This window comes from Oncorhynchus mykiss, chromosome 5, assembly GCF_013265735.2.
Source record: "Oncorhynchus mykiss isolate Arlee chromosome 5, USDA_OmykA_1.1, whole genome shotgun sequence".
In the NCBI taxonomy this organism is placed as follows: Eukaryota; Metazoa; Chordata; class Actinopteri; order Salmoniformes; family Salmonidae; genus Oncorhynchus; species Oncorhynchus mykiss.
In genome coordinates, this window is record NC_048569.1 from 17018319 (window position 1) to 17160951 (window position 142633).

General features: G+C 42.7%; 8 protein-coding genes across 16 annotated transcripts; 3 read left to right on the top strand and 5 right to left on the bottom strand.

Moving 5' to 3' along the window:
* Positions 1–1268: 1268 nt before the first annotated feature.
* On the top strand, positions 1269–53221 carry LOC110522812 (lipoxygenase homology domain-containing protein 1). Its single transcript, XM_036976540.1, has 42 exons — positions 1269–1798; positions 1883–2031; positions 6623–6737; positions 8981–9061; positions 14819–15006; positions 19483–19581; positions 19726–19874; positions 19989–20112; positions 20367–20617; positions 21427–21562; positions 22159–22319; positions 22768–22854; positions 23470–23605; positions 23950–24104; positions 25374–25534; positions 26476–26552; positions 27202–27398; positions 27663–27855; positions 28260–28420; positions 30114–30453; positions 33951–34102; positions 34347–34480; positions 34616–34779; positions 35278–35382; positions 35494–35622; positions 35836–36000; positions 38071–38252; positions 38424–38540; positions 38801–38963; positions 39521–39675; positions 40492–40701; positions 40892–41018; positions 41273–41481; positions 44023–44208; positions 44674–44801; positions 45145–45262; positions 48401–48578; positions 50236–50421; positions 50674–50844; positions 51269–51407; positions 51774–51929; positions 52080–53221. The coding sequence occupies exons 1-42, from the start codon at positions 1269–1271 to the stop codon at positions 52558–52560; spliced, it is 7245 nt and encodes a 2414-aa protein (XP_036832435.1). The 3' UTR covers positions 52561–53221.
* Positions 53222–53276: 55 nt separating this feature from the next.
* On the bottom strand, positions 53277–71719 carry LOC110523346 (E3 ubiquitin-protein ligase RNF165). 4 transcript variants are annotated; one of them, XR_005051668.1, is made up of 9 exons: positions 71473–71719; positions 60213–60510; positions 59928–60053; positions 59610–59742; positions 59297–59401; positions 58333–58425; positions 57712–57849; positions 57483–57586; positions 57265–57322 (listed from the first exon to the last, which is right to left on the bottom strand). XR_005051668.1 is itself a non-coding variant. In XM_021601969.2 (8 exons), exons 1-8 carry the CDS (start codon positions 71531–71533, stop codon positions 57205–57207), a joined length of 1038 nt encoding a protein of 345 aa, XP_021457644.1. In that variant the 5' UTR covers positions 71534–71717; the 3' UTR covers positions 53277–57204. The 4 variants fall into 4 exon arrangements, 2 of the variants coding, with proteins under 2 accessions (XP_021457644.1, XP_021457643.1); XR_002473435.2 differs by having other exon boundaries at positions 57266–57322; positions 58333–58428; positions 71473–71718; XM_021601969.2 differs by lacking the exon at positions 57712–57849 and having other exon boundaries at positions 53277–57322; positions 71473–71717.
* A 2233-nt stretch (positions 71720–73952) lies between these two features.
* On the bottom strand, positions 73953–90825 carry LOC110523345 (uncharacterized protein C18orf25). 4 transcript variants are annotated; one of them, XM_021601964.2, is made up of 5 exons: positions 90592–90825; positions 87869–88748; positions 77567–77758; positions 76917–77028; positions 73953–76564 (listed from the first exon to the last, which is right to left on the bottom strand). In XM_021601964.2, the coding sequence occupies exons 2-5, from the start codon at positions 88674–88676 to the stop codon at positions 76366–76368; spliced, it is 1311 nt and encodes a 436-aa protein (XP_021457639.2). In that variant the 5' UTR covers positions 88677–88748; positions 90592–90825; the 3' UTR covers positions 73953–76365. The 4 variants fall into 4 exon arrangements, with proteins under 4 accessions (XP_021457639.2, XP_036832853.1, XP_036832855.1 ...); XM_036976958.1 differs by lacking the exon at positions 90592–90825 and adding an exon at positions 89491–90509; XM_036976960.1 differs by lacking the exons at positions 77567–77758; positions 90592–90825 and adding an exon at positions 89491–90516.
* An 8224-nt stretch (positions 90826–99049) lies between these two features.
* Positions 99050–101623, bottom strand: haus1 (HAUS augmin-like complex, subunit 1). Of its 2 annotated transcripts, none has more exons than XM_021601972.2 (9): positions 101496–101623; positions 100772–100946; positions 100420–100555; positions 100155–100289; positions 99927–100050; positions 99607–99672; positions 99450–99521; positions 99312–99359; positions 99050–99216 (listed from the first exon to the last, which is right to left on the bottom strand). In XM_021601972.2, exons 1-9 carry the CDS (start codon positions 101505–101507, stop codon positions 99139–99141), a joined length of 846 nt encoding a protein of 281 aa, XP_021457647.1. In that variant the 5' UTR covers positions 101508–101623; the 3' UTR covers positions 99050–99138. The 2 variants fall into 2 exon arrangements, with proteins under 2 accessions (XP_021457647.1, XP_021457646.1); XM_021601971.2 differs by lacking the exon at positions 101496–101623 and adding an exon at positions 101087–101247.
* Positions 101469–107459, top strand: atp5fa1 (ATP synthase F1 subunit alpha). Its single transcript, XM_021601970.2, has 11 exons — positions 101469–101621; positions 102825–102903; positions 103152–103321; positions 103630–103803; positions 104500–104666; positions 105214–105514; positions 105714–105938; positions 106159–106266; positions 106597–106741; positions 106959–107109; positions 107241–107459. Exons 1-11 carry the CDS (start codon positions 101571–101573, stop codon positions 107317–107319), a joined length of 1650 nt encoding a protein of 549 aa, XP_021457645.1. The 5' UTR covers positions 101469–101570; the 3' UTR covers positions 107320–107459.
* A 578-nt stretch (positions 107460–108037) lies between these two features.
* Positions 108038–129460, top strand: LOC100136246 (valosin containing protein). Of its 2 annotated transcripts, XM_021601254.2 has the most exons (18): positions 108038–108262; positions 113048–113159; positions 113364–113536; positions 113654–113796; positions 114320–114450; positions 114703–114834; positions 116643–116745; positions 117010–117143; positions 123410–123545; positions 123786–123898; positions 124703–124867; positions 125101–125223; positions 126758–126970; positions 127204–127382; positions 127625–127754; positions 128027–128182; positions 128553–128707; positions 128954–129460. In XM_021601254.2, the coding sequence occupies exons 1-18, from the start codon at positions 108246–108248 to the stop codon at positions 129057–129059; spliced, it is 2421 nt and encodes an 806-aa protein (XP_021456929.1). In that variant the 5' UTR covers positions 108038–108245; the 3' UTR covers positions 129060–129460. The 2 variants fall into 2 exon arrangements, with proteins under 2 accessions (XP_021456929.1, NP_001117982.1); NM_001124510.1 differs by lacking the exons at positions 108038–108262; positions 113048–113159 and having other exon boundaries at positions 113392–113536.
* A 69-nt stretch (positions 129461–129529) lies between these two features.
* hwa (huluwa) lies at positions 129530–131758 on the bottom strand. Its single transcript, XM_021601312.2, has 3 exons — positions 130996–131758; positions 130709–130904; positions 129530–130082 (listed from the first exon to the last, which is right to left on the bottom strand). The coding sequence occupies exons 1-3, from the start codon at positions 131599–131601 to the stop codon at positions 129916–129918; spliced, it is 969 nt and encodes a 322-aa protein (XP_021456987.1). The 5' UTR covers positions 131602–131758; the 3' UTR covers positions 129530–129915.
* Positions 131759–135145: 3387 nt separating this feature from the next.
* Positions 135146–139760, bottom strand: LOC110523350 (dnaJ homolog subfamily B member 5). Its single transcript, XM_021601973.2, has 4 exons — positions 139172–139760; positions 137954–138209; positions 136931–137499; positions 135146–136073 (listed from the first exon to the last, which is right to left on the bottom strand). The coding sequence occupies exons 1-4, from the start codon at positions 139268–139270 to the stop codon at positions 135840–135842; spliced, it is 1158 nt and encodes a 385-aa protein (XP_021457648.1). The 5' UTR covers positions 139271–139760; the 3' UTR covers positions 135146–135839.
* Between the last annotated feature and the right edge of the window lie 2873 nt (positions 139761–142633).

Here is a 142633-nt window from a genome sequence, read left to right on the forward strand (position 1 = left end):
GGTATATTTTTTTACTGCTCTAATTACGTTAGTAACCAGTTTATAATATAAATAAGGCACATCGGGGGTTTGTGTTGTATGTTGTATGTGGCGTTGTACATAAGAACAGCATATATTGGCCATATACCACACCCCCTCAGGCCTTATTTTTTTAACTAGGCAAGTCAGTTAAGAACAAATTCTTATTTTCAATGACAGCCTAGGAACAGTGGGTTAACTGCCTGTTCAAGGGCAGAACGACAGATTTGTACCTTGTCAGCTTGGGGATATGAACTTGCAACCTTTCGGTTACTAGTCCAACTCTCTAACCACTAGGCTACCCGGCCACCCGTTATTGCTCATTTATAGAACTTTTCATCATAATGCATCATACAGCTTGGTCATAATACTTTATGAATGTAGTTCTAGATGTTTATGAACAACTCATAAGGCCTTACTAATGAGCTTATAATAAAGTGTTACGGAAAACACTAAATGGTGTTGATTCGCATGAAATGCTGTTTTCTCTGGTCAAAAAACATCTGAACTTATTTTTTTGTTTTACTTTATGGTTAATGGTTGTCAGATATTAAATATTTGCTACAACTAAATTCTCTAACCAGCTCTCTGAGGTGCAAAGTGGATCCATAGCACCAGCCATAAGATAATCATTGTTTGGACATTCGTCTTACAGCTGGACTTTTAGTTTGACTGTAGAATAGCTGCAGGTAAGCGCTCCATGCATAGGACTAATATGAGTTCAATACACTTAGGCCTTGTATGTTCAGTCATGTCCTGCAGTTGTTCATGATAATGCATTATGTGTGTCCAGGTGGTGGAGAGGGGTGTGTGTTGTGTTTGTGCTTGTAGGTGTGTGAGTGTACGTGTGCTTGAGTGTGCACATAGGTAAAAGCTAGACGCCCCCGGCCCGTAAAGCGATCCTGACACTATGAATAATGGAGAACACAGCGCGGGGCAGAGAGGATAAGTTCTCTCGGCAAGGCTCCTTTTTCACAGGGCTTTCTCCTGTGGGTCACGTGAAGCCAGTAATTTTTCATGAGCAGAGCGTGTTGGAGGCCCTGCCCCAGGAGGAGCGCTCCTAGCCAGACAGAGCTCCGTGCGGCCCCAGCATCCTCCTCCCGCAAACCCACACACCAGCCAGTCCAGTCCAGTGTACCCAGGGGCCACTGCGCGGCCTGCCGCCACGGGTCAAATGAATTGTCTTACACCTCCAGAAACTCAAGGAAGCTCTTACGAAACTGAAGGCCAGGGAAGCGGATGAATAAAATATGCCCTCAAAAGAGAAAAAAACTGCAGGAACGGAGGAAACTGAAGAGGTGGTTTGCGACGTGGAGGAAAAGGAGCCAAAACCGAAAGGGAAGAGCAAGTCTGACGCCAGCGGAGACACCAAGCCAGACGGAGCGAAGAAGAGGAAGAAACACAAGAGCCCAGAGGAGTCTGACGAGGATCCAGAGAAAGAGAGGAAGAAGAAAGGGGAACGCCACGATAAGGTGAAAGAGAAAAAAGAAAAGAAGAAAAAGAAAGCAGAAGATGATGCAGAGAAGAGGGAGGGGGATGAAGTGATTGAAAATGAGGAAGAGGGAGATGACGAGCAGAACAACAATGACACCATCGAAACCAAACCCAAGAAGAAGAAATCCGAAGAAGAGGACATGACTGAGGGAGAACTTAAGGAGGAAAAGAAGAAGAAAAAGAAGTCGTCTTCTGAGGGAGACCAACAGGGAGAGGAGGAGATGGGGTCCAAAGGCAGGAAGTCCACAGATGGAGGGAAGAAGAAGAAGAAAGCTCAGGATGAGGAGCCCCTCTTGGAAGATCAGGAGGGAGAAGAAGAAGACTCCAAGAAGAAAAAGAAGAAGAAGCAGAAGAAGGGATCGGCCGACAGTGATGAGGACAAGAAAGACAAGAAAGGGAAGAAAGGGAAGAAGCCCAAGGCCAAGCAGGTGGATTACGCTGAGATCTACTACAATGAGCTGATGACCTACCAAACGGACTCCTCCGATGGCTATGAGGAAGAGTACCACAAAAAGAAAGGTAGGACCATGGGACGGCTCCCAGCTAGGGCATGACAGTACCTCTACATAGTTCAGCTGTAAGTCTGGGTTGTAAGGTACTCCAGTTCTAAGCAGTGCTGTATTCTGAAGTGGCACTGAGTTCTATTTCTACAGCCAAGCTGGACTCTACTGTGTTGTTGTAGAGCCTGTCTGGGGACCCCTCTGTGATTGTCCCTGGATGAAAGCTCAGTGTGTTCCACATGAATGAAGCCCCACAGAGACTGAGAGGCCGACAGCTGCTTGGAGTCAGGCTGGGGCCAGGGCCTAGGGCCAGGGCCTAGGGCCAGGGTTGGGAGGAAAGGTTGGGGTAGAGCTGAGAGCAACGCTGGGTGCCAGGGGCAAGGACTGAGACCACACACACACACACACACACACACACACACACACACACACACACACACACACACACACACACACACACACACACACACACACACACACACACACACACACACACACACACACACACACACACACACACACACTAAGCTGGGCCTTACTGAAAGAGCTATAGCAAGCCTTTAAATAGCTCACTAAAGACCATTTTCCATTTAAAATAATAATGTTAATGGTAGGTTTCATCTTTACATTGCACTGCTAGTAAAAGCAGTTGACACAAAAGCAGATCTATATTTAGTCTGCTCTGTGACTGTGATGGAGATGCAGTTTGGGTTAGTGGTGTCTCATCACTTAAGGCCTAAGGAGGATAGGTGTCTGTCTTCTCAGTTACCTGGCTTTGATAAAGTGAGGCTTGGCTGAAGGCTTGGCCTGCTAACCTAGGCTCCAGAAGGATAACTCTCTATCTTCTACACATATCAGCTCAGGTGCATCAGGTCATACCATTATCACATCTCTTTTTATAATCATTTATCAGGTCTTTCTCTGAGATCAGGTTTAATCATCTCTCTTTATCAGGTCTCTCTGAGATCAGGTTTTATCATCTCTCTTTATCAGGTCTCTCTCTGAGATCAGGTTTAATCATCTCTCTTTATCAGGTCTCTCTGAGATCAGGTTTTATCATCTCTCTTTATCAGGTCTCTCTGAGATCAGGTTTTATCATCTCTCTTTATCATGTCTTTCTCTGAGATCAGGTTTAATCATCTCTCTTTATCAGGTCTCTCCGAGATCAGGTTTTATCATCTCTCTCTCTTTCTCTCTTTCTCTCTCTCTCTCTCTCTGTCTCTCTCTCTCTCTCTCTCTCTCTCTCTCTCTCTCTCTCTCTCTCTCTCTCTCCCTCTCTCTCTCGTAATGTTTTCTTGGGTGTCTTTATAATTAACTGCTCCTAATTTTCACTGTTAGGGTTGAGGCTATCAGTGCAATGCTGGGGTCATCTGAATGTTTCCAGAGGAATACCACACAAGGTTCCATTTTGTATAATTTATGAGGCTGTACAATCAATGTTTACCCAATGTCATACAGTATTTACCAGGGACTTCTACTTACAGGCCCTGGTATTTACCCTTGATTTTTTTCTCAATTGCTAAAACACTAAACCCCATTGGCTGAACAAAGTTCTCAGTTGCCTGGACTCATTTACCTAATTATGCAGTCTGTTGTCAATACCTTAAACCATTTCACATGGTAAAACACAATTTGCAGATCTCACTTAGACTTTTCAGCAAAACTCTAAACACATTCTCATTCTCAAAACTCATTCTGCACTCCAATGCACATGTCATCCATACTGGTAAACACAAGTGGCAACAATCAAATACAAATAGAGAACATATGTCATTGATTGAACACAACCACTCAAAACTGATTTAACCTGTTTCAAATGATGCGACACAACCAATATAAGCCAGTTCAGAGAGCAAACAGGTTGTTGAAGGTGGGAAGGAGAAAGTCTGAGAATGGATACTGTAGTACAGTGCATTGTAAGCTGTATACTGTATAATGGATTAATTGTATGGCCCTGAACATTGTGCTTTCCATTTATTAACAGTACTGACTGCTCAATAGATTTTGACTGGTTGCAGGTTCATATCAACAAAGAACAAGAATTACAGTGTCACAGAGACAAAGGACAAGTTTGTGAGATGCAGGGTACAGTACTGTAAAAATAGGGGTACAAGGAGGAGGAAGAACAAAAAACAAAATTGCAAAGAGCAAAGCAGAGTAGTAATTTCTGATCAATTTTGAGCTACTATGATAGAACATGTTTTCGTTCATCAAAAGACAATGACGGAAAAATATGAATATTTTTTTGGATTAAAAATGTACTTCTCCCTGAGAATTGTATGTTTTGAACAATGTGTTTTCTATTTTTCGGTGTATTGTTTACTGACTGCTTGAGAGTGTATATCATTTTGATCACTTTGTTTATAAACTGTTTTGAGGTGAATGTTTCATTTTGCAAGAGGAGTCAGAGGTTATGTAAATAGTGCTTGAAGATGAGGTTTTGTGTTTAATGTTTTCAGGAAATGGAGCAAGGTTTCAGAAATTGTGATTTAGCAATTGAGAAAAACTGTAACCATGATCTGCATGTTACCTAATGCTATTGACTGGCCAGGGGGTTTTACCCAAACGCCCTGGTTACATTATTCTATAGCCCAAGCTCTATCCTATTACTACCATGTGCAAAAAGGTGCTATCTAGAATCTTAAAGGTTTTTTTGGCTGTTTCCATAGGAGAACCCTTTGAAGAACGCTATTTGGTTCCATGTAGAACCCTTTCCACAGAGGGTTCTACCTGGAACCCAGAAGGGTTTTTATCTGGAACTAAAAAGGGTTCTACCTGGAGACAAAAAGGGTTCTTCAAGGCGGAAAGCCAAAGCTTTTTCTAAGTGTACTTTACCTTCAGTTCTCAGTGGTATAGAAAACGCCTAATGAAGCCTGATGAAGGAAGAAGACATAATATAACAAAGGAAATCATTCGGGAACCTATAACAATCCAGGTTCCTATTGTTTATATAAAAACCAGACTCAAGGAATTATAGAATGCCCTTCCACTGACTTACAGCTTTAGCAGTAGAACAAACACATCTACACATGCTTTAGTCACAGACATAAACACAGAGAGACGGGTGTGGTGGGTTCCAAACAAACACATCTACACATGCTTTAGTCACAGACATAAACACAGAGAGACGGGTGTGGTGGGTTCCAAACAAACACATCTACACATGCTTTAGTCACAGACATAAACACAGAGAGACGGGTGTGGTGGGTACCAAACAAACACATCTACACATGCTTTAGTCACAGACATAAACACAGAGAGACGGGTGTGGTGGGTTCCAAACAAACACATCTACACATGCTTTAGTCACAGACATAAACACAGAGAGACGGGTGTGGTGGGTTCCAAACAAACACATCTACACATGCTTTAGTCACAGACATAAACACAGAGAGACGGGTGTGGTGGGTTCCAAACAAACACATCTACACATGCTTTAGTCACAGACATAAACACAGAGAGACGGGTGTGGTGGGTTCCAAACAAACACATCTACACATGCTTTAGTCACAGACATAAACACAGAGAGACGGGTGTGGTGGGTTCCAAACAAACACATCTACACATGCTTTAGTCACAGACATAAACACAGAGAGATGGGTGTGGTGGGTTCCAAACAAACACATCTACACATGCTTTAGTCACAGACATAAACACAGAGAGACGGGTGTGGTGGGTTCCAAACAAACACATCTACACATGCTTTAGTCACAGACATAAACACAGAGAGACGGGTGTGGTGGGTTCCAAACAAACACATCTACACATGCTTTAGTCACAGACATAAACACAGAGAGACGGGTGTGGTGGGTTCCAAACAAACACATCTACACATGCTTTAGTCACAGACATAAACCCAGAGAGACGGGTGTGGTGGGTTCCAAACAAACACAGTCACACGATACTGAGGAGTGTTCATCTACCTTCCTCCCTTTCTGTTTGGAGGCTGTCAGTTAATCAGACAGACAGAGTGAGAGGGAAAGGGAAAGAAAGAAAGAGAGAGAGAGAGAGAGAGAGAGAGAGAGAGAGAGAGAGAGAGAGAGAGAGAGAGAGAGAGACACAAATCCAGCTCTGAAATGTGAGAGAGAAAGCCTTAGTAGGCTTGCAGCCAGGCATGGATTCTCCAACGGCAGATTATCTGCAGTGAGTTCCCTGGCAGGCCTCTATGGAAGGAAACATAATGCTACTAATTGCGCCATCGTAAAAGGCTATCAACATGTTTTCAGGTGACACATTGCCGGTTCTTATGATCTTACTTTTATCCTATTTGTTTATGAAGCCTGGTCAAACTTATGGAGAAATAGATTGGACAGGGTTCAGGCCCAATGTTCAGCTGACGCTGTAAAGCGAGGTCATGCCCACAAGCAGAAGGACAATATTTTTAATCTGTGTTTCAGCAGGGCTTCTGAATAGATTGTTGTGTTGTGGGCTCAACTAATGTATCAAATCAACTAATGAAATTATGCCTCACCTCTCTCTCTCTCTCTCTCTCTCTCTCTCTCTCTCTCTCTCTCTCTCTCTCTCTCTCTCTCTCTCTCTCTCTCTCTCTCTCTCTCTCTCTCTCTCTCTCTCTCTCTCTCTCTCTCTCTCTCTCTCTCTCTCTCTCTCAGTGTATGAGGTGGTGACTGTCACAGGTGATGTGAGAGGGGCAGGCACAGACGCCAATGTGTTTGTCACTCTTTTTGGAGACTTTGGCATCACTCCCAAAGTGCACCTGGCCAGCAAGTGAGTTCTATGGTATTTTCTCCTAATGCATATGTCAGCTCTGCGGTAGTACTAAAAATAAATGCTGGAATACATCACTTACTATAATGAACTACTGACTCACAGAGGGTCAGGGTTATAAAAGGACACGCTCCCAATCATGTTCCATATTATCTTATAAACGTAATCCTGAACTCAAAATGCTCTGTCAATATGTTTCAATCTTTAGTATTCATTTATTGCTAGCATTGAATTATATACACTGTGAATCATTGACAAGGTATACGTTTTCATCCTAATTCATGAATGTACAATTTGGATGTTGTGAATGGGATGTACAATGTGGAATTTTACTATTTGTGCAGAAAAAAAAATCATTTTCTATGCCAACTGTTACTCTTTAACCTTTAACCTTTGCATTTCTCTCTGATTCTTCAGCACAGAAAAGAGGTATTTTTATCGGTCTACCTAAGGATGATTATTGCAGTAGGATTACCTGTGTTGTGTTGCATTGTGGGTATGAGGCTGTATAAGAGTGCAGTCCTGTAACTTTAACCACATGAGCCTCACATGAGCTGACTTAGTGATGCTGCTCTGACCTCAACTATCAAATCAATACATTTATCAAACCACAAAAAAAGCTACTGATCATTTTAAGAACTGGCCTTATCACGTTTGCCAGATGGTCATAGAAATGATGTGACTGATGGATACGATCCATTATGAGAGGAAGCAAAGCTTGTAATGCGTTTGATAGAGGCCTGGCTAAAGTACGGGATGCACTCCGTACACATAATGGACACACAAAGTATCTGGAGTAAGGAAGAACTACGTGACATGGCCGGTCTTCTTTTCATTTAGAGCAAATGAAAGAAGACCACGATGTCATTTCCAGACGACACACTAATCCGTGTTGTAATATGAGGACCCATAGTACAGGGACTGTTATCATGCAAGTCGCAGGCTCTCCTTATCACTACACACCCATGGATACGCAGATAGATTTACACGTATACAGTATCCTGTACCCAGGCCTCATCTATAGTACAGTTGACTACACCTTGTCACTCACACCTGGAAGTCCTGTCATTCTCCCCCATCACATTAGACACATTGACTCAATATGTCACAGAATATACAGATGAACATACAAAGACCCTGTATATATACAAATGTATGTGCATATAGTATGTATGCAGTCTGCTGTGTATATTCATGTTTTCTAGGTCCATGTGTCAATGTGTAATTCATTACAAATAGCTGTGACATATAGCTTTATTGTTATTACCAACATTACAACTGAGGAGTACAGTTTCACCTTACTCAGATATAGCCCATGTCCTGTATGTTCTACCTGTATTATGGAATGATCAATGAACATTTGCATCATGATACAGGTAAGTGGAAGCTCTGCTTTTCAACAGGTCTGCAAGATTGGAACAATCAAGGCAGAGCGAAATGCAACATTTTGGAATTCCGATGGAACTGTGCAGATATAACTGTTCAAGTGACATGAATTCCAAAGTTTGCATTGGGGTTGATTTGTTTTGTCAATGTCAGTTTGAATTTCTTTTGCAGGTACATTTTAGACACAGTGTTGGACAGTCATTTAGTCCTTTCACGCATTTTGCCCATTATTTAGGGAGTGCAGGCCTGGCATTATCACATAGAGTTGAATATTCACCATCATTGTGGGCAGGGGAGCATTAAGAGAAATGTGGGTCAATGACAATGCCAGGTCTATTCTCTATTGTCGGAGGGTATCGTATCTGATTCACCACGGATGGCAGAGAAGGACCTGCCGCAGAGACACCAGCTATCTGTCACTGTCAGAGGTAGAGGAGTGGGTAGAGGAGTGCCAAAACCCCAGACTGTCTCTGGGCAGGTGTCCGATTCTACCACCCTGTGACAGAGACAATAGTAGGCTGGCCTATGCACTTTTGATTTGACGCTGAATAGGATTGTCTTTCAGGTAACACTTTATTTGATGGTTCATATGACATGAATATGACATAAGACCTATCATGAGGTGTCATGTACATTCAAGACCACTCATGTCAAAGAAAGTGTTACCAATATTTAGAGGGGGCAACAGAATACTGGGATTCTGCCACCCTTACCAGCCTGGCAGGAGATCCTCATTGTGCCTCACACTAAGTGGTCTAATCTGTCAACAGCTGCAATTGACAAGATCTATCTTTATCCCTATTTATCTTGTAGGCTGTCTCTCTCTTTTGCTCATGCTATCTTTTTTCACATTACAGAAGCCGAACGGCATTTGAGAAAAATAAGACGGACGTGTTCCGGATTAAAACACACAATGTTGGGCCCTTGAAGAAGCTGAGGTACAGCATGGCTTATGGTGATGGCATCATGGTGACTGAAACCACTAGTTTAACTTATAGTACACTACATTAACAGCATACTGTCCTGTAGTCGCCGACTGAGTTTATAATGCCTGTGGGGGATTTCCTCAGAATGATCACTGAGCGTGAAGCACCATCTGTTCACTGGGGGTTGTGATAATGATGGTGCTAGAGATGGGATCTGGGTCACATCCCAGTCTTAAAAAGTGAGGAGACATAGATTGTCTGAGTGACTGCAATGCCCTGGGTGTTGGTAGTAGCCTAGAGCTATATCTTTATAGGAATAAAAAAAAATAAAACATCGGAAAATCTGAAGTGCAAAATCTCGACCAGAGATGGGCAACTTTTATGGGGGTGGGGGCCACATAAAAAACGGAACTCATCACGAGGGGCCGCAGTGGCTTGTGGGTCTGCGTATCCACATCCACCCCCCCTATTTTAGTGGCCCTCTCGCCGGTCCCCTCACTAGTTGCCCATCCCTGCTCTAGACCATCTTCATTATCCATTTCAATGTGTTCTGAAACTTTCCAGGGCTAATTGTCAATTAACCACTACCTAAATTAATAGGCCTACAATTTCTCATAACATAGGATATTTCATCTGTAAGATGCCACTTTGGGCAAAATTTTATCTCTGCAAAACTGAACTTAACTATGCAAAAAAAAGGCCTACTCACAATGTCGTAGCAGGACTGGTCAGTGGTGTAGTGGTGAGTATACCTCTCCAGGTATTTCCCAAACGGCCCGCATGGCGAAGGAAAGGCACCTTGTGTGAAAAATGTTTTCCTAAGTTTTAAATGTGTTTTCTATAGATTTGTCAGGTTTTCACTCTCAAAATCACACTTTTTTATAGAAAAACTACAAAAATGTGATGTTTTAAGTCCCCAATACTGCTTAAACCACATCAGAAGACCATTTTTGAAGTCTGGGAAAAATCTTCATGATGTCGTTTTAATTGGGAAGGTTTTTTGGGAAAGCATTCAGAAATGTTCAAAGAGCGCATGAGGACTGAAATGCACATGACAAAGATTCAACCAAGACTTCGGACCAAACTTTTTAGATACCTGGTTTGCGTAACCATTGTTGCCTTAGATAGAATTTACTGGCAGATATCTACCCTACCAGCTACCAATGTCTTTCTTCTGTGAGCTGCTCCATATTTTGCGAAAACTAGACTATGTGTGCGGCGAGTATGTGAATATATGATACATACTTTGCGTTTGAGTATGCTACTTTGTGCATGATTATTCTCTATTGTACTACATGCAAACACTATACATACAAAGTATGTGGGCACCCCTTCAAATTAATTCAGCCACACCCATTGATGACAGGTGTATAAAATCAAGCACACAGCCAAGCAATCTCCATAGACAAACATTGGCCGTAGAATGGCCTTACTGAAGACCTTCAATGTGGCACCGTCATAGGATGCAACCTTTCCAACAAGTCAGTTCGTCAAATTTCCTTGCTAGAGCTGCACCGGTCAACTGTAAGTGCTATTATAGTGAAGTGGAAACATCTAGAAGCAACAACGGCTCAGCTGCGAAGTGGTAGGCCACACAAGCTCACAGAACAGGACTGCCGAGTGCTAAAGTGTGTAAACATCGTCTGTCTTCGGTTGCAAAACGAAAGAGTTCCAAACAGACTATGGAAGCAAGGTCCATGACCGAGCAGCACCACACAAGCCTAAGATCACCATGTGTAATGCCAAGCGTCGGCTGAAGTGCTGTAAAGCTTACCGCCAGTGGACTCTGGAGCAGTGGAAACACTTCTCTGGATGATGAATCACGCTTCACCATCTGGCAATCCGACAGACGAATCTGGGTTTGGCGGATGCTAGGAGAACGCTACCTGCCCGAATGCATAGTGCCAACTGTAAAGTTTGGTGGAAAAGCAATAATGGTCTGTGGCTGTTTTCATGGTTTGGGCTAGGACCCTTAGTTACAGAGAAGGGTAATCTTAACACTATAGCATACAATGACATTCTCAACGATTCTGTGCTTCCAACTTTGTGGCAACAGTTTGGGAAAGGCCCTTTCCTGTTTCATCATGACAATTCCCCCGTGCACAAAGTGATGTCCATATAGAAATGGTTTGTCGAGATCGGTGTGGAAGAACTTGACGGCTAGCACGGAGCCCTGAGCTCAACTCCATCAAACACCTTTGGGATGAATTGGAAGGCGACTGTGAGCCAGGCCAAATCGCCCAACATCAGTGCCTGACCTCACTAACGCTCTTGTGGCTGAATGGAAGCAAGTCCCCGCAGCAATGTTCCAACATCTAGTGGAAAACCTTCCCAGAAGAGTGGAGGCTGTTATGGAAGCAAAGGGGGGATGAACTCCATGATTTTGGAATGAGATGTTCGACAAGCAGGTGTCCAGTGTAATTGATACAGTATACACCTCCACTCAGGGTGAGACTACCACATTTCGGGGTCCCCGCATTTGGCGAGAGGGGGTCAGCTAACTTCCGGCATTTGTACACATTCTGCAATGGTGCAAAGAGAAACATTTGCAGTTTTATAATGCTATCCTAGACATTCTGTCATGAGGCTAAGAGAAAATGATGCTGTTTTAAATCAAATTGTAAACTTTTTGCCATGGGCAGGGATTTTTTGGATTGTTTTATAGATCATCTCATGTTGATCTACATTTGAAGTCAGAAGTTTACATACACTTAGGTTGGAGACATTAAAACTTGTTTTTCAACCACGCCACATATTTCTTGTTAACAAACTATAGTTGTGGCAAGTCGGTTAGGCCACCTACTTTGTTCATGACACAAGTCATTTTTCCAACAATTGTTTACAGACAGATTATTTCACTGAAAGTTCACTGTATCACAATTCCAGTGGGTCAGAAGTTTACATACACTAAGTTGACTGTGTCTTTAAACAGCTTGGAAAATGCCTCCGCTCAGGAAGGAGACGCGTTCTGTCTCCTAGAGATGAATGTACTTTGGTGCAAATCAATCCATGAACAACAGCAACGGACCTTGTGAAGATGTTGTAGGAAACAGGTACAAAAGTATCTATATCCACAGTAAAACAAGTCCTATATCGACATAACCTGAAAGGCTGCTCAGCAAGGAAGAAGCCACTACTCCAAAACCAACATAAAAACACCAGACTACAGTTTGCAACTGCACATGGGGACAAAGATCATACTTTTTGGAGAAATGTCCTCTGGTCTGATGAAACAAAAATAGAACTGTTTGGCCATAATGACCATCGTTATGACCATCGTGGGAGGAAAAAGGGGGAGGCTTTCAAGCCGAAGAACACCATCCCAACCGCGAAGCACGGTGGTGGCAGCATCATGTTGTGGGGGTGCTTTGCTGCAGCAGGGACAGGTGCACTTCACAAAATAGATAGCATCATGAGGGAGGAAAATTATGTGGATATATTGAAGCAACATCCTAAGACATCAGTCAGGAAGTTAAAGGTTGGTCGCAAATGGGTCTTCCAAATGGACAATGACCCCAAGCATACTCCCAAAGTTGTGGCAAAATGTCTTAAGGACATCAAAGTCAAGTTATTGGAGTGGTAATCACAAAGCCCTGACCTCAATCCCATATAAAATTTGTGAGCAGAACTGAAAAAGTGTGTGCGAGCAAGGAAGCCTACAAACCTTACTCAGTTACACCAGCTGTCAGGAGGAATTGGTCAAAATTCACCCAATTTATCGTGGGAAGCTTATGGAAGGCTACCCGAAACGTTTGACCCAAGTTAAACAATTTAAAGGCAATGCTAGCAAATACTAATTGAGTGTATGTAAACTTCTGACCCACTGGGAATGTGATGAAAGAAACGAAAGCTGAAATAAATCAATCTCTGCTATTATTCTGACATTTCACATTCTTAAAATAAAGTGGTGATCCTAACTGACCTAAGACAGGAACTTTTTACTAGGATTAAATGTCAGGAATTGTGAAAAACTGAGTTTAAATGTATTTGGCTAAGGTGTATGTAAACTTCCAACTTCAACTGTATAAGCTATTTTCCTGATATTCTACACATTTTACTATCATACCACTGGACTACGTTGATACTAATGACTTGGGATTAAGAAGTGAGTTTAAACTATGCCCACTGAAAAAAAGTGTGTATACTGTAGGAATACCTGCAAAGCCTCCACTACACAACAGCGTCTTGTGTTCTTTCATGATATGACCTCTGTGAGAAACAAGTGTCGGAGTGCACCGAATTTTCTCTGGGATTTCTTTGCCACAACAAAAATCTGAAAATGGAAAATAAATGAAAAGGTCATTCAAGTCTAGGCTAGCAGTCTATCATTCCCGAATTCAGCTACAATATTAAGTGAGTGAGTGTTATTGTTTTGTTTTTTTAAAGTTCAGTGCTGTTCTCTGTAAAAAATAAAGTGTTTTAAAACTAGCCTCCCAATAAGCTGCCAACATTGTGAAGGTGTTGAAAAGGTATGCAAATGTGTCTCCCTGCATATGCTCCGAAAAAAAACCATTAGGTCTATCATCCCAACATTTGTTTGGCGTGCTTCCCCAGTACTTTCCAAATGGTGGCAGCTTAGTTGCAAACATGGTAGCTCGTAGTTGCGATATTATATTATCAAATGTTTTTGTTTAACAGTGTTGTGTATCCGATAGAATGAGTTAGAATATCAGAAGGCTAATTGTTGGGTGTCCAATACTCCTCTAAGAAAACCAATGGTCCAACCCTCATGTCTTTTTCATAATCTGTTCAAAATATATTGGAGTTTTTACACTTGCAGGATGGCCAAAATGACCAAATAGGCCAAAAACTGGTTGAATCGAAATGTTCACATCATTTCGACAAAATAAATCAATGTAATGACGCTGAATCAACTCAATGTGGAAACTTGACTGGACTTGCAAAAAAGTCATCAATTTAAGGGAATTTCCTATTTATTCATACCATTTTTAACCTAAATCCAATGGCATCATGGTGAAATGTTTTATTGATTTCATGTTGAATTCACATTATTTGACAACTCAACAATTCGTAAATCAAAACTAGATGTTGAACTGACGTCTATGCACAGGGTGACTAAATCTAGAAAAATGCACAGCATCTTGTCATCTAGGTGCTAGAATGAACTACTAATTACTTGACAGGCTCACTTTGAACTCGTCATCTTTCTTCTCGAATCCACAGGACATAAAACAACAGAGGTAAGATCTACGTTTTGAGACGTGACATGTAGTACTATTTTCAGATTTTAGTATATGCTTTTCATTGTAATGAGAAATTCCTGTCATTTTTTTGAAGATTTATAGGAAAAAAACATGTGTATCTCTTTGAAATGTAAACAGAGCACTGAGCGTACTGCAAGCTTTTTATTTTCAAAGCCTTTTACATTTAATTCAGTTCATGTCATGTTAATTTATCTTTGTGAGACCCGTGGAAACAACTTTGTAGATGGCCACCAAAACATGTAAAATCCTCTAAGTTGCTGTGAGAAAGCTGCACTGCTCTGTTGATGCTTGTTATTGGATGTATGTCACGAAATCCGACTTTTTGGATAGACTGTTATTAAATGTTAGAGAAATACATTTCTTGAACGATTCAGAACATGAATAATCATATGTGTCTTGGTAAAATGTATTTTATAACATAAGGAAGTGACATTTCATCACCAAAGTGCGTTTTCACCCACTATGGTCAGAGTGGGTGGAAATTTGACTAATTGTCAAATGAGGAGACGTTTCCTCCAGTACCTGACTGTCATTGTGTCCCCAGGATTGAACATGACAACACAGGTGGCTTGAACGCCAGCTGGTTCCTGGACCGGGTCGTGGTGACCGACATGAACCGTCCACACCTGCGGTTCTACTTCGCCTGCAACAACTGGCTGAGCCGTGAGGAGGGGGATGGCCTGTATGTCAGAGACCTGCTGGGCAGCCTCAACCCCATGGATGTCCCCAAACGTAGGTTACTCTGGAGTGCATACCTTTACACACAGTATGCTATACAGGTTAAATCCACATAGAAGATGTGTAGGCTACATTGCACAAGACTGTACTCTACAGTTCATACTGTCCACTGCATACCTATTGCAGTGAATACACTCTACAATGCATGCAGTATATGACGTAAAGGAAAACCCTTTAGTTTAATATAATTTAGGAGCAGCATGCTGTATCTTGTGGTATCTTGTGGTATATGGCCAATCTACCACGGCTAAGGGCTGTTCTTATGAATAACACAACGCAGAGTGCCTGGACACAGCCCTTAGCCATTTACTGTCTAATATACCATGGCTGTCAGCCAATCAGCATTCAGGGCTCGAACCACCCAGTTTATAATTGTAGTTCTAAACTGGGTGGTTCAAGCCCTGAATGCTGATTGGCTGACAGTCGTGGTATATCAGACCGTATAACACGGGTATGACAAAACAGTTATTTTTACTGCTCAAATGAAGTTGGTGAACAGTTTATAATAGCAATAAGGCACCTTGGGGGTTTGTGACTTATAGCCAATATACCACTCTGCGTTGCGTCGTGCTTAAGAACAGCCCTTAGCCATGGTATATTGGCCATATCCCATACCCCTCTCGTGCCTTTTTGCTTAATTAACCCGCACTTCATGTTCTTAAGCGTAAACCAAAGTTACGTAAGTTACTCTGCCTACTGTTACTTGCGTGTAAGGTGCCCCATGGAGCCTAATCGGCTGGTAAGCATCGTAGTCCTCTTGTTACCATGTGACCGTCACCTTACAACTCCTTATTAGACAGAGATGGAGAGAGAGTAGGATGCAGGGTGTGTCTTGGGGACAAATGTCACCATGGTAGGGGACACAGATCATGCCTCTGCTCATGCCTACTTTTCAAGTCTATTCAAGGAGACCTGTTATTCCAAACCAGACAGCTGGCATGGGAACACCCTTACTGTAGGCTCACACACACACACACACACACACACACACACACACACAGAAGTGCACACACACAGTATATGAATATTTAACTTGGAAACTAGCTCATTGAGGATTAGAGGAACTATGGGCTGTCTGTCTGTGGTCTGTTGTGAGAAAGAAGGAGGAGACAAACAGAATCATGAGGCATGAGACTAGACATGTGAATAGAGAGAAGTTACGGTTAGAACTGAGAGGTTATGGTTAGAACTGAGAGGTTACAGTTAGAACTGAGAGGTTACAGTTAGAACTGAGAGGTTACAGTTAGAACTGAGAGGTTATGGTTAGAACTGAGAGGTTACGGTTAGAACTGAGAGGTTACAGTTAGAACTGAGAGGTTACGGTTAGAACTGAGAGGTTACAGTTAGAACAGAGGTTACAGTTAGAACTGAGAGGTTACGGTTAGAACTGAGAGGTTACAGTTAGAACTGAGAGGTTACGGTTAGAACTGAGAGGTTACAGTTAGAACTGAGAGGTTATGGTTAGAACTGAGAGGTTACGGTTAGAACTGAGAGGTTACAGTTAGAACTGAGAGGTTACGGTGGGAACTGAGAGGTTACGGTTGGAACTGAGAGGTCACGGTTAAAACTGAGAGGTTACGGTTAGAACTGAGAGGTTACAGTTAGAACTGAGAGGTTACAGTTAGAACTGAGAGGTTACAGTTAGAACTGAGAGGTTACGGTTGGAACTGAGAGGTTACAGTTAGAACTGAGAGGTTACGGTGGGAACTGAGAGGTTACGGTTGGAACTGAGAGGTCACGGTTAAAACTGAGAGGTTACGGTTAGAACTGAGAGGTTACAGTTAGAACTGAGAGGTTACAGTTAGAACTGAGAGGTTACAGTTAGAACTGAGAGGTTACGGTTGGAACTGAGATGTTACGGTTGGAACTGAGAGTTTACGGTTAGAACTGATAGGTTTCGGTTGGAACTGAGAGGTTACGGTTGGAACTGAGAGGTTACGGTTAAAACTGAGAGATTACGGTTGGAACTGAGAGGTTACGGTTGGAACTGCGAGGTTACAGTTAGAACTGAGAGGTTACGGTTGGAACTGCAAGGTTACGGTTGAAACTGAGAGGTTACGGTTAGAACTGAGAGGTTACAGTTAGAACTGAGAGGTTACGGTTAGAACTGAGAGGTTACGGTTAGAACTGAGAGGTTACAGTTAGAACTGAGAGGTTACGGTTGGAACTGAGAGGTTACAGTTAGAACTGAGAGGTTACAGTTAGAACTGAGAGGTTACGGTTAGAACTGAGAGGTTATGGTCAGAACTGAGAGGTTACAGTTAGAACTGAGAGGTTACAGTTAGAACTGAGAGGTTACGGTTAGAACTGAGAGGTTATGGTTAGAACTGAGAGGTTACAGTTAGAACTGAGAGGTTACAGTTAGAACTGAGAGGTTACAGTTAGAACTGAGAGGTTACAGTTAGAACTGAGAGGTTACGGTTAGAACTGAGAGGTTACAGTTAGAACTGAGAGGTTACAGTTAGAACTGAGATGTTACAGTTAGAACTGAGAGGTTAAGGTTAGAACTGAGAGGTTACAGTTAGAACTGAGAGGTTACGGTTAGAACTGAGAGGTTACGGTTAGAACTGAGAGGTTACGGTTAGAACTGAGAGGTTACGGTTAGAACTGAGAGGTTACGGTTAGAACTGAGAGGTTTTGGTTAGAACTGAGAGGTTTCGGTTGGAACTGAGAGGTTACAGTTAGAACTGAGAGGTTACGGTTGGAACTGAGAGGTTACAGTTAGAACTGAGAGGTTACAGTTAGAACTGAGAGGTTACGGTTAGAACTGATAGGTTTCGGTTGGAACTGAGAGGTTACGGTTGGAACTGAGAGGTTACGGTTAAAACTGAGAGATTACGGTTGGAACTGAGAGGTTACGGTTGGAACTGCGAGGTTACAGTTAGAACTGAGAGGTTACGGTTGGAACTGCAAGGTTATATGGTTGAAACTGAGAGGTTACAGTTAGAACTGAGAGGTTACGGTTGGAACTGCGAGGTTACGGTTGGAACTGAGAGGTTACGGCTAGATCTAAGAGGTTACAGTTAGAACTGCGAGGTTACAGTTAGAACTGAGAGGTTACGGTTGGAACTGCAAGGTTATATGGTTGAAACTGAGAGGTTACAGTTAGAACTGAGAGGTTACGGTTGGAACTGCGAGGTTACGGTTGGAACTGAGAGGTTACGGCTAGATCTAAGAGGTTACAGTTAGAACTGAGAGGTTACGGTTAGAACTGAGAGGTTTTGGTTAGAACTGAGAGGTTTCGGTTGGAACTGAGAGGTTACAGTTAGAACTGAGAGGTTACGGTTGGAACTGAGAGGTTACAGTTAGAACTGAGAGGTTACAGTTAGAACTGAGAGGTTACGGTTAGAACTGATAGGTTTCGGTTGGAACTGAGAGGTTACGGTTGGAACTGAGAGGTTACGGTTAAAACTGAGAGATTACGGTTGGAACTGAGAGGTTACGGTTGGAACTGCGAGGTTACAGTTAGAACTGAGAGGTTACGGTTGGAACTGCAAGGTTATATGGTTGAAACTGAGAGGTTACAGTTAGAACTGAGAGGTTACGGTTGGAACTGCGAGGTTACGGTTGGAACTGAGAGGTTACGGCTAGATCTAAGAGGTTACAGTTAGAACTGAGAGGTTACGGTTGGAACTGAGAGGTTACAATTAGAACTGAGAGGTTACGGTTGGAACTGCAAGGTTACGGTTGAAACTGAGAGGTTACGGTTAGAACTGAGAGGTTACAGTTAGAACTGAGAGGTTACGGTTAGAACTGAGAGGTTACGGTTAGAACTGAGAGGTTACGGTTGGAACTGAGAGGTTACGGTTGGAACTGAGAGGTTACGGTTAGAACTGAGAGGTTACAGTTAGAACTGAGAGGTTACGGTTAGAACTGAGAGGTTACGGTTAGAACTGAGAGGTTACGGTTGGAACTGCGAGGTTACGGTTGGAACTGAGAGGTTACGGTTAGAACTGAGAGGTTACAGTTAGAACTGAGAGGTTACGGTTAGAACTGAGAGGTTACGGTTAGAACTGAGAGGTTACGGTTAGAACTGAGAGGTTACGGTTAGAACTGAGAGGTTACGGTTAGAACTGAGAGGTTTCGCTTAGAACTGAGAGGTTTCGGTTGGAACTGAGAGGTTACAGTTAGAACTGAGAGGTTACGGTTGGAACTGAGAGGTTACGGTTGGAACTGAGAGGTCACGGTTCAAACTGAGAGGTTACGGTTAGAACTGAGAGGTTACAGTTAGAACTGAGAGGTTACAGTTAGAACTGAGAGGTTACGGTTAGAACTGAGAGGTTACAGTCAAATTTACAGTTTCAGTGACAATGGTCGCATAACTTGAAAGGTACCATTATGGCATTGTCTATGTGAAATATCATGACATAACCGGTTCACTGTCAGATATGAATGAGAACACATACATACAGTACAACATCACTGAGTTCATAAATATGCTGTGCTTTTTGATATTTGATCATTTTACAGTGAATAAGTACATAGTGAGTGTGTTCACTTCTGCTGAGAAGGGCAGCGGGACTGATGCTGACGTCTTCCTGAATATCTTTGGAGAGCATGGCGATACAGGTGAGATTTAGACTCTTCGTGTAGTTTAACTGGTCAAACTGAAGATATAGCTCTTTCCTGAGTTATTAGCAGTGAGAATACCAGCTCTGTCATTAGCGCTTTGATTTCATTCTATATCACAATACGGTTTCTATATAATTAAAGGGGAGAGACGGCTGGACAGTGACAAAGATAATTTTGAGCGAGGCACGGAGGACAAGTTTACTATTGAATCACCAAACCTGGGAAGGCTAAAGAAAATCACCATTGGCCATAACAACAGGGGCTCATCAGCTGGATGGTGTCTGGATAAGGTACACACACACACACACACACACACACACACACACACACACACACACACACACACACACACACACACACACACACACACACACACACACACACAACATGTTATCTCTCTCCAGGTGGTCATTGATGACATGGGGAACAAGGAGGTGTATGAGTTTCCAGTGAATCGCTGGTTCGCCATGGATGAAGAAGATGGAAAGATACAGAGAGATGTGTTGGTGGGAGCAACACAGCCCATGGGTGAGCCCATCCATAGAATTACATATAGAATTATGAATAAATTATAGGATTTCTATGAGCCCACCATCATAATGACAGCACATTGAGTTCCAATATTGTATTCTGTATCAGATACATAAATCAGATTGTATGTTCACTTTAGTGACCTGAGTTTTTTATGGTCAGGTCACATGGTCTTAGTTATGATGGCTTTTATAATATAATCCATTGAATGACCTATAACCTAACCCCTCTGTGTTACTGGATCGCCAAAGCGGTGGTGTACAACGTCCAGGTGATGACGGGCAACGTGAGAGGTGGTGGCACCAACTCTAAGATCCACATCATCATGCATGGCACCAAGGGCCTGAAGAACAGTGGCAAGGTGTTCCTGGAGGGTGGAGCATTCGAGCGGGGGCTCATCGATATCTTCAACGTGGAGATTGCTGCCCTGCTCAGCCCACTCAGTAGGGTCACCATCGGACATGACAACGGAGCTGTTGGGGCCGGCTGGTACTGCGAAAAGGTTCCGTCTTATCTGTGTTGTTGATGTTGATGTTGAGGTTGTTGTTGATGTTGTTGTTGTTGTTGTTGTTGTTGATGTTGTTGTTGTTGAGGTTGTTGATGTTGTTGTTTTTGAGGTTGTTGTTGATGTTGATGTTGATGTTGTTGATGTTGATGTTGTTGAGGTTGTTGTTGATGTTGTCATTGATGGTGTTATTGTTGTTGATGTTGAGGTTATTTTTGATGTTGTTGATGTTGTTTATGTTGTTGATGTTGAGGTTGTTGTTGTTGATATTGTTATTGTTGTTGTTGTTGTTGTTGATGTTGTTGTTGTTGAGGTTGTTGTTGTTGATGTTGATGTTGTTGAGGTTGTTGTTGTTGATGTTGATGTTGTTGAGGTTGTTGTTGATGTTGTTGTTATTGTTGTTGATGTTGTTGTTGAGGATATTGTTGATGTTGTTATTGTTGTTGAGGTTGTTGTTGTTGAGGTTGTTGTTGATGTTGTTGTTGTTGATGTTGTTGTTATTGTTGTTGTTGATGTTGATGTTGTTGAGGTTGTTGTTGAGATTGTTGTTGATGTTGTTGTTGTTGTTGAGGTTGTTGTTGATGTTGTTGTTATTGTTGTTGTTGATGTTGTTGAGGTTATTGTTGATGTTGTTATTGTTGTTGAGGTTATTGTTGTTGAGGTTGTTGTTGATGTTGATGGTGTTATTGTTGTTGATGTTGTTGTTGTTGCAGTATTGCACATTTCATCATCTACATGTACCTCTTATCTACTGGTGTGTGTTTCTATGTTCTAACGTCTTTCTCTCTCTCTGTGTCTCCGCCCAGGTGACAGTGTACTGCCCATTCACAGGGATTGAGCAGACGTTTCCCTGTTGCAAGTGGCTGGATGAGGACGAGGGGGACGGACTGATTGAGAGGGAGCTTTACGAGATGGTGTCCCTCAGGCAGAAGAAACTTAAGAGTGGGTGACTTATGCATTCTACATACACGTCTACTGTAACACACAGGCTTACAGTTGGTTAAACAGATGTAGGATCTTAATTTGAACCAGTTTGCTACAGCAGGAAAATTATCCACAGCAACAGGAAATGTGAATTATTATGTGGAATATAATTCATGGATATTTTTGTAGGAGTTGATAAAACATTTTGTGTGGAAAAATCAGGTCTGAAATTTCAAAGTGGAAATTACAAACTTCAGAAGCCTTTTAAACCTCAAATACACTACAAAAGTGTACATTTCCTGCAAGTTCTTCTGCAACAGGGTGATCAAACGAAGACCTTACATCTGTAGTTGTAAGGGGCCAGTTCAGACATTGTACAGCAACACACAAATATGATTCCAGATGAGTTTACATCCTTTTAAAGAAACTCTTCAGCTGGAGGCAGGATGTAATGTATTTTGATCAAGTCGACTTCAGTTCACTTTACTTTATTAGCGGTATTTAGGAATTTGACGGTCAACATTTACAAACCACACTGACATCAATGACAACACAGACAGATATGCAATAGACAATAGGATTAATTTTCCTGCGTACCCATCATCCATTCCCAGAGTACCCGTGGTCACTGTGGATCTGGACATCGGACGTGAAGGGGGCAGGGACGGACGCCCAGGTCTTCCTACAGATCTACGGTGAGAAGGGCAAGTCAGATGAGATGAGACTGGAGAGCAACTCAGACAGCTTTGAGCAGGCTCAGCTGGATAAGTTCATGGTAAGACCTGGATCAGCCGTAGAACTACACATTGTCTGCACACCACAGTGGTTTAAAATTATTTATTTAAGCTTTATTTAAATAGGCAATTCAGTTAAGAACAAATGCTCATTTATGATGACCAGCCTAGGAACAATGGGTTAACTGCCTTGTTCAGGGGCACGACTACAGATTTGTACCTTGTCAGCTCGGGGATTCGATCTAGCACTAGCTCTAACCACTAGGCTACCTGCTGCCCGCCGTAGCTGCCCCAGTGTTAGCCCGCTGTAAACTGGGTGTTGGTGTGGGTGGACATTTTTGCCCAGAGATTTGGTATGGACTCATTAATGTTAATTTTATAACTTTTGTGATATGCATGTTTTAGTTGTTTGAATGTATATATTTTGTCTTTTGTGTGTATTTATTCTTTCTTCAATACTAACAGTTTTAAATTGTCGGACCACTGTAGATTGAAATGCCAGACATCGGAAAGCTGACGAAAGCCCGTATCTGGCACGAAAAGAGACATCCTTTCGCAGGCTGGCATTTCGCTAGGGTGAGATCTACTGGGTTGTTTGGTCTGTCAACATTAGCCTTTTATACTGTTAGTTACATAATCAAACGTATCATGAAAGTGAAGTGAATCAAAGCACAATCTGTGATCATTGAAATAAACCCAAGTTACAGCATACTTAAAGCATACAGATGTAGGATCTTAATTTGAGCCAGTTTGTTACAGCAGGAAAATAATCCTGCAGCAACAGGACATGTGAATTATTATGTGGATTATAATGAATGGACATTTTTGTTGGGGTTGGTAAATGTTTCATAAGGGAAAATTAGGTCTGAAAGGTCAAACTTCAGAAGCCTTTTCAAACCTCAAATACACTGCAAGTTTTATATTTCCTGCATTGCAGGAAAGTTCTCCTGCAACAGGGTGATCAAATTAAGATCCTACATCTGTACAGACTAGTATCTGATAGAGCAGTGGTTGAGATATATTATACACTAGTCTGAGTTTTATCTTACCATGTGACCTGACCTGGATCTCTGGGCCCTAGTTATAGGCAATAAACCAGGCTATAATAGGTCAGGTCACAGAGTCAGGAAGAACTATTTATATGTTTTTTTAAATCCCCTATTTAAGTGTTATGTCGGTGTCTTACCCCAGGCCACGGTGATGAAGACTCTGACAAGGGAGAAGTACTCGTTTAACTGTGGCCGCTGGCTGGACATCAATGAGGATGATAATGAGATCATCAGAGAGCTGCCCGCCACCGGAGCTCTCATCCCGGAGCCGTTACTACGTAGGACCCACACATACTCTCATACACATGCATGTACACACACACACACACACACACACACACACACACACACACACACACACACACACACACACACACACACACACACACACACACACACACACACACACACAAACACACACACACACACACACACACACACACACACACACACACACACACACACACACACACACACACACACACACACACACACACTAAAACCACATACTGGTATGACAACCGCATACCTTCAGACATTGCATGAGTACTTATTAATACTCTTGTCCAACTAAGAATGTTTAGAATCATCACAGAGAATGTTAACATTATATACTTCTCAGTGCTGAAGTATCGCATCACCATCTGTACTGGGAGAGTGAGTGGAGGTGGCACTGATGCCAGCGTATTCCTTAATGTGATCGGGGACCTGGGAGACACAGGGGATCGACTCATGTTCCTCAGCAAAAACAACGTCAACAAGTTTGAAAAGGGCAACGTGAGTAGGGGTGGTTTAGGAGTACCTGGGTGTATATGTAGTGTAGGTGGTTCAGGAGTACCTGGGTGTATATGTAGTGTAGGTGGTTCAGGAGTACCTGGGTGTATATGTAGTGTAAGTGGTTCAGGAGTACCTGGGTGTATATGTAGTGTAGGTGGTTCAGGAGTACCTGGGTGTATATGTAGTGTAGGGGGTTCAGGAGTACCTGGGTGTATGTGTAGTGTAGATAGTTCAGGAGTACCTGGGTGTATATGTAGTGTAGGTGGTTCAGGAGTACCTGGGTGTATATGTAGTGTAGGTGGTTCAGGAGTTCCTGGGTGTATATGTAGTGTAGGTGGTTCAGGAGTACCCGGGTGTATATGTAGTGTAGGTGGTTCAGGAGTACCTGGGTGTATATGTAGTGTAGGTGGTTCAGGAGTACCTGGGTGTATATGTAGTGTAGGTGGTTCAGGAGTACCTGGGTGTATATGTAGTGTAGGTGGTTCAGGAGTACCTGGGTGTATATGTAGTTTAGGTGGTTTAGGAGTACCTGGGTGTATATGTAGTGTAGATAGTTCAGGAGTACCTGGGTGTATATGTAGTGTAGGTGGTTCAGGAGTACCTGGGTGTATATGTAGTGTAAGTGGTTCAGGAGTACCTGGGTGTATATGTAGTGTAGATAGTTCAGGAGTACCTGGGTGTATATGTAGTGTAGGTGGTTCAGGAGTACCTGGGTGTATATGTAGTGTAGGTGGTTCAGGAGTACCTGTGTGTATATGTAGTGTAGGTGGTTCAGGAGTACCTGGGTGTATATGTAGTGTAGGTGGTTCAGGACTACCTGGGTGTATATGTAGTGTAGGTGGTTCAGGAGTACCTGGGTGTATATGTAGTGTAGGTGGTTCAGGAGTACCTGGGTGTATATGTAGTGTAGGTGGTTCAGGAGTTCCTGGGTGTATATGTAGTGTAGATAGTTCAGGACTACCTGGGTGTATATGTAGTGTAGGTGGTTCAGGAGTTCCTGGGTGTATATGTAGTGTAGATAGTTCAGGAGTACCTGGGTGTATATGTAGTGTAGGTGGTTCAGGAGTTCCTGGGTGTATATGTATTGTAGGTGGTTCAGGACTACCTGGGTGTATATGTAGTGTAGGTGGTTCAGTGAATGATGCTCATGCAATCAGTAACCCTTCCTGAGACCTGAAGACTTGTGTTAGCTCCCAGATCTAATATCTAGGCTTTAGCTCAGTGGGTTAACTTGGTTTTGAGCGGTTTATCTCCCTCATTTCTCCACAGGCCGATGAGTTTCTGACCGAGGCGGTGTCGTTGGGGCAGGTGCGCAGGGTGCGTATCGGCCATGATGGGAGGGGTGGAGGCTGTGGTTGGTTCCTGGATAAGGTGTTGGTCAGGGAGGAGGGCCAACCAGAGTCTGCGGCCATAGAGTTCCCCTGTAACAGGCAAGTCAACCAGCCAATCACGTGGCAACCAATCACATTATATATTTCATAACATAATGGGAGCATGGCCAACTAACTAACTTAGGGCTTGATTCAATGGACTTGTAGTGCACAGGGAAGCACCTTCATGGACTTGTAGTGCACAGGGAAGCACCTTCATGGACTTGTAGTACACAGGGAATAACCTTCATGGACTTGTAGTGCACAGGGAAGCACCTTCAAAGACTTGTGCTGTACACAGGGAAGCACCTTCATAGACTTGTGCTGTGCACAGGGAAGCACCTTCATGGACTTGTAGTGCACAGGGAAGCACCTTCATGGACTTGTAGTGCACAGGGAAGCACCTTCATGGACTTGTAGTGCACAGGGAAGCACCTTCATGGACTTGTAGTGCACAGGGAAGCACCTTCATGGACTTGTAGTGCACAGGGAAGCACCTTCATGGACCTGTAGTGCACAGGAAAGGACCTTCAAAGACTTGTGCTGTGCCCAGTGACCTTTTTACTTGATAATGAAATTAATCCAATCACTCACTCCCATCACAAGTAACAACTAAAGCACCAAACAGCCAATCACACAGCATTTCACTACCAGCCATACAGCCTCAGGGAAGACAGTTATCTGGCCTGGCCACGCCCAGTCTGTCTCTATTGGCAGTTCTCCAATTGCCTCACTTAACCAGTTAGCCAGCTGATGGACCAGCATCCCATTACAAATAGGGACTAAACACACTGTGGCCAGCCAGGTCTCTCTCCCTCCAGTAACTGAAGCTAAACCACAAGTCTGGGGTGCCCTGTTACACCGTAACACTTTCCTCTTTCAACCTCTAGGCTATACATTAGGCAATGTTGAGTGAAAGTGTTTCAGGTTGTATACCTGTGCCTTATAGAGGTGTGGTTGATTCAAATGGAGTATCTCCTTTTGGGTGTATTTTATGCCAGGTGGTTGGACCGGAATGAGGACGATGGACAGATCGTTCGTGAGTTAGTGCCAGCAGGAGATGGTCTGCGTCTCCACAGTGAGTCAACCATGAAACAGACAAACACTTTAGTTTATTTGCACAAATAGAAAGACAGTTTGTCCAGAGTTAAAAAAGCTGATTATGTGCAGGTGGGGGGGAAAGCAAAATGTCTTGAGTACCCCCCACCCCCACCCCCGATGGTCATTAATCACACAGACTCAGCAGTCTGGACAAACTAACAAACAAAGGTATCTTGATATGTTTCAAAAGACGTCAAGTACAGGTGTTCTATCCTAATTTGATCACTCTGTCACAGTGGATTTTCCTGCGCAGCAGCAAATGCAAATTGTAGTGTACCGAGGTTTAAAAAGGCTTGTCAAGTTTGTAATTTCCACTTTAATTTCCACTTTAAGACTTGATTTATCCTAACAAAAAAAACATCAACCCTTATAAAAATGTCCATTAATTATAAATCACCTAATAATTCACATTTCCTGCATACATTTCTTGCTGTGAGAAACTGGTCAAATTAAGATAGCGTATCTGTTGGAGAAACATTATACTACAGATGTTCACATACAGTAGCTAGTGTGAATATACAGTACAATGAAAAAATAAAATCTGAACATAAACATGAAAAACTCAAGGTCCCATTTAAAGTGTGTGTCTACAAGAGGAAAAACCCATGCCTCATATGTCTTTTAAGATGTCAACTACCATATCTCGGTGAAGACAGGCAACATCAACGGGGCCAGCTCGGACTCCAAGGTGTTTGTTAAGTTGTACGGAGAGAAGGGCGACACCACGAGGATACTCCTGGTGGTCTCGGACAACGACCTGAGTAACTACTATGAGACGGGCCAAACTGATATCTTCACCGTCGAGACCTATGACATCGGACAAGTGTGTCACTTTTTATGTTTTATAGAATACATGATCAGAAACCTAGAAACATAGATGATAGTTGTCTAATTCAAAGCAACTCATCCCAACAGTAGGTCATTATAGTGCATGTCTCAGTTTCTTGGAGTTGTATGGTGCTTTATTATACATCATTTGTGGTTTTGATTCCTACATGGGTCTCATACGGACCATGTTAACTGGATAAAAACATCTGCTAAATGACCATCCATCCTAATTCTTACTTCCTGGTTTCTATCTCTGTAGATCCACCGTCTTCTGATAGGCCACACTAACGAGGGTCTGCGGGCTGGTTGGTTCCTGGACAGTGTCCAGATCATTGTTCCGGTCCATGGGAAGCAGTACCAGTTCCCCAGCCATCGCTGGCTGTGTAAGGATGAGGCTGACGGCAAGGTGGAGGTGGAGATCTATCCCAGCGAGACCCTGGACATCGAGAAACGTAACAGACAATTTACTAGATTGGATACTCTGAGACAATGCATGTATTATACAGTACATACTGTGCCAGAGAATACATATATTTACAGTGTCATATTTATACACACTGTGCAATATACCAGAGATTTCAAATACACTCTGGGGCATTTGTACACACAATGTGTGTACAACCAGAGTTGTCACAAGAAAAGTACAGGAACAGTCAAAATGGTAGAAAACGTATATTATCACTGAAACAACCTGTAATCAGATGACGTGACTAGATGAATACAGTTCTGTCCAGTAATAAGCGCTGATGGCCTACTTAGGGATTATGATGGATTGTGGTGCATTAGTCCCCACTCTCCATCATCCTGCCATGGTTTAATTGGTTAGTGACATGTTGCTCTGCCCTCTGGTTTGCAGTGATTAACTACGAGGTCACAGTGGTCACGGGGAACATGCGCAATGGTGGCACCAACGCCAATGTGTTCTGCCAGATCTACGGAGAGGAGGGCAAGACCGAGCTCATCAGCCTCAAGAGCCGCTCCAACAACTTTGAGCGCGGGACCACAGAGATCTATAAGGTCTGGATCACCTTGTTCAGATACAGTCAGTGAACCAGTAATAGTAGTCTACTGACTACACATTGATTAGGTTCAAATTGTGGGAAGGAAATTATTTTCCCTTTGTGAATTGGATGGATTCTTGAAGAGTACAGCTATCATTGGTTTTGAGAAGACTTAGCATGAAATCAGTAATTCTGCCATGTTGTGGAGTGGAGTTGATGATGACAAATCTCAAAATTGTAAAGATGGGGAGAGGTCTGTCAGTAATAAAGAGATGCTCTGCTCTGCAGGCTCTCAGAAGGGTGAGACACAGACACACTGGAGGCTAATTGCTAATTGTTTGCTCTTGTGTTGAGTTTGCGCCCGTTATTTTCAGAACAGTTATTTTTGTATGTTGTGCTGTACGCTGACACACACATGATAAGACATGTACTCTACACACACGTACACATGGATTTTGTATTGTAGATATGTACTAGTAGAGTAGTAGCCAGAGGGCACACACTTAATGTGTTGTGAAAAGTGTTATGAAATGTAATCTCATGTATTATTTTAAATTGTATATAACTGCCTTAATGTTGCTGGAACCCAGGAAGAGTAGCTGCCACCAAGTCAGCAGTTAATGGGGATCCTTAATAAATACAAAGTATTACTGTTCTATTTCCTCTGGAAAACAACACATGCTAACCTCTAGGTGTTGTTGTTTTACATCACACTCCACAAAGCCAGTCCTGCAGCCTCTAGTTTGATCTTATCTTGATTATTGTCCTGTCATATGGTCAAGTCCTGCAGCCTCTAGTTTGATCTTATCTTGATTATTGTCCTGTCATATGGTCAAGTCCTGCAGCCTCTAGTTTGATCTTATCTTGATTATTGTCCTGTCATATGGTCAAGTCCTGCAGCCTCTAGTTTGATCTTATCTTGATTATTGTCCTGTCATATGGTCAAGTCCTGCAGCCTCTAGTTTGATCTTATCTTGATTATTGTCCTGTCATATGATCAAGTCCTGCAGCCTCTAGTTTGATCTTATCTTGATTATTGTCCTGTCATATGATCAAGTCCTGCAGGCTCTAGTTTGATCTTATCTTGATTATTGTCCTGTCATATGGTCAAGTCCTGCAGCCTCTAATTTGATCTTATCTTGATTATTGTCCTGTCATATGGTCAAGTCCTGCAGCCTCTAGTTTGATCTTATCTTGATTATTGTCCTGTCATATGATCAAGTCCTGCAGGCTCTAGTTTGATCTTATCTTGATTATTGTCCTGTCATATGATCAAGTCCTGCAGCCTCTAGTTTGATCTTATCTTGATTATTGTCCTGTCATATGGTCAAGTCCTGCAGGCTCTAGTTTGATCTTATCTTGATTATTGTCCTGTCATATGATCAAGTCCTGCAGGCTCTAGTTTGATCTTATCTTGATTATTGTCCTGTCATATGGTCAAGTCCTGCAGGCTCTAGTTTGATCTTATCTTGATTATTGTCCAGTCATATGGTTCAGTCCTGCAAAGTGCTGATAGATGTACACACACACTACATGTTAATATTTTTAAATGTATTGAAATTGTAAATTATTTTGTCTCTAATGTCTTTTTCGTTATATATCAGACCCCAGTAAGACTAGCTGTCGCCATTGGTGTTGGCTAATGGGGATCCTAATAAATTAAATTAAATTAAAAATAAACACCTATCTTCCTGTCTCTCAACCCCCAGATCGAGGCGCTGAACGTGGGCAAATTATTCAAAATCCGCATCGGGCACGATGGTTCGGGCGTGGGCGACGGGTGGTTCCTTGAGACGGTGGACATCAAGCGGCTCACTATGGCCATGGTACAGAGGGAAGTGGTGAAGGAGAAACCAAAGGATGACAAGAAGGACAAGAAGAAGAATAAAAAAAAGAAGAAAGAAGAGGATGAGGAGGAGGAGTACGTGACGGAGCTCCAGGAGGTGACAGAGAGCGTGACGTTCCCCTGTCATCGATGGCTGGCCCGCGACGAGGAGGACGGGGAGATCGTGGTGGAGCTCCTACCCGAGGACCCCGGAGACCTGGAGGGTAGGCTTCAAGTTTCCAGTTTTATTAGTCCTATGTACGGGATACGCATGGTATATATTGTCCAACCAAATTCTTACTTTCAGGTTCCTTCTCAAAAATGCAACAACAATAATAAATGAAATATATGAATATGAACATATAGTAAATGGCTCAGTGGAATAGAATAAACATTTGAGCATAATTATAATACAGGAGGCCTCCCGGGTGGCGCAGTGGTTAAGGGCGCTGTACTGCAGCGCCAGCTGTGCCACCAGAGACTCTGGGTTCGCGCCCAGGCTCTGTCGTAACCAGCCGCGACCCGGAGGTCCGTGGGGCGACGCACAATTGGCCTAGCGTCGTTAGGGAGGGCTTGGCCGGTAGGGATATCCTTGTCTCATCGTGTACCAGCGACTCCTGTGGCGGGCCGGGTGCAGTGCGCGCTAACCAAGGTTGCCAGGTGCACGGTGTTTCCTCTGACACATTGGTGCTTCTGGGTTGGATGGCGCTGTGTTAAGAAGCAGTGTGGCTTGGTTGGGTTGTGTATCGGAGGACTTTCAACCTTCGTCTCTCCTGAGCCCGTTCGGGAGTTGTAGCGATGAGACAAGATAGTACTACTTCCGGCGCCGACAGAGATGGCTGCCCTCGCTTCGCGTTCCTAGGAAACTATGGAGTTTTTAGTTTTTTTACTTGTTATTTCTTACATTGAACCATTATGGTTCAATTCATACAGTCGAGAAGAACTACTGAATACGCCAGCGTCAACTCACCATCAGTACGACCAAGAATATGACTTTCCCGGAGCGGATCCTGTGTTCTGCCTTTCAACCAGGACAACGGAATGGATCCCAGCCTGCGACCCAAAACAACGACGTCGTAAAAGAGGCAAACGAAGCGGTCTTCTGGTCAGGCTCCGGAGACGGGCACATCGCGCGCCACTCCCTAGCATGCTACTCGCCAATGTCCAGTCTCTTGACAACAAGGTTGATGAAATCCGATCAAGGGTAGCATTCCAGAGCGACATCAGGGACTGTAACGTTCTTTGCTTCGGGGAAACATGGCTCACTCGAGAGACGCTATCGGAATCGTTGCAGCCAGCTGGTTTCTCCACGCATCGCGCCGACAGAAACAAACATCTTTCTGGTAAGAAGAGGGGCGGGGGCGTATGCTTTATGGTTAACGTGACGTGGTGTGGTCACAACAACATACAGGAACTCAAGTCCTTCTGTTCACCTGATTTAGAATTCCTCACAATCAAATGTCGACCGCATCATCTACCAAGGGAATTCTCTTCGATTATAATCACAGCCGTATATATTCCCCCCCAAGCAGACACATCGATGGCTCTGAATGAACTTTAATTGACTCTTTGCAAACTGGAATCCACACATCCTGAGGCTGCATTCATTGAAGCTGGGGATTTTAACAAGGCTAATCTGAAAACAAGACTCCCTAAATTGTATCAGCATATCGATTGCGCAACCAGGGCTGGTAAAACCTTGGATGATTGCTATTCTAACTTCCGCGATGCATATAAGGCCCTCCCCCGCCCTCCTTTCGGAAAGCTGACCACGACTCCATTTTGTTGCTCCCTGCCTACAGACAGAAGCTAAAACAAGAAGCTCCCACGCTGAGGTCTGTTCAACGCTGGTCCGACCAATCTGATTCCACGCTCCAAGACTGCTTCCATCACGTAGACTGGGATATGTTTTGTATTGCGTCAAACAACAACATTGACGAATACGCTGATTCGGTGAGCGAGTTCATTAGAACGTGCGTTGAAGATGTCGTTCCCATAGCAACGATTAAAACATTCCCAAACCAGAAACCGTGGATTGATGGCAGCATTCGCGTGAAACTGAAAGCGCGAACCACTGCTTTTAATCAGGGCAAGGTGACCGGAAACATGACCGAATACAAACAGTGTAACTATTCCCTCCACAAGGCAATCAAACAAGCTAAGCGTCAGTATAGAGACAAAGTAGAATCGCAATTCAACGGCTCAGACACAAGAGGTATGTGGCAGGGTCTACAGTCAATCACGGATTATACAAAGAAAACCAGCCCAGTCACGGACCAGGATGCCTTGCTCCCAGGCAGACTAAATAACTTTTTTACCCGCTTAGAGGACAATACAGTGCCACTGATACGGCCCGCAACCAAAACATGCGGACTCTCCTTCACTGCAGCCGAGGTGAGTAAAACATTTAAACGTGTTAACCCTCGCAAGGCAGCAGGCCCAGACGGCATCCCCAGCCGCGCCCTCAGAGCATGCGCTCAAACTTCTACAGATGCACAATCGAGAGCATCCTGTCGGGCTGTATCACCGCCTGGTACGGCAACTGCTCCGCCCACAACCGTAAGGCTCTCCAGAGGGTATTGAGGTCTGCACAACGCATCACCGGGGGCAAACTACCTGCCCTCCAGGACACCTACACCACCCGATGTCACAGGAAGGCCATAAAGATCATCAAGGACAACAACCACCCGAGCCACTGCCTGTTCACCCCGCTATCATCCAGAAGGCGAGGTCAGTACAGGTGCATCAAAGCTGGGACCGAGAGACTGAAAAACAGCTTCTATCTCAAGGCCATCAGACTGTTAAACAGCCACCACTAACATTGAGTGGCTGCTGCCAACGCACTGACTCAACTCCAGCCACTTTAATAATGGGAATTGATGGGAATTGATGTAAAATATATCACTAGCCACTTTAAACAATGCTACTTAATATAATGTTTACATACCCTACATTATTTATCTCATATGTATACATATATACTGTACTCTATATCATATACTGCATCTTTATGTAATACATGTATCACTAGCCACTTTAAACTATGCCACTTTGTTTACATACTCATCTCATATGTATATACTGTACTCGATACCATCTACTGCATCTTGCCTATGCCGCTCTGTACTATCACTTATTCATATATCTTTATGTACATATTCTTTATCCCTTTACACTTGTGTGTATAAGGTAGTAGTTTTGGAATTGTTAGCTAGATTACTCGTTGGTTATTACTGCATTGTCGGAACTAGAAGCACAAGCATTTCGCTACACTCGCATTAACATCTGCTAACCATGTGTATGTGACAAATAAGATTTGATTTGATTTGATTTAGTAGCTACTAAAACAATTGGATACCACAAAATTGGGGAGAAAAGGGGGTCAAATTTAAAAAGAAAATGTTTAAAAAAATTATATTACAGGAATGCACAATTTCTAGTCCGTTATTTACACTTGTATTGGGGAAGGGGGGTGGAGGTAGAGCACAGGGTCTGGCCCTGGGGGGCCACAGTGTGTTCATGAATTTGTTCCGCACAGCACTTAACACACCTGATTCATCAAGTAATTGTTGACTTCAATTTGAACCAAGATCAGTTATATCTGGTGTGTTAAGGACGAAACCCATCATTGATAGGAGGCTGGAGGGGAGTGAATAGTTGTAGTTATTGTATGGTCATGGATTATGTAATGAGTGACTCAGTGAATCTGGATGATCCACAGAGAACTCCTATGAGGTCCATGTGTTTACTGGCCCCATGTGGGGAGCCGGAACCGATGCCAACGTGTACATCAACATCTACGGAGAGATCGGTGACACGGGCGAGCGGAAACTAAGAAAGTCCAACAACCTCAACAAATTTGAGAAGGGGCAGGTGAGGAAGCAATCTACCAATATGATGATGATGTCAATAATATCCGGGTGGCTCTTGAACTACGACCTCTCTCCCATTGACCTAGCTGTTGGACCTCTGACCTTTGTGCCTGATTCAATAAATTAAAGCATTGAACAACTATTGATCATTGAAAAAGATGTTCCAGGCTACAGTAACCTTTTATTAACCTTTTAATCATGTCTCTGACCTCTGACTTTTCCCATGGTTTTACTGCGGGGTTCAGGAGGACGTGTTCTCCATGCAGGCCATCGATCTGGGCATTCTGAAGAAGCTGAGGATTCGTCACGACAACAGCCAGCCTCATGCTGCCTGGTTCCTGGACAGGGTGGAGATAGTAGACAACAAAGACGACACCACGTAAGGGGGGGGGGGGGGGGGGGGGGGGGGGGGCAGGCACAGGATTACACAATAATATTAGCATACATCAGTTATTATCATGTTACAGACAGACAGACAGACAGAGTCTAGAAACCTGACCCGGTAGTGTTCTAGGTACTACTTCCCATGTAAACGGTGGCTGGCCATCGATGAAGATGATGGACAGATTGCCAGGGAGCTGGTCCCTGTGGACGAAGCCTTTATGAAGAAGGGTGAGGATGATGATGATGATGATGACGAGGAAAACTCCAGTGCAACACTCGGCCTGGAACAGAAGGGTGAGACACAGACACACTGGAGGCTAATTGCTAATTGTTTGCTCTTGTGTTGAGTTTGCGCCCGTTATTTTCAGAACAGTTATTTTTGTATGTTGTGCTGTACGCTGACACACACATGATAAGACATGTACTCTACACACACGTACACATGGATTTTGTATTGTAGATATGTGGTAGTAGAGTAGTAGCCAGAGGGCACACACATAATGTGTTGTGAAAAGTGTTATGAAATGTAATCTCATGTATTATTTTAAATTGTATATAACTGCCTTAATGTTGCTGGAACCCAGGAAGAGTAGCTGCCACCAAGTCAGCAGTTAATGGGGATCCTTAATAAATACAAAGTATTACTGTTCTATTCCCTCTGGAAAACAACACATGCTAACCTCTAGGTGTTGTTGATCACTAGCTATACAATATAACATTAGATTTGACTGAATAATAACAATGCATTATCATGAATACATTGTCATCTGATTTGGTTGATGTGTCTGTCAGCCATGTCCACCACCTTCACAATGAGGGTAAAGACTGGAGACAAGAAGTATGCGGGCACTGATGCCAACGTGTTCGCCATCCTGTACGGCATGAAGGATGATACAGGTAACGATGCTTTACAGACACTGAGATAGGTGATATACATGTTTGTGTCCTAGAGCGTGTGTATTTGTATATCCTACTAACTATGGTATTTACTGCTGTGTGTTTTCACAGGCATCATAATGCTGAAAGCATCCAAGTTACATAAGAATAAGTTTGAGCAGGCCATGATCGATGAGTTTACAGTGGAAGCTGTGGACATTGGAACACTGAAGAAAATACGCATAGGGCATGACAACTCAGGTTAAACAAGCTCATACATATATATGATATGTGATTACACATATTATGTACACACACACACACACACACACACACACACGCACACACACACACGCACGCACGCACGCACGCACGCACGCACGCACGCACACACACACACACACACACACACACACACACACACACACACACACACACACACATTTCCAGTGATAATGTGTTATGCCTATACAGGGGCAGCATCAGGCTGGTTCCTGGACTGGGTAGAGGTGGATGCCCCCTCCCTGGGCCAGAAGCTGAGGTTCCCCTGTGGTCGCTGGCTGGATAAGGGAGAGGACGACGGGGCCATCGTCAGGGACCTCTTCCCTGCAGACCTCCAGACTGAGCTCTACACACCATGTAAGAACCAACCTGCAGCATACTATACTTAGATAACCCACGTTATAGCCGACTAGCATACCACTACTCTACACAGTGTTACTGTCCTATATCAAACCATATAAGGCCATACCTGGCATACCAAGAGCCAGCCTAATGCACCCTGTACTTATTGTAGATAACCCATATCGTACAGGACCTTATACTACCATACCATGCCATATAGGCCTGGGAATTGCCAGGGACCTCACAATACAATATTATACCGATACTTAGATGCCAATAGAATATGTATGCCATTCTCACGATTCTCACGATTCTATATGTATTGTGATTCAATACTGCGATTTATTGTGATTGTCTGCTACAGAGAGACAAGAGAGAGCATGACAAAATGAGTTTTGATCAGTCAGGGAAATAAAAGTGCTGAAAACATGTTGGCTCAGCATTTAAAAAGAAGATGGAGAACAAGCTACCTACAGAAACCAAAACAATTAAAAATAATATAATATTTGTACACTACCGTTCAAAAGTTTGGACACGCCTACTCATTCAAGGGTTTTTCTTTATTTTTTACTATTTTCTACATTGTACAACAATAGTGAAGACATCAAAAGTATCCACCCTTTGCCTTGATGACAGCTTTGGAAACTCTTGGCATTCTCTCAACCAGCTTCACCTGGAATGCTTTTCCAACAGTCTTGAAGGAGTTCCCACATATGCTGAGGACTTGTTGTCTGCTTTCCCTTCACTCTGCTGTCCAACTCATCCCAAACCATCTCAATTGGGTTTAGGTACGGCCAGGTCATCTGATGCCGCACTCCATCACTCTCCTTCTTGGTCAAATAGCCCTTACACAGCCTGGAGATGTATTGGGTCATTGTCCTGTTGAAAAACAAATGAGCTAAGCAAACCAGATGGGATTGCGTATCGCTGCAGAATGCTGTGGTAGCCATGCTGGTTAAGTGTGCCTTGAATTATAAATAAATCACTGGCAGTATCACCAGCAAAGCACCCCAACACCATCACACCTCCTCCACCCTGCTTCACGGTGGGAAGCACACATGCGGAGATCATCCGTTCACCTACCCTGCGTCTCACAAAGACACGGCGGTTGGAACCAAAAATCTCAAATTTGGACTCATCAGACCAAAGGACAGATTTCCACTGGTTTAATGTCCATTGCTCGTGTTTCTTGGCCCAAGCAAGTCCTTTCTTATTGGTGTTCTTTAGTAGTGGTTTCTTTGCAGCAATTCAACCATGAAGGCCTGATTCATGTAGTCTCCTCTGAACAGTTGATGTTGAGATGTGTCTGTGAAGCATTTATTTGGGCTGAAATCTAAGGTGCAGTTAACTCTAATGAACTTATCCTCTGCAGCAGAGGTAACTCTGGGTCTTCCTTTCCTGTGGTGGTCCTCATGAGAGCCAGTTTCATCATAGCATTAGATGTTTTTTTGCTACTGCACTTTAAGAAACTTTCAAAGTTCTTGACATTTTCTGAATTGACTGACCTTCATGTCTTAAAGTAATGTTGGACTGTCATTTCTCTTTGCTTATTTGAGGTGATCTTGACATAATATGGACTTGGTCTTTTACCATTCCTATCTTGTCACAACTCAACTGATTGGCTCAAACGCATTAAGAAGGAAAGAAATTCCACAAATGTAGTTTTTACAAGACACACCTGTTAATTGAAATGCATTCCAGATGACTACCTCATGAAGCTGGTTGAGAGAATGCCAAGAGTGTGCAACGCTGTCATCAAGGCAAAGGGTGGCTACATTGGAAATTCTCAAATGTAAAATATATTTGGATTTGTTTAACACTTTTTTGGTTACTACATGATTCCATATGTGTTATTTCATAGTTTTGATGTCTTCACAATTATTCCACAATGTAGAAAATAGTAAAAATAAAGAAAAACCCTTAAATGAGTAGGTGTGTCCAAACTTTTGACTGGTACTGGTACCCTGTGTATATACAGTATATATTTTTTTACAAATTGATATTGCGATATGTAACTGTATCAATATTTTCCCCCCATCACTAATGATATATCATACCCTAAGCCTTGTTTTCCCTCTGTCACAGTTGTGCCCTATGAGATCAAGACGTTCACCAGTGACCTGTTTGCAGCGGGTACAGACGCAGATGTGTTCATCGTGCTCTACGGCCGAGACGGGGTGTGCACCCAGCAGAGGTCTCTCTGTGTCAACAAGAGGGAGAGGACCATGTACTTTGAGAGGGGAGCTGAGGACATGTTCATCGTTGAGGTACGACCAGACAGTAGTCACCCATAAGACAATGTAAAGAGCAGACAGCTGTGTAGGGAAAATATTATTCTGGAATGAGGATGATAAGGATGTAGATGATGTGGATGATGAGAATGTTCCTCATGATGATGATGATGATGATGAGGGTGATGTTTCTGTAACATTGTGGAGTTGGAGGACGTGGGTGATGTCATAGAGAAGATCCGTATTGGTCATGACAACAGAGGGCTAAACGGAGGCTGGCACCTGGACAGAGTGGAGATCAGACGACTGCTGAGGAAGGGGAAGGTACACAGGAGAAAGGCTACTCTGTTACTCAGTTACAGAGCTATAATCAGCTTACCCTCCCCAAATCCTAACCTCAACCATTAGGTAAAATTTCTAAATAACTGATCTAAGACCAGTGTCTAGCGGCAGGGTAAAACTACACCGGTCTTCACTATTATATATCAAAATAATACCATTTTTAGTCACAAGGTGGTGCTTTTCTCCTCTTGGAGAGACCTGGAGTGTATTCAGTCGCACACTGCTGCTCTGGCTTTCTCTAGGGGTCGGAGACTATTATCTTCCCATGTGAGCGCTGGCTGGCCAAGTCAGAGGATGATGGAGAAACAGTGAGAGAGTTAGTACCTTCTGACATCATAACGGAGAAACTACTACGAGATGGTACCCTGAAAGTCAGCGAGGTTGAGGTGGAAGATGCACTGGAGAGTACGTACACACAGACACATACAAACACACGCTAACACACGCACGCACACACACACACACACACACATTTAGGCCTAGGCACACACGCCCTCGCATAAACACACCAGCTGGTGCAAACACGCAAACAAATACACACACACACACACACACACACACACACACACACACACACACACACACACACACACATACACACACACACACACTCGCACTCACACTCGCACTCACACACACACTCACACACACACTGAGATGGAAGATTCAGTGGCGAGTACACACACGCACACACACACACACACACACACACACACGCACACATACAAACTGGAGGCTGGCCATTACAGCAGAATGCACCTCTTTGTTTGTCAGACTCTTTGTCTGCCAAGTAAATAATGAGGCAGTTTTCTGCTTAAATTGGTCTCTTTCTCCTCTGCAGTCACGCAGAGTGTCGGCAATTTGTTCCCATTTGAACACTTCAGTACATTGTTATGCCTTCCGTCTGTGGGTTGTCTATCTGTGTTTTCTTATCTATTATCTGTGCCCATCTCTGCCCGTAGCTCACACTTACAAAGTGTCTGTGATGACGGGCGATGTTTACGACGCAGGCACCGATGCCAACGTCTTCCTGACCATCTACGGAGACCTGGGAGACACTGGCGAGCGCAAACTCAGCAAGTCTGAGACCAACGGCAACAAGTTTGAGAGAGGAGCGGTAAGAGACAGAATACAGACCTTACTGTATCCCTAACTAGGTATCCCTGACTACGTATCCCTGACTACGTATCCCTAACTAGGTATCCCTGACTATGTATCCCTGACTACGTATCCCTGACTAGGTATCCCTGACTACGTATCCCTGACTACGTATCCCTGACTACGTATCCCTGACTGTGTATCCCTAACTAGGTATCCCTGACTACGTATCCCTGACTACGTATCCCTGACTAGGTATCCCTGACTACGTATCCCTGACTACGTATCCCTGACTAGGCCTTTCTGTCATTCATGTGAATGTTTTTTGGCTTTTGCATCACAGCATAAAATTGGACAATAATTTTGAGGCAGTATACACTGAGTGTATAAAACATTAAGAACACCCCCCCCCCTTTTGCCCTTGACTCCTATGCTTTCCACAGTTGTGCCAAGTTGGATGGATGTCTTTTGGGTGGTGGGCCATTCTTGATACATACAGGAAACTGTTGAGGGTGAAAAACCCAGCAGCGTTGCAGTTCTTGACACAAACCGGTGCGCCTGGCACCTACTACCTTACCCTGTTCAAAGGCACTTCAATATTTTGTCTTGCCTGTTCACCCTCTGAATGGAACACACATACAATCCATGTCAAAATTGTCTCAATGCTTAAAAATCCTTCTTTAACCTCCCCTTCATCTACACTGATTGAAGTGGATTTAACAGGTGACATCAATAAGGGATCATAGCTTTCACCTGGATTCAGTCTGTCATGGAAAGAGCAGGTCTCCATAACATTTTGTATACTCAGTGTATGAGCCCCTGCCTTCTATTCCAGGTGGATAAGTTCACCATTGAGGCGGTGGACCTGGGTCAGGTGTTTAGAATGAAGATTCGCCATGACAACAGCATGATGAGTGCTGATTGGTACCTGGACCAGGTGGAGGTGGTTGACGAGGATACGGAGGAGGTCTTCCTGTTCCTGTGTGAGCGCTGGCTGTCCAGAAAGAGAGAGGACAGACGCATCGAAAGGATGTTCTATGTCAAGGTACTGTTATAGAGGCCATTTGGCCTTGGTGTGTGTGTGTGTGTGTGTGTGTGTGTGTGTGTGTGTGTGTGTGTGTGTGTGTGTGTGTGTGTGTGTGTGTGTGTGTGTGTGTGTGTGTGTGTGTGTGTGTGTGTGTGTGTGTGTGTGTGTGTGTGTGTGTGTGTGTGTGAATCTGTGAGTATTCTCTCAGGGTTACGAGGGGGAGAGGGAGACTATCCAGGGCAGTAAGAAGAGCTCAGCCCTGATCATGAAGAGTGTGGACAGCAACATGAACAAGAAGAAGAAGAAGGGGGAGGACGTCCAAAAGGAGAGCACCAGTCAGTAAACACACACTGCTGTCAATATAAACACACACATACATTCACAACCCCCTCCCCAAGCACACACACATTGACAAAAAAAGAGTTATGAAAACAGACTGAATTTCACCAGTTTCATACATTGCAATGAGCTGATTGATAACTCCAGACAAAAGTCTTTATTTGCATTCTGCTTTGTAGAGGCAGAGTTTGGAGAAACAGCTGCTCACCCTTACACATACAATCAAACACATTACCTTGTGTCTCTGCAGTCATCCCATACCACTTCACCATTTCCACGGGGGAAGAAAACGATGCCAGTACCTGCAGCAGGGTCTATGTGATCATCATGGGGCCAAACCACACCCAGACACAGAGGCTGTGGCTGGACCTGCCTGGGGGGAAGAAGTGCTTTGAGTCTGGGTCTCTGGAGTCCTTCGAGGCTCATGGAGCTGATGTTGGTGAGATTAAAAAAGTGGAGGTAAGTACTTGAAATGGACTGAAACAGATGCCAGCAGAGCCATGTATTTAACGAGTTGGGCCAATGCAGTTTCTGCATTATGATGCATTTACATGACACATTCTAGGAGCGCCATCCTAGTGGCTGAGGACTTTAATGCAGGGCAACTTAAATCGGTTTTACCTCATTTCTATCAACATGTTAAATGTGCAACCAGAGGAAAAAAAACTTTAGACCACCTTTACTCCACACACAGAAACGTGAACAAAGATCTCCCTCGCCCTCAATTTGGTAAATCTGACCGTAATTCTATCCTCCTGATTTCTGCTTACAAGCAAAAATGAAATTAGGAAGTGCCACTGACTCGCTCAATATGGAAGTGGTCAGATGACGCAGATGCTAAACTACAGGACTGGTTTTCTAGCACGGACTGGAATATGTTCCGGGACTCATCCGATGGCATTAAGAAGTATACCACATCAGTCACCGGCTTCGTCAATAAATGCATCAATGACATTGTCCCCACAGTGACCGTACGTACATACCCCAACCAGTAGCCATGGATTACAGGCAACATCCGTACTGAGCTAAAGGGTAGAGCTGCTGCTTTCAAGGAGCGGGACTCTAACCCTGGAATCCCGCAATGCCCTCTGACGAACCATCAAACATGCAAAGCGTAAATACAGGACTAAGATTGAATCGTACTACACTGGCTCCAACGCTCGTCAGATGTGGCAGGGCTTGCAAACTATTACGGACTACAAAGGGAAGCCCAGCCGCGAGCTGCCTGTGACACGAGCCTACCAGATGAGCTAAATTACTTCTGTGCACGCTTTGAGGCAAGCAACACTGAGGCATGCATGAGAGCATCAGCTGTTCCGGACAACTGTGTGATCACCGTAGCCGATGTGAGTAAGACCTTTAAACAGGTCAACATTCACAAGGCTTCAGACGGATTACCAGGACGTGTACTCCGAGCAGGCATTGACCAACTGGCAGGTGTCTTCACTGACATTTTCAACCCGTCCCTGGCCAAGTCTGTAATACCTACATGTTTCAAGCAGACCCCATAGTCTCTGTGCCGAAAAACACCAAGGTAACCCGCCTAAATGACCACTGGTCAAATGACTACTGAAAAGCTGGTCATGGCTCACATCAACACCAGAAACCTTAGACTCACTCCAATTTGCACACCGCCCCCAACAGATCCACAGATCACACAATCTCTATTGCACTCAACACTGCCCTTTCCCACCTGGACAAAAGGAACACCTATGTGAGAATGCTGTTCATTGACTACAGCTCAGCGTTCAACACCATAGTGCCCTCAAAGCTCCTCACTGTTTTCAACTCTCTAGAGACAGCAAGAGCGGTAGAGATACTCTGAATGATCGGCTATGAAAAGCCAACTGACATTTACTCCTGAGTTGCTGAACTGTTGCACCCTCTACAACCACTGTGATTATTATTATTGCCAAAGGCTCCAGCTACCCTAGTCATAGACTGTTCTCTCTGCTACCGGACGGCAAGCGGTACCGGAGCACCAAGTCTAGGTCCAAGAAGCTTCTTAAGAGCTTCTACCCCCAAGCCATAAGACTGCTCAACAGCTAATCAAATGGCTACGCTATGTACATATTACTTCAATTACCTCGACTAACCACATTGACTCGGTACCGGTACCCCCTGTATATAGCCTTGTTATTGTTATTTTATTGTTGGTCTTTTATTTTTTACTTTAGTTTATTTAGTAAATATTTTCTCAAGTCTTATTTTTCTTAAAACTGCATTGTTGGTTAAGGGCTTGTAAGTAGGCATTTCACGGTAAGGTATTCAGTGTTTTGATACACCTGTTGTATTCAGCGCAAGTGATAAATACAATTTGATTTGATTTGATTTGATTTACATGACACTGCAACATTATTTGCCAGTCATTAACTAATACATGGGGAATATTTAAACAGTGCTATGTAACTGAATGTCTGGAATTAGACCTACATTCTAAAAGTTGGCCTAAATATATGGCTCTGGGTGCCAAAACTAATTTTGGGTGCCGATAAGCTTAAAATGTAGATGCCAGTACTTATCATATTTTAGTGCCAATATTTTATAAGGGGTGCTGGTACTCAAGCTGTAGAACATTGAGTTGAGCACCGGTCCAACTCGAGCACCGGTCACATTACACACACACACAGACACACAGACACACACACACAAAGACACACACACACTACACACACACACACACACACACACACACACACACACACACACACACACACACACACACACACACACACACACACACACACACACACACACACACATACACACACACACACACACACACACTACACACACACACACACACAGACACACACACACACACACTACACACACACACACAGACACACACACACTACACACACACACAGACACACAGACACACAGACACACACACACACACACACACACACACACACACACACACACACACACACACACACACACACACACACACACACACACATTGTTTGATATTATTGCTCTATGCCCTCCTTGTAGCTCGGACATGACGGCGCCACTCCGGAGAGCTGCTGGTTGGTTGATGAGCTAGCTGTTGCCGTGCCAACCAAAGGGGTTAAATACATTTTCCAGTGTAAGTGCTGGTTGGCCAAAGATCGGGGCGATGGACTGACTGCCAGGGTGTTCAACGTGTTGGATGCAGATAGCATCACCATCTCCCAAAAGGCAAGTATCATTACATTAGTTCCCTTACTGGTACAGTATTCAGCTGTACTTACTCTACCTCCTAGTTAAACATCCATTACCTGCTAATACAATACTGAACACCTACAGTACATTGTCATGTCTGTTTTATGTATAAAGCAGGGAGGCTGCTGAGGGGAGGACAGCTCATAATAATGTCTGTAACGGAGCGAATGGAATAGAATCAAACACATGGAAACCATGTGGTAGATGTTGATACCTTTTCACTTACTCTGCTCCAGCCATTACCACGTGCCTGTCCTCCACAATTAAGGTGCCGCCAACCTCCTGTGATACAAAGATACTGTTAAACACAGCCTTTTTGTCACACTGATCAGTTTAACTGGCAAAATATGTTCATTTAATGTGTTCATTGATTTATTTGATTGGTTCATTTATTAGTTGACTGATTAATGAATTGATTGATTGATTGCGTGTTATTGTCAGATCATCTATGAGGTGACGGTGGTGACGGGAGATGTTCAGAACGCTGGGACAGACACCCAGATCTACGTGTCTGTGTTTGGGACCAACGGCACCACAGAGGAAATCCTACTGCAGAAGAACGAGGACAGGTAACAAACACACCTGGCCCAAAGTTCACCCACCTGACCAAATGTTCACACTTGAACAAATGCACATATTTAACACACTCAAATAAACACAGCCCAAAGACATCAAGTGGTATTGAAATTACCAAACTACAATTTTTTTCAACATTCGGCACACAATTGACCCAGCGTCGTCCAGGTTTGGCCGGGGTAGGCCGTCATTGTAAATAAAAAACACATAAAAACAATCTCCAAATAGCATAGAATTGTCTTATCTACTGTGCATGTGATGTGAACTAGTGGTGTTTACAGTATAAAATACTCTCCCTTCATGCATTACGCTCACACACACTCTGGCTGTCTTTAGGTTTGAGCGGGGTCAGGAGGACACGTTCAGCCTGGAGGTCGATGATATTGCTCCCCTGAGGAAGATGAGGGTCCGTGTTGACGGCTCTGGTAGCCGACCTGACTGGTTCCTGGCTAAGGTCAGCACTGGAAAGATGTCACAGTCTACACTCTTAGAAAATTGTACCAAAAGGGTTCTTCACCTGTCCCCATAGGATAACCATTTTGATTCTGGGTAGAACCCTTTTAGGTTCTAGATATCACCTTTTCTTCTAAGAGTGTACCGACTTAATTCAACAAAGAGTCCACACACCACATTTCTAGGGTCTTTGATTAGTCAATCAATCAATCAAATATATTTATAAAGCCCTTTTAAAATCAGCCGATGTCACAAAGTGCTATACAGAAACACAGCCTAAAACCCCAAACAGCAAGCAATGCAGATGTAGATTACTTCATGTTTACTGTAACAGTACAATAAAATACAATGATAACAGGTGTAGGGATTTCTGCAGGGATTGCTACATTAACTAAGTGTGTGTGTGTGTGTATGTGTGTGTGTGTGTGTGTGTGTGTGTGTGTGTGTGTGTGTGTGTGTGTGTGTGTGTGTGTGTGTGTGTGTGTGTGTGTGTGTGTGTGTGTGTGTGTGTGTGTGTGTGTGTGTGTGTGTGTGTGTGTGTGTGTGTGTGTGTGAGACAGACATGGGTGAGGCTTTGCTGTCTGTAAGTCTTAGGTCACAGTGTTGCTCAATTCACAACTTCCCTCTCTTGCCTCAGTCACACCGACAGCATCATTGAGCAAAATGGTACGCAGCATCATCTGGAGATGTGTGTAACAAAAGTTCAACATTCACCTTCAGCTACCATTTCTGTCAAGCCGTCTACTCAAAGAGTCTGATGCATACGTTCGATAAAACTCACTCACTCACTCACACACACACACACACACACACACTCACACTCACACTCACACACACACACACACACACACAGATCCCTGCCTGCAGGCGATAGGTCACTGGATAATTCAGCCACACACACCAGACAGACAAACTCATGCAATGCTGCACAGTAGGAGTCAGAGTGCATCTGGGGTGAGCTTCAGTGAATGGCATGTAATTGTATTGACCCATTTCAGTCAGTGTGGGGTTGGAGCTAGCCTGGTTGCCTTGTCTGTTCAGTTATTACATTCCACTCCGTGTACATTTGCCATAGAGACTGGTCTTTCTTCACTCTAAAAATATGAACATTCTATCATTAATGAGCTCGAGGAGATCAGATGAATTGATCCTGATTTGATAACCCTCACAGTTATCCTCCAACCACAAAGGTTATGCAAATATTGCAACTCTCACCTTTAGAGTGCTACTCACGTTGTGAGCAAAAATGTCTTCCTAGCTAACAGCTAAATGGTTTTGACTTTGTTATAATTCTAATTCTATTTCCAAGACTCCATATGTTGTCATGGGAAATGTTAATGTTATTTCCAACAACCAATAGCAACTCCGCCGGAAATCCAGCTACATATTGAACATTGAGATTGCCAAAAGGCCAGTCTCTTTGGCATATGCCACAAGGAGTAGAATTCATATGCCACAAGGAGTAGAATTCTACAGAGACTGGTATCCAGACTAGGTTGGAGCATGCAGGCTGCAGAGACTGAGATGAATCTGTTCACCGCAGACACACAAAGCAGCCTGGTCTCATAGACTAGATGTAACATAACAAATGTAAATGTGGGACACTCAAATTAATATGATATGTTACGTTTGGTATGGTTACATAAGACAGGAGGTTACTTAAGGCAAAAATGAAAGTAGGGTGGGGGGTTGTTTGGTCAGAGTGGATGAGTGTGCATAGAACGGGAACATCTAGCAACCCAAAGGTTGCGTGTTTGAATCTCATCACAGACAACTTGAGCATTTTAGCAACTTTGCAACAATGAAGTATGTTAGCTAACCTTTAACCTAACTCCTAACCTTAACCCCTAGCCTAGATAACCTTAGCTTTAGCCACCTACCCACTTAGCTAACGTTAGCCACAACAAATCGGAATTTGTAACATATCATACATTTTGCAAATTTGTAACACATTGTACAAATTTCAATAACTCTGTTCCAGTTCTGTTTGATGGTCAACATTGAATTGGCAGCTGGCTTTTCCTTTTCAGTACAAAATTCACTACGATGCCAAGACCTTACCACTCAGATGGGAAAAAAGGCATTTCCTATGCAGGAACAACCCCTCCATGTCTCTCCAATTCACCCAGTCTGCCTCTAGACTAGCCGAACAGTAGCTAAGCAGTCAGGGCTCATACCCAGCCGTGTCTGTCAGTGGCTGGCCCGTGTCCTTGAAATGACCCAGTAGCTGTACAGCATCCCAAAACAGATGTGTACTGCCAACGTTATGGATTACACACACAGAGCATGTTTATTTCAAATGGCCACTGCAGTGAACTGGGCGCACTGCCAGCATGCTAATCCCACTCAAATTAATATATTGATGGAAGTTAATGCAGGTTGGGCTGCCTGAGCCAAATCCTTAGGTTTTTATAATGGGCTAATTTCTTCAGTTACACCCTGTCCATGACAAAGGATCAAATACACTGGGAGAGGCAAGTGGAATAGAGATATGCTCATCATGTTACAGTATTTATATATACAGTATATGTATATTTCTGCATTTTATCACTATGGATTATGGCTCATCTCTGTTGGTATTTGTCTGGCATTGTCCTACGGATAATGCCATTGTCCTACGGATAATGCCATTGTCCTACGGATAATGCCATTGTCCTACGGATAACTTCTGTACAGCACTTTGAGGTATCAGCTGATGTATATAGGGCTATATAAATACATTTGATTTGATTGTCCTACAGATAATGGAATTGTCCGAAGATAATGGCATTGTCTTACAGATAATGGAATTGTCCTAAAGATAATGACAAAGGTATACAGATAATGACATTGTCCTAAAGATAATGAAGTTGTCCTACAGATAATGGCATTGTCCTAAAGATAATGCATTGTCCTTCAGATTGTCCTACATACTGTACATGCATAGTGTTGATTGATGGTTTCTCCCAATAGAATTACAGCAGGTATGTAAAGGCATGGACTCCCATCCTCACCCTTTAATATGCGCAATACAATATAAATGTGTAAAAAGGTTGCTACTGTAGGTAAGAATTTGTCATTGTGTCAGTCACCTTACCTCGTAAAATAATGGTTAATTAATACAAATTAAAAAATGATAATTAATGATGATTTCCCTCAGATCATCATGCGTAACCTGACCACAGAGGAGGTGTCAGTGTTCACCTATGAGGAGTGGCTGTCTAAGACCAAAGGACCCAAGAGGACCATGATCTGTGAGATGGCTGCTGTGGTGGATGAGGAGGAGATGGTGGAGATCACCACCTACATTATCCAGGTCAAGACCAGCGACATTGGAGGTTGGTCAGTCAGTCAGTCAGCCTGCCAGTCAGTCAGTCAGTTAGTCGGTTAGCCAGGTAGCCAGTCAGTAATTCAGTCAGCCAGCCAGCCGGTCAGTCAGTCGGTCAGCCGGTCAGTCAGCCAGCCAGTCAGTCAGTCAGTGGCAGTGCACAGACAAACCACATTCTACAGTCTTCATGTTTGTCCATCATGTTTGTGTGACTGACCAGGGTTCCCTATTCATAAAGCGTCTGAGTAAAAAGTGCTAGGATCTGTTTTGTCTTTTAGATTATAATAAATGGATAGGAGAACCTGATCCTAGATCAGAATTACTACTCTGAGACGCTTTATGAATACAGGCCCATGTATCAAACTCGACTATATTATCCCACTAAATTAAAGCTGAGTAATTACTGTAGTTCCTGAACCACATTTACTACATTTGCTTGTAATCACACTATTCCTCCCTTTCTTCCAAATCCATGCTATTTATCCTACACTGCACCAGATTCAGCTTCAGTCCTGTTCCTAACTAGCTGGGATGTGCCTGTTACACTATATTCTCCTGTTTTACTTTATCTCTGTGGTGCAGCGGAGTCTTTGCTGCTCGGAGAGACGCGAAGCAGCAGCAGAGGTGGAATACGACAATCCATTTTGAGTCATAGAGGCTAATGAAAGAGAAACTTCTCTGAAACCTCTCATTCGGCTTTGGTTCTTTAGCCGTGCAGTTTTCCACCGAAGAGGAGAGAGAGAAAGACTGCTGTTTGACATGATAGAGGGGCTAGGTGTCTAAGCTAACTTCAAAGAGCTCGTCATTCTGCCCTTGGCTGCCTGTGTTACTGAAGACATGTCTTCTCACCAAACCTGTGTGTGTGTGTGTGTGTGAGGGTAATAATGATAATGAGCAGAGCTGTCACACACAAGACATCAGTGAAGCACTGACTGCTCTGTGAACATTACACACACACACACACACACACACACACACACACACACACACACACACACACACACACACACACACACACACACACACACACACACACACACACACAGGTTAAAAACATGTGAGACACGTGCACACACTCAAGCACACATATGTGAATCAGAGGAAACAGGGCTTCTCTGGTTTCTCAATTGAGGTTTGATAAGGTAGTTGGTTAGTGGTTAATGGGGGACTATTGGAAAGGTAGTCTATGGAAGTAAATTGTATTGGTGATTTGATTATTTATCAAGAATGTCGGATTGCTGATGGTGAAGTAATGTTTGAAAAGGCAGAAGGTTAGTAACTGATGGGGAATGTTTGCAGGGACCTGTTTGTAAAATCAGTCTATGAAAGTAAATTGTATTGGTGATTTGATTATTTTTCAGGAATGTCAGGAATGTCTGAAAAGGCAGTCTGGTGACTGTACGGTTATTGGTGAATGGATTTTTATGAAGGCTGTAGTGTCGACCGGTGGCGAGTTGAGCAATGAAAAGGCAGGCAATTAGTGGTTAATTTTTAAGGCTGTAGGCTATACCTGCTAAGGTGGTTCAGTGAACCATGTTTGCATGGCCTTTAGCTCAGAGAGCTAACACAGTCTTGTGGTGCGCATGAGATCTGGGTTCGAATCCCAATCAGCCAATAGCACTGCAGTTTTTCATAGAAGTTGGTGACTCTCCTCCCTCTCTGCACAGGGGCAGGCACTGACGCTAACGTGTGGATCATTGTGTTTGGAGAGTGCGGTGACACTGGGACCCTGGCGCTGAAAGAGTGCCAGAAATCCAACAAGTTTGAGCGCAAGCAGACAGATGTGTTCCGTTTCCCTGACGTGCTCAGCCTCGGGGAGCTCTCTAAGGTGCGGGTGTGGCACGACAACTCAGGTGAGCCAATCAGTCATCAGGAATATGATGACATGACAATTACGATCACAGTGAACCAGTCAAAATATGAAACCTGCACGCCTATTGACTGTAACTAACCTTGCACTGTGTGTATGCACCAACTGATGGTGAACTACTAGATCAATTCTTCAGGTTTCTCAGCAATACTTTGACTCAAAACACAACAATATATGTTTCACGCCTGTCTTTCCCGTCACTTGTTTCATACTCTTATTGTTATGTCATGATCAGGGCCTGCTCCAGGATGGCACATAGAATACATTGATGTGAAGGATGAGGCCTTGGACAGGACATTTCGCTTCCCCTGCGACCGCTGGTTGGCTCAGAACGAGGACGATGGTCAGATCATGAGGGAGTTGTCCTGCGCCAACAACGACATTTTAGACCTCAACGAGAAGACCAGTAAGATCAGCCGCACACAAGCCTTATCTCTCTTTAGTAGGGTCCAGTGTTTCTCCTGGTCTGGTCATCCAGTCAGGAAAATCTCCTAGCTTTACATTACTCCAATCAGATCATAATGAAATCACTACAGTGTACTTACTGTATTATGTAGTCTACTTTGAATCCTATTCTATTGCAATGTTTCTCAAATGCAGTCATCACGTAACCCCAAGGTTGCAAATGTTTGTACTAGCCTGCTAAGCTCTTTATTAGCTGAATCAGGTCTGCTTGTAATGGGCAAGAACAAACATTTTCAACAGTGGGGTTACGCCAGGACTGGACACTGACCATACTAATGTCAATGTTTGCCTAATGGACTGTTCATATGAAGAGAACACAGTCTTCCCTGGGCCAAGCTAACGCACTGTCTACTTTTGATTGAAAGAATATGAAATTATTACCACCACGGCGGACGCAGACGACGCAGAGACCAAAGAGAACGTCTGGATCGCACTGGAGGGGAAGAAGGGGCGTTCGAAAGAATTTATGATGGAGAACTCATCAAAGAAAAAGAGGTTCTTGCGGTACGCTGCTCTTCAGATTAGTTTAAAAACGGCAGTTTTGTTTGTGTAAAGAATGAGCAGAAATTATTGGGGTTTTCTCCCTTTTTTATTACGACAGCCAGGCTCATTGGAATGATCTCCCTTGGCACAAGGAACGCTTTTACAGACTCAACAGTATACTCTACTCTCAAGGAATTCAATCACTAGTAATAAACTCATTAGACGTTTCCAGGCATGTAAAGAAGTGCTCATGAAATCTAACCCGACAATCTATTTTTCTAGAATAACATTTTTGCTAAATGATTCAATTCTAGTCAGTTGTAATATTATTCCCTTGTCATATTCTTTAATGGTTTAAGGTTATGTGGCTTTGTTATTTTCATTCAGGGGAAACAAGGACAAGTTTGAGTTCTCCTCCAAACAGCTAGGGGACATCGCTGGCATCTGCCTGGGCCACACCCCCAAGGATGGGAAGAAGGTGAAAGGTGAGGCGTTCTGGCACGTGAAGGAGGTCGTTGTCATAGAGAAAGTGCTGGGCAACAGGTGAGTGACCCCTAGCCTGACCCCAGGTATATAAACCACCTGGGGCTTATTCGGTAGGGTGCAAAGCCCTGCAGCTCACAATATACTGTGTGGAAACCCAGGAGTTTTGTGTCTTGTGGAAGAGACAATCATTCTCCTTCTCTATCCCAGGTTCATATTCATCTGCAATGCCCTGATCCCCCTCTCCCCGAAGAGGGACGAGTTTGTGACCATCGAGTGCACCAAGGCCATCGAGAGCTTCGCCAGCAAAGCCCGCAGCCTGGTGCCTGTCAAGTACGAGATCATCCTCATCACGGGCGACGAGAAGGGGGCAGGCACCGATGCCAATGTCTTCATCACCATCTACGGTTCCAACGGCGACTCGGGCCGCCGGTCGCTACGTCAGAAGTTCCGCAACCTGTTTGAGCGAGGCCAAACGGACCGCTTCCTGCTAGAGATGTTGGACATGGGTGAGCTGCTGAGAGTGTGTGTGGAGCATGACAATACCCGCCTCAGCCCCGGCTGGCTGCTGGACCGCGTGGAGGTCACCAACACAGCCAACGGTGTCACCACCATCTTCCTGTGTGGAAAGTGGCTGAACACCAAGAAGGCGGACGGACAGATCTTCAGGGTCCTCTACCCAAAGTACTAAAGACCTCATATTGAGACTTCTCCACTATATGAAAACGTATGTCCTTTGCACAGCAGATGATAGAGGCCTCGCCGTGTGTTGGACTCTACCCAAGCAACTCCGTAATGAAGATATACAAACTCTTTGAATGGAGTTTGGATGTGGGCAACGGTTTCATTTTAAAAATGTTATTGCCTCTATATGGTCATGATCTCAGGAAAGGAAAATGTTTATATATTTATTACTACATTTCTAGAATATCTTATAGTTTGGCTTTATTGCATTACTACTGAAGGCAAGTGGCCTGGCGTTTATGGCTAAAACACAATAGGGTCATAAGGCCAGGTAACATGATTGTGCCACCATTTTAAAAGTACCCATTATCAGGAATGGCATGTTGCTCAGCTGCTTGGTTGTAAATTAGGTTTTATAAGAGAGTATACTATTTTGTACTGCTTATTCCAAAACACTTTTTGTTTTTCAAAACTGCTTTTTAAGATTGTGGTTTGACTGATGTGTTCATCTCCCGGTGAGATTTCGATTACCTTGTGAAGACAGACTCAGAAAACAAATCAAAAGAGGATTGTCAACCTCATCAGGATGGAGATCATGTCTCATTCTCAATGAAAGCATTTTTTTTCATCCTTCTCCTCTAACTTCAAAGAGTCATAACTGGCCTTAATTTTAGGGACACAAGGTAACTTCTACTCATTCCACAAACACCAGATTTATACACCTTCCATTTTATCCAATTTATTACAAAAAGAGCACATACAAAAAAGGATAATATACCAGCCTTGAAATAAAATGTAAATAAAAAAACAGAACAGTTTGGGTTTAGCGATGCAACTTTTAAAATCATTATTAGTAGTAGTAATAAATAAAGTACAAAATTCCACCAAATGTGAATCTAACATTTACACAATATGCTCATCCAGTTCATCAACACACTCATCATTAATGAGCTATTGCTTTAATATTAATGATAAATAGTTATATTCTCCGATAAAATCTCCTATATTGAAAAACATTGCGCAGTCACGGCTAAACAGCAGACCTTATACAAAGATGGCGGCAGCCCTATCACTGGCACGTTGAGATATTTTCTCTTTCCTTCAGTTTTTCAGATGCAAGCAGCAGCAAAATTAATTCTGTAATATTCTTTGTATATCTACAAATATTTTCACCATATACTTACATACCATTAAGAATATATTCAAACCTGAGAAAAACATGCATTTTTAGTAAGGTTGTGCTTTAAGAGATCCTCTGTCTGTTCTTGTTTTACATAGAGGATTGTGATAGGAAACATTGGATGGGTTCTGAGTGGAGGGAAGGATGGACAGTAAGACAAAATAATAAAGGAAAGGAAAAGAGGGAATAATAAGAATAATTAGTGTAGCGCAGATGAACACAGTGAAACATTTTCACAAAGATTTGTCAAATATTTCCTTCATTTGTATAATGGATAAAGTAAAATATTTCAAAGGTATTATTAGATTAGGTCAAGGTTAAACTAAAAATGATGGAGAAAAATGTCAATTTCCGAGTACTCCTAAAATGCTGCTTTCTTTATTCTCATAAAGGTATCCACAGATCTATTTGGTTAGTGAAAGCAATACGACGCTGACCACACCACCTTAAAGTTCCCACACTCCACTTATGGGGGCTAACGTCATATTTCCTTCACCTTGCAGGTTGGTCAGTGGTGACAATGAGAGAAGTGAGAGAGGAGGGAATAAGAAAGGAACAACAATATTATACAGCATTTGAACATAGCCTACAGTTCATGGTGCCCGTGTAATGCAGGAGTAAGACCTCCAGATAAATATGTACCTAGTTCAGGCATGATGGCTTTCGAGTAACTGAGCGTAGGAGTTTGTGTGGCAAAAATAGTAGCTACAATCATAAGGAAATATCTCAACACTAGAAGCGAGGCACTTGTTGGGCTCAAAACTACAAGATATTTGGAAAAGAGGGAAGGAGAAATATCCCAACACAGAAAAGGAACATGCTTTTTTTTTTTTAAAGAAAGGAGAGAGGGATGAGAGGCAGAGAACTGGAAATGACAACGTATACAGTAATAATAACAATACATCTACGATCGTAACTGCTTTATGCCAGTGAGAGGGTTCCCATGTTAAAACTATGAGTGCAAAACAAGACAAATTACAAACTTAAAAACATTTCACTCCATTGCAGTTTGTCCACTACATCACAGCATAGGGATCAGAGAAAATTGCATTGAATGGAATGTAACCAAGATATCCACAGCACCACTATCCACAGCACCACATGAGAAGAGCAGGCTCGACAGCTCAGCCCGGGACAGTAAACATAACACAGCCGGCTCGGGGAGAGAGATCAAACAGCAGGTCTTTTTAGTTTAGTTTCTTCAGGAAAAATACAACTGCATGCGAAGCATTCCCATTGAATTAAAACAATGCAAAAATGCAAAAAAGAGGTAATCGTTCAATTTTTTAAAACAATTGTGTTATATCTAAATAAATAAATGATTCAATTGCAGAAAAAAACTATATAAAATTAAATACGTACACACGATATCTACAGTTAGTAATAAATAATGATTGTTAAATACTTAAGGCATCTCAACTGACAACACCCTGTGTAAACTATCAAAACTTCCCATAAAAAACTAGACTAAAGGAGGAGTCAGTATCAACACTGGCAGTGCACAGGACAGTTAGGGTCAGTCCCAATCCGTCACAACTCATCCTTCAGTCTACAGGGCATTTAGGGTCTGTCCTAATACTTCACATCGAGTCCTCAATGCATTTTATAGGACCTGTGCCAATCCTTAAAAACCTATGTAGTGTTCATGCACATTGACTTAGACATAACATAGCAACAAAACAAAAAGGAAAGCACACACAATATCAACATTTAAAGAGTTGTTTTTTTGACAACAAAAAGTGTTCTATGACCATTATTTTGGTCCTCATTTTGACCCCAGCCCAGTCCTGTCCATATGCACTGTGGGGAGGATACTGCCCCCATCACACAACATTCTACATTGTTGTTCTAGCAATACAGCATAGCAACCAGCATAGCAACCACGAGGGGAGATCTGACACATAAAAACAAGTTCAACACACAAAGCTCCTCACTCGGTCCAAAACAGTGCGCGTTTATACCTAAATATACGGAAACCAACGCAAATGCAATAACAAAAAGAGGTTGTTGCTATATCTATCACATGTGCTTGTTCTTTAGGCAATAAGGTAAACAATAGGATTCCATTTTGTTTGCCACCAAAAAGGGACAGTATGAACACACGCTACAGGTCAGGGACAAACACTGACATCGTTCTCCCTTTTTCTTCATTTGTTTGTTTGTGTTGAGTTGATAATCACAGCTCAGATTAACTAAGTCATGCACAGACAACACCCTCCTCTGCCCTCCATTTTTTTTTTTTTAACGCTAACACGACAGCCCAAGCCAACATTGAAACATGCATTTCACTACACTGCTCAGCCTTAACACCTGCGACAGGAGTGGATGGCACAGAGTCGCTGTTTTCAGGGCAGCTAACACTTCTGCTTAACCAGAAGGCCCCACATCTCACTCAGTCACTGCAGTGCATGATGGGGGATAAGTCCTACTACATTTAAAAATAATAATAATTGTATTCCTTATTTGGCTTTGTATTCTACAAGCACTCCAATCAAATCACTGTTAAGCTAACTTCTATATTACCCTTAACACACACTTGAACCTGCACTTTAAGTTTGTCACTCACGCGCAAGCATTGGTTAAACATACACTGAAACCCACACACTGGGGCAGAACACACACATTGCGGCAGGTCAAGCAATACCATAACACATTTGGTTAAAAACACTCACTAACCTCTGTATTTACTCAAAAACACACGCCACCCCATGCATTGGGGCAGGCCAACATGACAGCAGTGAAATAGTTGTATTTTGTCCGAACACTGATGGCAGCATCAGTCCCAAGCAAATGTACAACTACTGTATTGCAAAAAGTAGAAGCTGGGCGAGATCTGAACACTCAGTCCCCCTCTTATAACAAAGTGAGGGGTCAAAATACCACTGTGTCTGATGCTGCTACTGTACTACCACAAATGATCTGTAGGCAAACATGGCGACAGGGCTTTTAAGTGGTTGATTAGCTTCCTGTTGTGGCAGAATAAGCAGTGTGTGTGTGTGTGTATGTGGCAGGCTGGCTGGCAAGTGGGGTTGTGTGCTTTTCACTCTGTACATTAATGTCATGGCTTTAAGAACATGCTACAAAGACACAGGAAACACACCTGCCTCCCCTAACTACAACACAACAGCAACGACACCCAACCACCAGCAAGCAACTAGTAAACCCTGTGTGCACATGTGTATATAGTATGTAATGTATGTGTGAGTGAGTGTTTGCATGTCTTTTTGCTGGGGATGTGCTTTTATTGAGAGAGAGAGAGAGAGAGAGAGTCAGTCTCCGGTCTCTCGTGCAGTAAGTAATCCTGGATTGGCTCAGTAAAGCGTGAGTCAGAGAGGGCTATGATGTCACGTGACGACTGGAGACATTTGGCAAAGCACCCATGTTGGGAGAGGCAGGGCCGGGTGGAAGGGAGCAGGATCCACGCCAGGGTGATTGACAGCAGCCAGACCGTCAGGCTCCACCCCTGTGACATCAGCTGTCTGGGTGGAGCTGCGTCTCGATGTCCACGCGGCAGATTGGACACTTCCTGCTGGTCGCCAGCCACTGATCCACACAGCCCTGGTGGAAGAGGTGCATGCAGGGTAAACGCCTGGACAGGTGAGACGGGAGAGAAAAGGAAGAAGGTCAATCGTCTGGTCGTCAACTCACACACTGAAAGAGAAAATATACAGTATGCACATCACACTTGTTCAGTGGGTTCTTTGAATTCCATAGGCTCCAATAGGTTAAGTGTTGCAGACATTCATTACCTGACGTCCTCTGCCTCCTCCAGCATCGACAGGCAGATGGTACATTTCTCATCCACATCAGTCTCCTCGCCCTCCTCGCCAATCTTCATATCCAGAGGCTTCCTCTGTGGACCAATCAAATGACATATCCAGATTAGAATCAGACAGGGTCAAGAGTTTTTAAAGAGACCACTAAGGCTTCAGAAGTAAGTGACTTTGCTTTTTAAAACTTTGAGTTTGTATACAGTACTGGAGGTGATTTGGAATCATGCACTCATGCAGCAGTAGCACTGTGAGACTTGTAAGTCCTCAGACCTTGAAGATGTCCTCTCGGTCTAATGGTTAATATATTCAATTCCCACTGGTTACATTTACAATATACAGGTAGCTGTAAAAATAAAGGAAACGCCAACATAAAGTGTCTTAATAGGAAGTTGGGTCACACGAACCACAAAAGCTTCAATGCACCTTGGTATAGATTCTATAAGTGTCTGGAACTTCCATCAAAATTCCATCAATTCCATCATGTTTTGTTGATGGTGGTGGAAAACACTGTCTCAGGTGCCGCTCCAGAATCTCCCATTAGTGTTCATTTGGGTTGAGATCGGGTGACAGATGGCCATGGCATATGGTTTACTTCGTTTTCATGCTCATCAAACCATTCAGTGACCTGCCCAGCATTTTTATACAAGACCCTAAGCATGATGGAATGTTAATTGCTTAATTAACTCGGGAACCACACCTGTGTGGAAGTACCTGCTTTCAATATACTTTGTATCACTCATTTACTCAAGTGTTTCTGTTATTTTGGCAGTTGCCTGTAGCTCCACTTGTGTGTGTATATTTCTAACTCAGAGAGCTGCCTCCTCACCTTCTTGTATTTGTGTGGGAAGGTGAATCTCTCTATGGTGGTCTGAACTGCTCCCCTACTGACACTTCCCAACCTGTCTTCAAGCTGCAACAGCTCCTAGGGCACAGGAGAGCAAGGCTTTAGACAGATAACGTCACTTCACCTCTGCAAAAGCAACCGGTCAGCACTGGTATGACTAGGGTAACAGAATTAAATCATGCCATTAAAGCTTAACCATAAAAACAAGTATAGTATCCATGTGTAACACAAGCAATAGCATTAATATATACTGAACAAAAATATAAACACAACATGTAAAATGTGTTGGTCCCATGTTTCATGAGCTGAAATAAGTTCCCAGAAATGTTCCATATGGACAAAAAGCATATCTCTCCAATTTTGTGCACAAATTTCTTTACAAACCTGTTAGTGAGCATTTCTCCCTCGCTAAGATAATCCAACCACCTGACAGGTGTGGCATATCAAACATCTGATTAAACAGCATGAACATTACACAAGAGCCCCTTGTGCTGGGGACAATAAAAGGCCACTCTAAAATGTGCAGTTGTGTCACACAACAATGCCACAGACGTCTCATGTTGAGGGAGCACGCAATTGTCATGCTGACTGCAGGAATGTCCACCAGAGCTGATGGTAGATAATTGAACATTCATTTCTCTACCATAAGCTGCATCCAATGTTGTTTTAGTGAATATGGCAGTAGGCCCAACTGGCCTCACATGACTGGGCAGTGGGCTTGGCTCCCAAGTGGGTGAGCCTATGCCGTGCCAGGCCCACCCATGGCTGCCCAGTCATGTGAAATCCATAGATTAGGGCCTAAATGTATTATTATTATTTAAATTGATTGATTTCCTTATATGAACTGTAACTCTGTAAAATCTTTGAAATTGTTGCTTGTTGCGTTTATATTTTTGTTCAGTACGCTGTAGATATTGGTAAAATTGATATAGAAATGGACATTTACCTCATAGCTCTCTCGTACAGCGGAAGCGTGACGTGAGGGGTTGAGGCCCTGCAGAGCCAACAGGTGAAGCTGGGGGTACGGGTAGTTTCTAATCTCATGCACAACCTGTCAAACATAAAAAAGAAGACACTTCGGTCATCAACAGTTAACAGAACTCTGTTGGAAAACACCGAATCATTGATGGACGAACAGACAAAGGCAGACATCACACAGAGTGTGAACAACACAGCAACTAAACAGGCAACATAGACAAGCAGAACAACAAAATAACAAAGCAGAGACCAACCACAACAGCCAACAGTCATGAAAGTACCACTTGTGCAGACGAGGTGTTCCTGGGAAAGTGGTGCATTCTGGGGGATGCCGCCAGGTAATGCTGATAGTGCTGTGGAAGCTGCTGGAGCTGGTACTGTTGGTGAGAGAGGCCAGCGTCCACACTAAGGTCCCTACGAACAGACACAGAGGAGAGAGGACAAAAACCTATATTAACATCAACACAGAGTAAAATGATCACCCCTACAGGCAGGGGGAGAGACATAAACCAACACCACTAATGCCAGACAGATGGAAGGATGAAACAATGACTTATCGTCTCCAAGGCTCCCCGTTTAATTATTATTTTTTGACTCACCAGTCTGTGCCCTCGGCCAGGTAGCGCGGCTGCTGGCTGATTGGCTGGGGGATATGGAGGGGAGGGGAGTAGTCGTACCCTGAGCGAAGTCTGTGAGGGTTCAGAGGAGCACGCTCCAGAGTTCGTCTGCACAGAGGAGGCATTTCCATACATTAGCATATGGAAATTGGAGGGGGTGTAGTGTTCTAGTGTCTGGCCAACTCAGTGCCTTAGAGGGGGTAAGTGAAAGAAACAGACAAATGTAAATGTGAGTCCAACAGAACATGCAAGTGTGTGTGGTAGTACCTGGAGTGTGGGAGGATCCTGCGGTGCTGCGCCTCTAGAAGCTGCTGCTGGATGAGGTATTGCTGGTGTAAGGCCTGAGGTAGGAACGGAGGCCCAGTAACGTCCTGGAACTGAGGGGGGGCCGGCAGGGGCGGTGGGTGGTGGGGGGCCGGGGGCTGGTGAGGGGCCAGGCCAGTCTGGGGGGGTTGGCTGGTGTGACCCAAGGGGAACTCAGCTGAGATGGGCGCCTGAGGGGCCCCTAGGTGGAAGTGTCGGCATGAGGTAGCATGGCTGTGCTGATGCCTGGTGAATTGTGCCCCTGCAGGAGATAAGTACACCCAATCAGGATTCAGAAGAAGTTGACCGCAACCAATGAAGACAGAGAAGACACTCTGCCATCAGACGATACGGAGACACCAATCATATCCACAGAGAGATCAACCAATCAGCCAAGAGAACACACTCACCCAATCAGACAAGACACCAGAGAGAGTAGACAGAGTGATCACACCAAATCAGTCAGATAGTAGAGGGAGTCATCTGTCACACTCAATCAAACGTCACACAGACCAACTACACAGACAGCTCTAACAGGCAGCACAATCACACAAGGTAAAATAACAAAATAGAATAACAGAGAGCAATTAGTCAGACAAAGAGACAGGCAGACGGATCATATTCAGACAGAAACCACAACCACACACACACACACACAGACATCAAACAGTCAGAACAGAGACAGACATCAAAATCAGAAACTCAGTCAGAAACAGACACACAACAGAGAACACTCAACAGTCATGCAGATCAAATCACCAACCGCCATACAGATCACCAACACACCGTCATACAGATCACTCACACACCGTAATCATGTATAACTCTGTGTTGTTTGATTTTGTCGCACTGCTTTGCTTTATCTTGGCCAGGTCGCAGTTGTAAATGAGAACTTGTTCTGGCCTACCTGGTTAAATAAAATAAATAAAAATACAGCTCACACACCGTCATACATATCAAACACACACAGCGAGAAAACAGAAAGCGACCTCACCCAGGAAGACGGAACACAAAAGAGATGAAAGACCATAGAGCGACCTCTAAGCTCCAGAGAGAGCCCAACTGTCCTGCTCATTTCCTGTCGTTCTACAGGTTCAGCTGGGAGCGAAGGGGTACACTGGGCACGATGACTGCTGTTTTGTTTTGTGGATTGAATCTCTGCTTCTGATAATATATGCTAGGTTAGATTTCAAGGTTTGATGCGGTCTTTGGTTTAAGTGGGTTTGTATAATGAATTATGAATAGGTACCCTGGTTTTAAATTGGACCTGAGCATAAGATAACAAACGTAAGATTTTCGTGCCGAGTTTCCGTGAATGGTGGCGGCACATAATTAACGTAAGATTCTCGTGCAGAGTTCCTGTGAATTGTGGCAGCACATATTTTAAAATATTCTTTAGCATGCTACTTATTCAGAGCCACTGTTGAACATCATATAAAATCTACCTGCCTCCATGTTAAAATAATATATTTTATTGTCACAAACTGAATAGGTGCAGTGAAAGGCTTTGTTTTGCAGGGTCATCTATAGTAGTACAGCACCCCTGGAGCAAATTAGGGTTAAGTGCCTTGCTCAAGGGCACAGACGGATTTTTCACCTTGTCGGCTCAGGTATTCAAAACATTGACGTTTCGTTTACTGGCCCAACTCTCTAACCGCTAGGCTTCCTGCTGAGCGATGTAACTGTTGCACTATCATTAGACCTACGTGCACTAGTCCTACAGGCCTCTCATTATGGAGCCTGGCATTATAGAATCAACTGCTAAAACCACCAGCCGTTTAAGGGCTGTGGGGTGCGGTTCAATAATCTAAAGTGGTTTCCTCTCCTTGTCTCCTTTCCTTCATTTGCGCTGTAGTTGGTCATGTGGCCAGACGGAAGACACTCCTGAGAAAGGCACATGACAGCACACCTGAAGTTTGCAAAAAGGCACATGAAAGACAGATCACAAGGCAAAATATTCTGTGGTCTGTTGAGACAAAAATCAAACTCTTTGGCCTGAATGCAAAGCACCATGTCTTAGGGCTGGGCGGTATACCGTATTTTGCAATATACCGGTATTGATGTATGGACCGTTTTGGATTTTTACTTTACCTTACAACTTTTTGAATGTATATATATTTTTTAAATGTCATATGCCGTGTGTAAATCCATTTCTACAGATTACTTCACTACTTGAGTTCTCTCTCAGCACTCTTTCTCCATGCCGCTTCCACACAGACCAAGCCCCGTCCCGTCACTTGAGGAGCACACTTGCATTCAGACTGCATGGTCAATGCAGCACATGTGACAAGGATGCCGCTTCACTTAGCTTCTTAATTTAAATCCACTAGAGTTCTATATTTACACTATTAGTTTGTATTTCTTACATCTGCAAACAGCTAGTTTGTATTTTCCTAGCAAGTTGGACCTAAATCTTTTTAGCCGCTAATGCTAATCGCAAGTTACTACATTTATTAGCCCGCTAGCCAGCTGTGTCAGCGCAAACGTAATAAGCTATACAGCCTGATAATACCAGTGATGGTGTAGACCTAAATAAGCATGTCGTTTGTGCAACAGTATCTACTAAATTAAAGAGGAAAATACAAAGCATTAATGTTAGCAACATGAAGTAGCTAAGAGAAAACAAAACGTAGCCAAAGATTATAGGGTCCCCTAGGAAACAACACTTTGGTTCCTACCCTGTGACAATAACTCCTCCCTGGCATTTTAATTAGTTGGCATGTCAAACACTGTATTCAAAATACACACTATTCAATTCTAACTATAGAATATTCATTATATTTCTAGGATTCTAAAAGTTCACCCAAGTGTTGTGCTCTAAATCGCAAGTCAAATCACAATTGCAACATCGTGCAGCCCTACGTGGCAGTGTAGAAATGATCTCAAATGATTGCAGGGAATTCAGAAATGTATGAAAATGCTGAAGATTATTTTAGGTTTAAGTTTAATTGAACAGTATAAAACAAAATCAGAATAGAGAAAAACCTATTGAAATCACTTACAATGTATGTGTTGCCAACCTAGGGTCACGCACCACTCATAAAGCAAAAGGTCAATAAATAAACATTTCAAATAGTCAATATTATTTAAAAAAATAATACAATACAGTGATATGATATTTTGGTCATGTCGCCCAGCCCTACTATGTCTGGAGAAAACCAAGCACAGCTCTTCACCCTTCTAACACCATCCCTACTGTGAAGCATGGTGATGGCAGCATCATGCTATGGGGATGCTTTTCAGTGGCAGGGACTGGGAGACTAGTAAAGTTAGAGGGAACAATGAATGGAGCCAAATCTGCTGAGTTCTGTTATCAGAGGGCAAACAGACTGGGGCGAAGATTTACATTCCAACAGGACAATATATTCAAGCATAGTCAAAGCAACGCTGTAATGGATTCAGAACAAGAACGTGAAAGTTCTTGAGTGGCCCAGGAAAATCCCAGACTTGAATCCTATTGAAAATCTGTGGAAAGACTTGAAGATTGCTGTTCACTACCACACCCCATCTAACTTTACAGAGATTCCGAAATTCTGCTAGGAAGAAATGGGAGAAAATCCCCAAATCCAGATGTGTAAAGCTGATAGACATACCCAAGATGACTCAAAGCTGTAACCGCCACCCAAGGTGCTTCTACAAAGTATTGACTCAGGGATGTGAATAGTTTTGTAAATGAAATGTTTCTGTATTTCCTTTTCAATAAATGTGCTAACATTTTTCAAAAACATGTTTTCACTTTGTCATTATGGTGTATTGTGTGTAGATGGGTGGGAAGAAAAATCAATTTCATCAATTTAGAATTCAGGCTGTAACAAAAGATGGAATAAGTCAAGGTGTATGAACTTTCTAAAGGCACTGTATATTCCTCATGTACCAACCCTGGGTTAGGGCTGCCTCTCGGTCTATGGAAGGAGGAGTAGTGAGTGAAGCTCTGGCCAACCTGCTGAATCAGCATGGTGCTGGGTCGCAGCCAAACAATCAATATCCATTACGCCCAGAGGAGGGAAGTGTGGGGAGGGGGAGGCACTGCAGCTGCTCCTTTAACTCCAGTTATAGTCTCCAGTTATAGTCTACCAGCTGTCTGCGCAGGGGGACAGACACCAAGGTCTGGGGGGGCTGGGATGGCTCTCATCTTTAAGACATGCAGGCAGGCCTCATGTGAAAAGCACAACCCCACAGACTGTGACTATGAATGGCCAGGCTCCATGTATAGACATCTTTAGTGCCATCCTAGTTAAAGTAAACTGTGTTTTTTTTACTGTATCACTGTGATAAAATGCTACTACTAAAATCCATAATAATAAGTGGCTTGTAAAACAGCTATGCAATGTTGTTCTAATTTGATGCAGAGACAAGAGCGTAATCATCATCTTTACTGTTTGGAAGGGAATTTCCAGTAACACTGCCTTTGTAATGTTTAAAAAAATATATTTAAAAAAATATTATGTAACCTTTAACTAGGCAAGTCAGTTAAGAACAAATTCTTATTTACAATGACGGCTACCGGGGTACAGTGGGTTGACTGCCTTGTTCAGGGGCAGAACGACAGATTTTTATGTCAGCTCAGGGATTCGATCCAGCAACCTTTGGTTACTGGCCTACCACTAACCACTAGGCTACCTGCATTACATGTCTACGTAATGATTACAATAAGTAGAGGTTCTAAACGCTCTATGGGTTCATTTTTAGCTGATGATTAGATATTTTTGTAAGAAATTACACTTACTTAAATACATTTCTTTGATATAGTGGTTATTCAATTACAATCCGGAGGGTACTTCAGAACAACTCTAAATTTGGTCATCATTCCTTTTTTCCCCTTTGTACATCATAGCCTACGTAATTCAAAGCAGTGCGACTGTTCAAGTCACAAACCCGTGGAGACAGATTCTGCTTGGTTATTCTTTTGCTACAGTAGATATTGCCTTGAGACATAAGAACCCTAGTGGACCTCAGATCCATAAGAGGAGAAATTGTGTTTGCTGGCTGAGGAAGTAGAGCAGAAAAACATAAAAAATTGTCTTCTGGTTTTGGTGGACCACAGGATGCCGTTTCACTCCGTTCTGTCGCAATGTTTTACGTCACTCTTGTGCAAAGATACAGGGACCCCAATAACAAATGGGTTAAACAGACCCTACTAACAAAGAAGAATCAATCATATATGTTTTCCCCATTCATATAGGCAGTTAACCCACTGTTCCTCGGAAGGCCATCATTGTAAATAAAAAAATTGTTCTTAACTGACTTACCTAGTTAAATAAAATAAAAATAATAACAAGGTGGAAACTATCAGTGCTATGATGATTATAATCATAAATGGACCATAGAAGGACTATAAAATAGCATATCAAATAGGCCTTATTCGGCACACATTGCACCTCTCACAGCATCTGCAGCATAGTCTCTCTCAGCGCTGAGCTCGGGCTGTAAAATCTCCTGACTGGTGCATATCTGAGCTTTCAGCCCCTCCAGAGAAGCATGTGCACACATACAGCCAGCCCCTCCCCACAGTGCGGCATGTCTCCCCCGTTTGACTGACAGGCATGTAGCCCTGCCCACCCATGACTGCAGCAGTCTGACCCGGCTGTCTCTGCAGTTTTATAATCACTGCTACTATTCTCCCCAACATAATCCTCATCTACACACCCCATTCCATCGGTAGCATGAGCATCCCATTACTTTACAATGCACGAATAGGGGAGGGGACGAGGTAATGTTTAGGCTAAGCAGTGCAGTAGCTATCAACCAATCCTGAAGGATTTAGTATGGTCGACCTATCCGGCAGTATGAAATTGGTTTGAGGGGGTAGCTAACAAAAAACCTTATGAGTCTTTTGGGTTATTTATATGCATAAGTCATTATGGATAGGTGTCCCGTGCTTAATATAGTAAAATAAGGCACTCGTATTAATGGTATGTGTACCATTTCATCTCATGACTAGAACGCAAATGTAAAACAAAATATAAAGCAGCTGCTTGCATGGAACACTACAGCAGTGTTGAATAATGTATGCCATTGACTGCCTAATATGACCTTGTAAGTATTTGAAGAATAAGGCGCTGACAATAGCCTGTATCTGCGTGCTCTAGGTAGGAAGGCTATGAACCGTAGCCGGACCTCTTAGTACAAGCAACTGTCATAGAAAGTCTCTCCTCACAAGAACATGAGATAGCTAGTTGGGACTACACATCACAACTATCTTAAGATGAATGCACTAATTGTAAGCTGCTCTGGAAAAGATCATCATCTAAGTGACTAAAATGTAAATGTAATGAAGGCAGTCTTGAGTATGCATGCTCTGTACAATAAATGGAGTCTTATTGAATTGGTCATGTGAAGACCAAATTGAACACAATCTAGCATACTTTTCTATTATCAATAAACAAATAGGCCTAGCCCACAAACTTTCTCCCCGTACAAATGTTTTGCCATATTCTAAATCACACTTATTTAGGCTAATTACAGCAGTGTGTTAAAGTGATACACCCACAAAGAAGTCTGCCGAAGACATAGCAGAGGTACCAACGACACTCACTAAGGTGTAATGCTGGTCACAGACTTAATCTACCTTAGTAGGGTTTATGCAATGTATTTTACTGTCTATTTTACTGTAAATTGTATTGATATGTTCAAATCCACTTGGAATACAGTTTGATTCAAAATACAAGCAGAGAAAGTTGTTTTGCTAATTGAGTTCTGTTTGCTGCTGATTGATCTAGGTCATCTAAACAGCTAGGTGCCATTCCATAATGAACCAAAGGAGAATATGCATCTAAGTGCATACAGTGGGGCAAAAAAGTATTTAGTCAGCCACCAATTGTGCAAGTTCTCCCACGTAAAAAGATGAGGCCTGTAATTTTCATCATAGGTACACTTCAACTATGACAGACAAAATGAGAAGAAAAAAAATCCAGAAAATCACATTGTAGGATTTTTTATGAATTTATTTGCAAATGATGGTGGAAAAATAGGTATTTGGTCACCTACAAACAAGCAAGATTTCTGGCTCTCACAGACCTGTAACTTCTTCTTTAAGGAGGCTCCTCTGTCCTCCACTCGTTATCTGCATTAATGGCACCTGTTTGAACTTGTTATCAGCATAAAATACACCTGTCCACAACCTCGAACAGTCACACTCCAAACTCCACTATGGCCAAGACCAACGAGCTGTCAAAGGACACCAGAAACAAAATTGTAGACCTGCACCAGGCTGGGAAGACTGAATCTGCAATAGGTAAGCAGCTTGGTTTGAAGAAATCAACTGTGGGAGCAATTATTAGGAAATGGAAGACATGGAAGACAGACAAGACCACTGATAATCTCCCTCGATCTGGGGCTCCACGCAAGATCTCACCCCGTGGGGTCAAAATGATCACAAGAACGGTGAGCAAAAATCCCAGAACCACACAGGGGGACCTAATGAATGACCTGCAGAGAGCTGGGACCAAAGTAACAAAGCCTACCATCAGTAACACACTACGCCGACAGGGACTCAAATCTTGCAGTGCCAGACGTGTCCCCCTGCTTAAGCCAGTACATGGTCCTGGAGTGGCCTAGCCAGTCTCAACCCCATAGAACATTTTTTGGAGGGAGTTGAAAGTCCATGTTGCCCAGCAACAGCACCAAAACATCACTGCTCTAGAGGAGATCTGCATGGAGGAATGGGCCAAAATACCAGCATCAGTGTGTGAAAACCTTGAAGACTTACAGAAAACATTTGACCTCACCCTTTGTTAGCAATGACAATATAACAAAGTATTGAGAACTTTTGTTATTGACCAAATACTTATTTTTCCACCATAATTTGCAAATAAATTCATTAAAAATCCTACAACGTGATTTTCTGGATGTTTTTTTCTTCTCATTTTGTCTGTCATAGTTGAAGTGTACCTATGATGAAAATTACAGGCCTCATCTTTTTAAGGGGGAGAACTTGCACAATTGGTGGCTGACTAAATACTTTTTTTGCCCCACTGTATATGTCAAGGTAAAGGAAGTGGCGAAGTATTGCTGTCAATATAAACCTTTTACTTGCTAGTTTTGAGATATAAAACAAACTTATAGGCTAGACTATATGTAACATTCAAATGCCCTGTGTTTACCCAATCTGTATAGCTATTGAATGGCTGGTGCCACTTCTGTCAAGACACCTCAAGAACAACATAGTAAACAGAACCGACATAGCATTTATATCAGTGTTTAATGTTGTGTGTTATGTTGAGGGACTTCAAGGTGCGCAGTCAGCCTCACAACAAAACCCCAAATCTCCCATCCTGGTCAGTATCTGAAAGACGCCAATTCAAGACTAATATTTCACAAAAAATGTAAAGCCAAATTCGTCAGTTGCGTGTGACACTGTGAATAATACTTTCGTAACCCGACAGCGACAATGTTAACTTTACTAAAACCGAGACAGGCGGAAAGGATGAAAAGGATGACAAAGTTTTGGTCAATACTACTATAGTATAGAAGCAATGTTGACAAGAGACTTAAATACAGATGGAATGTGTATTGATTTGGGGGGGGGGGGGGGGGGGGGGGGGTTGACTGTATGGTTCCTACATTAATCACTGCGTCCCATGTCTCAGTCAAAATTAATTTTCCCAGCAGGACAAGAGATTTGGCTGTCCCTAATCCTATGATTGGGACTCGGGAGAGAGAAGCACCTTAAAGTGCCTCTGCAAAGAGAGATGAGAGCACTGAGAGGTAGAGGGGGGACTGCCTCAGTGACAGCACGGTGGGGTGGAAACACACATGGAAATCAGCAAAAAGCACACTGAAGGTTAGGAAAAATACTAGAAGTCTTTATTGGAAAATATTAGTATGTGTGGCACTGTGTGATAATAGTAATAATGCAACTACATGCAAATAATGACCAAAGGCAAGGCCTGACCATGCTCTGTAGGATTAACAGAACAGAAGCAGCATCCAATGAGTAGATGTGTATGCTACAGCACATTTCAGTACAGCAGGGACATCTCTACACAAAGATTACATTGTAATCTGCTGTTCAATGTGAAAACATAAACAGAATTTTAAAAATGATCATGCATTAGGTTCTAATACAAGAACATAAGGTAGAGAGAAAGCACAACCAAAGAATAAAGACACTTTGATTCTAAAAGGAGTTCTACAGCAGTGCGTGATATACACATCCCTGTAAAATGGATAGCATTATGTGGAGGTGTGTAAGATACTGGGGAGTTTGGCATGATAGTAGATCACAAAACGAATTTTAAACGGCGAGTTGAGTTAAGACTCGTAGATTCGCAGTGACAAACTAAATGGGTTAATTAAATTAGATGAAACAATGGCTCGTACACATGGTTAGGATTACGACTGGCCGTTTAGCCACTAGAACAGGTGCAATGGACCATCAAAGGTGGCAATTTCAGATCGTTTGAGAAATAAAGACACGCAAATTAGAATGCAGATATATTGCAGCCAGTTACTGTCCAATTGGTTTAAATGTGATTAGGATGATAGCATTTGGGAGGGGGAATGAATGCGATTTATGTTTCAAACAGGCCATCAGATATGGAAGTGGTACAATGCACCTTTGATTGAAGGGGGATGACTGGAGACAGCAATCCACAAGTTCTATCAAGCCTGGCTATAATCGAATCGGGGGCCAAGGGGTCAAAATGTATCCACTTTACAGAAATTTACAGCAGAATGTAGTCTATCCACACTGAATGGGAAAATCACAACGACATTTTATAGTAATAGGCCTAATGCTACAATGGATTATGTACTAAAGAGCAACATGACAGTTTAAGTAAAGACAAACTGTTTTCTAGAGAAGGTGTTATTCTTTAGTCTGTTACACAGAAGGATACGGTATGAGTGGGAGAACTCGGGTTTTAATGCCAATGTCGTCTTCAGATGGAAAGAGGAAATGAGGAAGGGGTTCACAATACAGCTAGATGCAGAGAACAGGCAGAGGCTACGGCAGACAGCAGCAGATGATCGTTAGCTACACAATGAAGGGGACAAAGGTCTGAGAAATGCGGAATGTAGCGCCAGCCTCGATACTATGGAACAGGAAAAAAGAACACAAATAAAAGCACAATGAAATCATTGGTGCTACTGCATGTATTTTAAAATGCACGTTCATATTAGTATAATTATATAATCAGCACATATAGCCTTTTGCTGCATATATGGAGGATGTTATTTCGGTCAATTTGGGTAGTATGGTGTTTGCAATCGAGCAAAACAAAAGGCGGTCAGTTGTGCTCATGTTTTCCCTTGAAAATATTGCTAGATAGTCTCAAAATAGAGATGGGGTTTGGTTTCGGGTTTGAGACAAGAAAAACAATTTTCCAAACCTACGGGATAGTGTTCTTGACCGTACTATATGTTCCTAATAAGAAAACGCGTCGTAGGCTGCATCACATTTTAACCCACCTGACCAGCTCCTATTGCCACGTTCAATTAGTAATTTTAGGGCGTTCATCGCAAAAATACAAATGTATATAAATATACATGGATTTAGCCGATATTTAAAAAAAAGTACAGCCTCAACCAATAACACATCTAGCTACAGAACAGATTCGCTGAAGGCAACAACTAACCCACCCCACACACCATGTTGTCAAGACTCGAGCCTCGCCAACACCAAAATGGATAAACAATTGATGTCACTGATGTCATGTTCGCTAACCAGCTGTTTGGTCAGATTAAAAACACACAGTTGTTACTGTATTAGTAGAGGGTGAAAAATATAATTAACCGTTAGTGGGACAAACGAAGCCACTAGCTAGTTAGCTAACGTTACATCCAAAATGACGATATTCTACGGAACAACGCGCGCGTCTATAACCAAAATATTAGCCTGTCCAGATAAACTAGCTAGCTGTCTTGTTCAGCTAGTTACCATTTTGTTTAGTTGCCTTGAGAAGATAACGTTTGACAATAATACGTGCAAGGTAGAACGGATGACAAAACATTAACGTTACTAATTCGTTATAGCTGTATTAGCTACATAGCTAACTATTTTGCATATGTCGTTTGACATGGTTCGATTACAACCTTCACTGCAAACCCGGATTTTATTCGCTCGAGCGCAGCTGACTGGCCGTCTGGTTAGCTCAGCAGCTAGCTTTCTGGACAGCTAGCATTATTAGCTTGGCCATTGCAGATGACAGCTAGTTAGCTTTAATATTTACATATATAGGAACGAGAAGAGACAAACATGGATAGAATAAAGAAATAACTTTACCTCTATTTCTTACAGAGCCAAATACGGGAAGAACCAAATATCCGACATGTACCAACACCATCCTGGCTCCCTTTGTTGTATCACTAGCCTGTGAGACAGATGGTCCATGGAAATGGTCCCTTCCAATCCCTGCACATTCAAACGGGACAGCCTTCTCAGCTGCATCTCAGACAAAGACCGAATGAACCAATCAATGAACACCTCTGTTCGGAAGCCTTTTCATGTGGCACCCGGGACAGCCAATCAGATTAGCGACCAGTCTTTCGCAAATAAACGGAACGTTTTATCGACGCCCAGTCTAGTCTATCAAGCTCAGATCCAGTGTTGAATATCATTGCATTTATTTCATACCAATACAACTTACTGTGAAAAATGTATCGATTTTGCAATGTTCCTATACCCCAGGACTTGTTTGTTGTAGATATATTGTAAGCAAGGCCATGACAGAATGATAAATTGTCATGCCATGGCATCCTGGCAAGACTCAAGTCTGCAACACCACAATTAAGACAGGAGCTGAGCAGAGGTGCATACTACAATGCAGGATCAGTGAGGATCAGTGGGGCCTAGTGGTTAGAGCGTTGGACTAATAACCGGAAGGTTTCAAGTTCAAACCCCCGAGCTGACAAGGTCGAGCTGACACAGCTGTCGTTCTACCCCTGAACAGGCAGTTTAACCGTCATTTAGGCCGTCATTGAAAATAAGAATTTGTTCTTAACTGACTTGCCTAGTAAAACAAAAGTTAGCAAGCTAACTTTGATTAAGCAACCAGAAATAACAACAGATTTTATGGTACACAAAAAAAAGCTACATTTAGATATGTATTTTTTTTAATACATCTTATTTCACCTTTATTTAACCAGGTAGGCAATCATACCATGCCCATTTCCATCCTATATCAGAATACTTAGGCATGATCCTGCTTTGTAGTATACCCCTCAGGTCTGACATGGGAACAGATGGAGAAGGGAGGTGGAGGGGTCATTAAACTCAGCCCCATATGTCACTCTCTACTCAGTGGTAACCCTTAGGCCGCCTAGCCTACCACGATCCCTATATAATCCCCTCTGGCCTTACACAAAGGACCCTAAGCTCTGCTACTGCACCCCCAGCTGTACATTCTCTCTTGGCCTTTATGGAGGTCATGCTCCAGCCATTGGATCCCATTTACAAGTAAAATTCATATCATATTGACTGAACAACATTTTCACATCCCCGCTATCTAAATGAAGGGTCAGTTTGTGTGACACCAGTAGTCAAACAGGTCATATGGATCAAATCGGCAAAAAAAGGGATAACCCTTCCTATGCATTGTTCCCCAATGAGAGGTTTGGTTGATTGTGTATTCTTGGTACAAAATCTGAATATTCAGACACACAAATAGCACTACACTGATCTCCAAATTCTAATTGGAATAAAATCCCCATCACATAGCTATCATGTATATATAAAAAATAATTTTCTGAGTCAAGCCATGACATATTCGTAGAATACTGTGTGTAGGCTACGATGTAATGCAAAGTGACATCTCAGTAGTCCTTTGAATATTGAATAACCTAGTATTTTACCAACAGTAAACAACATGGAATAACCTAGTATTTTACCATTCATTTCAAGGACTTACTTATTGGTCCTTACCAATGGTACTCACTTCCATGCACATTCCTTTGTGATTTCTGCTGGGAGAGGGCCCTCTGGTGGTCAGGTGTGTACACTACAATCACATTTGTGATTTCAACTGCACAAACTAAAGGCTAGTCAAATATGCAAACACCTCCTTCAGAGCTGCATAAAATACCAGCACAGAACAATTTAATTTATTTTGTAGGCTAGTAAAATATTAGCAATTCTTCTTCTGCTCACCAATGACAAGAGGACTAGCCGTGGAAATTAGCATACAGCTGTGGTGGTGCCCTAAGGATGAGCAGAAGGGCTCCAGGGTTGAGGTTACGACAGGCAGATTGCACAGCTCCGGTCTCTCCACATGTCCTCCTAGCAGCCGGTGCCTCTTTGCCTTACCTTTGACCCTGTCCCTTTGTGGGTGAGGGGTCGTATTGTTCATGGAGAGAGGGATTTGTCTAGACAGCCTGGCCGAAGGCCAGAAAGGAACAATGAGTGATCAGCGGAACCTCAACCCCCATAACTTCTCGTGGTAACAGACACGCACACACATTATCATGCATACTCTTCTACACACGTGTTGCACATTGATAGATTAACACCTTTTCCATATGCACAAAGTTGGTATTGACATGCTCACAAGCCCATGCCAATGTCCTCACAGGCACCGGTCATGTACGGCACAAATGAGTGTCAAAGAGAGAGAGATGGGTCAGCACACAAGCATTTTAGGATGAATATCGGTAGTCACTAATAAGACATTAATCAATTTTCCCCCAACAAACAAATCATCTAGTCAAACTGGGTTAAGAGAACGTGATAAGGGAGCAAACCAATTCGGTAAAAAAAATTATTCAAAGTACTTAAATAATACTCCATTTATTTCGTTTTAAAATTGTTTCCTTTTAGTTCTACAGACATATAATTTCAAGGAAGTCAGGGACTTGCAGATGAAATAAAATATTAACACTAATTTCTTGTTAATTTAAAATACTGACAGTAAAATAAACAAAAATAAACAGAATAAAATAGTTAAATTACTGAGAACGGGTTGAAACAATGTTTTACTTGACAAAAAAAGAAATGGTATGTGCAACCCTACTTGAGCATCCCTGCCCTAGTTTCATACAGAAAGCAATCCACTAAGCCTAAAGGCATAAGCAATGTCTTACTTTACTGACATTTAACATAAATCATAATGAAGAGCTAGCTAGACAACAAGAATGGGCTTAGAAGTGCTGCATGCAAGAGGTTTGGAATAAAAGCGTATTTTTCAGTGCTATCTGCATACAGTGGAGAAAACTGGCCAGTTAAGAGTCAAGGTGATACTGAAATTTTGATAAAATTATGACGTCTTCATCTAATTTCTACGGCTTTTTGCTCTGGGAGGAGAGTGATTTATTCAAGTTGAACTCAACTCATCAAGAATAAATTCAGAGCTCAAAATAATTTCATAGGTGCTAAGGAAAATAAGTTGTCAAAAGCTTAAATATCACAAGTCTCTAAGGTTAAGTATTTAGTTCCATTAGACTTTGGTTCAGTTCCTGGTGTCGAGTAGGACTTTTCCCCTTTCTGTGACCAGCAGGAGTGAATTAAATGCTTCAATATAACCCTCTCATGAGGGAGACCAGGGAGGTTCATGCAGTTCAAATGGATCTGATGTGTCATATTGGACCATTGGTAAAAACTAACCAGGCCTGCAGTACTGCATGAGTACAATAAACACAAGAACCACAGGGAGTCCTGAGGAATCAGGGTTAAAACCATTCATACATTAAATAGGTCTCTCTATAAAGCCCCCAAATGGACACAAACTCACCTGCACTTTGCTTCTTAATATCTATGTAGTAAATTCACATCTATTATTAAAATATCGTTTTTTGTAGAGACAGCAAAAATCTGCCATGCTTTAAGATAAAAGAATATACATGATTCTGAAAGAAAATAGTGCACATTCCAAGGCATTCAGGCCACCTTTGCTTTGCAATGTTCAATGGAAGATACATTTCCTCAGTTGTAAAAAGGGGGTCCCGAGAGGTTAGGAGGAGAGATATCTCATTCACACTGATATACACACAATCCATATAAATGCAACCAGTCAGCCCTGCATGGTCATACATTCACTGACTACCAGAACGACAACTGGGACACTATCAGACTGTTCTCCATAGCAACAGCTTGGCTCAACAGACAGTGGACCTGTCTTACAGTAATAGTAGCGTACATAGCCTGCACTGCCAGAGGACTGCAGCAACTGCCTGAGTACTGTGTGTCTGACCACTTGCTACCCAGAGAGGAGAAAGAAGAGAACTGAACAGACCAGTGTTGTGGTTTGTTTCCTTGAATAAGACAAAACAAAAAGTTGATCTAGCTAGCTTAGAACTTGATTCAGTTACTATCTTAAACACATATGCTCCAATCATTGAAAGGAAAATGATCAATAGTACAAATTAAATATATTATATATATATATTTTTTTTTACTAATCACGTTCTTTAAGCACAATAGGGTAAACAACATAATCAATGTAGTTTGACCAGTGAGGTTAGAGCCAGTGTTAAAATCTTAACATATACCTAAGTGACATCTCTACTGGAGTACGGAGCAGGTCAGGTCAAGCCACCAAAGCTCTGTCACATGCCGGCGTATCATGCTGCAGACAGTGTACCAGCTGCCGTTAAGTATCGACTGTAAGCCCAATCCAGTCAGTTGGAGAATAGGACACCAGTCTGTAGTGCAGCAGATTTGAGCTACTGATACTGCCCTACCCTCATGCAGCAGCTTCAAGTCTTATGTTACAGCTAGCGGACAGACAGAACACAGTGCCTACCTACGTACGGACAACAGTCCTCAAAATCAATGAGGTCCAGGACAGGGAGAATATTGCTATGTGTTTTACTGTAACACCTCTGTATGGTTCAATCTGCACTAGTGTCTTGCCCTCTTGATTATGTATTTTAAATCCATGATCAGGGAATCATCTTTGTTAAAATGGCTTTGATATAAGGTTCTACAGTAGGTTAATAACATCAGAGGAAGTCCATGAGGCTGCGTCTCTAATTACACTATACTCCCTATATAGCTCACTCCATTTGACCAGAGCCCTATGAGGTATAGAGAATAGTGCGCTTTATAGGGAATAAGGTGTCATTTGAGATGCAACCCATGAGTCACAGGTGGTGGCTGTACCACTCAGGAAGGGCCTAGGCCGTGGTAGGGAGAGGCTGGAGGGGGAGGAGAGGGGAGTAAGGAATTCTTCAGTGCACGAGTTGCTCAGAGTAGGTATCTGTGTCTGGTGTCCTCGTCCAAAGTGAGGTCCACTACCTCCGGAGGGGACACCCAGTTGGGCTGGGGGGACACGGTAGTCCAGAGCTGGGAGGATTGCCTCGTGCTGTTGTTGAGCTGCTCCAGTGAGTTGGGCTTCCAGGCAGAGGACAGGCTCTGAATTACCCCACCCCGAGGATGGGCACATCTGTTAAGAGAAAGGGCACAATAACACAACATGGACATTAGAGCAATGTTAGAGAAACATTAGGGTAACAACATTATACTGACGACTTGGTAACGAAAACAGTTTGTTCATTGCAGTGCACCAGTTCCATGACAGTCCCAAGCAACCATTGCCTTTATGAGCTGGTGTTGGTGTTACACAGTAAAACTATATTGACCGTTTTGTTGCGGCAATAAAACATGACTGCATGACCATAACTCTTAAAGTAACATGTTGTAGAACAACACCATATAAGGATTACAGTTTTGTAGTGGTTGTAGCGCAGGTAAATCTGCCCTCGACGTGTGTTCCAAGTTATGCTTTCTGAACTCACCTTGTGTTTTCTTGCACTCCTACTATTTCTACCTCACTGTCTGAGGAGGGGATGTTGATGTGGCCCTTGTGCTGAGGGGGTTCCCTGTGGGCAAGCTCTGCCTCCATGTGACCTGCAACACAAGACATTTTAGAACGTACAGGGACATGTAGAATAGCAGTACACCTCACAGACACAGACATTAACAAAAACAAAAGTCTTTGAAAAATGATTCAATCCACACCTTTTCTGGAAGTTTGATGGACACAAATATCTGGTTTACTCTTCATTGCAGCAGATATATATGTACATTTACATCTATGTCAATTGACCAAGACAAAAAATAAAAGGCAAACAGAAAAAACACATTTGCAGCACCTGAAAGGAAAACACCTGTACTGTAGACAGCCTGTATCATTTCTGCTTCGAACTCCTAAGATCCCCCTTTTCAACCGTGGAGCACAGTACAAAACGTATGTTTTATTCAACTGATCTTCCACCATGTTTTCATCTCTGAGATGTTGGTTCCTAGTACCTAGGCTACAGGTTGCACTAACATTATCCCTGTTAAACAATCTCCTTGCGCCTGTCAAACTGTTAGCGGATTATACAGTAAGTCTTCCCAGAGAGAGTAGACATTTTCAGTGTGATACACCGGGTTTGTAACTGACCTGCTGAGAGAGAGCACAGATCCTGTACTCTTACTGCCCCAGAGTTTGCTGCCATAGCCTGGTCCCTGTGTGTTTTTAGTCTTTCATGTGTTATCACGGTGGTCCGGCGCACTCGCTCCGCAGTCACACTTAAGTTCTCCTGGTTAGAATCAGTGTCTGAAATATCATAGTGGCACACTACGGGAGTCCCGTCTGTAGAAACAGAAAACACTTCATTATTCAAACCACGTCGTCTCTCAGGTTAGCGAACTTCAGTGCTCACAGTAGAAAGTAGCTACCTCCATTAGCACAATAATTGCATTGCTAGTATAGCAGCTCATGATAGGATTTCAGCCTTGGTATCTGAGTGGATCGGAGACATACATACCCTCACCCTACAACTTCCAATATCTTAATTGATATTCCCGATTGCTAAATGCCACCTGCCATTCATGATGAATGAAAAAAAAACATTTCAGCTGTAAATATATTTGTTGCCAGACAATTAACAAGCTAGGTTGAATAATAATAATTTAACTAATTGCCCCATAAAGCATTAGCATATAGCAAATATGCCTATATAACTGCTTTGTTTTGCTCAACTGTAAATGTTTGAATACAACATCTAGGCTATGAGCCTTATTCAAAATGTCAAGATGACTGATGTCAAACTGAAGATGTTCATAATTCATAGAATGTGTATAATCTGTGCACAGAGTTAAATGTGTAATTGGTACATTTGATGTGCAACTATAGCCTATTCTGTGTGTTCTATGCATGACCTGATATATATTCTGCAATTAACTCATAAACAGATTACATAATTTATTTTGGGTATCATTTTTAATGCTTTTCAAACAGCCATTCACAAAAAAAAAAAAAAAAACTACCAACGGATGCAATCATTACAAACAACTAAAAAACGTAAATGTTCTTTATACAGTTCAAAACGTTTAATTATCATGTGTATGCAATAACGCAAGTAAACAATTTAGCAGCAGTTTGACCAGTTATCAAAAACAAAAAAGCTGCTCCAAAAAAATGTGATCAAATGTAACAAATGGTTAACTTAGTTATGTTGTAGAAAAACCCTGGTAGAGTATTGGGGGACACGCATTGGTTGAGTGTCTGCTCTGTTCTACCCTGTAAGACAAGTCAGTTACACATAGCCTAAGCCACATGCCCGAGGGTCATCTAGACCAGGGTTTCCCAACCTCGGTCCTGGGCACCTTGCTGTGTAGTGCTAGGGCAAAAACCTGCACCCAGAGGGACCCCCAGGACCAGGTTGGGGAAACTCTGATCTAGACAGCATACTTTGAGAGCGCAGACAGTGCAGTATGGGAGTCAAGTCAAGAGCAAAATGGGCACCAGTGTTACAGTGGATGCCAGGCACAAGTCTAATACAGCCACAAAGTCATGACCAAACACCCTTTTCTAAAATTGATCTTAAAAATCTGATTTTAAACCTAACCTTAACCCCAACTTTAACCACACTGCTAACCTTTTCCAGGCTGGTCAGGATTAGGAACAACTCCTGTTCCTCATAACTAGTGAAGATAAAAGGAGCTCCAAAAGTATTGGGACAGTGACATGTTTTTGCTTCTGTACTCCAGCACTTTGGATTTGAAATGATGCCTCTGCAGGTTAAAGTACAGACTGTCAGCTTTAATTTGAGGGCATATATCTGTATCGGGTGAACCGTTTACAAAGTCACATTACCTTTTTGTACATGGTCCACTAAAGTTGGGGGACTAAATGTATTGGGACAATTCACTTGTATTAAAGTAGTCAAAGGTTTAGTATTTGGTCACATATTCCTAGCACACAATTACATGAAGCTTGTGACAATACAAACTTGGATGCATTTGCTGATTGTTTGGGTTTCAAATGACTTTGTGCCCAATAGAAATGGTAAATAATGTATTGTGTTATTTTGGAGTCACTTTTATTAGAAATAAGAAGTGTCTAAACATGTCTACATTAATGACAAAAAAGTGCTGTAATTTCTAGACAGTTCAGCCTATACGGATGAAAATACACACATTATAGCTGACAGTCTGCAGTTTAACCTCAGTCATTATAAATCCAAATACAGAGCACCCCCCCCCCCCCAAAAGAAAAAGTGTCACTGTCCCAATACTTTGAGCTCACTGTAAACCAAGATTCTCTCTTTGGTAAACAATCTTGTGTGTTGTATAGCTTTATTTAACTCTGCATCATTGGAAAAGAGCTTGCAAGTAAACATTTCACTATAAGGGCTACTACACCTGTTGTACTCGGCGCATGTGACAAATACAATATGAATTTAATACCGGTCCCCAATGGAAAATGAAGGTATTTGATGCACTTGTAAAAATCAGGCTCTTTTCAGCAAGCTGCTGACATGATACAATACTGTGGTAAACAAATGGAAGACCATTTACAGTACTGGGATCCAAACAGGACAAGGCGGCAACTAAATATGTCAGATGAACTGTGCATCATGAATTTGAAGGCAGGAGACGAGAGCTGGACCAAGTCCTGTTAACATAAAACCAAAAGGAAGTTGTCACTCACTACAATTCATGAGCATACGAGCAAAGGTTTACCTTGCACACACAGGCTAATCAAATTATTCTTTGACATATACATGAAGGGAAGTTCACATGCAAACAGTAAAACTTTATGCAGATTAAACAGTGTGGAATTGAGAACGGTGTAGCTATATTGTATATGCAGTACAATTTCATGTGCAAATTACAATCCTCCAAAAGACCACGGCCCTATTGAATATGCTTCCAGCTATGTTCCTTTAGCTATGTCCTGGATGTGTAGGTAGTGTTTGAAGTCCTTCTTGTTTTTATAAGTAGCTGGAGAAGGTTATTCAGACTCAAAAAGGCTGCATTGTCACCTGTATGTTATGTAGGCCTATGTAGAAACCAGTAATCATTAACATGCGCTATACTTTTCTGGAGCCCAAACTATATATATATATATATATATATATATATATATATATATATATATATATATATATATATATATATAGTGATAGTGTGAAACCTGGTTTCAGTTTGATAAAAGTCATATCAATACAACTACTATTAAAAAAATAATAATAAAAAAAGGCCAAATTTGCTTTAAGCACAGGCCAGATTGGCAGAAACTATTTTAAGGATATCCACAGACATGAAGCTCTTGATGTGTTAGCTCCTATTCAGCACAAAAGATCCCACACCCACGATATCCACAAAAAAAAAAAAAGTCTCTCTCCACTGCCATCATAGTATTAGGCCTAACCTTTCACAGTCAGTGCACCCACAACAGAAGTTCAGGTCAAATTTAAAAAATATATACTTCTCTACCTACATATAAAAAAGTTGAAACAATGTTCTGATTTGGACATCCAATTTCAAGGAATCGTATGGGGCAGAATTTATTGTGTTAAGAATGTAATGCTCTCTAGAATGTTTACTGTTAGTAAAGCTATGCCACTAAAATAAAAGGCTGTGAAAACATTGACAAGTATTTAAATCAATTACTAACCCAGTGCCCAGCGGATGTGGCCTTTAAGTAAAACGGCACTATAACAACGTTCTTATTCCTAGCATTCTGTATGACAAGGCACATGCCATGAAGCAGCCCCCTGCACAAGTGACTGTCTGGGGTTCTGTAACGCACATTATTGTATGAACTGACACAGTATGTTAGCTGGTAAACATGTATACTCTTGGAATAGGCATACTGAAAGCAATACAATGAGAGCCCTGACTTGACAGTCGGTCGATAAAATATGCATTGTCCGTGTCAATGATGCAATTTTTTCTACAAGTTGCAGTTAAAGTAAATTGGCTCCAGGAACCAATTGGATATTAAAAAACGCATTCAAAAGACTTAGATCTCACAGTGATTCAGCACCCACAGCTGCCATGAGCCAAAGCTCACGGAGGACTTGAGTGTCACAGTCAAGGCCATGCTTACCATGTTAATTATGTAATAACACACATATAAGGGACTTCCAGTAAAATTGGAGAGTTGGTGATTAAACCCCCCCCCAAAAAGTGGAAATCAGATAAGCACATTTGCCATCATCACCGTATGTGTGATGGTAGTGAAACTTTATCCATTTGGAAAATACAGCACTAAACCACTCCACAAGTCCAACAAGGGAATCTAAACGTTCAAGAGGCCGGGGTCTGGAACGTCCAGATTTCCATTTTGGGTAGCCACAGGCACTACATCAGGCAGGATGTTGTTGTTGAGGGGGTCGGGGGCCATGCTGCTCATGGTGACGTTTGCGTTCTCCCGGGCCAACATGTACGCCGCCATTGTCTCCTGCGACTCCGAGGAGGGCAGGAAGGAGCTGGACGGACGCGGCGCCCTGTGGCGGTGCCGATGGTGCCGCCCGGGGGCGTCGCTCGAGTGGATGGACGAGTCGACGCTGTCGTCCGAGTCGAGGCGCGTCAGCTTCTCCATCCAGACGCGGAAGCGCTCTTCTGTCTGCCGCTGCATCACAGCGAAGCGAGTCATGGCCTCCTCCAGCACGCTGCCAATGCTGTTCCTGTCCCACGAGCCACCGCCGTCCAGCAGGCCCTGCATCTGAGCGCTCACTCCGGATCCCTCCGCAGCTTTAAAGACATTGAGGCCAAGCCATAAGAAACACAGTAGCACTTCATGTTCGCTGGTGGACTGTTTGTTTTATTTATAGTTATTAAAAAAATAGAAAAATGACAAGTTTCGTTGACGTGCAGATCGACTTTTTCATGCTGATGGACTACGTTCATGCAGTTGTAGCAGTCAGGTCTGTGTACGGAATGCAGTAATGGTTGATAAAATGGAGTCCTATAGGTCCACTATAGACAGAAATTGGTGTTAAGAGATTTAGTTGCTGTAACTCATTGTAGCAAGTGTACTGAAGATTTACCGTGCATAGTTTGTGATAAGATAAACTTTGTGGTTGTCTAACTTTGTACGCAAATACAGCGTAAGAAATAACCCATATAGACACAGCACCAAGCACCATGGTTTTGACATTTCTCCTTGGACATCAAATGTACAGCTAGACATGACTTATTTGAACTAGCAACAATTTCAAAATGCAATTCACATAAAATATGTCTACCTACGCAGATCTAGACGAGTTATGTAGTTGTGGTAATCAAGGAAAGCGTGAAGGGGGAAAATGTCAGTTACAGCTGACTATTGCCATGTTCACTACAAATGATCTTACAAACTACAATATCCCTGCTTGAGTGCAGGCAGAGCAATGCACCACCAACTCCATGTTATGGCAGTGATTTAACCCAGTCTAAATTAGAACAACGCTACCTCAAACTAATATCAATGTTGTCACCGCAATGCCAAGATGCAATGTCAAAACTAACTTTATCAAACCAGATAGCAACATCATTGAAAGAGGAAATGACTCAATATAAAGTCACAAGTTTAAAGCAATATAGATCATTTTATCTACAGTACTAGTCTTACTGTATTTGAGCCATTGTACTCATTGAAGTTGAGCAACACATCCTTAATGTAAATCAAATCTTTCCCTCCAATTATCAAGAAATCAAGTCACAGGAAGTCAAAAACAAGGGCCACCAATAAAACAATGTACAATTAACACAAAAACACAAGATAAGATTAATTAAGTGTTGTCAAATATATCCTAGCCTATGATTGATTTTTTGCTAACTTCGACAAGATGCTGTGGATAACTAATGCATTTTAAAATGAGGACATCCTAAAATGGACACGACATTCCCAAACACAGCAGGTGAATCAGGTGCCTATTACACTTGAAGCATCTGTTTAACAGTAATCCAGAGCCTTGACTAACAACTACATCAAGACCTACTGCGCTGAAAACAGGCACTGGAGCCTAGGGGAATCTCAAAGGGCCACATTCAAATAATTCAACAGAAGTTCTCAACTGAACCAGCACGATAAGGTGCTACGTGGCAAAGGTATGGTGAATTAATGGAAGGCTCTGGGGATGGAGACATCTCATTCCATTAATCCTCAATCTCTATTTTGACCAAGGACAGGAAGAAGTCAATCACATTACAATGGACAGTGGAGCCGTCGATGTGAATCACAGATTTACTACTATGTTTATGTCACAGCTTTGAGATACTCCTGTATGTTTATCACAAGGTTACTACCACACAGTGAGGTCATATACTGTTGTAAAAAACAGCTCGCTATGGCAGTACAGACTGGAAAAGTAGAAATAAAAAACAATGACCCATTGTAACACTCAGTAAATGGTATCTACATTCCACACAACATGCAAACAATGACCGAGTTTAAAAAGAACACTTCCTACGGGTGGATTACGTGGTGAAGACGTGATGGGTTGTAACCTTCAAAATGCATGGTGAATGGAGACAAATGAACAGTTATTAAAACAATTAACATTCAGTGATGCCTGTGCTAGAAGCCATTGAAGATTAGCAAACATTCATAAACAGAAGCGTCAGTGTGTTTGCATTGGCCGGGGATGCTATGGTTACTCGACATATCTGGTAAACGTATGTGAAATGATTCATGTGAGATGTCTGTTGCAACTGTTTACGAGAAATTGTCAAAATTACCTGTGATGTCTGTAGTAAATTGTGATTATTACTTTGCGGTGCACTAAATGTGGGTTACTTGGAATCCCTGTAGTACATGGGTCTTTCTATAGACTAGGGTACCAGGATTTCCTATGCTGGAAAACTTGTTACAGCTGTTAAGTAATTGATAAGCCATTTTTTTCATGTCATTACATTAAGGGGGGAAAATACAGTAGCCATTTAACATAAAATTCACGAGTTGATTTAAAACCTGTTTATCCCTTTCTCATGATTGGCATCTTGACGGATGTCCAAAAATCAGGTGACAAAACATTACTTTTCTGTCCTTGCATTTGTGGCAGTGTAAGTTGTCCTGATATCATATATTTTTCATGAATTAGTTCAATTAGACATTGAACCCTGTAGTTGTTCTGTTTCGAGATTCCAGAACTGCAATGTAACTACTTAAAAATGTTGTGTCTCCTTGTGTAATGGGGTGATAACAGTTTATGGGCACACAAATCTCCCAGAAATGTATGTGATTGCAGAATCGAATGCTTCTAACAGAGTCACCGTACCTTGATACTGAAAATCTAAAGCTTGAGTCATTAACGTGGTTCTTCAATAATTATGCATAATACATGTTGGATGCGTATTTGGTGTCGAGCTGTTTAATTATATACTGTGATATTTTCACACATCTGATTCAGGAAGGAATTTTCTGAATGACGAACAGCTGTTGTGAAAGCACGTGATGAAACAGCCCAGGTGCTGGAAAAAGGTGTCCGCAAAAGAAATGCCCAAAATATTTAGGATCTCTCATTCCTTATGCTGGTGAAGACCGTTGTGCCTGGATCTACATTGGATCTAATATACATGGATAATTGATGTTGATAATCTGTCTGTTAGAGAAGGGTCTCATTAGATTTAACAGAAAGTGTCAGAGTAATGAGTATGTTTTTGTGCCTTGGATTGGAAGAGTCTGTTTGCAATTGCGTAGGATAGACAATTGTGCAACACCCAACTCTGTTCATTATTCTGGATATAATGACAAATGATAAAGCCTAATAGGCATCTTCACAATATGATCTGGTAATTAAATAACATGACAAATACATGTTAGTTTCCATGATACACCTGCAATTTTAAGCAATACAATGCACTTGAAGCAGCCTACCTAAACTTGAAGAACAGATATTCAAGTACTAGAATATGCCTACCGTGAAAAATCTGACATCTACTAGAATTTGGTGCTTGAAAAGTCCTTGTAAATGATTGTAGCCAGTTTATAAGTTCTCCTGCTCCCTGATAATGTGTGATTTCCTTTTGGATCCATTTTGTGAGAGATGTGGCCACTTCCGTTTCTTTCCAACCACTTCAATTGATGGGTGTTGCTACTCTGTTGCGGTAAAACCACGTAAAGTGATTATGACGACGACAAGATCGAATGCTGGCATCAACTTGGCTTTAAATACAAATCCTTCCATTATAAAAGGAACTGGGGTTTTAGCCACTCATGACAAAATCAGCCTGGCTTTATTATGTGTGCCTGCGTCGGGCCACATAGGACAGAGAAAACCCATACATTCATCCACTTCATTTGCCTAGTTAAATCAAGGTGAATTTATTTGATTTACTTCAATATTTTTATTTTTTTAATAATAGTCAGACAAGTCCACAGTATTCTCACATTTTAGAATGTCATTTTAATATCAATGCCAAATTCTTAGTGGTAATGGCCTAGTTTGACAGTTCTATATTGTGCCCTATATGTTCAATTATATAAATGAAACAATTGTATAACACTGAGATCCTTGAAAAGTACAAAAAAGGGCTTGAAAACATCTCTGAAAGACCTTGAATATGACTTGCCAATGTCTGTATAAACCCTGCTTTAAGAATGTATAGTCCTGTTGTAGTATACATGTAGAGTTATGGGGCAATTGGCATATTCATCCAAGTACATGTGGAACTGAATAAAACTTATTGAAATGTTTATTCCAACGTCACACATTGGCCCCATTATTTATAGAAAGACCCAAATGCATTAAACATGGGATACAGTGTCTCGGGAAAGTAGTCGGACCCCTTTACTTTTTTTACATTTTGTTATGTTAAAGCCTCATTACAAAATTGATTAAAATTGCCACCCCCCCCCCCCCCCCCCCCCTCAATCTACACACAATATCCCATAATGACAAAGCAAAGAGTACTTTTTTTATGATTGAAAATGCATTAAGAATAAAAAGTGAAATCTCACATAAGTATTCAGACCCTTTACTCAGTGCTTTGTTGAAGCACCTTTGGCAGCGACTATAGCATTGAGTGTTCTTGGGTATGATGCTACCAAGCTTGGCACACCTGTATTTGGGGAATTTCTCCAATTCTTCTCTGCAGATCCTCTCAAGCTCTGAAGTTGGATGGGGAGTTGTTGCACAGCTATTTTCAGGTCTCTCTAGAGATGTTCGATCTGGTTCAAGCCCGGGCCCTGGTTGGACCACTCAAGGACATTCAGAGACTTGTCCCGAAGCCACTCCTGTGTTGTCTTGGCTGTGTGTGTAGGGTTGTTGTCCTGTTGGAAGGTAAACCTTGGCCCCAGTCTGGGGTCCTGAGCACTATGGAACAGGTTTTCTTCAAGGATCTCTCTGTACTTTGCGCCGTTCATCTTTCCCTCGATCCTGACTAGTCTCCAAGTCTCTGCCGCTGAAAAAAAAAAAAACATTGCCACAGCATGATGCTGCCACCACGCTTCACCATAGGGATGGTGCTGGGTTTCCTCCAGACGTGACGCTTGGCATTCAGACCAAAGAGTTCAATATTGGTTTCATCAGACCAGATAATCTTGTTGTTCATGGCTTCCGTCTGGCCACTCTACCATAAAGGCCTAATTGGTGGAGTGCTGCAGATGTGTTTGTCCTTCTGGAAGGTTCACCCACACCCACAGAGGGACTCGAGCTCTGTCAGTGACCATCGGGTTCTTCGTCACCTCCCTGACCAAAGCCCTCCCCCCCCAATTGTTCAGCTTGGCCTGATCTTTGAGGTTTTAGTGGTTTCAAACTTCTTACATTTAAGAATGACGGAGGCCACTGCGTTGTTGGAGACCTTCAATCCTGCAGACATTTTTTGGTACACTTCCCCAAATCTGTGCCTCGACACAATCCTGTCTTCTAGCTTAACAAACAATTCCTTTGACCGTTAGGCTTGGTTTTTGCTCTGACATGCACTGTCAACTGTGGGACCTTATATAGACAGGTGTGTGCCTTTTCAAATCATGTCCAATCAATTGAATTGACCGCAGGTGGACTCCAATCAAGTTGCAGAAACATCTTAAGGATGATCAATGGAAACAGGATGCACCTGAGCGCAATCTCGAGTCTCACAGCAAATGGTCTGAATACTTATGTACATAAGGTCTTTGATTATTTTTTTATACATTTGCAAACACTTCAAAAAACCTGCTTTTGCTTTGTCAGTATGGGGTACTGTGTGTAGATAGATGAGGATATATATATGTTTTTAATCCATTTTAGAATAAGGCTGTAACGTAACAAAATGTGGAAAAAGGGAAGGGGTCTGAATACGTTCTGAATGCACCGTATGTGTGGTGAATATTACCCCGTGGGGGTTGGGTTTGGTTAAATGTGTCTGGTGGTGATTGTTACCTGGGATGTCTGTGGTGATTGTTACCTGGGATGTCTGTGGTGATTGTTACCTGGGATGTCTGTGGTGATTGTTACCTGGGATGTCTGTGGTGATTGTTACCTGGGATGTCTGTGGTGATTGTTACCTGGGATGTCTGTGGTGATTGTCTTGCCGCCTGATGTCTCGTCGTCGTCTTCAGAGGAGCTGGTGCTGGAGTCACAGGTGAGGTCGCTGTCGCTCGTACTACTGTCCTGCAGCAGGTTGTATTTCTTCCTTGCCGCCGCCTCACGCTTCTGCCTAAGCAGCCGAATACGCTCCTTGTGCTTTTGGCTCCGGTGACCTTTGACTTTAGCCAGCCGGCCGTTGGTCTGCTTCTCGACGCCTGCTCCTCCCACCACAGCGGGCTGGCAGCGGTTTTTCTTGGCTGCCATTGTGTTGGTTGACATCTCGCTTTCAGAACGTAAACGACGGGACTTTCGCCCACTTGATGCAGATGTTTGACCCCCCGCTGCAAGTCTGGTGTCGGTCCCGGGCTCTGCTGTGGAGCCCCCCCCCACTGTCGTACGTGAGGCGGATCCCTCCTCACCAGAGGAGAGTGTGTCCGAGTCGGCCAGGTGGCCACTGGAGGAGGGCGAGAGCATGCAGGGGTTGGAGGAGTCACTCTCGTAGGCACGGCCCGAGGTGGGCTTGTCGCTGCCGGTGGAGGCGTGCGGAGACTCAGGGGAGTTCCTTCTCAGCTCCATCATGAGGCAGGGCATGGAGAGAAGGCTAGGCTCACCCTCAGTCTGCAGGGGGCTGTCCTCCTCCTTTTCTCCTGGAGGAGAGCTGGTGGTCTCTGTTTTAAGGGGCTCGTCCTGCTCCCCCCTGACAGCAGCAGCTGACCCCCCCTGCACGGGACGCTCTGGGAAGATCTCAGCATTGACAAACTCCTCTGTCTTCTCAGTGTCTGCCATCTTCCTGCTAGTTGAGCGTAGGGCCCCGTGGTCTGACTGTTTTAAAACAGGTGGGCCAGGACAGGAACTCACCTGGAACAACAACATACGATATCATAGAGACTTAACTTTGGTTCAAAAATACCTACTCTTGCACCCACTATAATATTGATATATCTTTAAGACTAAACACATTAGAAATTAATCATCCTCTTGCAGGATCTTTAAAATGACGCAGCACAACAGACCGATTTATGAAAGGTATAACTCAGTGTTTCCCAACTCTGGTCCTCAAGTACCTCCAACAACACACATTTGTCTTGTAGCCCTAAACAAACATACCTGATTCAACTTATTGAGGGCCTGATGATTAGTTGACAAGTTGAATCAGGCATGTTTTACAGGGTAAACAATAAAAATGTGTACCTTTTAGAGGTAGATGAGGACAGGAGATGGGAACCACTGAAAACGTTTCAATTAAGTACCAGTAGCCTACAACAGTAGCAAAAGGCAATTTAGCACTAATTAATCTGGCTGCATTTACAGCTGTAGTGGGGTGTGTTTACATTTTAGTCATTTGGCATACGTTCTTGTGCAGCGCGACTTACTGGACCAAAGCTCTTAACCACCACGTTATCTGCCGCTCAAAAACCAATAATGAATCAAAAGGGTAACATGGGTTTTTGGTAGCATTCTCACATAAGGAAGGTTATCACCTAGATGCTGGCAACATCTATTCTACTGGTTTAGCTTTGAACCCCCACATGTGGTCAGCTTACAAATATCAGCTGGTTCCAAACATATGTTACCATTGTGTGGAATGTTGGTCACATACCTGTAGGGAGAAGACACCTACAAATAGTGAGCCTCTTCTTTCAAACTGTACAATGAACTCTTCATTGCTCATATTCACAGCATTCCACCAAAATACACCTAAACTTAAGATAGATGGGGCCCAGCTGGTAGACTGTCGTTGAATATATTACCCAAAGTTGTGCTATGGTGCTTTCAAGAAAACTGGGAACTTGGGGGGAAACAGTCTTATCATGACGTCAGAGATATTCAGGTCGGAGCTCTAGAAAGATGCCAGAGTTCACGACTTGGAATTCCGAGTTGGATGACCGTTCAAAAAGTTCCCAGTTGGAGCTGGTTTTTGTCCGAATTCCCAGTTAATTTCAATGCACTGAAGTAGGATATTTCAGAGTACCCCAGTTGTTATGAACGCAGCATTACAACAGTAGTTATGTGGCTATATATAATGATGTCATAACACCACTGTGTGGGCAACAACGAAACTCAAGTCCGGGGTTCTTTGCGCCACACCTTCCAGTAGCCCAGGAAAAGAGCAAGCTCAGACAGAGCTATCAAGTATGAATAACATCACTGACCGTTTTAACACAAAAAAACGAAATGTTGACCTACGTAGCTACCTGGATTGCTAGCTCGACAACATAACAATTAAACGCCACTATCAACTGGCTGGCTAGCAAGCAAAACATATGAAGCTAACGTCAACTACGCTAAACATAAACCAGTATCGCGGAAGCTGGCTTCCTTCATCCTTTACTAGTGTTAGCTATCTAGCTTGATGGTAGCTTACCCGTCTGGCTAGGTAGCTAGCTAACAGGGAAATTATTTAGGCAATCTATGGTGAGGGCTTCGTTGGCTATCGAGCTATGACTAACGACGTTAGCTAGTTTACTAAGCAAGTTTCCCATAAAACGAGTTTGAGTTGCTAGGGGGATTTCTAAACATAGTCCACCACCCATGCATGCATTTGTGATACCGCTAGCACGAACTCGATAGGCAGCTAGTTAGCTACCTAAAATGGAAGCGACGTATGCTAACGACGATTCCATTTTAACCCAGCCCAGCAGCTAGCCAGCCAGTTCGCACTGACGGCGTAGCTAATTTGCTAGCTAAACTAGCAACTTACTTGTGTATTACGTTATACGCTTGTTTCTTCAGTGTCCGACTTCTGTGACATCTTCATTAATTTGAACGTATCACGCATGCGAGACATACAACTAATAAAGTAAATGTGGCTTGTAAAGTGAACCTTGGTCCACTAACGGATACCAGCTAGCTACTTATTTCAAAATGTCCCCATCAGCCGTTGTTCACATACAAATGTGTGCGTCACTTCCATGCGTGAGTGACATAGAAAAATAATTAGCGCCTCCGTGAGTCTTGGGAGAGGTATGCCACGTTTAGGACAACTGGGAACTCGGAAAATAAACGAACTTCACTGGTAAAAATCGTTTAACGGTCACTCCGAATTCAAAATCGGAAACTCAGGCATCTTTCTAAAGCTCCGACTTGAAAATCACGTATGACATTATTAGAACTAGTTTTTATAAAATGTATTTAAAAAAAAAAAAAAAAAAACGCCAAAATGAGCTTCAATGCCCTACAACACTCCTTCCATGGACTCCAACTTATTTTAAATGCTAGTAAAACTAAGTGCATGCTCTTCAACCGATTGCTGCCCGCATCTGCCCGCCGACTAGCATCACTACTCTGGACGGTTCTGACTTAGAATATGTGGACTACAAATAACTAGGTGTCTGGTTAGACTGTAAACTCTCCTTCCAGACTCACATTAAGCATCTCCAATCCAAAATTAAATCTAGAATCAGCTTCCTATTTCGCAACAAAGCCTCCTTCACTCATGTTTCCAAACATACCCTCGTAAAACTGACTATCCTACCGATCCTTGACTTTGGCGATGTAATTTACAAAATAGCCTCCAACACTCTACTCAGCAAACTGGATGTAGTCTCACAGTGCCATCCGTTTTGTCAACAAAGCCCCATATACTACCCACCACTGCGACCTGTATGCTCTTGTTGGCTGGCCCTCACTACAATATTCGTTGCCAAACCCACAGGCCCCAGGTCATATAAAATTCTTTGCTGGGTAAGCCCCACCTTATCTCAGTTCATCGGTCACCATAGCAACACCCACCCGTAGCACACGCTCCAGCAGGTATATTTCACTGGTCATCCCCAAAGCCAACACTTCCTTTGGCCACTTTCCTTCCAGTTCTCTGCTGCCAATGACGAATTGCACAAATCACTGAAGCTGGAGTCTTATATCTCCCTCTCTAACTTTAAGCATCAGCTGTCAGAGCAACTTAATGTACCTGTACATAGCCAATCTGTAAATAGCACACCCAACTACTTCATCCCCATATTGTTATTTATCCTCTTGCTCTTTTGCACCCCAGTATCTCTACTTGCACATCATCATCTGCACATCTATCACTCCAGTGTTAATGCTAAATTGTAATTATTTTGCCTCTATGGCCTATTTAGGCCCTAGTGGCTCCGACATGGAGTACCACAGGGGGCAGTGTGCATTGTCCAAGCAAACAGGTCCAGCTGCACCCTCCCGAACTTGTCCCACAGGTGCTGCACCACCTGGGGATGTAAGCTCCAGTTCGAAGGTGGCGGGCCGTCCCTCGAGAGCATATGCGCTGCCACATTCAGGATGCCAGGTATGTGAATGTGGCAGGATGACGGTGTCGCTTCGGGTGCAACCGGAGGGAGTTGAACCACCGTTGAAGAGGCTGGAGATGGAGCAGGCCCAGGGGAATCAGCAACGAGGCCGCCGTCAGCAAACCCAACAGGCGTTGGCAGGTCAGGGCAGATACAACACACCCCTGCCGAAAGTGGTCGAGGCAAGATAAGATCGCCTAAACCCTTCTGGTGAGCTCACATGAGGACTAAGTCCAGTTCCATGCCAATAAAGGCCATCCTCTGGGTGGGAGTCAGATTACTTTCTTGTCATTACAGTAATGCCCAGTCTGCCAATGTGGGTCAGGAACATGTCTCTGTCTGACAGGACCTGGGTCCTGGTCGGGGAACAAATCAGCCAATTGTCCAGGTAATTGAGGATCAACAATCCTCGGGGTGTGAGAGGTGCCAGGACAGCGTCCATGCACTTTGTGAAAGTGTGGGGTGCCAAGGAGAGGCCAAAGGGAAGCGAATCGGAGGTACTGCCAATGAGCTGGGTGAACAGGAACATGGAAGTACGCATCCCTCAGGTCCAGCGTCACAAACCTCTGGTTCCTGGACACGGCTTGCAACACGCGGGCTGGGGACAGCACGTGGAACCTCAGTACCTTCTAGTACCCATTGAGGTTGCGGAGGTCCAGAATTGGTCAAAACCCTCCGTCTCTTTTTGGGACCACAAAATAAGTAGAGTAGAACCCATCTAGCCTTTCTGATGTCTCGACCCTGCAGAGGGCACCCTTGTCCAGGAGTGAGGAGATCTCCAGCCGCAGGATTTTCTTCAGGGGGAAGGCCATTGCATACACGAGGTATGCGGATCCCCAGGGGGGAAGCCTCCCTCACACCTGTCACAAAGGGAAGCCATAAGCTCAGGCAAGCCAACAATGCCACGGAGCAGGTGCCGAAGCCCTGGGGGAGCTTATGTTGTGACCCGATTGGAGGAATAGGAACCTGGTGAGGGAAGAATTACCCAGTAACTCTGCAAAAAAATGGGGAAGACCCGTGTGGGAAAAGCAGGCAGACAAAAAAACAGCAACCAGCTAATGGATTTGATTTATTTGTTTTACACCAACTGCAATATTACATAACCGGTTTAATATCCAAGCAGTAAAAACAGCACCATATGATGATGGAGTAACTCCGTTAAGGAACTCCAAAGTTATTGTCTCAACGTAGTGGAAAGCCCACCACGATACTCTTACACTCTGCAGGGGAAAGAACAAGAAAAAAAGCCACAGGGCAGCATGTTAAAGCAATTCACAACACACATATAGAACAAGCCAGTCGGCAAGTTGTGTAAGGTAAATTACAGTTTGTGGCAGCAAGAGCCATAGTTATGGATGCACACGGAGTTGTAGTGTAAAGCTAACGAAACACAAGTATGACAAACCACGGGCGGAAGATACAGATCAACCAAGCGCAGCAGGTGGAGCACTCAAGAGGGGCTGGCCATGTGGCCAACTGCTCCAGGCTGCAAACAGCCAGTGACTTACCAAGCGAACTTCAGAAAGTCTGTACCTGATCAAATCAAATTTATTTATATAGCCCTTCGTACATCAGCTGATATCTCAAAGTGCTGTACAGAAACCCAGCAGAAACCCTAAACAGTAAGCAATGCAGGTGTAGAAGCACGGTGGCTAGGAAAAACTCCCTAGAAAGGCAAAAACCTAGGAAGAAACCTAGAGAGGAACCAGGCTATGAGGGGTGGCCAGTCCTCTTCTGGCTGTGCCGGTTGGAGATTATAACAGAACATGGCCAAGATGTTCAAATGTTCATAAATTACCAGCATGGTCAAATAATAATAATCACAGTAGTTGTCGAGGGTGCAGAAAGTCAGTACCTCAGGTGCTGAACAGTTGAAACTGGAGCAGCAGCACGGCCAGGTGGACTGGGGACAGCAAGGAGTCCTCATGCCAGGTAGTCCTGAGGCATAGGGCTCAGGTCCTCCGAGAGAGAGAAAGAAAGAGAGAAAGAGAGAATTAGAAAGAGCATACTTAAATTCACACAGGACACCGGATAAGACAGGAGAAGTACTCCCGATATAACAAACTGACCCTAGCCCCCCGACACAAACTACTGCAGCATAAATACTGGAGGCTGAGACAGGAGGGGTCAGGAGACACTGTGGCCCCATCCGATGATACCCCTGGACAGGGCCAAACAGGAAGGATATAACCCCACCTACTTTGCCAAAGCACAGACACCACACCACTAGAGGGATATCTTCAACCACCAACTTACCATCCTGAGACAAGGCCGAGTATAGCCCACAAAGATCTCCGCCACGGCACAACCCAAGGGGGGGGGGGGGGGGGGGGGGGGGGGCAACCCAGACAGGAAGATCACATCAGTCACTCAACCCACTCAAATGACGCACCCCTCCTAGGGACGGCATGAAAGAGCACCAGTAAGCCGAGTCTGCGTCTCTCACATGGGTAGGCAGACCATTCCATAAAAATGGAGCTCTATAGGAGAAAACCCTGCCTCCAGCTGTTTGCTTAGAAATTCTAGGGACAATTAGGAGGCCTTCGTCTTGTGACCGTTGAGTATGTGTAGGTATGTACGGCAGGACCAAATCAGAGAGATAGGTAGGAGCAAGCCCATGTAATGCTTTGTAGGTTAGCAGTAAAACCTTGAAATCATCCCTTGCCTTAACAGGAAGCCAGTGTAGGGAGGCTAGTACTGGAGTAATATGATCAATTTTTTTGGTTATAGTCAGGATTGTAGCAGCCGTATTTAGCACTAACTGAAGTTTATTTAGTGCTTTATCCGGGTCGCCGGAAAGTAGAGCATTGCAGTAGTCTAACCTAGAAGTAACAAAAGCATGGATACATTTTTCTGCATCATCAAGTTTCGGATTTTTGCAATGTTACGTAGATGGAAAAAATCTGTCCTTGAAACAGTCTTGATATGTTCGTCAAAAGAGAGATCAGGGCCTGGAGTAACGCAGAGGTCCTTCACAATTTTATTTGAGACGACTGTGCAACCATTAAGAATAATTGTCAGATTTAACAGAAGATCTTTTTGTTTCTTGGGACCAAGAACAAGCATCTCTGTTTTGTCCGAGTTTAAAAGTAGAAAGTTTGCAGCCATCCACTTCCTTATGTCTGGAACACAGACTTCTAGCAAGGGCAATTTTGGGGCTTCACCATGTTTCATTGAAATGTACAGCTGTGTGTCATCCGCATAGCAGTGAAAGTTAACATGTTTTCAAATGACATCCCCAAGAGGTAAAATATATAGTGAAAAACAATAGTGGTCCTAAAACGGAACCTTGAGGAACACCGAAATTTACAGTTGATTTGTCAGAGGACAAACCATTCACAGAGACAAACTGATATATTTCCGACAGATAAGATCTAAAACAGGCCAGAACATGTCCGTGTAGACCAATTTGGGTTTCCAATCTCTCCAAAAGAATGTGGTGACGGATGGTATCAAAAGCAGCACTAAGGTCTAGGAGCACGAGGACAGATGCAGAGCCTCGGTCTGATGCCATTAAAAGGTCACTTACCACCTTCACAAATGCAGTCTCAGTGCTATGATGGGATCTAAAACCAGACTGAAGCATTTCGTATACATTGTTTGTCTTCAGGAAGGCAGTGAGTTGCTGCGCGTTCCAATTTTCTGGAAGCTTGCTTCAGGGCTCGGGTATTTTCTGTATACCAGGGAGCTAGTTTCTTATGAGAAATGCTTTTCGTTTTTAGGGGTGCAACTGCATCTAGGGTATTGCGCAAGGTTAAATTGAGTTCCTCAGTTAGGTGGTTAACTGAGTTTTGTCCTCTGACATCCTTGGATAGGCAGAGGGAGTCTGGAAGGGCATCAAGGAATCTTTGTGTTGTCTGTGAATTTATAGCACGGCTTTTGATGCTCCTTGGTTGGGGTCTGAGCAGATTATTTGTTGCAATTGCAAACGTAATAAAATGGTGATTATGATCAGTTCATTGACTATAACTGCTTTTGAAGTAAGGGATCTAACATTACGTAGCCCTATTTTGAGATGTGAGGTATCACGATCTCTTTCAATAATGGCAGGAATGGAGGAGGTCATTATCCTAGGGAGATTGCTAAGGCAAACACCGCCATGTTTAGTTTTGCCCAACCTAGGTCTCAATGGGGATAGCTAAACTGACTACACTGACTGTGCTAGTGGCAGACTCCACTAAGCTGGCAGGCTGGCTAACAGCCTGCTGCCTGGCCTGCACCTTATTTCATTGTGGAGTTAGAGCCCTGTCCCTGTCTATGTTGGTAGATAAGATGAGAGCACCCCTCCAGCTAGGATGGAGTACGTCATTCTTCAGCAGGCCAGGCTTGGTCCTGTTTGTGGGTGAGTCCCAGAAAGAGGGACACTTTTCGACAAATTCTATCTTTTGGGAGGGGCAGAAAACAGTTTAACCAGCGATTGAGTTGTGAGACTGTTGTAGAGCTCATCACTCCCCCTAACTGGGAGGGGGCCAGAGACAATTACTCGATGCCGACACACCTTTCTAGCTGATTTACACGCTGAAGCTATGTTGCTCTTGGTGACTTCTGACTGTTTCATCCTAACATCGTTGGTGCCGACGTGGATAACAATATCTCTCTCTATACACTCGCCAGTTTTAGCTTTAGCCAGCACCATCTTCAGATTGGCCTTAACATCGGTAGCCCTGCCCCCAGGTAAACAGTGAATGAACGCTGGATGATTAGTTTTAAGTCTAATACTGCGGGCAATGGAGTTGCCAATGATTAGGGTTTTCAATTTGTCAGAGCTAATGGTGGGAAGTTTTGGCGTCTCCGACTCGCTGCTTAATGGGGAAAACCGGTTGAAAGTTTCTGTCGGCTGAATGAGCATTCATACAGCATTTCCCTCCAGAAACCATGATAAAGTTGTCCGGCTGCGGGGACCGTGCGAGGGGATTTGAAGCAGGGCTTGCAGGGCTTGCAGCACAGCTATCCTCACCGTAAGGCGATCGTTCTCCTGTATATTATGAGTACAGCGACCGCAATTAGAAGGCATCATGTTAATGTTACTACTTGGCTTCGGCTGTTGGAGGTCCTGACGAACCACGTCCAGATAACGCGTTCGGAGTGAAAAAGTTGAATGAAAAAAGGTTGAGTGAGGGAAAAACTAAAAATATAAACGGTAATTAAAAAGTAAAAACCGTGAAGTTGTCAGGTAGCAAAGTAAGGTTGGCAACAAAACGCACAGCAACACGTAAACAAGTCTGCAAGTTGTGACCGGAAATATTGGAGTGATCCAATATAGTGAAACAACATAATCAGTACTACTTGTTGTAGGTGCACACAATCGTGACTTTACATTAAAACGGCGATATGTGAATTCTACCATAGTAGCCGTTATACCTTGGCTAGTAAGAAAGGGTCTAAAGTATTTTTTAAACTAAGCTGTTCTTGCAAATATACGTTTTCTTCCGAATGGAGGGGCAAAAAAGTATCTTATGTCTGTGTTCAGTTTCATATGGTTCTCCAAAAACCAGAGAATATGCCTTTTGCATGCGTGTCGATCTCACAGAAAGCTGCTGAGGGGAGGACAGCACATAATGGCTAGAAGTGAGCAAATGGCATTGCATGGACACCATGTGTGTATTTGATACCATTCCACCAACTCTGCTCCAGCCATTACGACGAACCCCATCCTCCCCAATTAAGGTGCCAACAACCTCCTGTGGTAGGTCTTTGTTTTGGTCGGACTGTGTGATGTGCTACCAGGCCAGCGCATCACACAGAGCGAACAAAACAAAGATCTACACACATCCAAGAGGCATTTCTCACTATGAATATTATGGGTTTTTTGGCTAACAATCTGCAACTTTAGGTATAACGGCCTCAATGGAAGAATTCACTATTTCCGTTTTAGTGTATAGCTAACACCATCTATGATGCACACTGTATTTTGGTTTAAACATATCACTAATTTAAGAAAACTACACTGAGTGTACAAAACATTAAGAATACCTGCTCTTTCCATAACAAACTGACCAGGTAAATGCAGGTGAAAGCTATGATCCCTTATGATGGTAACTTAAATCCACGTCATTCGGTGTAGATGAAAGGTTAAATAAAAATGTTTAAGCCTTGCGAAATGTGTATGCCATTCAGAGGGTGAATGGGCATGGTAAATAAGAATGTGTTCCTAAATGACTTGCAGTTAAAGGTTAAATAAAAAGCAGGGTATGGTAGTAGGTGCCAGGCACACCTGTTTGAGTGTGTCAAGAACTGCAACACTGCTGAGTTTTTCACACTTATTAGTTTCCTGTGTGTATCAGGAATGGTCCACCGCCCAAAGGTCATCCAGCCAACTTGAAACAACTGTGGGAAGCAATGGAGTCAACATGGGTCAGCATCCCTGTGGAATGCTTTTGACACTTTGTAGAGCCATGCCCTGACTAATTGAAGGCTACTCTGAAGGCAAAAATGGGTGCTCCTAATGTTTAGCAAACTCAATGTAAAAGGCACTGTGCACCTAATGTTTTGTACAGTGGAAAAGGCACGGTATGGTCAATCCGTCATCTGCCGTGCAGCATTTACGGTGATACGGCCTTTGCAGACGTCATGGCATTCATACAACTTGCACTTCACAGAGCAGTGGTGTAGAGCTGTTGTCAAGGAATTGAGTTTGCATTTATACAGGACCTCCTGCCCCCACCTACTGTCAAACGATCATGTAAATGCAGAGATATATGGAGCTCTACGCATTGTTACAACATTTGGGATGCGCAGTGATATGGAGCTCAATTTGGACCCTGCATGCATCTCTGTGATTGCATCACACCCTCCAAAACGGAGCCTCCAACCACATTTTAGATCTCGTAAGACAAATAAGTTCCCCGTTTAGTTAACACATTTTGAAAAAATATATAGCCCAAGCAGCCCCTGACAAGTTGGATGAAAAACATTACGATTTTCATTGACATTTATTATCATTACATACACTTTCTACAATTACAATCCCCCAAATTCATGTGTCATTTTAAAGGCCGCCCTTTAGGCAAGGAGGAATTCATGAAGTCCACCTTCATCTCCAGTTCAGCATCAACTGCAGCCTTAAACAAGGAGAAAACAGTTCAATTCAAATATAATTGACAATGTACAGTAACATCACAATATTCCTGTTGTATTGTAGAATGGCAAAACTCACCAATTCTCGCTTTGCCTCTTCAATTTTCACTTGAGCAAGAGATGGACTCTAGGGAACAACGATATCATTAAGCAGAGCATATCACCAAAATAAAAGGAAAATAAAAATTGTCAGTTAAAAAATAAAACATTTCTTAACTGGGCTCAAATCTCTGTAGGGTTCGAGTTTCTTTGACAAAGGTAGAATTTCTTGTTTCAACGTGTAGACTTGCTGCAAAGGGAAGATCAGAAACTCATTGCAATACATTTCACAGCAAAGCAGAACAGCCAACACTTCCATCATAACATGAGGATACCTCACATAGCTCCATCAGAGCTTGGTGGGAGATTCGATTCTCCATGTGTCTGGATGTTAGCTGGTCCTGAGGATGAGAGAATGAAAATGCATTGCTTATGACAAAAGATTAACATAAATGCATTTCTACCAGTCAAAAAGCCCTAACCACCTGACAATGTTTCCAAGGTTGACTTTTGACTTCCCAGCTCAATAAATCAAAAGCTACCCCAATCCAACATCTCAAAACCGGAAGCAAACCAGAAAGGATATCTTGACCTGTGAAGAAAAAGAGAGTAAACATTAACAGCACATAAGATGACAGAAGTCAAAGGCACTGACCTCTGCCTTCTTGTTTCGGTATGAGAGGTCTTTGGATTTTGCTTTGACAAAGTCCATATTCAGCAGTCTTTCTTCTGCTTTGGCACTCTCCACCTCTTGAGCTTTCATTGTTTTCTTGATGTCCCTGTAATCAGATGATTACGTAGATTAATTAACTCTAGAGCTTTACAGATGTGAGCATTTAAAATAATTTAACATTTCAGGTTCATGACTGTGTGATCCTCTTACTCTTGGAAGGTTTTCCGTAGAACAAGAACGGACCCAAGTTTAGTTCTGAGGGCATTAAGCTCCCTATCAAGTCTCCTATCCGTCTTTTCAGATTCCAGAAGCTCATTGGTCAAGTTATTCACTGCTGGCACAAAGCTAAACAAACAGCATGGATGAAAGATTATATTCTTGCAAGTTCATCATGAGAATCCATCTTGTATGGCTTTCTGTGAGTGCCATTGTGTGTACTTCTTTCAATAGGCAGCATTGTACATCAGTGCATTACCTGCTCAGAGAGGTGTCTCGGACACCAAGTACCTTAGCGTTTGCCACCAATGCTGACAGGTAGTCTGATGCAGGTTTTGACAAGCTTCCAGAGGATAAGCCCACTCCTTGTAAAACAACATTCTGGAGATGAACACCTAGAAAGATTGATTTAAAATCAAAGGAACAACATTACAGTGCAAAAAAGAAAGACCCTGTGCACAGCTGTGTGTCTAGACAACATTACTGTATTGACATGTCAGCCAGAGTGGGGCTTGAAGTTGAAACAGTGACACATAATATTCCCCAAGTGTCTCAATCATTCAGGTTACCACTTAAGATTCATTTAACAGTACATGCAATGTTCACTTTACCATCAGCCTGATACTCAGAAGTTTTCTGTTTCTGATCCTCAATAAGCAGGGAAGTCTCATTGCATCGAACTTCACTTGCTTCTGCAAGCTGGTACAGTATGTCGACAGTCCGTGTGTTAACTTCATATTCTGGAATAGTTTGATCTCCAAAGACTGTGCTGAGCCACTTGCTCACCTGAAAAGTGTAAACAAACACCAAGTTTACAGCTAACTCACTAGCTTGTTAGCATAGATTTACAGCCCTGAGAGATGGTTTAAAAAAACAGAAATGTATCAAAATAAGAGCACAATCAACATCTCTGCTATTAACACTACCTTCTTGTTCTTTTCACACATATCAACGGGCAGCCCAGACAAACAATATAGTAAAAGACTGACTCTCGGCTGAGAGTAGCTTTCTGAAAGTAATGGGAATCCTGACTGAACCGAAACGTTTCCCGCGCACCGTTCATTCAACAGCTTCCGGTTTGAGATGTATTTGATTGGATGTTTGAAATAGACCAGCCAATGAGAAAAAAAAACTCTTTATTTAAAACGGAAGTAGTGTTTGGTCTGCCCATGAGTGTTCAAATAGATTGACATAAACAAGATTGTATCCGAGTTTATGATGACAATATTCATATCCAATAATCGAATCTAATAATAAATGCAGTTGATAGCATTAATTAAACAATTATTTCATATGATTTTGCAAATATTTCCGGTTCACAGTATAATTTTTTACCCTGTCCTCCATCTTCTTTACGTGATTTAACCAGTAGGTGTAGTTGGACAAATCCGCGTAGAAACATTAATAGCTATGCTGTCAGTTCGCGTTGCCGCGGCCCTTGTCCGCACCCGGGCTGGATTTGTAAGATTTTTTTGTGTTGTCTGAGTTGTGTTTTTATACTTTTTGAAATAGTTATTCCCGCGTTCATGTTCTAGTCGGAAACTGGAAAACTCTGAAATGTCAGACGTAATAACCGGATGTAGTTATACACATGCCGTGTTCAACGAATCAGCAAGGGTTAGTGCTATCCGGGGTCCTACCTTAACCTTAATCGTAAACCCGACCCTTTTTTTAAATGGTAACTTCAATGGGGTATGGACGTCCCAAGGATCCCGGATTGCATGGACAAATGAACAAATCGGACATTTCCGAGTTTCCTAGTTCCGATTAGCAAGTGAACACGTCATCTATGTGTTCGAAAATAGGGAAATTACGAGTCCGTGCATGCAGACCGCCATCTTGGACTGTTTACACAAGCTATCTCCACCTAACGTTAGATACATATAATTGTAAAAGTCTATACCGGTAGTGGTATTTGTAGTTTTGACACATTGATATAGCTGTGTGATCAATCAACCAGTCAAGTGACTGTATGGATGTCTCATAGGGCTCACATTTGTCCCAGCGTCGTCCGGGTTTGGCCGCAACGTTAATTGTAAATAATAATTTGTTTTTAACTGACTTGCCAAATTAAATAAAGGTTACACACGTCATTCCTTATGACGAGGTGGGGTTAGTAAACGAGCTCTAATTGTGACAAATATTTTTGAACAGTCATCCAACTCGGAATTCCAAGTCGGAATCTTTCTAGAGCCCCGGCCTTAAGATCACTGATGTCATGTTTTTACCCTTTTCCGGAGTCCCCACTTTTCTTTAAAGCACCCAATTTATTTTTATTTTTTACCTCCGATGACCAGATCAAAATGACAGTAGTTCACCCAAAGCCGTTACACTATAGTTAATGTTGTAATGTTATGTATCTTGTCAGCCAAGTGGCACAACTTAATTGTTTGTTATACATGCTCAGTGCATTTGGTTGATCGTTTGCGAATTAATGATGCCTATAAACATCTCAACTCATCCACTGAGAGTTGACAGTGAGAAGAAGCAAGAGAAATAGGAGGCACAGTTTAATGGCAGGGCAATTTTAAACATGTATGGTAAACTAGTAACACTGTATCATTACTCTATTCAAAATATGAATATATGATGCAGATTTGAGGGTCACTATTTTGCATTTAAAAGATTTCAATTGTAACATGATCTCAACCACTGTCCTTGCAGGTTTCCAAAAATGTTTATGCTGCTGCATGTGTAGGAGCCAGGCACCTGCACACCACAAAGCCATGGATGGCCAAGACGGGTCAGAGTTCTTGACTGATACATGTTGCCAAACTTTGTAGTAGCAAAGTCCCTTGAGAAAGTGGATTGTACTAAGACATTTTTTATAGCTTGGGGGTAGGAACAACCGTTATTGTCTTGAGCAGCCCATGTTGCCATTCAAAATGTATTCTCGGTAAAAGTAGCATCTTTATCTTCATGGCATCTTCTCAGTTTCCCCAAAGTCTGATTACTTGGTTAACTCTCAAATGTCATGCATGTGTACTGCAGGAACAGCAGAGGTCTCGTCCATTCTGGAGGAGAAGATCCTGGGGGCTGACACTAGCGCTGACCTGGAGGAGACTGGTCGCGTGCTGTCCATCGGTGATGGTATTGCCAGAGTGTATGGTCTCAGGAACGTGCAGGCTGAGGAGATGGTGGAGTTCTCCTCCGGGCTTAAGGTGAGGTCGTCAGTGGGGTGTGATGACTTGCAAGCTGATGATGACATAACAAGTCTTTGCGGGGGGTGATATATACTGCAGTTGTACCATTGAGCAAGTGCCATGCTCAACAGTGATGTCTGTCAACATGCCTAGTAGATTATTGAATGAAAAGTAAATCCCTGAGGTGGATAGCTGAGAGTTTTCCATTCTGTTTATTTCTTTCTACTATTCTCGCATAACGCTATCCAGCGACGTGTTGTTGTCTGCTGGTCTATTCTACCGAAACTCTGAACTCTTGAGTAACAGTGTTCTCTAATCTCATCCAGGGCATGTCTCTGAACTTGGAGCCTGACAATGTCGGTGTTGTGGTGTTCGGTAATGACAAGCTCATCAAGGAGGGCGATATTGTCAAGAGAACCGGAGCCATCGTGGACGTGCCAGTCGGTGAACAGCTGCTGGGTCGTGTGGTGGACGCTCTGGGAAATGCCATCGACGGCAAGGTCAGGATTTGCCCTGAGGTCTACTCGTAGGTTATGATAAGCAATAGGATTTACAGCGTTAAACTGAGCCTCAGTGTTATGAGGTTGCCATGACCAGCAGGGTGAACCAAAGGCATTGCAGATGAGTGCAATGCATGATGATGCACTCACATAGGATCAGCACATGTGCATGCGTATGCTTCTCACTCCTGCTATGCTGTGTGATGACTGCAGAGAAGATTAGCCTCTTGCTTCTTGCTCTTTGTTGATGTCAGCACTATACTGCAGTTTATGTTGTGCATTACTGCGTCTACTTTTGAGAATATTCTGGGCCTAGATCAGTGTTTTTCAACCTATTGTCTGCTGACATCTGGTGGCCCGCGGGGGTACTGCAGTTTGAATGTTTTATTTATTTTTATAAATAAGTTGGGACTATAATGTTAAAATGTTTATATTACTTATCACAATGCATATGTTTAGCAAAATCCATATGTAATAATAGGCCTTTAATCTGTTAGTTGCTGATTAAATGTATTCCAAATCTGACCGCTAAGATATTTTAAGTAAAAAAAAAGATATCTGCAACTCCGCGGATGGTGGTCCTCAAACTTTTGACAGTGATTTGGTGGTACCCGGAAAGGAAACGGTACCGCTGGCCTAGATAACTGATAGTGATGGGTGTAAAGTAATATTTTCTTTGCTACTGCTTCTTTGTAGGGTCCCCTTGGGTCCAGCATCCGTAGGCGTGTGGGTCTTAAGGCCCCTGGCATTATCCCCCGTATTTCTGTGAGAGAGCCCATGCAGACTGGCATCAAGGCCGTGGACAGCCTGGTGCCCATTGGCCGAGGTCAGCGTGAGCTGATCATCGGTGACAGGCAGACTGGGTAAGTCTATAGCCCTACAGGTGTGAATAGTTTAGTGACTGGCTAGGCTCGGTATTCAATTCCTAGACCATGTGAACTTGAGTTGTATTAGTTGCTAATGGAAAAAATTGGAGGGGAAAAATTAAGGAATGTCTGTCTTATCCACTTATGTCTTATTCCTAAACCAGCAGTTCATCTTGTTATTGAGGACAATGGTCAAGTAAAGACCTGTTAATCAGCTCCTTGTGTTTTTCATGGTAGACATGTCATGTCGACTTACATGTGTAGTGGATGCGGAAATCACCTGTAGCAAATTGGCTGGAGTACATTGGTGACCTCACACCTTCCCTAAGATCTAAAGGCAAGTGTCGCTCAGAGTGACAGACTTGTCACTTGGTGTGTTGGCTAAGACGGTTGGCTTTGAGTTGTGTGTGTTGTGCAGAAGGTTGCTTGTTCGTTCCCCACTTGGAGCAGAACAGAATGCACTGCTGTTACACATGCATGTTTTGTCATTCACTTGAGTTTTTATAAATTATACAATCTTCATTCCAGTGTCTTTCCTTCGTAGCAAAACCGCCATTGCCATCGACACCATTATCAACCAGAAGCGCTTCAACGATGGCACTGATGAGAAGAAGAAGCTGTACTGCATCTACGTCGCCATTGGTCAGAAGAGATCCACCGTGGCCCAGCTAGTGAAGAGGCTGACTGACGCCGACGCCATGAGGTACACCATTGTGGTGTCCGCCACAGCCTCCGATGCCGCTCCCCTGCAGTACCTGGCCCCTTACTCTGGCTGCTCCATGGGAGAGTTCTTCAGAGACAATGGCAAGCACGCGCTCATCATCTACGACGATTTGTCCAAGCAGGTCAGTTCAAGCGATGGGGCTCGGAGGTCGAAATGTGATTAAGGTTGATCTTAAATAACTCTATTCCTCAGTTAATACACTACTTCCAGCAGCCCTATGTGACTCTGACAATGCAGTAAAACACGATGGGGTATAGGGTGGCACTTTATTCTATGCTCAACCTTCATGTGACGCAAACCTTGCTTCCCACCTCTCACAGGCTGTGGCTTACCGTCAGATGTCCCTGCTGCTACGTCGTCCCCCCGGTCGTGAGGCCTACCCCGGGGATGTGTTCTATCTCCATTCTCGTTTGCTAGAGAGAGCAGCCAAGATGAACGAAAACTTCGGAGGCGGCTCCCTCACCGCCCTGCCCGTCATTGAGACCCAGGCCGGTGATGTTTCCGCCTACATTCCAACCAATGTCATCTCCATCACAGACGGACAGGTGTGCTAAAAGATGGATTTCATAATTAATCAGGAGCTGAAAATATAACTCTAACGATCTGATTTAAATGGAGCTACCTCAAACCTATCCTCGCATTTATTCCTGATTTGCCATTTTTGGTAATGGCACTTTGTCATTTTAGGATTGATTGACTGTTTCGGTGTTTACTCTATTGAAACACTGAACCTATGACTCCACTCATGCTTCTTTCCTCTCTCAGATATTCTTGGAGACTGAGTTGTTCTACAAAGGTATTCGACCAGCCATCAACGTAGGTCTGTCTGTGTCACGTGTCGGCTCTGCCGCCCAGACCAAAGCCATGAAGCAGGTGGGCCACTCATTTCTTTCCCCAGTATTTGTCATTTGGCTTTAGGCACCTGCCTTAGAAACTCACACGAAGGGGAAAGTGTCCCACTTTTGACTTCCGAGTGGCGCAGCAGTCTAAGGCACTGCATCTCAGTGCAAGAGGCGTCAATACAGTCACTGGTTTGAATCCAGGCTGTATCATATCCGGCTGTGATTGGGAGTGCGGCGCACAATTGGCCCAGTGTCGTCCAGGTTTGGCCGGGGTAGGCCGTCATTGTAAATAAGAACTTGTTCTTTACTGACTTGCCTAGTTAAATAAAAAAATGACTGATCCTGTTTCCTCCCTGGTAAGGTGGCTGGTACCATGAAGCTGGAGCTGGCCCAGTACCGTGAGGTGGCTGCCTTCGCACAGTTTGGTTCTGACTTGGACGCTGCCACCCAGCAGCTTCTGAACCGTGGTGTTCGCCTTACTGAGCTCCTCAAGCAGGGGCAGTACTGTGAGTATCTCATAGGATGTGATGTTCTAGTCACATTTGTATGATTTTACTCAACTGAAATGTTGATTAATGTGTGCACGGTCCCTGTTAAATAAATTGCTTGTGTAGATGAAACTGAGCTCCAGCTGGTCATCCTTGGTAAAGTTTGCTCTGTTTACTGCTGTGCTTCATTTAGTCCCTTGCCTATGTGACTGACTGCATTCTTTTTGACCTGCAGGCCCCATGGCCATTGAGGAGCAGGTTACAGTCATCTATGCTGGTGTGAGGGGACACTTGGACAAAATGGACCCAACCAAGATCACAAAGTTTGAGAAGGCTTTTCTTCAACATGTTCTCAGCCAGCACCAGGATCTCCTAGCACAAATTAGGTAAATGAAATCAACTACCACCACGTTTTTGCCAGCTTTCGCTTTATGTTCAGTATTGTTATTGGACTCCTTTTGTACGTTATCGTACCATGGCGTGAACATATTTTAACACCTTTTGTTTCTGCTTGCAGAGCTGATGGCAAAATCTCAGAAACCGCAGATGCCCAGCTTAAGCAGATCGTCTTGACCTTCCTGGCAAGCTTTGAGTAGTCTTATTTTTGGTCAACTATTTTGTCAATGTTTGCATAGTGCGGATGTTAAACTTTAAAAACAAATCTGAAAATAAAGTGCCATTTGATATTACTGTACAGATGTCTCCTAACAGAGAATAAAGTCTTTCTACTCCAGGACCCATGGATCTTTTTTCGACTGGCTCTCGTCCTCTCTCTTCCAAAAGTACATTTTGGCCATTTAGCAGACTTACCGTGTCCAAAGTGACTTACAATCAGTGCATTCAACCTGGAAAGGTGATGAAGAGTAGCCTGGCTGATGTGGCCCACGTGACTACACAGAGCTGGTGTCAGCCAGACAAGATGAGGGTCAGGTACCAAGATAATCCAGTAAACACTTCTTCAAATGAGTTGAGCACAAATTAAGTGTTCACTTTCACTTTTTACTGCAAAATGCTGGATATTGCACTGACTCACTTTTTCCCAAGTTGGCCTACTGACTGAAAGGCCCTCAAAAGCATTATTTTAAAAAAAAAACCTTTGGCCAGAAAAAGCAAATGTTTGTTTCCCAGACATCAATGATGGATAGTCATATACTAGTGTTTTTAATAAGAATCTCTATCTGGGTTGTGCTTCACAATCACAAAGCATTATCAACAATAACTTTGAAGTCTCATCTGAATTTGGAACTATGTCACCTATGGCATAATGTCAACCGCAGCGCCAATCAGAGGGTGCGTTCGTAAATTCACTCTGGCTATCTACTCCCATTTCAGAGCACTCGTCTGTGTGCCAGAGCGCAGAATAACTGATGAATTTACGAACACACTTAGCGCTCGCTGGCTCTCCAGAGTGAATTTACGAACGCACCCAGAGTTAGGTGTTGGTGTTGCACTCACTGAAGAGAAACACACGAGAAGAGGAAGAAATCAGGTTTTATTTGTTGGACATACCAAGCGGAGCACCATGGCTTCAGGAGGAGAGTAAGTTGGTGTTGCTAACTAATGTTGGTTTGATCTTTTCCTAGATAGAATCCGGTAACCAATAATGGTCGCTTTGTTAGCTGGCTAAAGTTAGCTAGCTTTCGGGTTCTAGTACAAATAACTAGCTAGCTACCTTTTAGGTAATATCGGTATGCGTTTTCTATGGATGTAGCTAGGCATATAACTAGTAGAAGAGAACAGAGAATACATGCAAATAATATTGTTCCAGAGTTATATGGTCGCAAGATTATACCAGTGCCGGTTAGCAAGCTAACCTTAGCCATGTCAAAGATAAAAGCCAGCCATCTACCAAACTGTTAGCTAGCAGCTTAGGTAGATAACGTTAGCTAGCTAACGTAGCTAACTGACAGCGACATGAATTTGTGTTTGTCATGTTGTGCCAACATTTGCTAAGTGATGTGTATGTATCTAGCTAATTTGACAGCGAATTTGCTACAATTAGGTAGTCAACTAGCTACCTAAATGAGCAAACTCGTGCTAATGACTGTCCACTAGCTCTCGCAGTTTTTCTTGCTGTGTCATGTGGGGCCTGCACAACACCGTTAGCTAGCTAGATGCACAGCTGAATGATGTAAACGTTTAGCAAAATATTAGCATTTTGTACAGTAAACATCAGTGATGCTCCCTTTTTTTTCCGTTCAAGAGTAAATATAAATCTTATGTAGTTAGTTATATGGTACCTAACAGCTACTACTCCTCTCCTGTAGGATATTGCTGAATTTATATTTAATGTCTTTAAGGAGGCAATTGATTTAGGGGTCCTGCCCATTTCTATGAACAGGCCTAATTTCTGTAATCCACAAACCAAACAAAGATCCTATAATTATAGAACATTGGAGACCAATCACATTAATGAACAATGATGGAAAACTACTTGCATCCATCTTTGCAGAAAGACTTAAAAAGGGTATTGATCAAATCATTGATGATACCCAGTCTAGTTTTATGAAGGGCAGACATATGTAATAATATCCGACTAGTTTTGGACTTGATAGATTACAATGAGCACCTTATGGCTTTATTTTATTTGTAGAATTTACAAGGCTTTTGATACAGTTGAACACTTATTTTTGAGATAATTTTTTTTGGTTTTGGTCAATGTTTTCAATATGACACTTTATAGTAATAGTAACAGCTCTTAAATTATCCCATGGAACCTCTGCGATTTGATATTAGAAGCAGAATTAAATAAGGATGCCCAATTTCTCCTTATTTGTATTGGTCACAAGTTATTGCACTTAATATCAATAAGGATAGTTTTAGGGGTATTCAGATACAAGATAAAGAGAATGTTAACAATTGTTTCAGGACACCACTTTTTTTGTCAAATAAGATCATAATGAAGTCAGGACAGCGATTGAGTGTATTAATGCCTTCTCACATGTATCTGGTTTATCTCTGAATATTAGGAAATGTGAATTATTTGCGTTGAAAACATGTGACTTAAACTCTGTAATATCCATGTAAAAGATGTGATTACATATCTTGGTATTGAAGTTTGCAAAGATCAGAAAGGGCCAACTTAAATGTCTCTCCTATTGTAGAGACAATTGGAAAAATATTTAACTCCTGGTTAAGTGATCTTTATCTAGATGTTTACTTTCGTCAAAATCTGAAGGTTTGTCCAAATTAGTTTATACCTCCCTTGCCTTGGATGTTCGTCTGTCAGTAACTAAAATGGTTGATCCTAAATTCTTCAACTTCATATGGAGGAATTAACCTTATTAAGAAAAGCTGTAATATGTAGCACCCAAAGTGAGGGAGGGTTGACTGCTCAGGATTTTAAAACCTCAAATATAATCTTTAAAATCAAATGCATACAAAACAATCTAAGAAATAAGGATTGCATTTGGAATATAATCCCTAATTTAATATTACAACAGATTGGTGGTCTAGAGTTCTTACTCAAATGCAGCCTTGATGTGGCTAAGATCCCTATTAAGCTTGCTAACTTTCATAAACAAGTACTTCTAACTTGAAACCTTATGTACAAATAACTTTTCCCCACATAGTAGATATACAAGCTGTGATAATAAAGACATACAAAAGCAAGTCTTTCTTTTTCCAGAACTAGTTTGACAACCGCGTTATCTGGGTTAAACAGTTATCAAATAATGATGGACTACCATATGATTATCCAGAATTCATGAGCACACACATTGTTACATTCACTCCTGAGGAGTTTCAAATAGTTACGGTGCTGTTCTTCTTTCAGGAGAATATAACGATACTCAAAGTGCAACTGCTGAGGATTTTGTAGCCTCAATTCAGCTAGAAGGAATTTACATTTTCCACACACACACAGTGCATTCGGAAAATATTCAGCCACCTTCACTTTTTCCACATTGGTACATTACAGCCTGATTCTAAAATGGATTTAATTGTTTTTTCCCTCAATCTACACACAATACCCCATAATAACAAAGCAAAAACATGTTTTTAGAAATGTTTGTAAATGTATTGAAAATAAAAAAACATATACATAAGTATTCAGACCCTTTACTCAGTACTTTGTTGAAGCACCTTTGGCAGAGATTACTGACTCGAGTCTTGTTGGGTATGACTCAAGCGCTGTCAGGTTGGATGGGGAGCATCGCTGCACAGCTATTTTCAGGTCTCTCCAGAGATGTTAGATCGGGTTCAAGTCCGGGTTCTGACTGGGCCACTCAAGGACATTCAGAGACTTGTCCCGAAGCTGCTCTTGAGTTGTCTAGGCTGTGTGCTTAGGGTCGTTGTCCTGTTGGAAGGCAAACCTTCTCCCCAGTCTGAGGTCCTGAGTGCTCTGGTGCAAGTATTCATCAAGGATCTCTCTGAACTTTGCTCTATCTTTCCCTCGATCCTGCCTAGTCTCCTAGTCCCTGCTGCTGAAAAACATCCCCACATGATGATGCTGCCACAACCATTCTTCACTGTAGGGATGGTGCCAGGTTTCCTCTAGACGTGACGCTTAGCATTCAGGCCAAATAGTTCAATCTTGGTTTCATCAGACGAGAGAATCTTGTTTCTCATGGTCAGAGTCCTTTAGGTGCTTTTTGGCAAACTCCAATCGGGCTCTCATGTGCCTTTTACTGAGGAGTGTCTTCCCATCTGGCCACTCTACCATAAAGGCCTGATGGTTGTCTTTCTGGAAGGTTCTCCCATCCCCACAGAGGAACTCTGGAGCTCTGTCAGAGTGACCATCGAGTTCCTGACCAAGGTCCTTCTCCCCCGATTGCTCAGTTTGGCCTGACGGCCAGCTCTAGGAAGAGTCTTGGTGGTTCCAAACTTCTTCCATTTCAGAATGATGGAGGCCACTGTGTTCTTGGTGACCTTCAATGCTACAGAAATTGTTTGGTACCCTTCCCCTGATCTGTGCCTTGACACAATCCTGTCTCGGAGCGCTACGGACAATTCCTTCAACCTCATGGCTTGGTTTTTGCTCTGACCTGCATTGTCAACTGTGGGTCCTTTTTATATAGACAGGTATGCCTTTCCAAATCATGTCCAGTCAATTGAATTGACCACAGGTGGACTCCAATCAAGTTGTAGAAACATCTCAAGGATGATCAATGGAAACAGGATGTACCTGAGTTCAATTTCGAGTCTCATAGCAAATGGTTTGAATACTTAATTAAATAAGGTATGTTTTATTGTTAATACATTTCCAAAAATGTCCAAACCTGGTTTCACTTTGTCATTATGGGGTATTGTGTGTAGATGAGGGAAAATATTTTTTTAGCATAACAAAATGTCAAAGGGTCTGAATACTTTCCGAAGGCACTGTGTAATGAAATCTCTGTCAAGATGTTACTATTCCCTCTGCTGGAATATACTGGAATGTAGCCCTAGGATAAGTGAACTGGAACAAAGTCTTGTTGTTGTCTGGGAAATATTGTATATCTAAAAGGTGAAAGAAGTATCATACAAACTCATTCATAGAATCTAAGACCTTTTATTGTACACAGATAAAAAATGGCTATTGATAACAAATGTGCATTTTTTTAGTTGTCCCAGAGACTCTTTTGGGACCGTTCTTATTTCAGAAGATTGTAGTGAGTTAGAAAATTTTCTTTTAAAATAAACTACTATTAATGTAAATTTGAAATACTTTTATTTTGATCCAAATTATATGGACCCCGATTTGAACTTTCATTGTTAATGTTTATTTTTCATGGAAGATTCTTTATCCATAAAATGAAGTGGGCGGAGAACAAACCTGTCTTCACATTGTTTAAGATAGAATTGAAACATTAGTTTGAAATGATCAGTAAGTTTAAAATCAAAAAAGCAATACGTACCATAATACTTTTTGACAAATTGAAAATGTATCTCGACATTTAATACCCCTGTCTGTTTGTTTACTGTTTGTATATTTCTGTTTTTCTATTTGTTTTGTGTTTCATAAAAATAATAATACTCTTCTTTCCTGTTAATTCTGCTAACTAGCTAACAGTGTGGCAAATTACATTTCAAAACCCATCAAAATAGAATGCCCATTCTAGTAGTTAGTTTCACTACTGTATAATTAGAAACTGAAAGCAACTGGCCAATAGTTATTCTAAGTTTCTATCTCTAGTCAGTAGGGACACTTTATTTTTCACCCAAAGAGACTACAGTTGATTTGAGCTCATTACATCACACTAAGGGTTAAAGGAAACCCTTTTATCGCTTAGCATAACTTTCCTACAGTCAACTAGCTTGTCAGTATGTACTCCCAGGTTTAATGATCAAGTATGTTACATCTTGCCAGCTGATATATTTAGCATCTCTTTGATTTTCCCTCAGATCGAAAAATGATGATCTATCCACAGCGATTTTAAAGCAAAAGACCAGGCCTAACCGGTTGGTTGTGGATGAATCTCTCAATGAGGACAACAGTGTGGTCTCGCTGTCTCAGGTGAGGCATTGGTGAGATGAATGAATGGGACTGGGACATTTTAGTGAACCCCCAGTCTGCACTGAGTGATACATATTTGTTTCACCAGTAACTCATTCATTCCAGTTTTGCGGGCTGTGTTAGACTGTTACATCTTCACTGTGGGAGGTTCTATGTTAAATCAATAGGATTTAGTGTCTGACTGATTTCTCTGTCCCGCCCTAGGCCAAGATGGACGAGTTGCAGCTGTTCAGGGGAGACACAGTGCTGATGAAAGGAAAGAAGAGACGGGAGACGGTCTGCATCGTGCTCTCTGATGACACCTGCTCCGACGAGAAGGTCCGCATGAACAGAGTGGTCCGCAACAACCTAAGAGTCCGCCTAGGAGATGTTATCAGGTGAGATGGAACTGGATAACTTTGGCATCAATGAAGCATCATGTGTAAAACCAGACCTCTGCTCCTCCAATGTACAGTAAAGCCCTGACATAATTCATTATTTTGGTGGTCCCACAGTATTCAGCCATGCCCAGACGTGAAGTACGGGAAGCGGATCCACGTTCTGCCCATTGATGACACTGTGGAGGGGATCACAGGAAACCTGTTTGAGGTCTACCTCAAGCCCTACTTCCTGGAGGCCTACAGGCCCATCAGGAAAGGTAACAGTGATCCAAACTCGGTCCTGTGGCCCCCCCTGCATGTTTTGTTTTTTGTCCTAGCACCACACAGCTAATTTAAATAATCAAAGCTTGATGATCAGTTGGGTATTTTAATCAGCTATGTAGTGCTAGGGCAAAAACCAAAACATACAACCAGGATGGGCCCAGGACCGAGTTTGGGAAACTGTGATCCAAAGGACAACCTGGGGTGTGTTAAGGCAGGCACAATAAACGTTTTGAAACTGAGGAGGTACTTCCTCCACTTGAACATGACCCTGTACTCCAGAATATGTTCAGGGTCATGTTCATTAAGGCATGATTTCTTAATGGAAAACAAGTATTTTTTTATTTGATAAGTACAGATGGTCCCTCCCTATTTCACTTCGATTCAGAGTGTTCTTTCGATTTGTGTACGAACAACCCTTGTTTGCTGGCACAGCCAGTGTGTCTCACAATATGATTATGAAAAACGCCAAGGACAGAGGATTAGGCATGTGGGTCAATGCTTAATCTCTGTTTGTAGGGGACATCTTCCTGGTGAGGGGAGGCATGCGAGCTGTGGAGTTCAAGGTAGTGGAGACAGACCCCAACCCCTACTGCATTGTGGCCCCAGACACAGTCATCCACTGTGAGGGGGAGCCCATCAAACGAGAGGTATTCGTACCAGCACTGCTGCAGATTTCTATAGAGCAGCAAGTCTCTTGTTACTACATCTTCAGTTGGATCTTGTGCATGAGAGCAAGTTAACATCAAAGCTGGAGTTTTCAGAGATGGGATTTTTCTTGATTATTCAGGAATTCCTGATTTTTCTGATCGTAGAAAACAATTTCTTACATTTGTATGCTATCTGTAGCCTTTTGCCCTAGTTTCTTATGCTTTACTAACCACATCTATTTCTGTGTTCAGGATGAAGAGGAGTCTCTGAATGAGGTTGGCTATGATGACATTGGTGGTGTGAGGAAGCAGCTGGCCCAGATTAAGGAGATGGTGGAGCTGCCCCTGAGACACCCAGCACTGTTCAAGGCCATCGGCGTCAAGGTGAGCTAAATACACCTCTCATCCTTCACGTCAAACCTTGTGTACAATTATTAGATACAGTGCCTTGCGAAAGTATTCGGCCCCCTTGAACTTTGCGACCTTTTGCCACATTTCAGGCTTCAAACATAAATATATAAAACTGTATTTTTTTTGTGAAGAATCAACAACAAGTGGGACACAATCATGAAGTGGAACGACATTTATTGGATATTTCAAACTTTTTAAACAAATCAAAAACTGAAAAATTGGGCGTGCAAAATGATTCAGCCCCTTTACTTTCAGTGCAGCAAACTCTCTTCAGAAGTTCAGTGAGGATCTCTGAATGATCCAATGTTGACCTAAATGACTAATGATGATAAATACAATCCACCTGTGTGTAATCAAGTCTCCGTATAAATGCACCTGCACTGTGATAGTCTCAGAGGTCCGTTAAAAGCGCAGAGAGCATCATGAAGAACAAGGAACACACCAGGCAGGTCCGAGATACTGTTGTGAAGAAGTTTAAAGCCGGATTTGGATACAAAAAGATTGCCCAAGCTTTAAACATCCCAAGGAGCACAGTGCAAGCGATAATATTGAAATGGAAGGAGTATCAGACCACTGCAAATCTACCAAGACCTGGCCGTCCCTCTAAACTTTCAGCTCATACAAGGAGAAGACTGATCAGAGATGCAGCCAAGAGGCCCATGATCACTATGGATGAACTGCAGAGATCTACAGCTGAGGTGGGAGACTCTGTCCATAGGACAACAATCAGTCGTATATTGCACAAATCTGGCCTTTATGGAAGAGTGGCAAGAAGAAAGCCATTTCTTAAAGATATCCATAAAAAGTGTTGTTTAAAGTTTGCCACAAGCCACCTGGGAGACACACCAAACATGTGGAAGAAGGTGCTCTGGTCAGATGAAACCAAAATTGAACTTTTTGGCAACAATGCAAAACTTTATGTTTGGCGTAAAAGCAACACAGCTGAACACACCATCCCCACTGTCAAACATGGTGGTGGCAGCATCATGGTTTGGGCCTGCTTTTCTTCAGCAGGGACAGGGAAGATGGTTAAAATTGATAGGAAGATGGATGGAGCCAAATACAGGACTATTCTGGAAGAAAACCTGATGGAGTCTGCAAAAGACCTGAGACTGGGACAGAGATTTGTCTTCCAACAAGACAATGATCCAAAACATAAAGCAAAATCTACAATGGAATGGTTCAAAAATAAACATATCCAGGTGTTAGAATGGCCAAGTCAAAGTCCAGACCTGAATCCAATCGAGAATCTGTGGGAAGAACTGAAAACTGCTGTTCACAAATGCTCTCCATCCAACCTCACTGAGCTCGAGCTGTTTTGCAAGGAGGATTGGGAAAAAATGTCAGTCTCTCGATGTGCAAAACTGATAGAGACATACCCCAAGCGACTTACAGCTGTAATCGCAGCAAAAGGTGGCGCTACAAAGTATTAACTTAAGGGGGCTGAATAATTTTGCACGCCCAATTTTTCAGTTTTTGATTTGTTAAAAAAGTTTGAAATATCCAATAAATGTCGTTCCACTTCATGATTGTGTCCCACTTGTTGTTGATTCTTCACAAACAAATACAGTTTTATATCTTTATGTTTGAAGCCTGAAATGTGGCAAAAGGTGGCAAAGTTCAAGGGGGCCGAATACTTTCGCAAGGCACTGTACATGCCTAAAACTGGTTTCTTGTTTTAACCATACATTTTGATTTGGTTTGTTTATGCAGGTGAATGACTTGCTGTTGAATTACATTTTCATGTAAAACATTTTTTATCACTTCTAATTTTCATTCAGCCTCCAAGGGGAATCCTGCTGTACGGACCCCCTGGAACAGGAAAGACTCTGATCGCCCGTGCTGTGGCGAATGAGACTGGAGCCTTCTTTTTCCTTATCAATGGTGAGAGACTGAAGGACAAAAGCTTTTGTTATTTTTCATCAGCATTTTGTTAAATTCCATTTCAATTCAGTCAATGCATGAAGTGGATTGAAATTCCATTAAAAATACTTAAATGTTTTTAGTTGGAATTTCAATGCAACTGACTGAATTTTTAATTTATTGACCCTAAATCTGTTGTTCATTGATGGTCAGAATTACACATTCAGTGTGTTTGTTGTCAGGACGTTTCCGAGTAGTTGAACTTGTGCCTGCTAAATGTTTCAGGGCCTGAGATCATGAGTAAACTGGCCGGAGAGTCTGAGAGTAACCTGAGGAAGGCCTTCGAGGAGGCTGAGAAGAATGCCCCTGCCATCATCTTCATTGATGAGCTGGACGCCATTGCACCAAAAAGAGAAAAGGTGGGTTCACATCTTCTGATACAGTTTCCTTCTCATCCAAAAGACCAATGTTCTTCAAACCTGTCCCAAGTCATGTTCGTTAGGGAGAAAGTTTTGAAACTGAGTGAAACGGGAAGGCACTACCTGAACTCAAGTTTTGCTACAATGTGTCCTACTGAACACAACCCTGGAGGCTCACAGGGTGTGCAGGCTTTTTTTCAAGCCCAGCTCAAACACTTTTAAAAAAAGTTGAATCAGGTGTGGTAGCACAGGGCTAGAACAAAAGCCTGCACGCCCAGTTTGTGATACTGTGATACTAAAATGTTTATTCTCCTGAGCCATTTACTGTGTTCGTATTCGTATCTTTTATTATTTCTGAATGTTGCATTGTTTTTTAATTTTTTTTAATTTATTTTTTGTTGTTGAATTTTTACCCCTTTTTCTCCCCAATTTCGTGGTATCCAATTGTTGTAGTAGCTACTATCTTGTCTCATCGCTACAACTCCCGTACGGGCTCGGGAGAGACGAAGGTTGAAAGTCATGCGTCCTCCGATACACAACCCAACCAGCCGCACTGCTTCTTAACACAGCGCGCATCCAACCCGGAAGCCAGCTGCACCAATGTGTCGGAGGCTACACCGTGCACCTGGCAACCTTGGTTAGCGCGCACTGCGCCCGGCCCGCCACAGGAGTCGCTGGTGCGCGATGAGACAAGGACATCCCTACCGACCAAGCCCTCCCTAACCCGGACGACGCTAGGCCAATTGTGCGTCGCCCCACGGACCTCCCGGTCGCGGCCGGTTACGACAGAGCCTGGGCGCGAACCCAGGGACTCTGATGGCACAGCTGGCGCTGCAGTACCCGGGAGGCCAATGTTGCATTGTTGAGAAGGAACCTGCAAGTAGTAGTGGAGAGTCGCATGTGCGTACCGATAGGATGCATGGGGTGTGAGTAGCTCCGTTTTGTACCGATAAAACTGGTTATATGTAGAAGCCAGACAACAAAGTTTTTAAATCAAGCCTCTAAAAATCGATAGATCAATATATCCCCAAGCAACTGGGAGAGAGTGAGAAGTCAGTTATGTTTAACAGCGACCCAATCAGTTGGTTAAGCGAACGCGACGGCACTAATTGAACAAGCCATGGCTTCCCCCAGAGGAAAAGACAAGGAGCAACTTGGAGATGCAAACAATGGTAATAAACAGCTAAAGGATATCCAGGAAAACATAGCTAAAATACTCTCAATGCCCATCAAAACAAACAAACTGCTACAAGCTGTTGTTAAAAAAGTAGTCTATCATGTCATACATGCACATACAAGGCGTGTGCATGAATGAACAAGACTACAAAATTAGCCTTCTGGTAACAAAGTTGCAAACTTTAGATTAATTGGATCAGCAAGAAATCAGAATGAGACCAAACAACAGGAGAATATTGTCCTGCCAGAAGACGAGGAAAAGGGAGACGTTTCCAGCTACCTGGTCAAATTGATAAAAGGAACTTGACGTGAATATATCACCAGAGGATCTGGAACGATAGCATAGGATGGCGTGAAACAGAAGAACGCTAAATACCCTCGCATGGTAATCGTCAAGCTGTGGAACTATCAGACCAAAGTCAACATGCTGACTGCACAGGGGTGAAAGGAGATCAAAATCCATGGCCAGTCCATTCGATTCATCCAGGACCTGTCTGCTAGGCTGAGAAAAAACCTGCACGGATTACATTTCCATCAATCACTGGAAGAAATTGGAATCAAATCTCAATTTAGCTTCCCGGCAGTGCTATGGGTATGGAAGAGAACGCAAAGGATGGAATTCACAAGCACTGATGAAGTCCTAAACAAGCTACAAGAAACCTTTCCCGTTGAAGGAGAGCCACCTGCCCTGAGGAGAGGAAGGATCAGGAAAAAGTGATAAGCACACTAGGCTACATACCTGGTCTAGGCTACATACCTGGTCTTGGGCGTCACATACAATATTCTTTCCCCCTCCCCCAATACCATATTATACTTTGCTCAAGTAACTGCTGTTCTCTAGGAAGTAACGATAGCAGTAGCTGATGCCAATGGGTTACATGGACACTGAAAAGAAAATACAAAAAAGGAAATATAGCATGTATGTCAATAACTATTCTGTGGGTGGGTGGATGTTTGCCTGTGCATATAAACAAAAACATCAACGCAACATGTAAAGTGTTGGTCTCATGTTCCATACGCACAAAAAGCTTCTCAAATTTGGTCCACAAATTTGTTTACATCCATGTTAGTGAGCATTTCTTCTTTGCCAAGATAAACCATGATTTTTACACAGGTGCACCTTGTACTGGGGACAATAAAATCCCACTAAAATGTGAAGTTCTCACACAACACAATGCCACAGATATCTCAAGTTTTGAGGGAGCGTGCAATTGGCATGCTGACTGCAGGTATGACCTCCAGAGCGGTTGGCAGAGAATTTAATGTTAATTTCTTTACCATAAGCCGTCTCCAAACATCAATTTAGAGAATTTGGCAGTAAGTCCAACCGGCTTCACAACCGCAGTATGGTGTCGTGTGGGCAAGCGGTTTGCTGATGTCAATGTTGTGAAGAGTGCACTGCGTGGTGTTATGGTATAGGCAGGCATAAGCTACAAGCAACGAACACAATTGTCTTTTATCGATGGTAATTTGAATGCCCAGAGATACAAGGATGAGATTCTGAGGCCCACTGTTGTGCCATTCACCCGCTTCAGCATGATAATACACACCCATGTCACAAGGATCTGTACACAATTCCTGGAAGCTGAAATTGTCCCAGTTCGCCCATGGCCTGCGTACTCACCAGACATGTCACCCATTAAGCATGTGTGGGATGCTCTGGATCGATGTGCACGACAGCGTGTTCCAGAACCCGCCAATATCCAGCAACTTCGCACAGCTATTGAAGAGGAGTGGGACAACATTCCACAGGTCACAATCAAAAGCCTGATCAACTCTATGCGAAGGAGATGCGTCACGCTGCATGAAGCAAATGGTGCTCACACCAGATACTTCTCATCCACGCCCATACCTGTTTTTTGAGGTATCTGTGACCAACAGATGCATGTCTATATTACCAGTCATGTGAAATCCATAGATTAGGGCCCAATGAATTTCAATTGACTGATTTCCTTTACATGAACTGTAACTCAGTAAAATCTTTGAAATTATTGCATGTTGTGTTTATTTTTGGTTCAGTAATAATCAAACTCACAGGAACTATTTTAGCAGGTAACCTAAATCATGCATTCAGCTAGTGAGACAGACATGGAAATAAAAACAAATAAAAAGGCATTCAAGGAACCTCCAAAGAGGCTGAAAAACAATCTCTACAGGACACCTGGAGATTATTATTCCCAACTACAAAAGACAAAAAAAATAACAAAAGCTCGAATAGCTTTTTCAAGAAATGCACTCAACATTATACTGGGAGCTAAAATCGATAATATAGTGATATCGGATCATTCTCCTGTATCATGCTTTTACACCAACAGAAAATACACCAACAGAAAATACACTTAGTGACAGAATATGGAGAATGAACAGCGCATCTTCAAGACCCTACATTTTATTATATATGTAAACAAAAAATGAAGACCTTTACAAATGTGGACAAAGAAAAGCAGACCCCCAACATCATTTGGGATGTTTTTAAGGTGTACATTATCAATCTCCTAATTATCAATCTCCTAATCTCATACTCTGCAAAAGTAAAATCTTGAGTTAGAAATGTAAATTTAAAGAAATAAATCTTTGAAAAAGCCCATCATTTTTTTTTTTTTTTACAAGGTAAAGAAGGAAATACGATTTCTGAATTTTAAGCAGGAATTTACTCCTTGACGAGAGCCAAAACTACAGGTTAAACTCAAAGCATACTATTTAATGGGAAACAAACCTGGTAAACACCTCGCAGCCCTCACAAAATTAATACGCAAAACCAGTTAGTTTAAAAAAAGGATAAGGATACAAACGCTTTAAAATCAGAAACAATGCTATTAATAATTTTAAAAGCTTTATTAAAATAACCTTTGGACTGATCCTATCCTTAGACTCAACAACCTTCACGCAACTATCAGCAGAAAAAATGACAAAATAGAAATCATCCAGCAATAAATATATTAGACAATTAAAACATTCACGGAGAAAAGCACCAGGGATGGATGGCTTTCCTATAACATTTTATTTGATATTCTGGGACAAAGTAGCACCCCTATTTATTCAAATGACAACACGCATCACTAAATTCAGTGCTTCTGAGTTCCATGTATCAAACTGTTATTTCAGTTATATTAAAACCAGGAAAATCTTGAGTCTGTAAAATAAAAAAATTCTTAAACAACGGTATGGCAGAAGTATTACCAGACTTGACACACAAACAGGGTTTGTTAAAAATAGACACTTACAAACAAAGACATGTTTTAGTATAATACAATGTGCTAAGAAACAAGATGGCGATTCATCAATAATGACTATTGATGCCGAAAAGGCTTTCGACGGTCTTGAATGGCCTTTTCTATTAACTTTTTGAAGCATTCAACTTTCCAGCTGATCGTACATTTCGCAAAAATATATACAAATGATATTGCTGTAGAAAGGGGTACGAGACAGTACTGTCTCCACCCTCCTGTTTTGGACTGGCAATGGAACCGCTTGCAAAAATAAACAGGACCTAAACATAACAGGTATTAGTAAACATGAGTATAAACTAAACTTATTTAACGACAATCTCCTGATAGACCTGAATAATATTAAACTCAATGCCTCCTTGTTAAAAATATTCTCAGAATATTCTAAGATCTCAGGATATAAAATTTACGTGGAAAAAAAAACGGAAAAGGCAATAGGAAAAATAACTGGTGGACCACAAAAAAATATTAAACGTAGGATGCTTAAGTGACAACACATTCTAATATTGAGACTCTTTGCTACAAGACTCGAAATTGAACTCCGGTGCATCCTGTTTCCATTGGTCATCCTTGATGTTTCTACAACTGGATTGGAATCCACCTGTGGTAAATTCAATTGATTGGACATGATTTGGAACGGCGCACACCTGTCTAAATAAGGTCCCACAGTTGACCGTGTATGTCAGAGCAAAAACCAAGCCATGAGATCGAAAGAGTTGTCCGTATCGCTCCGAGACCAGATTGTGTCGAGGTACAGATCTGGGGAAGGGTAGCAAAAAAATGTCTACAGCAGCAAGGTCCCCAAGAACACAGTGGCCTCCATAATCCTTACATGGAAGAAGTTTGGAACCACCAAGACTTCCAAGAGCTGTCCGCCTGGCAAAACTTAGCAATTGGGGGAGAAGGGCCTTGGTCAGGAACACGATGGGCACTCTGACAGAGCTCCAGAGTTCCTCTATGGGGATGGGAGAACCTTCCAGAAAGAGGATGTTTTTCAGCGACAGGGATTGGGAGACTAGTCAAGATCGAGGCAAAGATGAACGGAGCAAAGTACAGAGATCCTCGATGAAAACCTGCTCAAGGGTGCTCAAGTCCTCAAACTGGGACGAAGGTTCACCTTCCAACAGGATAACAACCCTAAGCACACAGCCAAGACAACGCAGGAGTCTGAATGTCCTTGAGTGGCCCAGCCAGAGCCCGGACTTGAACATCTCTGAAGAGACCTGAAAATAGTTGTGCAGCGACACTCCCCAGCCAATCTGACAGAGCTTGAGAGGATCTGCAGAGAAGAATGGGAGAAACTCCCCCAAATACAGGTGTGCCAAGCTTGTAGTGTCATACCTAAGAAGACTAGGTTGTAATACTTAGGTAAATGTGATCAGTTTACTTCATTTTTTAGTAAAAAATTTAAATGAACCTGTTTTTGCTTTGTCATTATGGGGTATTGTGTGTCGATTGAGGGGAAAACGGTTTAATCTATTTTGGAATATGGCTGTAACGTAACGAAGGGGTCTGAATACTTTCTGAATGCATTGGATGTTTATAACATCGAATTGTAATACATATAGAATCGCGGGAATCGCAGTACATATTGTATCGGCACCTAAGTATCGTGATATTGTATCATAAGGTCCCTATCAATTCCCAGCCCTACCTGCAAGTCAGCATTTTGTTGGACGGTGTACATCATGTGTGTCCTGTACATGCAACTAATACAACTTAAAACATGGGTCTCTAGGACCAGGGTTGAATGACACTACAGTAAATTCTCTATAAGATGAAACTCTTATACCCTCTACCATAAACTTGACCTCCTTGGGGTCAACAGAAAAAGTAATTAACCTTCTGTATTGTCCTGTGTAGACACACGGTGAGGTGGAGAGGCGTATCGTGTCCCAGCTCCTCACACTCATGGACGGCCTTAAGCAGCGTGCTCACGTCATCGTCATGGCAGCCACCAACAGACCCAACAGCATTGACGCCGCCCTCAGGCGATTTGGTAAGATCCCCCAGTGCACTTGTAGACCTAGGATGTAACAGGTTCGCTTCTTAAATCAAGTTCTTAGTTTTGCCAGAAGTCTCTTGTATTTGACTAATATCTTCATCCTTTTTTTAAATTCTTTGTCATTACTGCTTGTGAATCAGCAGGGTTGGTGGTAACATAGAAATAAATTGGAATTGAATCTATTTATATGCTGGTTAGTGAGGCTGACCTTAACTGTGTGATGTTTCTCCTCAGGGCGTTTTGACAGGGAGGTGGACATTGGGATTCCTGACGCAACAGGCAGACTGGAGATCCTTCAGATCCATACCAAGAACATGAAACTGTCCGACGATGTTGACCTCGAGCAGGTGTGTGTGTATATAACACTACTGTAATTTACAGAGTGAGGTTGTTGTTACGAGAATTTTGTTCTCAATGTTCTTAAACTGAATTTCAATTAAACTACTCAGTCTGCAACCCAGAGTTTGTAAGATTCTGGTTGAATGAAACAGACAGAGTCCCAGCTTGCAATAGTCAGAATGTTTACTCACGAGAGCGCTCTGAAGTCCATTATACACAAAGACATCCATTTTATAACTTACGCACATAAGTCCACACAAACAGTAGATATCCTACGCACATACATACACGCGAACAGTAGGTGAGTTGTATCCTTTTCTCACCACTGTTTATCACTACCCAGCCAACAGTTCCATTCCCCCGAGATTAGAGGAACCTTGAGAAGGACTCCCTGTCCTATCATAAGTTTCTCAGAGTTCTAGCCAGGTCGGGTCAACCACAGCTGAATTGTTCTCTGTATTTTCTTAGGCACACACTGTCTCGCCTATACACTGTCTCGCCTATAAGTCTTAACTTGTCCTATACACACACATTAAATAATTCTAGTCTTATGATTCAAATACATTTCACTCCATTATACAGTGACAGGGTAGAATACTTTTAGTCATTATCTTAACATTACCTTATACATATAAATCATTTAGTTACTTACCATTACCGTAAACATATAAATCACATGAATTTCTATTATATCAGTTGTCAATGAAACATTTTGTGTATGTAAGGTAGAATGAAAAGTTGAGAGTGGGTTTAAGTGAAGTCCCTGCCATGTTGATACTGTATGTGTGACCATGTCTGTCTGTGTCCTCCAGGTTGCCAATCAGACTCACGGCCACGTGGGTGCTGACCTGGCTGCTCTGTGCTCTGAAGCCGCCCTGCAGGCCATCCGGAAGAAGATGGATCTCATCGACCTTGAGGACGAGACCATCGACGCAGAGGTCATGAACTCCCTTGCCGTCACCATGGACGACTTCAGAGTAATGAACTGGATTATTTTCTCCAACACACACAGCACTCAAAGTAGCTTCTACTGTACTGAGAACTTTATTCACCCTTCGGTTTTTCATCACTATGCAAATCTGCTGCATCCAGTATTTGTCTTTTTGCTAATGGTCTGAGGACAGCTGTAACTATTGAGCATTAGAACCAGTCGTAGCAGAGAATCGTTAAGCCAGCTGCACTAACCAGTTGTATGTGGGTTGTGTTTCAGTGGGCTCTGAGCCAGAGCAACCCATCTGCCCTGAGAGAGACTGTGGTGGAGGTGCCCAACATCAGCTGGGAGGACATCGGTGGTCTGGAGGATGTCAAGAGGGAACTCCAGGAGCTTGTACAGGTAGGCCATGTTCTAGTCGTGGGGTATGTTACTGATGAGATGTAGATTTATATACCACAAAATCTAATGTCATTTGTTGATTTTGTATCATTCATTGAAAGAGTGAGGAGTCTGAATGATGAATCCCTTTACAGGTGTTATCATTCTACAGTGGGTCCCCTGCAGCGTACGTTCAAACCTGTGATTAGAACGCTTATTTAGAACGTCCAGTTTTGATGATGCAACAGTCAGCATTTGAGCTAGCCACACTTTTTTTCCCTCACAGAAACATTTGTCACAAACAGTCCTTAAAAAGTTATGTCCTGAACGTGACCAGTTTATTGTAATTTTCAGACATTCACAGAAGTAGCGATAGCATACACAATAATCCAAACTGGAAAATGTCGCCTACATTAGTCCTAGTGCTAACTGAGGAAAGACTGAGGAAACCACAATATGAATTAGCTAATAGCAATTACTATTCATAATTCATCACATCACGGGTGAGCTCACGATTTGATCTAAATAATTGAGTAAATCACTTTCTAGAAATCGTAAGTAATCAGACCATGGGTAGTTTGTGCGCGCCGCCATGTTTGTTTTTTCTCGTCAACCAAAGATACGAGGAGTTTGGTCTGTTTACAGTATGCATCATGAAGAGGGTGTGTCGTCTACGATAATTCACTTCCCTTCATTCACTTCTGGAAGTTTACCCTTCACTTCATAATATCTTTTGTCTGACAGACATTTACTTGACACCCAGAATGCATTGTATGATGTCAACAAACATGGCTCCACACATAGCTGGCAAATAGCTTAGCATTAGCTCATTATAATCAGTAGAACATTCAAAAAGTATTTTACACACATCATAGGTATCCATTACAATCTATGCAATAATCAGAATGCATTATTTATCACCAGTACTTGAAAACATGTGAATAAAACTGTAAATACATTATGCTCCATACATACCTACTGTATGCTACAGTAGAAACAACAACACGATATACAGGATATAAGACACTAACTTTGATAGGAACGCACACGTCTAAAGTTATTATTTGTAAGGAAAACAACAAGCAAGGCACTGCAAGCACCAAACAGAATTTCCCAATTTGTGCAAGTCTGCACAAATGTCTGCATACTTGATCTGCAGAAACATTGGTGAAGTGCTTGGGCTCTCCTCGAAGAGAGAAGTTTGTCTTGGTCAGTAAAGCCTCAGACATAAATTGTCCTCAACACTGAAATGTGTTACTTCTATGTGAATTAATGAGGAGGTGGAACAGACCACAATTCAAACTGTTGTTAAAAAAATATTACTTGTTAGAAATAATTTTAAATTGTCAAGTGGAAAAATAGCCTTCAGATAATTAGCAGGCAGCGCGTGTTAACTGTCCTGTTGCCAAACAATCCCATTTTGGAACAGTGAGTGCATTCTGACATCACGTGCATAAAACAATTCCTGCCGGGGAGACTGTTAGAGATTATTTGGAACTCACATGAAAAGCTTAATTAATGGTTTGTCTAACCTTCACGATCTTCTTCTCTTCAGTACCCAGTGGAGCACCCAGACAAGTTCTTGAAGTTCGGCATGACCCCATCCAAGGGCGTGCTGTTCTACGGACCCCCAGGTTGCGGTAAGACCCTGCTGGCCAAGGCCATCGCCAACGAGTGCCAGGCCAACTTCATCTCCATCAAAGGGCCCGAGTTGCTCACCATGTGGTTCGGCGAGTCTGAGGCCAATGTCCGAGAGATCTTTGACAAGGTAAGGCTAAACCGATTTATCGAGATTCCTCTAACCTCATATTTACCTGTATTTTATGTTGTAGTTGTATATTTTTTTTAATCAATTGTATGACATCTAATTTGTGTGTTACACATGCACAAAAGATGGTTAATAAATGTGAGACACTTATTTTCTTTTTCCATTGCAAAACGTTTTCTGTTGTGTGCCCCAATGAACCTATATCGTACCCTCCTAAACCCTCGATCTTCCAGGCTCGCCAGGCCGCCCCCTGCGTGCTCTTCTTTGACGAGCTGGACTCCATCGCCAAGGCGCGTGGCGGCAACGCGGGTGATGGTGGCGGAGCAGCCGACCGTGTCATCAACCAGATCCTGACGGAGATGGACGGCATGTCCAGCAAGAAGAACGTCTTCATCATCGGCGCCACCAACAGGTTGGCCATCATCACCTCAAAGAAGAGCACTCTGCTTCACTGTTAATTTGAGTTTAAAAAACATTTCTAGCACTAGGCTTGCTGCTCTACACAATATTTTATGGTTTTACTTGCAATGATGTTATGTGGTAGTCTTCCCGACCTCAGTTGATTGCACTTTGTTCTTAGGTGGACAATAAGGTACTGTAAAATGAGATAGAAATGTAGGTTAAGCTAAATGACTAAACTGTGTGCCGTACTAGGCCTGATATCATCGACCCGGCCATCCTGAGGCCCGGCAGACTGGACCAGCTCATCTACATCCCCCTGCCAGATGAGAAGTCCCGCATCAACATCCTCGGAGCCAACCTCAGGAAGTCACCCATCGCCAAGGCAAGCCTATTTATGTGTATCTGACCATGCGCTGACATTGTGCTGACTGAACTGTTTTTCCCACCTCGGTCAGCATGTTCTGATTTGAGGGGTTGGGGCTCATTAAATGTCTTCATTCCAGGCTGGGCTACATGTAATGGGTAGAAAATGGATTTGTGGGAAAAGTTGTTCATATGTAAATTGCTGTGTGTGTGAAACAAATGTATTTTATAATCCCATTTACTGTTTGATCTTTGTCTGGAAGTACTCCCTCTACCCCTGTATGATTAAAGGATGTGGACCTGGATTTCTTGGCCAAGATGACCAATGGTTTCTCTGGAGCTGACCTGACAGAGATCTGCCAGAGGGCCTGTAAGATGGCCATCAGGGAGTCCATCGAGAACGAGATCAGGAGGGAAAGGGAGAGGCAGACCAACCCCTCAGCCATGGTGAGTTTAGTCACTAATGAATCTATATTTGTTCAATGATGCAGTCTAGACTATAGCTAACTTTGTGCATGTGAAGCCTGGATAATGTAGGATCTGGGCAAATCACCAGCAGATTTAATTTCAGGAAGACACAAAACAACATTTCTGTATTCAATATTAAATGACTGAGTAAATCAACTGGGACATTTATTTGATTTCTATGCATTATGTATACACAGAAAGTTTTTATTTTACAAGGGAGAAGGGATGATGCATTTAACCTTAAACTGATTTACACACATACCGGAGGAAGAGAAGGCGTGATTGTATTTTATAGATAAGTTCTTTAACCCCCCCCCTTCACCTCTTTCTATCCCTCTTGAACCCACAGGAGGTGGAGGAGGACGACCCTGTCCCAGAGATCCGTAAGGACCATTTTGAGGAGGCCATGCGTTTCGCCCGCCGCTCCGTCAGCGACAACGACATCCGCAAATACGAGATGTTCGCCCAGACGTTACAGCAGAGCAGAGGCTTCGGAAGTTTCCGGTAAGCAAAACGCACATAATACATAGCGGATGATGGTGTTGAATAATACTGTTACCTATCTCCGCTCCCATATATCCTAGATACACCACCACTGGGGATTTTCATTCAACTTTTCTTACAAAATACATCTATTCCATGTACAGCTAACAAGCCATGTGTTTTACATAAGGAATGTACTGACAATGCCAAGCTGGCTCCACCTGATATTTACTGTAATGAGCAAAACAATTCCTGTCCTCGTCTCAGGTTCCCCACTAACTCTGCGCCAGGGGCCGGGCCCAGCCAGGGCTCTGCTGGTGGCAGCGGTGGCACAGTCTTCAACGAGGACAACGACGACGACCTCTATGGTTAAACCACACCATGACCCACAGTGGACCAAAACACAACCACTCTGTGGACCAAAGTTTCCTCATATACATTCTGGCAAATCTGTACAATGCCGCACAATATACACAAAAAAATCCCATTATTTACCAACCTTTCTCATCCCCCTTTAATAGTTAGACAGCATGTTGCAGCTTGTCTGTGTTCTGGCACTGCAGGACTTTTTCAAATCTTGTATGGATTTAAGGAGGGGGGGCAGAAGCCTGTGTGAGTACTTCTGACTTCATATGTGCAACTAATGAAGGATATAAAACTAGCCTGTTATAGAGGGAGGGGAATTGCTTATGACTTGTAATGTATGAATATATAGGGTTTAAAACATTTAAATTGAATTGTACGAAATTAAAACAATAAATTAACTGGTGAATAGTGGGTGTCAGTTTGCAATTTGTACAGATCTTTGAAAAGGGAATAAACTTCAACCATGAAACCAATCAATTAGTTTGAGGAAATATGTATTGCTTGCAATACAATCTTTATTGACAACTTTAGTAGTGGATGAAATAAAATGTAAGCAATTTTAGTGCATATAATAAATGTGCATATTCAAGTGTAACAAACAATGTGAATAGTAGAAGTGTCTTGGACAATGAATATACATAGTTTAATGAGAATAAATGTGTGATTTACAAAAGTGAGTGCAGTTTTTTACAAAACTGGTGTGTGGGGAGGGGGGGGGGGGGGGGGGGGGGGGGGGGCGTTTCGTTTGGCTAATTGGAAATAGTGATAATCTGTGTTAGTGCGCTTTTTAGAATTAAATATTTTGAGAAAAATGTAGCCTAATAATAATAAATAAATATTAAAATATGTAATGTTCTCTGGCATCATACCCAATAATGCTTGGTATGCAATGCAGGCATGTGATGTTTCTGTTTGGGTATGTTTTTCTCCCTCACATAGCACGGGTCGTAATAGTCCCATTCCATTCCGGAGTCCCACACACCGTTGTTGAGACCGTCGCTGTCCGCGGATAAAATCCGGAGCGAGACACCTGGAGAAGCGTTTGCGTAATTAGCTTGGCAGTGATGTAAAACGTATCCAATTGTCATACATGAGTAAAAGTAATGATACCTTAATAGAAAATGACTAGTAAAAGACACCAAGTAAAATACTTGAGTAAAAGTATTTGGTTTTAAATATACTTAAGCGTCAAAAGTATAAATAATTTAAAATGCTTTAAAATTATGCAAACCGGATGGCACTTTCCCCCCTTATTACAGGGATAGCAAGGGGCACACCAACACTCAGACATAATTTACAAACGAAACGTGTTTAGCGAGTCCGTCTGAGGCAGGGATGACAGGGATGTTCTCTTGATACATTAAGTGCGTGAATTGGACCATCTTCGTGTCGTGTTAAGCGTTCAAAATGTAAGGAGTAGCCTACTTTTGGGTGTCAGGGAAAATGTATGGAGTAAAAAGTACACTTATTTAGAAATGTAGTTAAGTAAAAGTCAAATAGCCCCAAAAACGACTTAAGTAGCACTTTAAAGTATTTGTACACCACTGTAGATAGAAAGCGATGGCCTATCACAGCCTAATGGTGGAGAACATTTGATATTCATACTTCATGTAAATGTAAAACCGCTATGTTCTAGTAGGCCTAATGATGGCTCACCGGCGCTTGCTCCAAAGTCGCTGTCCAATCCAGGGCCCATGGTGGAATAGTTGTCAGATACAACAAAGCATGACATCTCTTGAGGTATGTTACTGGTATATTCACATTCGAAGTCAACCATATCAAACTGGTGTTCTATGTTGTTCAATAGCTCCATGGTGCTGCACCGACGCATGGGCCTCTGGTCAGATGTTACCTGCGTGCGTAAAAACAGTCATTCATCACATGTATCCAAGACAGACTTCAAGGGTTACAAACTAATTTTGGGCTAGAAACCACGAACTAACCGTTGAGTGTGGATTATTTAGCGTAGGCGAGTTGGGTGGTACAAGGTTAGGCCGTTCTACCTCTGAATCACTTGACTGCGGTAGGACAGGGGCGCTTCTGCGCCAGTTCATTTTGTTCCTGCTGTACATTCGTGACCTACGCGTCTGGTCGACCCTGGAGGTGGCCAATATGGTGCTCTGCGTCCTCAGAGACTCCAAGCCACCGCCTGTGGCCCCGTCTGGCCGGATGAATCGGATTCTCTGGTCCACTGCTGCCCTCTCCTTTGACGAAGTTCTTGAAGAGTTCGAGGGCTGTGTCCGAATTGTCTCTGCAACCGAGATGTAAGCCCTTTTCCCATCTTGATTTGGCAACAATGGCGTCTCGGATATTCTGGTCATTCTCTGGCGCATCGACAGAGTAGACTGTAACATACTATCGTAGTCCTCTCGTTGTCTTTTTCTGTTCTTCTTTGAACAAATGTGTAACTTGTAACCCAGAAACAAACAGTTCAACAACAACAGAAGAACCACACACGGTAAGAGTAGAATAATAAGTAGCGTTAAACTGGTAATTGGCAAACCATCGCTCCGATTTGAGGGTGGTGTTGATGGGCCTATTTGCGACATTTCATAACATAGTTTATAGGATCCAATTCCAGAACACAAGATTTGTGAGTTTGTTCAAAATTACTTATCCTAATTGGTTATTTTCTGTGAGCACGCAGGTGTTTTGTGGCACCAATCAATTTCACTATCCTGCGTTTGAACTCTGCACAATGAGTGCTTGGATTTTGTGCTTGGCAAACCCTGTGTCCATGGTCTCTTAGATTTTCTGCTTCAAGATCTATCCAATTTGTTTGTCACCACAATACATCTCTGCATTTAAAGGAGCATATTTTACTCCCAAAATTAACCATTTACCCACAGTCAAATATATAGACATATAGACAATATATATATACATATAGACAACCGAATGGAGGCCTACTCGAAAATGTTTGAGACAATCAGTTGTGTTGTGACAAGGTGGTATACAGAATATAGCCCATTTGGTAAAAGACCAAGTTCATATTATGGAAAGAACAGCTCAAATAAGCAAAGAGAAACAACAGCCCATCATTACTTTAAGACATGAAGGTCAGTCAATTATGAAAATTGAAAGAACTTTTAAAGTTTCTTCAAGTGCAGTTTCAGAAACCATTTCAGAACTATGATGAAACTGGCTCTCATGAGGACTGCCACAAGAAAAGAAGACCCAGAGTTAACTCTGCTGCAGAGGATAAATTCATTCGTTACCAGCCTGAGAAATTGCAGCCCAAATAAATGCTTCAGAGTTCAAGTAACAGACACATCTCACCATCAACTGTTCAGAGGAGACTGTGCAAATCAGTCCTTCATGGTTGAATTGCTGCAAAGAAACCACTACTTAAGGACACCAATAAGAAGGGACTTGCTTGGGCCAAGAAATATGAACAATGGACATTAGACCAGTGGAAATCTGTCCTTTGGCCTGATGAGTCCAAATTTGAGATTTTTGGTTCCAACTGCTGTGTCTTTCTGAGATGCAGAGTAGAGTGATATTTGCATGTGTGGTTTGCACTGTGAAGCATGGGGGAGGAGGTGTGGTAACACTGTCAGTGATTTATTTAAAATTCAAGGCACACTTAACCAGCATGACTACCACAGCATTCTGCAGCAATACGCCATCCCATCTGGTTTGCGCTTAGTGAGACTATCATTTGTTTTTCAACAGGACAATGACCCATCACACCTCCAGGCTGTGTAGGGGCTATTTGACCAAGGAGAGTGATGGTGCTGCATCAGATGACCTGGCCTCCACAATCACCTGACCTCAACCCATTTGAGATGAGTTGGGATGAGTTGGACATTAGAGTGAAGGAAAAGCAGCCAACAAGTGCTCAGCATATGTGAGAACTCCTCCAAGACTTTTGGAAACCCTATTACGGGGGCTGAGTCGCTGGCTTACTGGTGCTCTTCCATGCCATCCCTAGGAGGGGTGTGTCACTTGAGTGGGTTGAGTCACTGATGTGATCTTCCTGTCCGGGTTGGCGCCCACCTCTGGTTCATGCCATGGGGGAGATCTTCATGGGCTATACTCGGCCTTGTCTCAGGGTAGTAAGTTGGTAGTTGAAGATATCCCTCTAGTGGTGTGGTGTCTGTGCTTTGGCAAAGTGGGTGGGGTTATATCCTGCCTGTTTGGCCCTGTCCGGGGGTATCGTCGGATGGGGCCACAGTGTCTCCCAACCCATCATGTCTCAGCCTCCAGTATTTATGCTGCAATAGTTTGTGTTGGGGGGCTAGGGTCAGTCTGTTATATATGGAGTATTTATCCTGTCTTATCCAGTGTCCTGTGTGAACTTTAAGTATGCTCCCTCTAATTTTCTATTTTTTTCTCTTTCTCTCGGAGGACCTGAGCCCTAGGACCATGCCTCAAAACTACCTGGCCTGATGACTCATTGCTGTCCTCAGTCCCCTTGCTGTCCTCAAGTCCACCTGGTAGTGCTGCTGCTCCAGTTTCAACTTATTATTATCTGACCCTGCTGGTCGTCTATGAACGTTTGAACATCTTGGCCATGTACTGTTATTATCTCCACCTGGCACAGCCAGAAGAGGTCTGGCCACCCCTCAGAGCCTGGTTCCTCTCTAGGTTTCTTCCTAGGTTCCAGACTTTCTAGGGAGTTTTTTCTAGCCACTGTGCTGTTTGAGGTTTTAGGCCCGGTTTCCGTACAGCACTTTATGACATTGGCTGATGTAAAAAGGGCTTTATAAATAAATTGATTGATTCCAGGTGAAGCTGGTTGAGTGAATGCCAAGTGTGTGCAAAGCTGCCATCAAGGCAAAGGGTGGCTACTTTGAAGAATCTAAAATATATTTTGATTTGTTTAACACTTTTGGTTATTACATGATTCCATGCGTTATTTATTCGTTTTCATGCCTTCACTATTCTACAATGTAGAAAATACTAAAAATCAAGAAAAACCCTTGACTTACTAGGTGTTTACAATAGTTTATTTCACATTTTTAATGAGACAAGGGCATCCCTGCCGGCCTAACCCTGATGATGCTGGGCCAACTGGTCGGTATTCAGCCATGGCTAGACTAACTACCATTAAAATATATATGTGGTTAATTGTTAGCTAATTGAGTGACCTCCCTAACAAGAGAGGAACTGCTGATGCACATCCACATGACTAAAATCACACCAGTTGTAATTTACTATTCTTACTCTCAGTAAGTTGAGACTGAGTTCCTAAAAAATACATTTGATTCAATTTTAGCGATAAACATTGTGAAGTTTTGCAGTACAGTACTGCTCAAAACCTACTGCAACCACTGAGGATCTGCAACAGTTTACCACAGTAATCCTTTCTAGCACGATATACACTTATCCCAGAAAGCACACCAGATATACCCTGGCGTTATGTGGCTGAGCGATGAGGAGAAACATATGTTTTTTGCAGAATATTTAGATAAAGCCTGGAATAAAATAAAAAGGGCTACCTATAATTAAATTGTACAAATATTTAGCTTCTATGTGGTAAATGGCACGTGTGTTTATAGATGGTGTATAGGCTTGTCTCCCATATGAATCTTCTCTTTGTTCCAGACTTGGTTCAAATGCCTTCTGTTTATTTTTTTCTGTTTTTATCTGTATGTATGTATGTATATCCTTTTACTGCTCTAGGGATATAATTATTATTTGAATATCCTTTATTTACTATTATGTATAGATTTTTAACTTACATTTCTTCACTCTATGCAATGCGCAATGCAGAGAACACTGGATGAAGAATTGACATTTAATTACCACAGTGAATTATTGTAATGTTTGTTTGTGTCAGTTAATTCCATAAGGGATGGATTGCCAATTGGTGATTTAACACGAAAATGAAATTTCATTAATTCATTCACTTTTTATTTTTGGGTCAACCGCTTGATCTGCACTTGGATGTAGTCAGATAGCTCTCAGGCCTCATTGGTCTTCCATGATTTTGTGGGAGGAGACTTTGTCTTGCTCCAACTTCTGCATCCATATTCAGATTGTTTGTGTTCAGCATTGCCTGTGGCAATATGGACATGCTCTGCATGAATTGTCATTCATGACCGCTGCTGCACATTTTATACGATAATCAAACACCAACCCCATGAGTTAAAATTCTGCTATTTTCATTTATTTAACATGCTTTTCTTTGTGTCCATTTGTCAATTTCCAATAATACATTAACATCTGGTATAAGTTAAAGCACATATATACACAAACATTTCAAATGATTCAGTTGAACATTTGACAGAGGAATCTCTTTTAGAGACAAAGTTATAAATATTTTTGTACACAAGTACACTCTTGTACACAAGTACATATTTGTTATTGTAATAAATCAATGTAAAGGTGCAGTCATATGAAAACCATACAACCATAGCCTACAAGTGGTAGAATCATTTTGTCACGTGACTATCAACTACCTCAGGTTTCTGTAATAAGTCAAATGACTCGATTGGAATACCAAGTTCCTGATATAGGCAAGCAGTATACACAGTAACAGTACCTATTCCCTTTTCATTCAAGAGAAAGTCAGTAGATGTGCCCAGACACTCAGGAGTCCATTTGCCAGTTAAACTGTAAACCTTTCTACTTGTGGCATTGTATCTGTTAAATATGCTTATGAAAAGTGCCTATAATCAAAAAAGCTTCCATCTGACCCTCTCCGGTGCCCTCTGCCATTGTCTCTAAACCGAGCACAGGGAGAAGCTGTGCTGGATTGTCACAGCACCTGGCAAGGCTGTGATTTTATTAGCTCAAACAGTAGGTCGTTAGCACAATAGCATGCTAGGACGTTAGCCCATTAGCACCCAGCGAGGCTGTGTTTGATGATCTCTTTGGACTGGGGAGGGATCCTGTCAGGGAAGGCCACCTGGAATTCCACCACCAGGTCGCCACGTGTGGACGGGGTCTTGGCGTGGGGCAGGCCCTCGCCCCTCAGCCGCCGGATGCCGCCGGGCTTGATGACATCACTGCACGGCAGCGGCATCGTCCTGTTGTCCAGGGTGGGGACGTTGACTGTGCATCCACATAGAGCCTGGAAGGAAACAGAGAGGAAGATCAAATTTGTTAGTTTTCCGGTTCCTTGTTTTATGTTGAAAGCCTTTGGTTACATAATACAGTACATGCAGCAGACGCCATACCAAAATTAGCTGCAGTTGGAACTTCTGAATGAATGTATGAAACTCTTACCTAACCATGGCAATTTTCCAAGTGAATGTGTTATATCACAGAATTGAATGTAGAGCATTTACCCCCTAAAGACAATGCTTTGCACTGTTATGCAATGATAAGTGTTACAAATATCATACCGGTAATCTTCTCTGTATTCTGGCTGTGCGTGTGGGTGTCGGTACTCAACAGAGTGACTGAGTGGGGCCATGGGAAGATGGAGAGGAGCTCTTTGAAGAGGCTGCCATGTCTGTGAACGCTCTCATACTAATCTGAGGAGCGTAGGACGTGGGAGTGAGTGACTGCGAGCCAGAGAGAGAGGGCGAGAGGAAGCTAAAGGCTGGCAGAGGAGTCAGTGAGGGAGCGAAGTGAAAGAAGTGTGAGGGGGCGGCCGACACAGAGGCTATATTTAGCTACAGCTGCTGCTCTCTGCAGGGTGCACTGCACTGTGTGTTCGTGGGGGTCTGTGAGCTGAGCTAAGGACAAGGTTGGAGCAGTGGTGGGTTAGCTGAGGGGGGCTCTGAATAGAACAGTGTTTTATCTATTCTACAGCCACCAATTTGAGCCATTGTCCAAAGTATGGAAGTGGCACACTTCAGCCGTGCCTTGAATCTTCATGTAATCCTACCTAAACTAAAAGTATGGCAGTGCTGTAATTCTGCTAAGACTTACTGTGTTATACACCCAAATAAATGTAGGGTTGACACACAAACACAAACTTACTTCTTTGAGGGTGATCTTGGCTGTATACACAATGTGGGACCCATCCCTCTTGTAGTGGGGGTGTTTCTTGTCCTTGAGAACGAAGGCCACGTCGGCGGGTATGTTGTTGGGCGTCTCATCGCCCTCTCTGGGGAAGGTGATCTTGGTACCTTCCTTCCACCCCTTCTTTACCACCACGTTCAGGACCTTGTCCTCGGTGCGCAGGCTGCGGCCGTCCGGGTTGAGACGGCGCCGAGTGATCTTCATGTGCTTGGTGCAGCCATGGAACACCTCTTCCAGGGTCACCAGGAGGTCGTGCACCACCGCCATGCCTTGCAGACGCCGACGTCCGCGCCGAAGCTTCTCGCCAGTGGGGCCATAGTTACTGTGGTAACCACCGACGTGGCTGAAGGTGAAGCGGCTGAAGGGGTTGAAGAGCTCCTCCTCGCCGTCGGGCCCGAAGAAGATGTCGAAGTGGTCGGAACCTTGGAAGAAGGAGGAGAATGTGGCATGGGCGTCACCGTGGTAACTGTACTGATGGGTGTTGTTCTCCTTGCCTGCCATGGACACTCCGCCTCCGTTCTTAAGACCTGAGACACAAAAGGAAAAAAGACAGTTAGTACAGTTTACTCAGGCAGAAGATGTGTGATCTTCCATCTTGTCCAATCTTCTATTCTACTTATCACTCTGAGACAAAGTTCTTACTCATGTATATTTGGTTTAACACTTCTAGAGAGCTTACAAAATGTACATTTGGCAATTTTTTAAGTTTGCAGAAACATTTTCTTGGTGGATGGCTGAATAATTTATCAGCCTGCAGTTGTCTCCACCACACATGTTGGGCTGGCTCTCTGGTGGACCAGGTTCTGCAGATTTTTTGCTAGATGCAACAGCAATTGGCAAAGGTACTGCTGCTTACCATCAACCATTCAACAATGCATCTGCCTGTGCTATAGTAACTACTTCTACTCAACTGACAAAGGCAAAGAGCCCTACTAGGCTACTGCTGGTTGAATGACAAGGGAAGGAAGGAAAGGCTCTCACCTTCTTCTCCAAACTGATCATAGATGACTCTCTTCTTGGGGTCGGTCAGAATCTCGTAAGCTTCTGCGATCTCCTTGAACTTGTCTGCGGCGTCAGCGGCGCTGTTCTTGTCGGGGTGAAACTTTAGGGCCATCTTCCTGTATCCCTTCTTGATCTCATCTTCGTTGGAGTCTGTCTCCACGCCCAGGACCTTGTAGAAATCCTTCCCCATAGGCTTGATGGACATAACAGGCACCTCTTGGTCCTTTTGGTTCTCCTGGAGAAACAGGATGAGAGAAGAAACACATTAGATCTCTATAGCCTACAGATGTCAACCCCCTTATAAAAGGACAAATGCCTGACTGAATTACGCCCACCAATAGATTCACTTTGTCCTTTGTCTAAAAGTCAGATTCGAACTGTGCCTCAATGAAAAGATATGAAACCAGAGTTGGATAAGATGTGGTAGAAAGATAACTAATTCCCTGGCCTGTGGGTTCTAAACCGTCCTTATAGTGCTCTCGTTGCCATGCCCATGATAATGCATTGCTAAGCATCCGTCACCTTTATGACACCCAGCAGGTGTGACATTTAACAGTTGATTGAGAATGACCAAGACAAATAGCACAGAGTCACCAATGATTATCAGGAAAGCCTACTGTGCTAGTTTGCACCAATATCAGAAGATGCATACTTGGAAATGTCAGTGTTATGAATACAAATGACCACAATATCAATGTATTATTCAATATTGCATTCAGCCAATGAAAACAGTGTTATGTTAAAACTAGCCCATGGCAAATGCAATTATGTCCATTTCAGTCTTACCAACTAAAATTCAGATATTTATCTGCTCACCTATAATACAGATAATGTGAATATGGGGGGGAGCTCATGTGTATGAGCATGGTGAAGCAGACTGCAGCTCCTACCACAGATCCTGGATGCACCCTGATTGTCTCAACTAGGCTACACTGTCTGCAGGATACTGGGGAACCCATTGCTCCCATACAAGTTGAACAGGCTATAGTTCGAAAAGAGCATTCAATATTTGACATAAATCACTATGCTTAATCTCAAAGACTATTCTCAGCAATTAGCAAAATCTTTGAACTCAGTCTTTTTAACGACACAACCATAAGGCACAATTAATGACTATATGCGTAAAATGAGCATTGATATAATTCATTACAATCAGTAAATTACTGAAATTAATACAATTGTAAAAATATAACTTACCCCTGATGAAGAGCCCGAGCTGTCATTCCTGTTCATAACGCGGACCTTGCACTTGACATTTTTGGTTTTCACTCCAAACTGTGTCCAGATCAGAACCATAGTGTTCTCTTATTGAGGAGCTGTCCGCTGTTCTGTGGTGCTGAACGTTTCTTAGCTGTTTTAGCTGTGCTTGAGCTGTTGGTTGACTGAACCGCTGACTGCAGACTGTGCTATATACCGCCGCCGCAGCCCTTTACTATACACTCACCACCCACGCAGCGTGACTGAGCTTTCCCAAAACCCGCCCATTTTCATACGCACAAGAGGGAATACCGTGCCTACCGATTTCTCCTAGAGACCATTGGTGTTCGCAGCATTATCACGCGGATGTAACAGCCTCCTTCTCCTTCTTGAGGCTCGTTTCCGGAATTCTGAGCAGAAGCTCATGGAACAGTCACGACCAGTGAGGTGAATCCTCAGAGCTGTCGAGGGTTGTCGACTGAAGACTGACTGACAGATAGACATCCCTAGAGGCTATTTAATCCCCCTGACATGGACCATTGGATTGAACAATCCCTTGAGGCTATATGATCAGAGAAATTAATCGTTATTGTTTTCTAGTCAAGTACTAATTCATATGACTATATATACTCTGAAGCTCAGTTGGTAGAGGATTGCGCTTGCAACGCCAGGATAGTGGGTTCGATTCCCAGGACCCCGCTTATTTAAAATGTGTGCATGCATGACTGTAAATCCATTAAGATAAAAGTGTCTGCTTACTGGTTTATATTATTATATTTAATAGGGGAACAGATAAGGACATACGATCCCAGTATGGTGACATCATGCATTCTCAATCTACTTCATAACAACAAAGTGTTTATTTTAGGTTCTGTAGGATGCTCATCTGGTTGTTAGATATCTGGTTAGATTAGATGTGCTTCATATGAACAAAGTATAGAATAGAAATGGACTGATGATCGATTCAAAGAAACCATTTGAGTATCCTGCAAGACTTATTTGGTGTTGTTTTGTCTAGCAGTATGAATTGTATAAGTGGCCATCCAGTACAGTTGAAGTAAGGACCTGTGTTGTTGTGTACAGCAGTTTATGGTTATGGAACAAAAAGTGGACATACATGGCCATGTTTCCTCTTCTATGATGCTCACCACAGCCAATGGGAGAGATGGATTCTCCATCGTTCAGTGGAGTCTCCCATTCACTCCAACAGGAAATGGAGACAAATTTGGTCTGAACATGGGGAGTCAGGAGCGTCACTGGCTCTGGCTGGAGTGGGGCTCTTCTACAGCAGAGAGAGGGATGGTTCTAGAATGCAACGAATTAGGACATTCTGTTCTATTCACAGTATTCTCACTCTCCCATCTGCCCACGGGAACATTGGGACTGGTGGAAATCAGAGCTCGCTGTCTCTCTCGCCTTTTTTTCTCTCCTCGAATAGGAAATCACAGTTATTAATGTGTCGTGTCACACTGAGACTATGGCTGGAGGGGGCGGCAGGGGGGACGGCTCACGTGCCAAAGTGTACCAATAATACACACAGACAAGCATGCAGAATGGGCGCACTCGCATGCGGTCTGTCACACTTCAGTACTTTATTTGAATCTAATTAAGCATTGTCATTGTCACATGCTAGGGGCTGTATTGTCACTGGTCTATTTATGGACTATGGAGCCGACTACAAAAGCTATCACACACAAAAATACATAGTTGTACAATACAGAATTGTTGTACACCTTTATTCTTGTCTATGTGATTTGCCTGAGGGCTGATACACTACATGTCCAAAAGTATGTGGACAACCATTAAAATTAGTGGATTCTGCTATTTCAGCCACACCCGTTGCTGACAGGAGTAGAAAATTGAGCATACAGCTATACAATTTCCATAAACAAACATTGGCTGTAGAATAGCCTTACTGAAGAGCTCAGTGACTTTCAACTTGGCACAGACATAGGAATGCTACCTTTCCAACAAGTCAGTTGGTCACATTTCTGCCATGCTAGAGTTGCCACGGTCAACTGTAAGTGCTGTTATTGTCAAGTGTAAACGTCTAGGAGCAACAACGGCTCAGTCGCGAAGTGGTAGGCCACACAAGCTCAGAGAATGGGACCGCGAGCGCTGAAGATCCTAAAAATTGTCTCTCCTCGGTTGCAACACTATCGAGTTCCAAACTGCCTCTGGATCAACATCAGCACAATAAATGTTTGTTGGGAGCTTCATGAAATGGGTTTCCATGGCAGAGCAGTCTCACACAAGCCTAAGATCACCATGCACAATGCCAAGCATTGGCTGGAGTGGTGTAAAGCTCACCGCATTTGGACTCTAGAGCAGTGGAAACGCGTTCTCTGGAGTGATGAATCATGCTTCACCATCTGGCAGTCAGACAGACGAATCTGAGTTTGGAGGATGCCAGGAAAATGCTACCTGCCTGAATGCATAGTGCCAACTGTAAAGTTTAGTGGAGGAGGAATAATAGTCTGGGGCTGTTTTTCATGGTTTGGGCTAGGACCCTTAGTTCCAGAGATGGGAAATCTTAACGCTACAGCAGACAATGACATTCTAGACAATTCTGTGCTTCCAACTTTGTGGCAACAGTTTGGGGAAGGCCCTTTTCTGTTTCAGCATGACAATGCCCCTGTGCACAAATGAGGTCCATAAAGAAATGGTTTGTCGAGATCGGTGTGGAAGAACTTGACTGGCCTGCACAGAGCCCTCACCTCAACCCCATCGAAACATTTGGGATGAATTGGAACACCGACTGTGAGCCAGGCCTAATCTCCCAACATCAGTGCCCAACCTCACTAATGTTCTTGTCTGAATGAAAGTAAGTCCCCGGCAGCAATGTTCCAACATCTAGTGGAAAGCCTTCCCAGAAGAGTGGAGGCTGTTATAGCAGAAAAGTGGGGACCACTGTGGTGTATATTGTGTTCAAATACTACTGAGGCAAGGCACCTGTGAGCAGTTTCAAAGAATCACTATTTTCAGATTCAGTCTCTTATATTTACAGTTCAAAATGTTTAACAATTGTAATCAATATGACTAAATAGTCAAGCATGGGGTTGATGCTCTTCAGGGTTTTTGCTTCCTGTGTAGGCCTCCTCTTGCATAAATGTTTTTTCCCAGTGATTTCAGCTTCATTTGACTTGACCACTGTGGTGTTGAAATCTCAGATTGCTGCTATTTGCCTGTTGTTTACATTAGAGTTGTTGTGGACTGAGTCACTACAGCACTCTTTGCTGTGGCCCCAAAAATTATATGTATCACTCCTATTACATTTTTCTAAAATGTCTAACTTATACAGTGCCTTCAGAAAGTACTCAGACCCCTTCACCTTTTCCACATTTTGTTACATTACAGCCTTATTCTAAAATTGATGAAATCATTTTTTTCTCATCAATCTACACACAATACCCCATAATGATAAAGCAAAAACAGTTTTATTTTTAAACATTTAGCAAATTT

What these genes read in the sequence shown, in the direction of transcription:
- LOC100136246 (XM_021601254.2), top strand. An exon ending in TTGCACCAAAAAGAGAAAAG is followed by an intron (nt 117,144 to 123,409) that starts GTGGGTTCACAT and finishes TGTCCTGTGTAG; the next exon opens with ACACACGGTGAGGTGGAGAG. An exon ending in GGAAGTCACCCATCGCCAAG is followed by an intron (nt 127,755 to 128,026) that starts GCAAGCCTATTT and finishes GTATGATTAAAG; the next exon opens with GATGTGGACCTGGATTTCTT.
- hwa (XM_021601312.2), bottom strand. Translation starts at nt 131,601, where the DNA reads ATGTCGCAAATAGGCCCATCAACACCACCCTCAAATCGGAGCGATGGT. An exon ending in TAAATAATCCACACTCAACG is followed by an intron (nt 130,905 to 130,995) that starts GTTAGTTCGTGG and finishes TTACGCACGCAG; the next exon opens with GTAACATCTGACCAGAGGCC. An exon ending in CGACTTTGGAGCAAGCGCCG is followed by an intron (nt 130,083 to 130,708) that starts GTGAGCCATCAT and finishes ACGCTTCTCCAG; the next exon opens with GTGTCTCGCTCCGGATTTTA.
- LOC110522812 (XM_036976540.1), top strand. Translation starts at nt 1,269, where the DNA reads ATGCCCTCAAAAGAGAAAAAAACTGCAGGAACGGAGGAAACTGAAGAG. An exon ending in GGTGGAAGATGCACTGGAGA is followed by an intron (nt 38,964 to 39,520) that starts GTACGTACACAC and finishes CTCTGCCCGTAG; the next exon opens with CTCACACTTACAAAGTGTCT. An exon ending in ACAAGTTTGAGAGAGGAGCG is followed by an intron (nt 39,676 to 40,491) that starts GTAAGAGACAGA and finishes CTTCTATTCCAG; the next exon opens with GTGGATAAGTTCACCATTGA.
- LOC110523346 (XM_021601968.2), bottom strand. Translation starts at nt 71,533, where the DNA reads ATGGTGTTGGTACATGTCGGATATTTGGTTCTTCCCGTATTTGGCTCT. An exon ending in AGGATCCTCCCACACTCCAG is followed by an intron (nt 60,054 to 60,212) that starts GTACTACCACAC and finishes TCCTCTGTGCAG; the next exon opens with ACGAACTCTGGAGCGTGCTC. An exon ending in ACACCTCGTCTGCACAAGTG is followed by an intron (nt 59,402 to 59,609) that starts GTACTTTCATGA and finishes TATGTTTGACAG; the next exon opens with GTTGTGCATGAGATTAGAAA.
- LOC110523345 (XM_036976958.1), bottom strand. Translation starts at nt 89,562, where the DNA reads ATGAGCAATGAAGAGTTCATTGTACAGTTTGAAAGAAGAGGCTCACTA. An exon ending in TAGGTGTCTTCTCCCTACAG is followed by an intron (nt 88,749 to 89,490) that starts GTATGTGACCAA and finishes TTGTTGTTCCAG; the next exon opens with GTGAGTTCCTGTCCTGGCCC. An exon ending in TCTGTGCTCTCTCTCAGCAG is followed by an intron (nt 77,029 to 77,566) that starts GTCAGTTACAAA and finishes CTTGTGTTGCAG; the next exon opens with GTCACATGGAGGCAGAGCTT.
- haus1 (XM_021601971.2), bottom strand. Translation starts at nt 101,107, where the DNA reads ATGTGTGAAAAGAACAAGAAG. An exon ending in TGTGTGAAAAGAACAAGAAG is followed by an intron (nt 100,947 to 101,086) that starts GTAGTGTTAATA and finishes TACACTTTTCAG; the next exon opens with GTGAGCAAGTGGCTCAGCAC. An exon ending in CTACGGAAAACCTTCCAAGA is followed by an intron (nt 100,051 to 100,154) that starts GTAAGAGGATCA and finishes ATCTGATTACAG; the next exon opens with GGACATCAAGAAAACAATGA.
- LOC110523350 (XM_021601973.2), bottom strand. Translation starts at nt 139,270, where the DNA reads ATGGTTCTGATCTGGACACAGTTTGGAGTGAAAACCAAAAATGTCAAG. An exon ending in GCTCGGGCTCTTCATCAGGG is followed by an intron (nt 138,210 to 139,171) that starts GTAAGTTATATT and finishes CTGTTTCTCCAG; the next exon opens with GAGAACCAAAAGGACCAAGA. An exon ending in CCAAGATCACCCTCAAAGAA is followed by an intron (nt 136,074 to 136,930) that starts GTAAGTTTGTGT and finishes GTTTCCTTCCAG; the next exon opens with GCTCTATGTGGATGCACAGT.
- atp5fa1 (XM_021601970.2), top strand. Translation starts at nt 101,571, where the DNA reads ATGCTGTCAGTTCGCGTTGCCGCGGCCCTTGTCCGCACCCGGGCTGGA. An exon ending in TCTCCATCACAGACGGACAG is followed by an intron (nt 105,939 to 106,158) that starts GTGTGCTAAAAG and finishes TTCCTCTCTCAG; the next exon opens with ATATTCTTGGAGACTGAGTT. An exon ending in AGACCAAAGCCATGAAGCAG is followed by an intron (nt 106,267 to 106,596) that starts GTGGGCCACTCA and finishes CTCCCTGGTAAG; the next exon opens with GTGGCTGGTACCATGAAGCT.